The sequence below is a fragment of the Bufo bufo genome, chromosome 1 (assembly GCF_905171765.1).
Source record: "Bufo bufo chromosome 1, aBufBuf1.1, whole genome shotgun sequence".
Lineage (NCBI taxonomy): Eukaryota > Metazoa > Chordata > Amphibia > Anura > Bufonidae > Bufo > Bufo bufo.
The window spans coordinates 239,299,687-239,443,865 of NC_053389.1; the positions used below are offsets into that span (position 1 = coordinate 239,299,687).

Here is a 144,179-nt window from a genome sequence, read left to right on the forward strand (position 1 = left end):
TGATTATCGGGAAAAACTCTTGAGAGCTGGCTGCCCCAAGACTCTGCACATCACTTGACCCTTGGGTAATGTATATTTTTGTTTTATGTAGTATTGATCTAAATTAATTGGCTTGATACTTAGTCAGATACTGTCACAGCCAGACAGCTGAGAAGCGCTCACAGGAGCTTCTCAGATCCTCCTCCTTGAATTTATTTGTTTTGGTTTAGTTTCTCATCTCGTTAGTCTATCTCAGCTGTCATGCAGTTGGACTGATTGCTACCCTTTAAGTTCCTCCCCATAATGCAGTAGTGTGCGGCTGATACAACTTCCTGGAGTGTGTGTGCATGCAGTTCCCAGTTCCCAGTTCCCAGTTCCCAGTCCTCAGTCGTCTGCAAGATAAGTGCTGTTTATGTATTTATGATTTTGTCTTTTCTGGATCCAGGTGACCCTGACTCCCTCCTTGTCAGTGTAGGGAGCCGGTGGTCGTGTCCCTTCACTATTGTAGGGTCTTCAGGTAATAGAGAGCCAAGGAACGTGGATATGCGGCCATCCACCTTTGGGGTGTTCGCATAGGCTGAGCAGTGAGGGAGAGCGGCAGGTCTATTGCAGGGGTCTCCCTTTGTTCCTTAGTTGTGGATCCAGAGAGACATTGTTTATATGGTATTGTCTTGTTTCCTGTACACCATCCGTGACATTATCAGCCGCCAAAACCGTCTCAAGCATGGATCCGGTTTCACTTTTGGCTGAACGCTTTCAGGGTCTTTCTTTGGAGGTAGCTGATCTCCGTAAGACTTTTTCTCAGTTTCAAGTGACCGGTTCAGTTTGCGTTCATGGAGTTTGTGCTGAGCCTAAGATCTCGCTCCCGGATACGTTCTCCGGGGGTAGTGAGAATTTTGTGCGTTTTAGAGAGGCTTGCAAACTCCATTTTCGCCTTCTTCCTCATTCCTCTGGTGATGAAGAACGGAGGGTGGGGATCATTATATCGCTGCTCAGGGGTAACGATCAGTCCTGGGCCTTTTCGCTGCCGGAGGGGGCACGGCCCCTTCGTTCAGTGGATGAATTCTTTTTAGCCCTGGGTCAGATATATGATGATCCGGATCGTATTGCTCTGGCTGAGTCTAGACTACGTCTGTTATGCCAGGGTAAACAATCCGCAGAGATATACTGTTCAGAATTTCGGAGATGGGCAGCAGATATGGGTTGGAATGATGCTGCACTCCGAAGTCAATTTTGCTATGGTCTTTCAGAGGGATTGAAAGATGCATTTGCCTTTCATGAAAGACCTATCTCCTTGGATTCTGCTATGTCTCAGGCTGTTCGTATTGACAGGCGTCTTAGAGAGAGAGGAGAGATCTCTCCTTCCTGTCATACTCAGTCCCGGGACAGTGCAGCGGTCTCATTCTGTGCACAGGGGTCTCAGTCGCTGTCAGCCCCTTCTGAGCAGGAGTCCATGCAGCTGAGGTTGATTGCCTCTGACAATAGAAGATTCAGCCCGCAGGGGAGGGTTTGTTTTTGTTGTGGAGGTATAAATCATCTGGCAAATGTTTGTCCCTCTAGGAGATTCAGGCAGTTTTCTGGGAGTAATAAAGAGACAAAAAGGAAAAAATCTTTTAAAAATGTTCCGTCTGTTACTATTGGCAGGGTTGAGGCGGAAATTGAAGGTTTTCCGTTTGCTTGTAGTTCCCGTTTTGTCCTGCCTGCTAGGGTGGCGCTAGAGAGCAAGAGCATTTTTTGTGAGATTTTTGTGGATAGTGGAGCAGCTGTCAACCTCATTGATAATCAATTTGCAATAACTCATGGTTTCCAGGTATGCACTTTGGGAAAGGATATTCCTGTTTTTGCTATTGATTCAGCTCCACTTTCTCAGAAATCATTAAATTGGCAAGCGAGGCAAATAAATGGTTGGAGTAACTTTTGCAGAGAGAATTGCCTCATAACATCTGTTTCTGAGGTTTCTACTAAGACTGTACCACCTTTCCTCTCTGAATTTTTGGATGTCTTCTCTGAGAGTGGAGTTCAGGGTTTACCTCCGCACAGGGAGTATGATTGCCCTATTAATCTCATCCCAGGCGCCAAGCTGCCTAAATCTCGTTTATACAATCTCTCCCAACCTGAGAGGGTCGCTATGCGGGCTTATATCTCTGAGAGTCTGAGAAAAGGACACATACGACCCTCGAAGTCACCTGTTGCCGCTGGTTTTTTCTTTGTTAAGAAAAAAGATGCTTCTTTAAGACCTTGTCTGGATTTCAGGGAGCTGAACAGTATCACTATTCGTGATCCTTATCCGCTTCCTCTGATCCCGGACCTGTTTAACCAGGTTGTTGGGGCTAAAGTATTTTCCAAATTAGACCTAAGAGGGGCATACAACCTGGTTAGGGTCAGAGAAGGAGACGAATGGAAGACAGCTTTCAATACCCCTGAGGGCCATTTTGAGAATTTGGTTATGCCTTTTGGTTTGATGAATGCCCCAGCCGTTTTTCAGCATTTCGTCAACAGCATTTTTTAGCATTTAATGGGAAAATTTGTATTAGTGTATTTGGATGACATTTTGATTTTTTCTCCTGATTTCAAGATTCATAAGGAACACTTACGTCAGGTCTTGCTCATCCTGCGGGAGAATAAATTATACGCGAAACTGGAAAAATGTGTGTTTGCGGTTCCAGAAATCCAATTTCTGGGGTTTCTTGTCTCCGCTTCTGGTTTTCGCATGGACCCCGAGAAGGTCCGCGCTGTGCTTGAGTGGGAGCTTCCTGAGAATCAGAAGGCGCTGATGCGTTTTTTGGGCTTTGCCAATTATTACAGGAAATTTATTTTGAATTATTCCTCTGTTGTTAAACCACTCACTGATATGACCAGAAAGGGGGTAGATTTTTCTTCCTGGTCGATAGAGGCGCGTAAGGCCTTTTCTAATATCAAGGAGAGTTTTGCTTCCGCTCCCATCCTAGTACAACCTGATATTTCGTTACCCTTCATAGTTGAGGTTGATGCTTCTGAGGTAGGGGTGGGTGCGGTCTTGTCTCAGGGTTCCTCTCCTGCCAAATGGCAACTGTGTGCCTTTTTCTCAAAGAAACTCTCCTCCGCAGAGAGAAATTATGATGTGGGAGATAGGGAATTGTTGGCCATCAAGTTGGCTTTTGAGGAATGGCGCCATTGGCTAGAGGGAGCCAGACACCCTATTACCGTGTTTACTGACCATAAAAATCTGGCCTACTTGGAGTCAGCCAAGCGTCTGAACCCGAGACAGGCCAGATGGTCTTTGTTCTTTTCAAGGTTTAATTTTGTTGTTACGTTCCGCCCTGGGGTTAAGAATGTGAAGGCAGATGCCCTGTCACGTTGTTTTCCGGGAGGTGGGAATTTTGAAGACCCGGGTCCCATTTTGGCTGAAGGTGTGGTGGTCTCTGCTCTTTTTCCTGAATTGGAGGCAGAGGTGCAGGCAGCCCAGTCAGAAGCTCCTGATCTTTGTCCTCCTGGGAGGTTGTTTGTGCCTCTCGCTTTGAGACACAAGATTTTTAAAGAACACCACGACACGGTCCTTGCTGGGCACCCGGGGGCAAGAGCCACACTGGATCTCATCGCTCAGAGATTCTGGTGGCCTGCGCTTCGTAAGTCGATTGAGGGTTTTGTGGCAGCTTGCGAGACTTGCGCTCGTGCCAAGGTCCCTCATTCACGGCCATCAGGTCCTCTCCTTCCTTTGCCCATTCCTTCCCGTCCTTGGACACATCTGTCCATGGACTTCATAACGGACTTGCCTCGTTCCTCGGGGAAGTCTGTGATTCTGGTGGTGGTGGACCGTTTTAGCAAAATGGTGCATTTTATCCCTTTTCCTGGTTCGCCCAATGCTAAGACGCTGGCGCAGGCATTTATTGACCACATTGTCAAATTGCATGGGATTCCTTCAGACATAGTCTCTGATAGGGGCACGCAGTTTGTTTCCAGATGCTGGAAGGCTTTCTGTTCTCGCTTGGGGGTTCGGTTGTCATTCTCTTCTGCTTTCCATCCGCAGTCGAATTGCCAGACAGAGCGCGTCAATCAGAATCTGGAGACATATCTGCGCTGTTTTGTGGCGGAGAATCAGGAGGATTGGTGTTCTTTTTTGTCCCTTGCTGAGTTTAATAACCGTCGTCAGGAGTCCTCTGATAAGTCACCATTTTTTGGTGCATATGGGTTCCATCCGCAGTTTGGGACTTTCTCGGGAGAGGGCTCTTCTGGTTTGCCTGATGAGGACAGATTCTCCTCGTCTTTGTCATCTATTTGGCAAAAGATTCAGGATAATCTAAAGAGCATGAGTGAGAGATATAAGCGTGTGGCGGATATGAGACGTGTGCCTGGTCCGGACCTGAATGTTGGTGATCTGGTGTGGTTGTCTACCAAGAATATCAAATTGAAGGTTCCCTCCTGGAAGTTGGGTCCTAGGTTTATTGGGCCTTACAAGATCCTGTCTGTCATCAATCCTGTTGCCTACCGTCTTGATCTTCCTCAGACTTGGAAGATCCATAATGTTTTTCATAAGTCCTTATTGAAACCTTATGTTCAACCTATTGTACCCTCGCCTTTGCCTCCTCCTCAGATTATGGTTGATGGAAATCTTGAATTTCAGGTCTCTAGGATTGTGGATTCTCGTCTTGTCCGCGGTTCCCTCCAGTACCTCGTTCATTGGGAGGGTTATGGTCCTGAGGAGAGGATGTGGGTCCCAGTGACGGACATTAAGGCCTCTCGTCTCATCAGGGCTTTCCATAGGTCCCATCCTGAGAAGGTGGGCTCTGAGTGTCCGGAGTCCACTCCTAGAGGGAGGGGTACTGTCACAGCCAGACAGCTGAGAAGCGCTCACAGGAGCTTCTCAGATCCTCCTCCTTGAATTTCTTTGTTTTGGTTTAGTTTCTCATCTCGTTAGTCTATCTCAGCTGTCATGCAGTTGGACTGATTGCTACCCTTTAAGTTCCTCCCCATAATGCAGTAGTGTGCGGCTGATACAACTTCCTGGAGTGTGTGTGCATGCAGTTCCCAGTCCTCAGTCCTCAGTCGTCTGCAAGATAAGTGCTGTTTATGTATTTATGATTTTGTCTTTTCTGGATCCAGGTGACCCTGACTCCCTCCGTGTCAGTGTAGGGAGCCGGTGGTCGTGTCCCTTCACTATTGTAGGGTCTTCAGGTAATAGATAGCCGAGGAACGTGGATATGCGGCCATCCACCTTTGGGGTGTTCGCATAGGCTGAGCAGTGAGGGAGAGCGGCAGGTCTATTGCAGGGGTCTCCCTTTGTTCCTTAGTTGTGGATCCAGAGAGACATTGTTTATATGGTATTGTCTTGTTTCCTGTACACCATCCGTGACAGATACCCGCTCATTTGCAGACGTGTAACGTTAGTTGCTACATCAGTATTCTCTCTTATTTCAGTTACGATGCATATAACTGAATAAAGGGGATAATATTGGAGAAACTCTCTGTTGGGAATCTTTATATTCCCTAGTTTGAGATCAAGCCAATAAATTATAAGTTTTGTTGCAATACTACCATTATCTGAGTTTGGTCATCATTTTTTTGGGCGGAGCAACGGCTCCTATCTGTCATCTTCTTGATTGAGTTTTCTGCATAATCCACTGATTGTATATCTCTCACAAATTTAAAGCTGTATTGCATAATATTCTTGTGTTGGTTGAGTATTGTTTTGTTGGCATCATATAGTGGCGAATTCTGGGTACTGCATATCATTGTATATTATTGAAATTTATGTTGATTCCTTTTTGATTGTATTGTAAACTATTGTATAATAAACCATTTATATTTTTGCATAGACGCTTGTACCCTGTTTTACTGATTGCACAAAATAATCAGGTTCTTGATCGAACTCGTTTTGAGATGATTATGTCAATCTCCCGGATCAATATCGTTTGCATAATTTTTCTTTTGATCCGTTAGTTTTTTTTTATCTTTATATAAAGCATTTGCTTTATATACCCGACAATAGCCAACACTAAACTTTTTTAACAGACGCCTTCAAAGTGGCTGGACCTGCGGTGGGGTTCATACTTACCTGGTCCTGCTCCTGGATTCCAGCTGCATCGCTCCATGGAGGCCTTGGCAGGTTCCGGGTTTCTGGTAATCAACATCCTGTTAATGGGAGTCACCACGGCAGTGACTGTCTGCAGTGATGACCGGTCCCAAAGACGTGGGTGCAGCGGTGGCAGCTGTGGAGCAATGCAGCCAGAATCCAGAGGCAGGGACTAGGTAAGTATGAACCCCACTGCAGGTAAAGCCAGAAATGTGGTTGTTTGGCCTTGGAGGAAGCAGCTTGGTACGGTGACCACTGCAGCCAATCATATACCTCAGCGGTCACAGTGGCTTCCCTGGTTTATCACTGCTTTGATGTAGCGTTCAAGCTGCAGGACCAAGCATTTTTCTGGTCATGAGATGACCAGAAGTGGACGGTTGCAGCACAAGGACAGGACATTGGCCGAGTGTGTGGGTTTTTTTATGTTCAGGGGGACAGGGGAGGACCCTTTTATAATACTACTAATAATAATGGATAGCAGGTTTCCCAAGGACCTCAGATATAGAATGGATTTTAGATAGATTTATTAACCTTGTTAATACCATATAACTCCTGCATTTAGTGAATTCCAGTTTTCTTGACTCCGCCTATAGGTGATGAACCTTGAGGGCATTCAGTTGTTTTCTTCCTTTAAATAACTATTTCATGTCAGATTGCACCAGAACTATAAATCAGGTGTCTCTTGTAACATATGACTAAACAACAAACTAAGGCCGCTTTCACACGGGCGAGTTTTCCGCACGGGTGCAATGCGTGAGGTGAACGCATTGCACCCGCACTGAATCCGGACCCATTCATTTCTATGGGGCTGTGCACATGAGCGGTGATTTTCACGCATCACTTGTGCGTTGCGTGAAAATCGCAGCATGCTCTATTTTGTGCGTTTTTCACGCAACGCAGGCCCCATAGAAGTGAATGGGGGTGCGTGAAAATCACAAGCATCCGCAAGCAAGTGCGGATGTGGTGCGATTTTCACGCACGGTTGCTAGGTGACGATCGGGATGGAGACCCGATCATTATTATTTTCCCTTATAACATGGTTATAAGGGAAAATAATAGCATTCTGAATACAGAATGCATAGTACAATAGGGCTAGAGGGGTTAAAAAAAAAAAATGTATTAAACTCACCTCATCCACTTGTTCGCGCAGCCCGGCTTGTCTTCTTTGATGACCTGGGAGGAAAAGGACCTTTGATGACGTCACTGCGCTAATCACATGATCCATCACCATGGTGATGGATCATGTGATGAGCGCAGTGACATCATCAAAGGTCCTTTAGCCAGGTCCTGAAGAAAGAAGAGGAGATCCGCTATGCGACCAAGTGGATGGGGTGAGTTACATTTGTTTATTATTTTTAACCCCTCCATCACTATTGTACTTTGCATTCTGTATTAAGAATGCTATTATTTTCCCTTATAACCATGTTATAAGGGAAAATAATAAAATCTGCACAACACCTAACCCAAACCCGAACTTTTGTGAAGAAGTCCGGGTTCGGGTCTGGGTACCAAACATGCCGATTTTTCTCACGCGTGTGCAAAACGCATTGAAAACGCATCTTTTCCCGCACATCACCCGCAACACCCGTGTGAAAGAGGCCTAATAGTCTGAAACTCGTAGGAATCTTTTCCCAGGGACTGTGCACTTTTTAGATTAACAACACCAAATTCAAGGGAATCTGTCACCCACGACCTTCCTATCAGACTGTTTCAATAGACACATAGCGTTGGTTCACCTGATTAAAACGCTGTTTTTATTGTGTTGATCAGAGTCTCCGTTCCAGAGTTATGATACTTTTCTTAATATGCAAACTAGGCCTTTGGTGCAATGAGGGCGTCACCATTGCTCTTGTTGCACGTAAGCTCTGCTCTTTTCTGTGGCCTGCACCTCTCTAGCTGCTTTGATTGACAGGGTCAGACAGTGGCAAAGGAGCCCGAGAGGGGCGGGCCACAGAATGGAGTGGCACTTTGGGTGCAAATTGAGCAATCATAAAACCTTCATGGCACCAAAGGCCTAGTTTGCAAATTGAGAAAAAGTATCAACTCGGGAACGGAGCTTCGCATCAACAAAAGAAAATCAGGGTTTTACTCACGTGAACCACAGCTATGTGTCTATGCAAACAGTCTGACAGGGAGGTCGCTGGTGTCAGACTTAGGCCGGGTTCACATCACGTTTTTCCCATCCGTTTAACGTATCCAAAAAACATATACGTTAAACGGATGCCTCAGACTGATGCCATACAGTGGCATCTGTTCACCATAGAGTTCCATTGTAAAAAAAAAGTATACTTTTTTTACAGGATTGTGCAGGATACAAGAACGTGGTGTGTTGCGTATTTGTATCCTTTTTTTGTAACGTATACGTCAAACGGAGGCATAAAACGTGACGTGAACCCACTCTTAGAGCTTATGCACACAAACATGCAGTGTTTTGCGGTCCACAAAACATGGATGCCGCCAGTGTGCGGAACAGGCGGCCCATTATAGAAATACCTATTCTTCTCCGCAAAACAGACAAGAATGGGACATGATCAACCATTTTTGCGGGGCCATGGAACAGAGCAACAGATGCGGACAGCACACGGTGTGCTGTCCGCATCTTTTGCGGCCCCGTTGAAGTGAATGGGTCCACATCCGAGCCGCATTTCATATGTGTCGGATTTTACCCTAATTTAAAGAGGGTCCAAATGAGAGAAGAGGCAGAAATATTTCCATTATACTTTTTCTCTGTAGGTTCCAAATACTGACCGTGTGAAAATAGCCAAACAGTGGAATCCTTAGTGAAAATCCATGGCTAATCTGCCTTTAAGTGCTAGGCATCTAGTAGATTAAGGCATGTCCATGGATATGAACTATGGTTCTGTACAATGACTGATTACGTAAATGGGCCTTTATCCTTAAGGCTCCTTTAGACTGTTCGATGTTCTGGCAGATTATCGCTAACGAGCGCTCGTACGGATACCTGTTAGCGATAATCTGTCTGTGTAAAGGTGCCGCCGATTACCTGATGAACGAGTCAAGTGCTTGTTCATCGGGTAAAATGATCACTGGTGCGATCCCCTAGACCAGTGGTGGCGAATCTATGGCACAGGTGCCAGAGGCAGCACTCTGAGCCCTCTCTGCGGGCACCCGCACACTGTAAAAAGTCTATGGTGTACCAATAAGCCTTAGACTTCTCCTGCCATTCATCAGCGCAGGGCGCGCTATGAACAGCACAGGCAGCGCAGTGATTGTAGATAGGCTATTATAGCTAAATGATAGAGTACATGGAAGATATACCATATTGGTATTCAGGATAAATTGCTATGTTGGCACCTTGCGATAAATTAGTGGGTTTTGGGTTGCAGTTTGGGCACCTCTAAAAGGTTCGCCATCACTGCCCTAAATCATCGTTTGCTGTATAAACATGCTCTGCCGCTGGGGCAAACAGGGATTCTGTATGCTTACTTACTAACATTTCAGTTTGTAAAATCGGGGCCCATAAGCAACACCCCCAGGAACCCCTCAACCAGGAATACCCACTTATGGAGGGGGTTTATGCTATCCTCGCCCATTTTCAGACCGGGACAGCGCAAATTTGCCAGGACTGTCTCTGAAAATCAGTGACAGTACTGCCAAATTCAGGACAGTTGGCAACTCTATGTATGGGGACGAGTGATGGCATTAGCGATCACTCCTCCTCATACTGTAGAGGAGATTGGTGCTCCTTCACTGAGAAGCAGATACTTCCTTCCCGACAATAGTCTACTGAGTCTATCAGTGTAAAGGAGCTTTACTGTGCAGAGTTTACAAACCTGCAGAATCTCCAGCCTGAAATGGCTGATAACAGGGAGCAATACCCTGTATTCACCTGTCCTACAGTCAGCCTCTCATTGGCATGCTGATAAAAGCTATTGATTGTATTTATCAAGACTGTAGGTTTTGTGTGCTTTTAGTTTGCCCTGCGTCTGTCCACCCCCCAGAGCTGCTTTACTTACAGCAAGACCTCATTTTCCTATGAAAAGTCAACACCCTGGTCACGCAGTACAACTAATGCCTCATGCACACGACCGTTGCGTTTTGCGGTCCGCAAATTGCAGATCCGAAAACACGGATGGCGCAATTTGCGGAATGGCAGCCATTGATATAACTGCCTATTCTTGTCCGCAAAACGGACAAGAATAGGACAGGTTATATATTTTCTTCGGACCACGGAACGGAGCAACGGATGTGGACAGCACATGGAGTGCTGTCCGCATCTTTTGCGGCCTCATTGAATACAGGATGTAACTTAGGATCAGTACAGGATAAGTAATGTATGTACATAGTTACTCCACCAGCAGAATAGTGAGTGCAGCTCTGGAGTATAATACAGGATGTAACTCAAGATCAGTACAGGATAAGTAATGTATGTACACAGTGACTCCACCAGAATAGTGAGTACAGCTCTGGAGTATAATACAGCATGTAACTCAGGATCAGTACAGGATAATTACTGTAATGTATGTACATAGTTACTCCACCAGCAGAATAGTGAGTGCACCTCTGGAGTATAATACAGAATATAACTCAGGATCAGTAATGTATGTGCACAATGTCTCCACCAGCAGAATAGTGAGTGCAGCTCTGGAGTATAATACAGGATGTAACTCAGGATCAGTACAGGATAAGTAATGTATGTACATAGTTACTCCACCAGCAGAATAGTGAATGCAGCTCTGGAGTATAATACAGGATGTAACTCAGGACCGGTACAGGATAAGTAATGTATGTACATAGTTACTCCACCAGCAGAATAGTGAGTGCAGCTCTGGAGTATAATACAGGATGTAACTCAGGACCGGTACAGGATAAGTAATGTAATGTATGTACACAGTGACTCCTCCATCGACACCAAAAAAGGAGAGAAAGGCAAAGCACGACTAACAATGTATATAAACTTTATTATGGTTCCCAAAAGGAGGGGGGAAAATCCAATAAAATACAATGACGGACAGTACAATACAATGGTGGATGAAAAGACACACAGGGTGGGAAAGGATCACAGAATGGACAACATGAAAAAACACAATGGACAAGGCCAAAGAGATACTAGATAGTTAATAAATACCCAAGTAGGGAACATATATAAATGACCTCACCAACCATGAACAAGATATTGGAGCCAGATACAGTACATAAATTTAAAGTGCAAAGTGCATGAAATACAATGTACATGGACAATAAAATGAACAATATGGTAAATAGAAAATTACATGAATAAATACCAAAGTAGTGATCAAAAAAGCCCCAACGCGCGTTTCGCGTATGCTTCCTCAGAGTTTTTTAAGGGAAAGAAGTGGAATGTTCTGCAATGGCCAAGTCAATCACCTGAATCCGATTGAGCATGCATTTCACTTGCTGAAGACAAAACTGAAGGGAAAATGCCCCAAGAACAAGCAGGAACTGAAGACAGTTGCAGTAGAGGCCTGGCAGAGATATCACCAGGGATGAAACCCAGCGTCTGGTGATGTCTATGCGTTCCAGACTTCAGGCTGTAATTGACAGCAAAGGATTTGCAACCAAGTATTGAAAAGTGAAAGTTTGATCTATGATTATTATTATGTCCCAATACTTTTGGTCCCTTAACAAGTGGGGGGCACAAATGCAAACTGTTGTAATTCCTACACCGTTCACCTGATTTGGATGTAAATAACCTCAAATTAAAGCTGGCCGTCTGCAGTTAAAGCACATCTTGTTTGTTTCATTTCAAATCCATTGTGGTGGTGTATAGAGCCAAAAATGTTAGAATTGTGTCCATGTCCCAATATTTATGGACCTGGCTGTATGTACACAATGACTCCACCAGCAGAATAGTGAGTGCAGCTCTGGAGTATAATACAGAATATAACTAGGTGATTTTCCTAGTCTTTGACGGAAAGTCATGGTTTTATTAAAGACACGGAGGCGAGTATTGCTATCTCCTTCTTTACTGTCACCACACAGCAGCAAAGAAAAAACTTTACATAACATGACGTAACCATAGTAACATCTCCCTCCCCTCATAGTCCATATAATAGACGGCTCCTCCTATAGATCCTCCTCTTTCTTTACGAGCCTGACACCATGACCGGAACCACCGAACACGAAACCGGAACCTTGAATCGGGAAAACGACCAGCACGGAACCACCGGAACCTCCGAACGAACACCATCAGCTGAGATCACTGGAACCCTTCTTCCTTGAAAGCCAACATGGCTATAACTGGAGCAGAGCAATTGAAGCCCGTAGCGAATCAACTTCCTCCTGAAAGTGATAAACAAATTAAGCAATGGGCAGAAGAATACATCGCTAGTCATACGCGATCCTGCCATAATAAATATCTTAAACCGACTATGCAGACAAAGCATGCAAATCAGAGTAAAAACCACAGTAAATACATTGTAAGGGAGGGAATCCCCGGGTGGGCAATACTCGCCTCCGTGTCTTTAATAAAACCATGACTTTCCGTCAAAGACTAGGAAAATCACCTAGTTTTACAGCAAGACACGGAGGCTCCTATTGCTAAGTTTAAAGTTGAGCAATCACAGCAGAAAACAAATGTGGAGGCGGTCTAAAATAATACTCCCTGAATGTCGATGCCGAAGACCAGTCCGCAAGACGTAGAATATCCTCCAATCGTGCCCCCGAAACAGCCAAGGCGGTAGCTGATGCGCCTCTAGCGGAATGAGCTGTAAATATGGAAGTATCAATTCCTGCTAACGACATAATCCACTTCATCCAACGCGCCAAAGTAGGGCTGGAGACAGGACCAAATGGATGCCGAATGGACAAGAAAAGCTGAGGAACCGAAGACAACCGGTAAGCACGCGTCCGAGATTCATACTCCTTCAAACAAGCCACCGGACAAAGAACCGGTGAGGCTGGAAACGATGGGTAAGAGACCGACCTAATGTTGGTCTTAGTACGTCTGGATATATTGAAGGTGACCCCTTCCGGAGTAAATGATCTGGCGTCATGATCAAGCGCCCGAACATCAGAGACCCGCTTACAGGATATCAGGCAAAAAAGAACCACTAACTTAGCCGACAACTGCCGTAAGGTGAGATCCGGGTTACCTGGCCAGTTGGATAAAAAGGACAAAACCAAAGAAACGTCCCAAGTCGTGGTAAAGCGAGGACGGGGAGGACGAGACATGCGGGAACCGCGAAGCAAACGCGATACGGAAGGGTGCTGTCCCGCAGGGACACCATCAAAACCCTGATGCGTAGACGAAATAGCGGATCTGAACAAATTAATTGTGCGATAAGCTTTACCCGCTTCGAAAAGAGAGGTAAGAAAATCTAAAAGATGGGTCACAGGGGCCGAAACGGGATCCAAGTCCCGTTCCACGCACCAACTAGACCAAGATCGCCAGGCTGCCCGATAAGATTTTCTGGTGCCGGGAGCCCATGCGTTGTCCAAAAGGCGTCTAGTTGCCTCTGAAATATTACCGATTTCTCCAGGCGTCCTGAGATCCGGCAGGCTATCAGACGTAGGGATCCGTCCAACAGGAGCGGGTGGTGTAAACCTCGAGGGTCCTGGAGGAGATCCATCCGATTCGGGAGAAGAAACGGCACATCTATCAGGAGACCCAGTAGTGACGGAAACCAAGCCTGAGTCCCCCAGAAGGGAACCACCACTACCAATTCGGCCAGATGACGACGAACATGTAACATCATCCTCGGGATCATAGCAAATGGCGGGAATGCATACATCAGCGGACCGGACCAGGGTTGCAGGAACGCGTCCACTGCCTCTGCCGCCGGATCCGGGCGCCAGCTGAAAAACCGTGGAAGCTGGGTGTTCAGACGTGAGGCAAATAGGTCTATCGCAAAAGGACCCCAATTCCTGGATAACTCTGAAAATGTTTCTGGCGCTAGCATCCAATCGCTGCTGTCCGTAAGGTATCGAGAGCCCCAATCCGCCCGACTGTTGTGGAGTCCCGGGAGGAATTCCGCTTGAACCATGACATCCCTGGAGAGACAAAAGGCCCAGAAATCTTTCGCTAACCGAGCCAAGGTAGCCGAGCGCGTACCTCCCAACCGGTTGATGTATCGCACTGCAGACACATTGTCCATCCTCAAACGAATGCACGCCCGAGCCATCCCGTTGGTGAAACTCCGAATGGCAAAGGAACCGGCAAGAAGTTCCAACGCGTTGATATGAAGTCGCGCCTCTTCTGTGGACCACCGGCCACCCGTGGAGATCCCGTTGCAGTGGGCACCCCAACCGTGAAGGCTGGCGTCCGACTCGACAGTGAAATCGGGATGTAAACCGAATATCGCTTTGCCGTTCCAAGCTTCCAGGTTGTCGATCCACCAAGCGATCTCTTCCCGAGATTCCGGGTCCAGGATCAGAGTGTCTGCGAACGCAGCGCCAGAGCGGAGATGCGCTATCTTCAAGCGCTGCAGGGCCCTGTAGTGCAATGGGGCCGGAAACACTGCTTGGATCGAAGAGGCAAGAAGACCTATGATCCTGGCCAAATGGCGTAGGGACAGCCGAGGAATAGACAGGGCATGTCTGAGTTCCTTGCGTATGGAACGCAGCTTCGTTGCGGGAAGCGAGAGGGATTCGGAAACCGAATCCACGGTAAACCCCAAAAACTCCATCCTCTGCGATGGTTCTAAGCATGACTTCTCGTGGTTGACTAGAAAACCTAGACGGGATAGAAGGTCCGTCGTCCAGCTGAGATGTATCAACAGAGTCGAGGCTGACTGGTGCATGACAAGAATGTCGTCCAGGTATATTATGAGGCGTACCCCACGACTGCGGAGCCAGGCCACCACTGGTCGCATAAGTTTTGTGAAGCACCATGGCGCTGAGGAAAGGCCGAAAGGGAGGCAAGAGAACCTCCAGATTTCTCCCCTCCACAGGAAACGCAGTAAGTCCCTGGATGGGGCGGACACAGGTACTGTTAAGTAAGCGTCCTTGAGGTCTAGTTTTACAAACCAATCGCCCGTCATGAGGAGATCTCGGAGTAGATGGATGCCCTCCATCTTGAAGTGGCGATAGCGGACGATCGCATTCAGAGCCCGTAAATTGATAACAGGGCGCATCTGACCCCCTTTCTTCTGGACCAGAAAGATAGAGCTGATGACACCTGACATGCCTGGTGGTGCCCTCTCGATCGCCCGCTTGTGGTAGAGGGAAGAGAGTTCTAGGTCTACCAGCGCGGCGTCGGGGCGAGACAGCAGGGAGGTGGGAGGGGTTGGAATCTGGTCTGGCGAAGCCACGAGCTCCACGTGGAAGCCTTCTACAGTGGATAAAATCCAAGGGTCGGATGTTATTGCCGCCCAAGCAGGGGAAAAATGCAGGAGTCTGCCCCCTATGCAATGCTCCAAAGAAGCCCCCATCGGGGGAGGACTTACCGAAATGTCGTCTTGAGGACTGATTTCCTCTGTAGGGTCTGCCACGCCATTGTCCACCTCTGGCCGGGAAGAACGGGGATGGAAACCTCTGTTCCTGGAAGGCGGGGCGTTGATGAAAGGAGCCTCTGCCCGCGTTGCGGGTTTGAAAATTGGAACGGCCGGACAGACGGCCCCTAATACTGCCGGCCCTGGTGGAGACCCGTCCCTGGAATACTCTCCTAATTGAAGATTGGGCCTTATCTAGGGCAGTGAAAGCTCCCACGAACCGGCTTAAATCCTTTATAAAGGAGTCTCCAAAGAGATGACCCTGAGCATCTGCGCCTGATTCGGTAAGGGCCAGGTTGGCCAGTTTCGGGTCAATTTTAAATAAAATTGCCTTCCTTCTCTCTATTGCTAGAGAGGAATTGGCGTTGCCAGCAATGCAGATTGCCCGCTGGATCCAGCCTCTCATTTCCTCAGGGTCAATAGGGGACCCATCTGATCTGGCATTCTCAGCCATCTCAAACAGTTTGGTTAGAGGACCAAACACATCTAGGAGCTTGTCCTGACAGCTGCGCAGAGCTGAGTCTAACCCCTTACGGGGATTCCAGCCGGACTTGGCAAGGAATTGTGTGACCTTGGGATCTACCACAGGGGTGTCACAAACCTTATTAGGCACAATGGGCCTAGGGCATTCAGCCTTCATCTTATTTCTCGCCTCCTTGCTAAGGGGGCGGCGGACCCAATGTTCCAGGTATTTACCAACATGGTCCGTCGGCAGCCACTCCGCCGATCTGGGATGGTGGAGGGCGTTAGGGTCAAACATGGGCTCTCCCAAATGGTCAACAAGGGAGGAAGCCGGAGTGGCCCTCGCAGAGGAATCCTTCACTTGAGAAGTGGAAGGAGTGGGGCAGAGGGGGGAACTGGGCCCCGCATGCGTTTCATCCTCAGACTCAGCATTTGTATCAGCAAAGGCCTCCTCATCTGACCCAATATCGGCGTCAGAATCACTCAATTGTTGCGCTCTAGCGCATTTCCAAGGCCGCGCCCGTTCTGCCTGGCGCGGAAAGGCTCTCTTACGCGATCTATGCGCGTGTTCAAGGGTGGCCGGAGGCGCACCAGTCAATTGTACCTGTGACACAGGACTATTCATAGGAGGTTGCTGAGCTGTGGGGACCGCAGGCTGCACAGACCCTGAAACAGGGTGACCAGACAGAGCCTGTGCTATCGTCTGAGACAGCACAGAGGACATGGAGTCCATTGCAGCAGTAATTGCGGCCGTGACAGAGCGCTGCAGCGCTACTGCCTGAGTGTCAACTCCAATATGGGCATCCCTATCAGGGGAGGAGGGTGTAGAGGCCTCATGGGTAGGCTCGGATCGAGGCATGATAGGAACCAGGACGGTCTCCCTGTATAACTGACTGATGGTGGCACTAGGTTACACTGCTCTAATGGTGGGGCTAAATGAGGGCTTAATAGGCCGGATATATTTGTTATATTGCAGGGCAAGCAGAATAGGTACTGAAACAGGGTTAGTCACCCGATGTGCAGGAGCGCCGGAGCCGGCGACTGGATCCTAGGACGGAAGCGGAGAACCAGGAAGTGCCGCCGAGATCCCTCGAGAATCGGCGGGAAGAAACAGAGAAAACTAAAATGGCCGCCGAAATCCCGCGAGAACAGCGGGAGACGGCCCAAGGAGTACCAATATGGCCGCCGAGATCTCGCGAGATCACGCGGCCATAGGAAAAGACTGAGGTGAGCGCGGGAACGCAGCGCCGATGGGGTAGGAACGGAACCTGCAAAGGAATAATATAATGGGGTACAATGATAAACCGCAATAATCGGCACCTATAGGGCCAGAGGGGGAGGACTAGGTAAAACAGGCCTAATAACCTTAATAAAATGAAAATGATATGAGCACAGGGAGCAAAGTCCCAGGCAATGAACAGCAAGAAACACGCTAGCAGAAGCGTGAAATAACAGCAAGTGACAATACACAGTAATATAATCACATATATAAGCTATATATAAGATATAAAATCTAAACACAGGAGCTGCCAAAATGAGTACTTATCTTGGTGGCAGCAGCAAAGAAAGAGGAGGATCTATAGGAGGAGCCGTCTATTATATGGACTATGAGGGGAGGGAGATGTTACTATGGTTACGTCATGTTATGTAAAGTTTTTTCTTTGCTGCTGTGTGGTGACAGTAAAGAAGGAGATAGCAATAGGAGCCTCCGTGTCTTGCTGTAAAACTCAGGATCAGTACAGGATAAGTAATGTATGTGTTATTCACCGTATGGAGGTGTTATCCATTGTATAGGGGTATTATTCACTGTATAGAAGTATTATTGAGTGCATAGGGTATAATTTTATGTATTGAGGTATTATCCCTTGTATAGGGGTATTATTCAATGTATAAGGGTATTATTTAGTGTATAGGGGTATTATTCATTGTATGCAGGAGTTATCCATTGTATAGGGGTGTTGTTCACTGTAGGTATTATTCCATGTACAGGAGTATTATTTAGTGTATGAGGGTATTCACTGTATGCAGGTGTTATCCATTATATAGAGGTGTTATTCACTGTATGCAGGTGTTATCCATTATATAGAGGTATTATTCACTGTATGGAGATGTTATCCATTACATAGAGGTATTATTCACTGTATGGAGATGTTATCCATTATATAGAGGTATTATTCACTGTATGGAGATGTTATCCATTATATAGAGGTATTATTCACTGTATGGAGATGTTATCCATTATATAGAGGTATTATTCACTGTATGCAGGTGTTATACATTGTACAGGGGTGTTATTCACTGTCGGGAAGTATTATGCAGTATTTGGCCGGAGAATGGAGTACGTCCTCGGTGCTCTCGTCGTCTTCATCATTCCAATATTATCACTCTCTCATAGACGGAGAATCCCTGCAGCTCCGCGCTCTCTGATTCTTGGTCCTCCCCGCTCTCCGTCCACAGCATCACGTGACAGGTCGGAAGCGGAAGTAGTGGCAAGACCGCAGACCTTGGGGATCCTGGAGTCCGGTTCTTCTGAACGTGAGTCATGTGACCTCGGAGCGGAGGCTGCCCATGGCTGATATGTACGGGTGGAGGATGCGCAGACGTGTCTGACACCCTCAGGGAGATGGTAGATATGACTGATGTAAACAAGGGGGCGTGGTCTAAGTCATTCAGGGAGGTGAATGGGTGCTGACTGCTGGAGGGTGACCTGTATACTGAGGTGGCGGTTGCATATGGACCCTGGTGTCTGTGGGGCCCCAATTTGTGTTGGGGTGCTTTAAATTGAGCCTCTGGTGACGTATACAGGGAGGGGTATGTGACATATCTACAGGGGGTGACAGATACATACGTCTGATGTATACATTGGAGGGCAGGGGTGACTATTGTGACCTCAGTGTATGCGCTATTCATTATATATTGCTTCCCTCCCCCCCTGCAGGTGACTGTGCCACCATAAACCATGCCAGGAAAGCTTAAGGTCAAGATAGTGGCTGGACGCCACTTACCGGTGATGGACCGCGCCAGTGACCTGACCGATGCCTTTGTTGAGGTCAGTCAGAGTAGATTGGAAGCTCTTCTGCCACAGCCTTCCCTGGTTTTTAGATGTTGTTTTGCCGGTTATCAGTTACCCTGTAATGCCCTGAGGTAGTGATAGGGCCCAAAGATGACCCCTTCCTTAAGCAGAAGGAACAGGGGTCTTGACTCAGACCAGATGGCAGGAGAAACAAAACAAATACAAAGGAATGAGACACTTAACTCCTGATGTAGAAGAAAAAGGAGACGACACTCACCAGCTCTTCCACTTGCAAATGAAGCTATACACCACAAGGAGTAGGCAGACTTAAATAGCAATGACCACTGTGACTAGAGGTGTGGTCATTACCATCAACTACAAAGTGAAATTAAAAGAGGCTGTCAGATGACATCACGTGCAGACAGCCTCTCCGACCTTCTAACACCTGGCAGTGACCGTGACACCCATAACAGGATAACACATCAGACCATTACATGAGACTAGGGCTGCAGTAAACAAATATTTTAGTAATCGAGTATTCTATTGATTATTTTTTACGATTAATCGAGTAATCTGATAAAAAAACATCCTAAAATAACGCATTCCTTTATAAAAACAATATTTTTATTTATTACAGTGGTATAATTGCACACACATAAGGCTTCTTTCACAGCTGCAATATACATTCTGTCAGAAGAACAGCCAGAATGTACCATATCGGGTATATCTGGATACTGCCGGCTGCTGCAGCGATTGACTAATGGGGTCCGGCCTTGTTACAGCATTCAATCTGGGTTTTGTAAGGACAAAAAAAAAGCAAAAAGAAAAGCTTTGGACGATACCCAGCATGTATGCTGAAACATGGCCGGATGGCCTTGGACCACATTATAGTCAATGAGGGCATATAGCTGGTTGTATCCGGCTATACCCAATACGGTGTACTCCAGCAGGCTGTTCTACTGCCAGAATGTGTATCTAAGCTTGTGTTGGGAACTCCGTCAGTCTGTTCCGGTGGAGGAACAGACTGACGGAGTTCACTGGCTGCCATGATGTCCCCCTTTCCCAGTGCCTCCATGCCATCCACCATGTCCCCCACTCCCCCAGATCAGCCCCTCCATGCCAAATCATAGGTGCCCCCATTAACCCCCCCGCACCAATAACTTTATACATACTAAATCACAGGTACCCCGATTAACCCCTCTCCCCCCCACGCCAATAACTTTATACATGCAATTGCCAAATCACAGGTTCCCCCATTATCCCCCCCCCCCCAATAACTTTATACATGCCATTGCCAAATGACAGGTGCCCACATTAACCCCTCCCCGCCAATAACTTTATACATGCCATTGCCAAATCTCAGGTACCCCCGCCGCTGCTAACTTTATACTTACCTTTCTTGGCAGTGCGGAGTGCACTGACACATGGAGTCCACAGGAGATGCGTCTTCATCCCAGCATGCACTGGGACCTAACGTCACACACAGCGTCAGCCAGCGCGCTGACGATGTGTGAACGCAAGGCCACGGAGCGGTGCGTGAGAAGCTTCACTTTACTCACGCTCCGTGGTCATGTGATTTAAACGAATCCTCGATGCAGGGAAACTGAGTCATTTCAGCCCTACATGAGACCCCCACATCAGGACATTACATGAGACCCCCATATCAGGGCATTACATAAGACCTTCATATCAGACCCTCATTAGAACCCCATCAGACCTCATATCAGCCCTCCATTTCAGACCCCCATCAAACCTTAAAGGGTTTCTATCACTTCGTTTCACCTATTTAGCTTTCAGACACTAGCGATCCGCTAGTGTCTGCTTTATCTAACCATCCTAATATAAGAGCTTATTGTCCTGCCGTTTAGCTAAAAAAATAACTTATATAGATATGCAAATGAGCCTCTAGGTGCTATGGGGGCGTGATTAGCACCTAGAGGCTCCGTCTACCTTAACAAACTGCCGCCGCCCAGCGCGTCCCTCCAGCCCGCCCATCTCCTCCGGAATGCGATGCTCCTCGTATTCGGCGCATGCGCAGTGAATGTCTGATCGCTTCCCTGCTCAGACATCTCCACTGCGCCTGCGCCGATGACGTCATAGTGCTCCGAGGAACAGGCGCAGTGGAGATGTCTGAGCAGGGAAGCGATCAGACATTCACTGCGCATGCGCCGAATACGAAGAGCATCGCATTCCGGAGGAGATGGGCGGGCTGGAGGGACGCGCTGGGCGGCGGCAGTTTGTTAAGGTAGACGGAGCCTCTAGGTGCTAATCACGCCCCCATAGCACCTAGAGGCTCATTTGCATATCTATATAAGTTATTTTTTTTAGCTAAACGGCAGGACAATAAGCTCTTATATTAGGATGGTTAGATAAGGCAGACACTAGCGGATCGCTAGTGTCTGAAAGCTAAATAGGTGAAACGAAGTGATAGAAACCCTTTAAAATAAAAAACTTCTCTTACTTCTCCAGTGCCGCAGCTCCACTTCGGGTCCGGCGGTCTCTTTAAAAGTCACGCTTCCCTGTCTTCACTGGCCGGTGCTGGACTTCATGCAGCGTCGGGTCATAGTGTGCGCACTACGTCCTGACGCTGTATGGGCGCCTGCGGCCCCAGGAAGGGATACCAGGGAGGGTGAGTACAGGAAGCACTTGCAGCGCTTCACTCCCCTCTCCCGGCACCTAATGTATACTAGTGAGCACTTAATTGAAGCACTCACTAGTATTCACTTTATAAGACGCACAACCATTTCCCCCCCACTTTTGGGGGGGGGGGGGAAAGTGCATCTTATAAAGTGAAAAATACGGTATGTGGAAAGGAAGCCTTAACCTTTTTCTCTTTTCTGTTTAACCTTCAGGTGAAGTTTGCAAACACCACTTTTAAGACGGATGTGTACCCCAAGTCCCTCAATCCACAGTGGAACTCTGAATGGTTCAAGTTTGAGGTGACCATTTACTTCCCCACCCCAATCACAACTGGCGATGGAAATTCAGATACCTTTGCCGGACATTGTGACAAGTTATCCCCTATCCTGTGGATATGGAATAATTGTTAAAGGTGTTGTCCGGGTTCAGAGCTGAACCCGGACATACCCAGAATTTCACCCAGGCAGCCCCCTGTTATGAGCATCAGAGCATTTCATGCTCCAGTGCTCTCCCTTACCCTGCGCTTTTTTTGTTTATAATAACATACTGCTGGGTGGAGGCTGCCTGGGTGAAAATGTGGGTATCTCCAGGTACAGCTCTTAACCCGGACAACCCCTTTAAATCAGTGAGGGTCCTACCAGTCAGAAGAACAAGGAACCTGTACCCCTCAGGGCCCTCTGAAATGAATGGAGTGACAGGTTGGGCAAGTGCGCTGCTCTCTATGGGACTTCTGGAAATAGTTGAATGCTGTAATCTAGGGTTGTCTCGGCTATTGAATTATCGATACCCAATCAATACTTTTGTCCCGGTATCGGTTCGATACCGGGATTTGCCATTTACCGACACTAGGCTGCGCTACCGCGCAGCCTAGTATCAGAGAACATGGAGCGCGCCATGTTCCCTCAGCAGCACAAGGGAGGAGGAAGCAGTCGCTCCCCCCTGTGCCGCTGCTGCCACCAATGAGAGGGGAAAGGCTGGGCCACTGCGCCACCAATGACGTTAACTCACTCCTTAATTCAAATAGAGGAGGCGGGTACTGGCTGCAGAATTATATAGCCGGCACCCAACCTCTATGAGGGGTAGCTGGGATCCGCAGCAGTTAACCCCTCAGGTGCGGCACCTGAGGGGTTAACTGCCGAGAATCGCAGCTACCTCTCATAGAGGTCGGGTGCCGGCTATATAATTCTGCAGCCAGTACCCGCCTCCTCTATTTGAATTAAGGAGTGAGTTAACTTCATTGGTGGCGCAGTGCACCCCCCCCAACCCCAGTATTAAAACATTGGTGGCGAAGTGCGCCCTCCCCCCAACCCTAGTATTAAAAAGATTGGTGGTGCAGTGCACGCAGCTTTTTTGGTGTTTTTTTTTGCGTGGTATCGAGTATCACAATACTTTTTTATGGTATCGAAACTGAATAAAAATTTTGGTATCGAGAGAACCCTACTGTAATCTCCGGAACTCCTTAGAGATGAATGGATCTGCCACTCTGTTCATTTTGGGGGTCTTAGAATAGTACGTGGTTCCCATTTTTGTGATTGGTAGGACCGCCACTGATCTACCTATCCTGTGGTTGGGGATAACATATCACCACCGGAATACCCCTTTAACTTCTCACGCCCTGTCTCTCTCTGCTGCAGGTTGATGATGAGGATTTGCAGGATGAGCCTTTACAGATCACGGTACTGGATCACGACACGTACAGTGCCAATGACGCCATTGGGAAGGTGTACATAGACATAGACCCTTTACTGTACACCGAGGCTGCTACTGTCATCTCCGGATGGTTTCCAATCTATGACACCATACATGGTGAGAACCAGTCTGATGTGGATGTCACCTGCTCCTCCATACTGGAGTCGTCCTCTTCTGTCAGGTTGTGTAATGCTGCTTCAGCTGGGTGTATCTGTTTCCTGGGAAAACTAGGTGGCAACCAATATGGCTGCTATTGCAGCCTTTCCAAAGTTTTCCACCTAGCTTTCTCAGATTCCTGAACAGCATCTACCATAACCTCCTACCCCCTTTACATTGGTATATAACTAGTGGGAAACAAACCCTGGCAGAGTTGTATTGGGGGTGTAGCAGTTCTCACCCATCTTTCCTAAAAAGAGATATAAGAAAATGCTGAAAAGAAGTTTTAGAAACTTGACAGAAGATCACAATTTAAGGTCTGCTTAGGGCTCTTTCACACTTGCGTTGTTCTGTTCTGACATAGAGTTCCGTCGTCGGGGCTCTATGCCGGAAGAATCCTGATCAGTTTTATCCTAATGCATTCTGAATGGAGAGAAATCCGTTCAGGATGCATCAGGATGTCTTCAGTTCCGGACCGGAACGTTTTTTGGCCGGAGAAAATACCGCAGCATGCTGCGCTTTTTGCTCCAGCCAAAAATCCTGAACACTTGCCGCAAGGCCGGATCCGGAATTAATGCCATCCGACGTTTAGCTTTTTCTGAATGGTTACCATGGCTGCCAAGACGCTAATGTCCTGGCTGCCATGGTAAAGTGTAGTGGGGAGCGGGGGAGCAGTATACTTACCGTCCGTGCGGCTCCCCGGGCGCTCCAGAGTGACGTCAGGGCGCCCCACTCGCATGGATGACGTGATCGCAAGGATCATGTGATCCATGCGCATGGGGCGCTCTGACGTCATTCTGGAGCGCCCCGGGAGCCGCACGGACTGTAAGTATACTGCTCCCCCGCTCCCCACTACTACTATGGCAGCCAGGACTTTAATAGCGTCCTGGCTGCCATAGTAACACTGAACGCATTTTGAAGACGGATCCGTCTTCAAATGCTTTCAGTTCACTTGCGTTTTTCCGGATCCGGCGTGTAATTCCGGCAAATGGAGTACACGCCGGATCCGGACAACGCAAGTGTGAAAGAGCCCTTAGAAGTCCACCCTAGGTGGTAGCGGCGTGAATGGAACCCCTGCTGTAAAGCACCGTCATTCAGAATTTTTATTGAGCCCATCTATTTGACCACTTATCTCTGCTCATTCTAGCGATCAGTGGGCAGCACTCAGACCTCACCAATCAGAACCTTTAATATGTCCCTATGACATCAAACGTTTTTTTACAGTATAAGGACACATTAAAGATGTGGATTTAGCCTCGTATGATGATGTGCTGGATGGAAATGCGCTATAATCCTTCTTGCTTCTCTTGAAAATAAATCGCCCATGCTGAGCCTTCCTCACCGTCAGCAGCTATGGCGCTACTGTCCCCATGGCTTCTTGGACGTGGACAGTCATCCTTTCTTCTGTAAACCCTCCAGTCATCTATGTGGCTTCTCACTGGCCCCTTCCTTTTTCTCTATTCCCTCTCTTCTGTCACTATGGCTCCTTTCCTTATCTTACTGTGTCTCCTCCCATTGTGGTCCTCTTTGTGTGGCTTCTCCCATCTTTTCTTATGGCTCTTCACCTTTTACGGGATCTATTCTCTCTATGCTTCTTCCTAACTTTGTGTGTTTCTTCCTCTTACCATGTTCTCTTCTTTGTGTGGCCCTCCTGTCTTAGGGTCCATTCACACGTCCGTTTTGGTGTTCCGCATCCGTTCCGATTAAAAACGGAACGTTATGCGGATCCATTCATTTTCAATGGAATCCGTAAATAATCGGAGAGCACTCATGGTGCTCTCCGATTCCGTTCCGTTCCGTGGGTTCCGTTATTCGGATCCTGGAAAAAAAATATACCCTGTCCTACTATTTGTCCAATTTTGCGTTCCGTCATCCTATTCTAGTCAATGAATCCATCAAAAAATCGGATGACATGCTAAAAGCATCCTCATGTCATCCAGATTTTCGGATCCGCAAAAAACAGGAACGTTTATCTGGAAAGGTAAAAATACTGACGTGTGAATGCACCCTTAGTCCTCATTGTGCGGCTTTTTCCATCTTAGTTTTATTTGTGACTCCTCCCATCTTGCGCTTCTTTGTGTAGCTCCCCCCATTCTAGTCCCTTTTTAGGCTCTTCCCTATTGCTCTTTGCATGGCTGCTCCCATCCTAGTCGTTGTGTGGCTCCTCCCTGTCGTTGTGTGCCTTCTCCCATGTTATGCCTCTGTGTGGCTCCTCCCATTCTAGCTCTCTCATCCTTGTCCTTACCGTATGGCTCCTCCCACTTCCACTGAATTCCATGCAATGCCAGATCTAATGCACTCTGGCTCTGGATACATCAGGTAAATGACGATTTTCTGATAAGACCTCAGGGCTGTGTCCACAGTAGGACTTGACATGTAACTATGTAGTGCTGCAGCGCTCATGTGTGTATCTGTGTTGGCTTAAAAGCTTTGACTTTTTGCACTGTTGTCTCTCTCTTCTTACAGGGATTCGTGGTGAGATCAGCGTGGTGGTGAAAGTCGATCTGTTCAACGACCTAAATCGCTTTCGACAGTCTTCGTGTGGAGTCAAGTTCTTCTGCAGTGAGTGATGTGAAGAGATTTACAATGTCCCACAGTCTGCTGCTAGGGTCGTGTGATGAGAATAGTAGTCCTTAAAGAGTTGTCCTGGTTCAGAGCTGATCCCGGACTTATCCAGAATTTCACCCAGGCAGCCCTTTCCTGACTTGAGCATCGGAGCAGTTCATGCTTCAATGCTCTCCCTTGCCCTGCGCAGGATCTTTCAGGTTAGGAGCCAATGGCTCCTTGATATTTTTTTTAGTCTGGAGCACTGGATCTACGACTGCGCGGGCAAGGGCTCTTTTATTTACTATAACGCCCAGCAGTGTGTTCGGTGACGTCACCGGCTCTGATGGGTGGGCTTTAGCGCTGCCCTAGCCATTTAGCAGGCTAGGGCAGCGCTAAAGCCCGCCCATCAGTCCTGGTGACGTCACCGGGCTCACTGCTGGGCGGAAGCCTCCGCCTGGCAGCTCGAAGGAGAGCCCGGTATGTCACCTGAACTCCACAAAATGCCTGCCTGGGTGAAATTCTGGGTATGTCCAGGTTCAGCTGTGAAGTTGTGTCCAAATGGGGGGGGGGTTGTTATTAATGAACTTAATAGTACTATACTATAGCCATAGTATTTTCCATAGTACGTTATAGAGGAAGAACACCTACCAGACACCTCTGCACCACGAAGTACGCAATGGAGGAATTCATATCTCATACCCTGCTGCCCCATCCCAAGGAATGGACACTGTGTCCCATAGACATTACTGCTGTTACCTCTAAGAAACCAACAGATTTTCTCTGAGAACATAAGCTGTAAATACAGGCCATGATTACAGCTGCCCAGCTATCCAGACTTCTACTGGCAGATCTGCCACTTTACAATGCATTCGGAAAGTCTTCAGACCCTTTTTTCATATTTTTGTTATGTTGTGGCCTTGTGATAAAATTAAAAGAAAATTCTAGTTTTCCTCAAGCAATCTGCACTCAATACCCCATAATTAGAAAGTAAAAACAGAATTTCAGACATGTTTTACTAATTTATAAAAAAAAAAAAATTTGGGCATGAACATAAGTAATTGGACCCTTTGCCCTGACACTTCACATTTAGCTCTGGAGGCCTCCCATTTCTGTTGGTCTTTGATTGGAGTCCACCTCTGGTAAATTCAGTTGATTGGACATGATTTGGAAAGACATACCTCTGTGTATAAAAGGTATCACAGCTGACAATGCATATCAGAACAAAAAACAAGCTTGAGGGGGACAGAACTGACTGTAGAGCTCAGAGACAAGATTGTGTGGAGTCGTAGATCCAGTGCTCCAGACAAAAAAAAAATATCAAGGAGCCATTGGCTCCTAACCTGAAAAATTTAGGAACCAAATGACATTTTTAGTCGCCAAATTTAAAATACATATAATATAACTGGGATGCTTAGGAGCATGGGGTTTTCTAAGCTACAGCCCACGCAGTTTCCCACCTATCTCTCTAGAACAGGGCCCCCAAAATTAAGAAGAGAGCACCACGCATGTGCGGCGGGCGCTCTCGGCTATTTCCAGAACTCCCATAGAAGTAAATGGACAGTGAACTACGCAAGCATGATGACCTCTCCATTCACCTCTAAGTTCCAGGAAGTTTTGGTAAAAGTCAGTAGACCATTTTGGTCGCCATCTGGAGCACTGAGATCTGGAGAAGAGTACAAAAAAATTAGTGCTTCACTGAAATTTCCCAGGATCACTGTGGCCTCCATAAATCTTAAATAGAAGATTGAGAACAACCAGGACTTCCTATAGCTGGCCGCTTCGCCAAATTAAGTAATCCGGGAGAAGGGCCTTGGTAAGAGGGGTGGCCAAGAACCCAATGGGCATTCTGGCTGAGCTCCAAAAATCCTGTGTGCAGATGGGAGAATCACTGCGGTTTTCCACCAATCTGGGGTTTATGGCAGAGTGGCCAGAAAGAAACCTGTTCTCAATAAGAGACGCATGAAACTTTGCAAAAAAAAAAAAAGCACCTAAAGGACTCTCAGACTGTAAAGCCAGATTCTCTGGTCTGATGAAGCCATGATTGAACTTTTTAGCCTTAATTCTAAGCATCGTGTCTGGAGGAAACCAGGCACTGCTCATCACCTGCCCAGTACCATCCCTGCAGTGAAGCATGGTGGTGGCAGCACTATGCTGTGTGGGTGTTTTTCAGTGGCTGGAACAGGGATACTGGTCAGTGTTGAGGGAAAGCTGAATGAGCAAAGAGATATTCTTAATGAAAACCTGATCCAGTGTCCTCTGGACCTCAGACTGAACAAAATGTTCCCCTTCCAACAAGATAATGACCCTAAGCACACAGCCAATACAGCACAGGAGTGGCTTAGGGACAACTTTGTGAATGTCCCTGAGTGGCCCAGCCAGAGTCCTGACTTGAACCCAATTGAACTTCTTTGGAAAGACCTGAAAATCCACTGACGGTCTCCATCCAATCTGACAGAGCTTGAGAGGATCTGTAGAGACGAATGGCAGAAAATCCCCAAATCCAGGTGTGGAAACCTTGTGGCATCCATACCCAAGAAGACTGGAGGCTGTAATCACTGCCAAAGGTTCTTCAACTAAGTCCTGAGTAAAGGGTCTGAATACTCGTGTCAGTGCAAGAGTTTAGTTTTTTCTTTTCAATAAATTAGCAAAGATTTCTAACATTCTGTTATCACTTTCTCATTTTTAAATCACGAGGCTGTAACATAAAATGTGAGGATCTGAAGACTTTCCTAATGCGTTGTATGCATCTCCCTTTCGTGTATTGCTGTATAACTAGATTTATATTTGCGGTTATGGACTCCATTACTTTGTGTGTTATTTATATAGCTGCAGGAAGATGTTACACCTGAGTGACCAGGCTGGTGTGGTATGCATGCAGCGCCCTCTAGCAGCCAGGATGTATTACAGTTGCTCATCTGGAGTGTATATTTTGAGCCTGTAGAACAGATTCAAATGATTACCGTATATTTTAGCACTTTCCCTATAACCTAATCCTATGCATCTACATTCCAGCCACGTCCATTCCTAAGTCATACCGTGCAGTCGTAATCCATGGCTTCGTAGAAGAACTGGTGGTGAATGAGGATCCAGAATATCAGTGGATTGATCGAATCCGGACCCCAAGAGCTTCCAATGAGGCTCGACAGCGGTTGATTTCCCTGATGTCTGGTAAGTGGGTACAGACAATGTGTATTTCCTCCTGCTAAATAGCTGCATTCAGATATAAAGAATACAGCCTCCATGCAGTGTCATGTGAAGATGTGACATAATCTGTGTACAATACTGTCTACAGTACCTGAGCTGGTGGGTGTCATGCGTTCACGTCATGTGGCCATGTTTGTCCTCACACATCAGGATGGCACAGTGAGCGGATCTCCATGTATCTCTTTTTGTCTGCTCTTTTCTCCTTATATAATGAACTGGCAGGAGATGAGCACTTGTCATCAGTTGTGGCTGCAATTCCAAAGGTCTCCTGTTATATCACCATGTGTGGATTCCAATTGTTTAACCCTTAATTCATGAGACTCCTTCTAAGGCCTCATGCACACGGCCGTTGTTTGGGTCCGCATCCGAGCTGCCGTTTTGGCGGGTCGGATGCGGACCCATTCACTTCAATAGGGCCGCAAAAGCTGCGGACAGCACTCCGTGTGCCTTCCGCATCCGTGGCTCCGTTCCGCGGCCCCGTTAAAAAAATATAACATGTCCTATTCTTGTCCACGCTTTGCGGACAAGAATAGGCATTTACATTGCCGGCGCCCGTTCCGTTCCGCAAATTGCGGAAAGCAACATGGACGGCTTCTGTTTTTTGCGGATCCGCGGTTTGCAGACCGCAAAAAACATCACGGCCCTGTGCATGAGGCCTAAAGTTGCAGCTTTTTTGGCAGCGCCTCAGAAGAAGATTGCAGCACTGTCCAGTCCCAATGCCCGGACGGCTAACGCTGTTAACCTTTTAGATTCTACTGCATTGTTGACAGAGGGAAGAAGCTCTCTCTGTGAACCCATTGGTGGCCCAAGATATGATTGTGGGGTGCCAGTAGATTATCATGGCAGCTGAGGATGTAACAAAGGCCCCTAGTTCTGCCGTGAGGTCAGGATGTAACGCTGACTGGAAATAATACTAAGTATTCCAAAGCATTATGTAAGTAATCAAACAATTGCTGCTACAAGTCCCCTAGGGGGGCAAAAATGTTTTTTATAAAATGATCAGGTGGTAAAAAAAATGTAAAAAAATTATTGGTACTTAATGGGGTATTCCCATCACAGACAATGGGGACATATCGCTAGGCTATGCCCCCATTGTCTGATAGGTGCGGGTCACACCTCTGGGACCCGCACCTACACAGGGGCCACTGAAAATAGCCAAGCGCTGGCTCGACTATTTACATCTGCCCATAGAAATGAATGGGAGCGGTGACCGCACAAGCGCAGTGTGCTTCCAATCACTTGTATGGGGAGAGTGCTTGGCGGTGGCCAGACTCCGGGAAACCTGGGGTCCTCCAGCCACCGTTCTTCCTGCTCCCTGTCCCGGTGTAGGTGCGGGTCCCAGATGTGGGACCTGCACCTATCAAACAATGGGGACATATGCCCCCATTGTCTGTGACAGGAATACCCATTTATGGCCCAAAACACATGCGTTAAGGCTACTTTCACACTTGCGTTCAGAGCGGGTCCGTCTGGTATCTGCACAGACGGATCCGCTCCTATAATGCAAACGCTTAGATCCGTTCAGAACGGATCCGTTTGCATTACCATGAAAAAAAAAATATATATATATATATGTATTTTTTTTTTGTTCATGATAATGCAAACGGATCCGTTTTGACTTTACATTAAAAGTCAATGGGGGACGGATCCGTTTGAAAATTGAGCCATACTGTGTCAACTTCAAACGGATCCGTCCCCATTGACTTACATTGTAAGTCTGGACGGATCCGTTTGCCTCCGCACGGCCAGGCGGACACCCGAACGCTGCCAGACTGATGCATTCTGAGCGGATCCGCCTCCACTCAGAATGCATTAGGACTGGACGGATCCGTTCGGGGCCGCTTGTGAGAGCCTTCAAACGGAGCTCACAAGCGGAGCCCCGAACGCTAGTGTGAAAGTAGCCTAAGAGTTTTGACGCTCATTGGCACTGGTTTGTGTTGATCTGCATTTTGATCTGCATTGGTAACAGTGTGTGTATGTTAGTTCCTATGTGCCCAGTGTGAATTACCTATGCTGGGATCTTTGTTTTTTGAGCTCTTTGTCAGCTAATATTGTTCCCGGATCCTGGTCTGTTTTTGAAAGCCTCAATAGCAGCGCAGAAGATGGAGCCTTTGCATGCTTGGAGCCATATGTCAGCATTGTAGCGATAGGTCAGCTGGTACATTGCATGCGGTACTCGGTGCAGAGCTTTCTGTACATTCAGTGGTCACACGATTGCGCTGTATTATGTGTGTGCTGATCTGTAGATGCACTTCAAAGTTGGAGGTTACGAGTCGAGGCTGTATCCGTGCTTACATTTGATATTGCTGTGATGTTCTGGGTTGTAAAGAATTCATAGTTTTACAACTACTTACAATGATCAATATACACCTCACCTTGTCTTAAAGAGGTATTCCCATCTAAACGTTGGGGCATATCACTAGGATGTGCCACAAATGGCAGATAGATGTGGGTCCTATCTCAAGCTTGGGGGGCCTCCAAAGTGAAGGGAGAGCAGCCGCGCGTGTGTGCCCACTCTCCATTCAAGCTCGCCCACATGCCATTTTCCGAAGTCTCATAGCAGTGAATGGAGAGCACACTGCACATGTGTGGTGTGCTCTCCTTCACTTCAGGGACCCTGTTCTCAAGATAGATGCAGGTCCCACTTTTGGGACCTGCTCCTATCTGATATTCTAAAGACTTACATGGGCCAGTGACCGGGGAAGTTATTGGGAAGGCACGTTCCTTCCTGATAGTTGTCAAGGTGCTGCCGATCGCTGTCATCACCTAAATCACAGTTTCTGAGTAGCTGATCGTGTTGTCTGAACTGCAATCTGCTGCCCAGAAGTGATGATTCTCCATGGAGATCAGCAATTGCTAGTCCCCATACTGAGGGGAGGATTGCTGCATATAAATGCAGCTTTCACCTCCTGTGGCAAGCGGGCAGTTATTGGGAACGAAGAGTTCATTCCTGATAATTGCCTGCTGTGTAAGCTTGTGTAAAGGGGCCCATTACTGTCCAGACCTGTGACCTCCTTCATTTTTTATGTACACTAGACTACTAAGGGGCAGCAGTCCAGCTTAGAAAATGTCAGTTTTGCCATTGCTGAGACACCAGGTGCCAGTGTAATCAAGTTCCCATGTACTGTCATTGTAACCAGGTGAGCTACAGAGGAAGATTGGCCTAAAGGTACTGGAGATGCGAGGCAATGCCGTGGTTGGCTATCTACAGTGCTTTGATCTGGAGGGAGAGTCTGGTCTAGTGGTTCGGGCCATTGGAACCGCGTGTACTCTGGATAAATTAACCAACTTGACTCCGTTCCCTCCTGCCTGCCACTCCCCATGTAAAGATCTGAAGGAGTAAGTATGGATCCATAGAGATATGTGTCCTACTGTGCTCAGGCCTGTATGGTCAGTAATAATGTGATTCCTGAATTTTTATTTTTTTTGCTGATAACATGAACCTTGTTGATTTTATATTAGAACACCAAAACAGAACAAATGCTTCACATAGTTGACATGAGTCTAAAGCTGGATTTACACGGGCAGGCTGAGCAGCCAATTGTCGGGTAGGAACGCTGCCCGTTCAGTGAAGGAGACCTCTGAATTTACATGCAGTGATCTCCTTCACTGTATGAGGATGAGGGATCACTATTCCTCATACAGATTCATGGTTTCTGAGCACAAGATCGCTGTTTAAACCACACAGTCTGCCGTCCAGAAACTATGACCCGTGGTGCCTGCATAAACGACAGAATCACCCGATGAACAAGCGTTTCGCATGTTCATCGGGTAATCAACAGCACATTTACGTGGCCAGATTCTCGGGAGCGGTCGTTGCCAATAATCTACCTAATTCTCAGGGCGTGTAAATGCACCATAAGTGAGTCCATAAGTGTATTTAGGAACCTAATATATACGGTACATAAATATGAGATAGATCTAGATAGATACCGACATAGTGAGTGCTGCTCTGGAGTATAATACAGGATGTAACTCAGGATCAGTACAGGATAAGTAATGTAATGTGTGTACACAGTGACTCCTCCAGCAGAATAGTGAGTGCAGCTCTGGAGTATAACACAGGCTGTAACTCAGGACCAGTACAGGATAAGTAATGTAATGTATGTACACAGTGACTCCACCAGCAGAATAGTGAGTACAGCTCTGGAGTATAATACAGGCTGTAACTCAGGATCAGTACAGGATAAATAATGTAAGTACACTGACTCCACCAGCAGAATAGTGAGTGCAGCTCTGGAGTATAACACAGGCTGTAACTCAGGACCAGTACAGGATAAGTAATGTAATGTGTGTACACAGTGACTCCTCCAGCAGAATAGTGAGTGCAGCTCTGGAGTATAACACAGGCTGTAACTCAGGACCAGTACAGGATAAGTAATGTAATGTATGTACACAGTGACTCCACCAGCAGAATAGTGAGTACAGCTCTGGAGTATAATACAGGCTGTAACTCAGGATCAGTACAGGATAAATAATGTAAGTACACTGACTCCACCAGCAGAATAGTGAGTGCAGCTCTGGAGTATAACACAGGCTGTAACTCAGGACCAGTACAGGATAAGTAATGTAATGTATGTACACAGTGACTCCACCAGCAGAATAGTGAGTACAGCTCTGGAGTATAATACAGGCTGTAACTCAGGATCAGTACAGGATAAATAATGTAAGTACACTGACTCCACCAGCAGAATAGCGAGTGCAGCTCTGGAGTATAACACAGGCTGTAACTCAGGACCAGTACAGGATAAGTAATGTAATGTATGTACACAGTGACTCCACCAGCAGAATAGTGAGTACAGCTCTGGAGTATAATACAGGCTGTAACTCAGGATCAGTACAGGATAAATAATGTAAGTACACTGACTCCACCAGCAGAATAGTGAGTGCAGCTCTGAAGTATAATACAGAATGTAACTCAGAAACAGTACAGGGTAAGTAATGTATGTACACAGTGACTCCACCAGCAGAATAGTGAGTGCAGCTCTGGAATATAATACAGGATGTAACTCAGTACAGGATAAATATCGATATAAATCTTAGACGTGTAAGGCTACTTTCACATTAGCGTTTTCCGCTATTGAGATCTGTCATAGGATCTCAATAGCAGAAGGAAACTTCAGTTTTGTCCCCATTCATTGTCAATGGGGACAGAACTGAACGAATGCATTCCGTTCGGCTGCGTCCCCTTCGCAGACAGAATAACGCTGCAAGCAATATAAGTCAATAGGGACGAATCCGTGTTCTCTGACACAATAGAAAACGGATCCGTCCCCCATTGACTTTCAATGGTGTTCATGACGGATCCATCTTGGCTATAGAAGACATAATACAACTGGATCCGTTCATGACGGTTGCATGCGGTTGTATTATTGTAACGGAAACGTTTTTGCAGATCCATGACGGATCTGCATAAAACGCTAGTGTGAAAGTAGCCTAAGGCCTTTTTTTTTGCGTTTCCGTATATGGAACCATTCATTTCAATGGTTCCGAAAAAAAAACGGAATGTACTTCGTATGCATTCAGTTTACGTATTTCCGTTCCGTTGAAGGATAGAACATGTCCTATTATAGCCCGCAAATCACGTTCCGTGGTTCCATTCAAGTCAATGGGTCCGCAAAATAAAACGGAACACATACGGAAATGCATCCGTATGTGTTCCGTTTTTGCGGAACCATCTATTTTATGCCCAGCCCAATTTTTTCTAAGTAATTACTGTATACTGTATATGCAATATGGAAAAACGGAACAGAAAACGGAAACACAACGGAAACAAAAAAAAAAACAGAACAATGGATCGGTGAAAAACGGACTGCAAAACACTGAAAAAGCCGTACGGTCGTGTGAAAGAGGCCTAAGGCTGCATAAGTGTACCCTTTGTGTGCAGAAAGTCTGCATGAAAACCGCACCAAAAAACTTAAATAAATCCGCACTATTTATTGCGGATTTGGTGCAGATTTTATTGTGGATTTTTTTGTTTATGTTAACAACCGGACTATGGGTCTATGGGGAAAACCACTCTACAGCAGGTGCAGAATCGCACAACCAATAGACATGCTGCGGATTTTAAAGAGGACCTTTCACTACAATAAAAAATCTAAACTAAGCATACAGACATGGAGAGCGCGCCCAGGGATCTCCCTGCACTTACTATTATCCCTGGGCGCCGCTCCGTTCTCCCGGTATAGGCTCCGGTATCTTCATATGTTCGGCTCAACTGGGTGGAGCCTGCCGGCATCTCCTTCTCCCAGGCTGTAGCGCTGGCCAATCGCAGTGCTCAGCTAATAGCCTGAGAGTTTTTTTTTCTCTCAGGCTATGATCTGAGCGCTGCGATTGGCCAGCGCTACAGCCTGGGAGAAGGAGACACCGGCAGGCTCCACCCAGTTGAGCCGAAAATATGAAGATACCGGGAGAACGGAGCGGCGCCCAGGGATAATAGTAAGTGCAGGGAGATCCCTGGGTGCCGCTCTCCATGTCTGTATGCTTAGTTTAGATTTTTTATTGTAGTGAAAGGTCCTCTTTAAATCCACATGGCAGGTTAATTTCCACACATACAAAAATATGCAAAGTGTACGTGATATTTTACAAATCTCATTCACTTTGCTGTTACTCATATTATGTGATGATTTTTCCGCAAAAATCTGTTCTGAAAAAACGCTCGTAATCCACAATGTGTGCAGTTACCCTAAAGGTGGATCTGCAGTGGATGATGTATAGGGGAATTCTTCTGTTTCCTGGTCTCCACGTAAATCTCTTCTGCGGTGTAAATACATGCTATGAGCTGTGTTGCAGCGAAAGTGCTTCTGGAGTTGTGTCAGCATCTGGTGTACCCCAGTCTCTGCAGGGTGTGTCACTCTCTTCTTTTTCTTGCATGCCTCTAAAGATGGGGGTCTTCCACTAACCAGTTCTCAGCCAAATTTTTCTTAACCTGTAGAACTTGTGTCCTGTTCTCTTTTCTTGCACGCGTTGCTGCTGCCTCTCCCAGGTCTCTGCTGGTCCAGCCACCAAGCCACGGATATCGCTCGACTCACAACAGCCCTATTCACACTGCTTCCGGCTCACGACTTACTCAGAACTTCTCTGTGTCTGTCCCCACTCTCATCTACACTGGTACGAGACTGCTCACCCACAGGAGTTGGGCGAGGCAGGCAGGGTAGGATTGTACTGCCACAAACTACCCATGGATAAGCGTGTACAGAATCCCCTCCACTGACCTACAGCTCGGCCGCATTCACTAGGAGACACATTTATTTCGTCTATTCTGTCTCCCAATCAGTGACTCTTGTACTGATCCTGAGTTACAATGATGTCTCCTACTCCAGTTTCATCCAGAGCTGCAGTCACAGTTCTGCTATTACATAATGTATTCTACTACAGACAGATCCAGAGCTGCAGTCACTATTCACCATCACACCTGCTGGCACACAGATCATTAAAAAGACACTTAAAATGTCATAGTATAGCCTAGTACAGCAGAACGTTGTCCCATAGTCTACATCAGAATGCAGTATAGCACCTGTAGCTAATATGAATACTACAAGTCCCCTAGTGCAACACAGTAAAAACCTCTTTCTACATCCGGGCGATGGAACTAACCGCAAACTAGCAGAAACGCCGAAAATGCTGCTTTGGATGTGACTGGAGTATCAGACATGTAACTGCAGAATTGGATGCAACTGGAGTGTAATTCATAATTATCAGCAAATTAATTTACAATCTAAGGAGAAGATCAGGAGTTTTGCACTCTGCTCCCTAACCTCCATCAATCTTCTGACTTAGTGGATATCCCCTTTGACCTGTATATAATGTATAGAAATGATGGGATCCTGGAGGATAGTGGTCAGTGGAGGGGGCAGCAGGTAAGTGACCACAGCTGCCGGACGGCGTAGTGTTAGATCTTACTCCATGTAGCTGATGCATGATAGTGAAGCTGGTGGATAAGGAAACATCTGTATGACCCGGGCAGCAAGGAGGACGCCTCCTCCTTCTTTGTGTTACTGCAGCTTCTTCACAATCCTGGAGATTTTCTGCTTCTTTTGTCTTTTTTTTGTGTGTGCTGATTTTGGTGTCGTTGGTGGCAGACGCTTGCCTGAGGAGGAGGTGCAGCATTGACAATTGGAGGCGCTGGGAGAGTTGTACCCCCAATCATTCCTTCCAACCCCAGTAGGGGAGGTCCCCCACCCAAATGATTAATTCCAGGGGTTACTTAATATATCTCCACCTTCTTCTAACAGGACCCCCTTCAATGAAGAGCTTATCCCCAATATTCACTCATCCGGACCCTCCACCCCTCTGAAAAACCAAACTTATTCCTTTTCACCTTCCAAGTCCTACAGCCGACAGTCCTCTTCTTCAGACACAGATTTGAGTTTGACACCTAAAACTGGTAAGACACGTCCATCCACCTTTATTTTCAGTTATTCTTTGTTTCATTTGTCCTTTTTTTTTTTTCGGTTTACTCTTTTTTTAATTTAATTTTTTTAAACGATTTCCTCTCATCATTGCTGTGAGTTATCAAAATGATGTCTGAAGATTTATTAGAATTCACACAGAAAGGTCTCTCCGCTGGGTACAATACTGTGTCCTACAGTACAGTTCTGCGCTCTCCCCTGTTGGGTACTATAGCTCTTTACACCCATTACTCCTCCCCATCCCATTGGAAGCAGTAATATTTGGTATCATCCCATTCTAGTTCTGTCTGCTCCCCCATAACAAGTGCTTTCCCCCTGGCTTCACCTGCTGGTACGTGATACACAGTGCTAGACCGAGCCTCAACCCTGACACCTTAGCTGAGATCCCATAATGCATTACATGGGGGGCCTGCATCTCCCCCCATTCATAACGGCACATCACCCACTGCCTACCAATTAAACCTTCTGGATGTGACTGGTGTATATATCAGACAGTCACTTACAGTAGAGTCAGTGGTGCAGCTGCAGGTTTGGTGTTCCTTGTCTGTGTGATCTGAGAATAAGGTCATCCTGAGCTCCAGAACTGTACTCCAGGCCAGCGGGGGTCTCTTTTCTGATCGGAAGCTGCCGTCGTCAGTCTCGCTCCATAAAGCAGCCTAGTCGGGAGATGAATGTAATGAAATGACTTGCACCGCAGTCACATGGTGTGGATGTGATGGCGCTATTCCATGACTGTAGTTCTATTATAATAGACCCGGAAGGGGCTATGACAGTGAGGTCCTTATAAATGTATTCTTAGTAGAATATAATCTGTTACTGATATATTTCTCCTATCAGACCCTGTATAATCCCCTTCATAATCCAGGACTCGCAACAGCGGGCCAGGAGGTGCTGCCTCCCTCCTCGTGGTCGAGACATTTCTGAATGTATATATTAATATTATATACACTATCCCTAGGAGTTGGGTCCATAGAATAAATTAAAGGAAAACTCTAATGGGGTTATACTGGCCGACAGATGAGGAACATGAAAGCCGCGGAACAATTTGCTCATCTCAGTCATGGTTTTGATAACTCGCCTTATTGCGGATGGTTGTACCCCCCATTGTGGCATCACATAGGCCCGCAGTATACATCTGTTATCCTGGGCATTGCTTTTTTTCCTTTCTATTATTTTGTATCAGTTTTGTTATTTTCTTCCTTCTCGTTCTGTTCTCTCTCGATCACCCGACACTCCATCCTCATTCTCTCCTTCTACAGCTCTAATTCCAAAGGGTCCTCGATTTTTCATCTCCCCCAGCTCCCCCTCTCTTACTTTTGAGTCCCCGAGCCTCAGACAGCCCAATAGTCTTCTCCTGGCCTATAGCGTCTCCCTACCACACACTAGTCATGGCAGCCCACGCCTGAGGAAATCTGTATCGTTCAGCGATGAGCTGCTTCTGACAGCTGGTAGGATTGCTCGATGCAAGTCTTGGTTTTCTGAGTTCTTACAAGCACGGCATTTTATTTTTGGAGGAATGTTTGACACTAACGTTATAAATGTGCACAATAATCCAAAGTGACACTAACATCAGCACATTTTAAGACAGTGGTACCATGAATGCACTCTCATAGGCTGCATTCTTAGTGACATCACTGCTATCTAGTGAACGGGTAGGTTGCATTCTCAGTGATGTCACTGCTGCTCTCTAGTGAATGGATAGGCTGCATTCTTAGTGACATTAGTGCCCTCTAGTGAATGGATAGGCTGCATTCTCAGTGATGTCATCGCTGATCTCTAGTGAATGAATAGAAAAGGAATGGATAGTCTGCTTGTCAGTGCTCATTCCTACTCTCTAGGTAACGGATAGGCTGTATTCTCAGTGATGTCACTGCTATTCTCTAGTGAATGGATAGGCTGTATTCTCAGTGATGTCACTGCTACTCTTTAGGGAATGGATAGGCTGCATTCTCAGTGATGTTCGCTGCTACTCTCTAGGGAATAGATAAGCTGCATTCTCAGTGATGTGACCCCTGCTGTCTAATGAATGGATAGGCTGCTTCTCAGTGATGTCACCACTGATCTCTAATGAATGGATAGGCTGCTTCTCAGTGATGTCACCACTGATCTCTAATAAATGGATAGGCTGCTTCTCAGTGATGTCACCACTGATCTCTAATGAATGGATAGGCTGCTTCTCAGTGATGTGACCCCTGCTGTCTAGTGAATGGATAGGCTGCTTCTCAGTGCTCATCCCTACTCTCTTGTGAATGGATAGGCTGCATTCTCAGTGATGTCACCAGCGCTCTCTAGTAAATGAATAGGCGGAATTCTCGGTGATGTCACCACTGCTTTCTAGTGCAAGGGTTGTTGCATTCATGATATCTCTCCCTTAAAATTATCTTGGGATGTTTTGTGCTTGCAGCAGGGGCCATGCATGCCTGTGGCCTCTTACCATCTTTTTTTTTTTTGTTTTTTTTGTTTGTGAAGCACATTATGCACGACAGACCTCAAGAAATAAGGTTTGAAAAATTCACAGTTTTCCTAAATTATAAAAATTGTCAGCAAATTGCCCCATTCACCATACAGCGGTAGTAAAGATGTAGCTGTGCTCTGGTGGATTGCATTGTGGGGAGTTTTCATGTACATTGCTGAACTGACAATTCTTACTTCTGATGGACAGGAACCATTATCTCTCCTGGCCTCTTAGCAGAGTGCAGCCACTTTAGAGTCTGTTCTCAGAGCCTGGAGGTCGCTCACATTTCGGAGAGGTAGTAGAGAAGCAGCCAGGAACATCACGGTTACCCTGCAGCCTGGTGCTAGTTTCAAGGTCTCCTCCTAAGACCACAATTCCTACTATAACACATTGAAGGAATTGTCTGTTAAGCAATGTTCTGATATATTCTGCAGAGAATCATGTATATAGCGGTGATGATGTTGCCCTGTAATGTCCGTCCTACTGCTTACAATACACGGTATATGTCTGCAGGGACTTGGGCCTGGGTGTTTTTTTTCCTTTTGTGCGGCCCGTAAAAATTGGTCACACTCCTATTCTGATGCCCTCCCTTTTCCCACCGCTGTCCTATCATCTCCATCACTGTATACATCTGTCTCTATCTGGTGTGACCTCTCCTATCTTTATATATATATATATATTTGCACATGTTGTCCATAGGACTATGCTGACGCTGGGGACATGTTTCCTTATCTGATCACAGCTACTGATGGATTTAGTGCTTGGGGTTTCCTGTTGGGCTTGAAAATCTCTCGCTTATGCTTTTTATTTAAAGGGCCACTGTCCAGTCCTTTGTGCATACAGCTCCATCATTGTTCCATGGAAAGCTCTGCCTCTGTAGTGGACTGTGTGTTTCAGTTCCTCACCATTTTTAAGATCTCTGCTTGCTGTTAGTAATTGGTAACATTCACTGTTACATCCTGGATCTGAAAGTCATCCTACTCCTGGATTCTTCATCAGCAGGTAAGCGCCCTCAACCTGGAGTCCAGGACAGCAGAGAGATTTGTGATGTGCTCCTGCTGGGTTCACGCTGGACTGCCTACACTGATACATTGTAACAAACCACCTGAGGTGTGCACAGGACTAGCCTCCCCATCTAAACCTTGTTTCCGTTTACTGACAGCTGGTTAAGATCTTTGAGAATGGAGGAATTTAAACACAAAGGGGGAGATTTATCAAAAATGATGTCAAGGAAAACTGGCTCATAGCAACCAATCGGATTACATCTTTCATGTTCAAAATAGCTCCCAAAAATGGAAGGTGGCATCTGATTGGTTGCTATGGGCAACTAAGCCTGTTTTTCCTTTACACCAGTTTTGATAAATCTCCCCCATCGTCTATTAGAAACTTTTATACAGGACTGGAGGCGGCCTTGCCCCCTCTCGCCAGAGCAACAATCATAAAATTGGTTAGAACTCCACATCTTGGAGGAAAGACGGCGTCCACTGTGTTACCTTGTCTTGTTGCATTACTCCTTTGCGTTGTTGGAGACGTGGTGTTTTCTGCAATAGATTGCTAGTAAGATTTTTATAGAAGGCAATCGTGCTGCCCGAGGGTTTATAGTAAGCCAGCAGAATTAGAAGTATTTAAAAAAATGTGTACGCCCTCATGTTTTATGCCCATCATTAACCTAATAATCCATTAACCTCAGAGGTGGCTATATCCTCACAGCGGGTCATGTATTTGTGGAGAATTGCCTCCACTGCTCCTCTAGTCCCTTGTTAATTTGTGGTTTAACCCTGTGGGTCTCACCCTGGTCTCCAGCCTTTCCTCCAAAGTGTGGATGCAGCCCGGCTATAAAGCAGCAATGACCTGCTCATCGTGTCCATACAGCATTGGTCAAGATTCGGCAAGCACCCAGGAACATCTCATTGGATGTGGTGCTTGTGATTCTGAGTTTTATCTTTTTGGTGGCGGCCTCTAGGTATGGGGAGTGGAAGTGCAGGAAGAGAAGGTGGTACCTTTAAAACGCTACTGAGGCAGCAGACACAGGTGGCACTGGAGCAGCGGGTAAGTAACATGTGTGGTCTGGGTTAGATCTTGTGACATTTAACAGTGTCCAGTTCATGTGGAGTTTTCCATCAAAATTGTATTGGGGGACTACTGCCCTTTCATGAGCCCCACTTGCCTTCACATCCAGTCGCAAGCACCCTGTTGTTCTCTGTATGGACAGTGTTGCAGCAGCACCCCGAGATCATGCAGTACATTTTTAGTGTATCCATCCAAACCCCTTTAATGAGCAGCATCATTGATGAAGATGTATATCCTTTAAGGCCACTTTCAGACGAGCGAGTGTCACGCTCCGGACTCGCAGCACATCACCCATCCTGAACTTCCATCACTGACGGGGTCGCATTGCATTATATTGATTTAAGATGCTATGTAACCCATACCGTGCTGGAATGTATTGGATAACACTGACAGCATTATGTCCTTGTTATCCAATACATTCCAGACCACTAAGGGTTATATATCAGCATAAATCAATATCATGTTTTGCGTCCCCGGCAGTGCTGGAAGTTCAGGATGGGTGCTGCGCTTAGAGTCCGGAGCGTGACACTCGCTTGTCTGAAAGCGGCCTATTGCGGTATCCCCATAGTCCAGCAGTTCTGGCAATCCAACATACAACTAGAAAATATACTACATATATGAAAGACCCAGAGTAGCAGATGTTATGTTTAGTATATTGTGCTATTTTCTCAGCCCTCCAGCTCTTAACCATTTATGTCAGAGCAGAAATCCAGTGATTAAAGGTTTACAACACCAGAAAGCCATTAAAACTCCTGTAAGGTTTGACTTGTGGTGAATTGCAGGTCCTTAATAATAGTGATCTTCGTATTGTCACTAGTCTTGAAATGCGTCAGGCAATACGGCAGTTTTAATGACCGTAAGTAGATGGGTTTATTTCTAGTGCCGTAGTCATCAGCTTGTTCCCATGTTACAGAGCCTCCAACACAGAGGTCAACACAACCTAAACTCTTCTCCGAGCATCCAATAATCCAGCATCTTTAAAGTCTCGGTCAACTTTAGCAACATATTAAAGGTTTTGATTTGTGGGGGTCTGAGTGCTGAGACCCCCACAGAACACTAGACCGAGGGGAGACGAGCGCTCACATAGTGTGCTTTCTTTCCTTGCTGCAGTCTGTAGGTCTGTTTCAATTCTGTCTCCTGCAACGAAGGAGAGAGAGGGTGCTATGTGAGCCCTTCTCTATCCTTGTTCTAGCAATCAGTGGGGGTCTCGGCACTCAGACCCCCACTGATTAATACCTTTAATATGTCACTATGACATATTAAAAGTTTTTTGAATGTTCAGTGACCCCTTAATAATAGGACAGTTTTCAGGCTCATGTGTCGTTACTTTCTGATGGCTGGGGTCATATTTATAAGACCTCCACAATCCTGAGAACGAAGGAGCCCCAGCGTTGATGCCCCTGCAGCGCAGCTCATCACCCACTCTGCAGACCATCCTCCCAGGGGCTGCCTGAGAACGAAGGAGCCCCAGTGTTGCTGCCCCAGCAGCGCAGCTCATCACCCACTCTGCAGACCATCCTCCCAGGGGCTGCCTGAGAACGAAGGAGCCCCAGCGTTGATGCCCCTGCAGCGCAGCTCATCACCCACTCTGCAGACCAGCGTTGCTGCCCCTGCAGCGCAGCTTATCACCCACTCTGCAGACCGTCCTCCCAGGGGCTGCCTGAGAACGAAGGAGCCCCAGCATTGATGCCCCTGCAGCGCAGCTCATCACCCACTCTGCAGACCGTCCTCCCAGGGGCTGCCTGAGAACGAAGGAGCCCCAGCATTGATGCCCCTGTAGCGCAGCTCATCACCCACTCTGCAGACCGTCCTCCCAGGGGCTGCATGTTCTTGTGTCCTACAGACTGTATTTTGCCAGTGTAATGATTGTTCCGCTCCCTGACAGTCTTTCTTCCCTGCAGGAATTCCCTTTTTTCACTCTGACTGTATTTCCTGTGGGCTTCCTCGTCCATGTCGCTGGTGTGGTCAGCGCCCGATCTGTGAAACTTCTGGATCGGATTCACAATCCGGGTACGTTCTTTGGCTCTCTACTCATTTAGCCACGATTTCCATATATTCAGCTGTGACACACTGTTTGGGCCAGCAAGAGGTTCAGTGTCTGTGAATGGGACTGGAGATTATGGGGGTTTTTGAGATAGGGGCCCACCATGCTTCACATACATTGGTCAGCAGCGATCCCTATCTTCCCTCCTTGATACTGATACATTTTGGAGTCCCATCACTGAGCTTTTTGGCAATTTAACACTTGACTTGTCTTCCCGTGTGATCAAAGGGCCTATGCATTTGTAAATTGTTTTTTTTTTATAGTAAAACGCCTGCAACTTTCTACTAGTCTTTGTTTCAAGTCCTCCCCATTTTTCTTCCTGTCTGTAAATAGAGACATTCTTGTTTGTACCCAATGGAGTAACCTGCCCCAATCTAGCAGCGCTTAAACAGCTTAAGGTTTGTTAAAATGTGCAGACGGTCCTCTGTAAACTAATGGGGTCATTTATCAAACCGGTGTAAAGTAGAACTGGCTTAGTTGCCCATAGCAACCAATCAGATTCCACCTTTAATTTTCCCAAAAGGCAGTCAAAAATGAAAGGTGGAATCTGATTGGTTGCTATGGGCAACTAAGCCAGTTCTACTTTACACCAGTTTAATAAATGACCCCATAAGTCTGTCTGGTGTCCAAGACTCCAGACTGATAGCTGTTACCTGCACTGATACCTTTTCACAAACCCTCAGCTGTGTGAGATGATAAGGACCCATGTGAACAAGTAGAGATCTTACTAACTTCACATTATACAGTTTATGTCTCCGTAAAGAAGTGCCCCTTTTAGGATAATGAAATGATGAAAGGCCTTGAGTGTAGTCATCCTCCTATTTCCTAAGGACTAATACTAGGGATGAGCGAACTTGTGTTTTAGGTTCGGCGTACAAGGTTCGGGTTATCTAAGAATTCCAATATGGATTCTACTACCACGGACCATAACTTATTGTCCGTGGTAGCAGAATCCATAACGGAATGGAATACCAGAACCTTGTACGCCAATGTATTAGTTCGCTCAACACTAACTAATACATTGCTACTCTGAGACTTCCATCATGTTGTCATCAATCGAGTTATAGCTCTTGGCTTGTGACTTCATTTGGACCGTTTTTTCATCCTGAGATATTAGATGAAATGTCTCAGTCCTGTAGTCATTATGGAGATACAGTGCTGATATATGAAAACCCAATCCCTTACATGATCATAATTGTACAGATTTGATTTATATTTTATAACCGTGCATCATCTTATACTCCAGTCACATCCAGAGCTGCATTTACAGTTTTGCTGCTGCATTGCCTTCTACTCCATTCAGACAGACACCCTCCTTCCTTCTCTGTAGCCTCTGTAGACATCTCATTGTGAACTTTTGCTCCGTTTCAATGCATTGTGTGAGATGTAGTGTTTTCTACATCAGACTGGTCATACCGTTCCTGGTGTAACCAGACCATGCTGTGTACAGACACTGAACCAGCAGGGAAAGCAGTGAGATGGAAGATTGATTGAGACTTGATTGTTGACTTTGGTTGTGATTGGACTATGAGACATGATATCTGTCCAGATCAGTAAAGTGAAATGTATTTTCACAGTTACCATCCTAATTTAGAGATGGGTACTGTAAATTGATAATTTGAGTGTTGTGGTATCCAGTGATGTGTTATGAATGCATGATCAGCGCTGAGTGACATAGTCCTGTTGTCCCCATCATTAGAACATCGGTCCATTACCGCCAGATGCCTGAGTTATCAGAGAATTTATAATGTGCCACATAAGATCCTTTCCGCTCATTATTATGTCATCTGTGACCCTAGTTTTTATGTATAAATCAGTCGCCCCGCTCACCTTTTGACGCACCTAACTAAGCATGAAAGCTCCACGTGTCTGTCATGAAATGTTTTTTCTTCTAGAGCAGGAAGATGGTCTTTAAGGGTAGTTCCTCATAAGTTATGCTGCAAAATAAATCTTGTAAATCCTACTCCAGTCAAACCCAGAGCTGTGTCAATGCTTCATGCTGCTGTTTTTAGTCCTGTGTCACCCTAATGGCTTAGATGAGTTCCCATAATGCACTTAATTCTGCTGTCTTTTGTGATGGGAGACATAATCCATACTCGAGTAGCAGGGTGTGTTAAAATATGGCCACTCGGCATACTCTGTACAGAACCCAGCAGGTGCAGCAAAAAAATCTTTCCTGACAGATAACTGGAAACCAGCAAGGAGCATCAGAGCGATAGAAGACCCTGCTGCCTCAGAGCTAGCTGGAAAAAGCAGGGGACAGCAGAGAGATATGAGAGCTAGCTGGAAAAAGCAGGGGACAGCAGAGAGATATGAGAGCTAGCTGGAAAAAAGCAGGGGACAGCAGAGAGATATGAGAGCTAACTGGAAAAAGCAGGAGGCAGCAGAGAGATATGAGAGCTAACTGGAAAAAGCAGGAGGCAGCAGAGAGATATGAGAGCTAACTGGAAAAAAAGCAGGAGGCAGCAGAGAGATATGAGAGCTAACTGGAAAAAAGCAGAAGGCAGCAGAGAGATATGAGAGCTAACTGGAAAAAGCAGGGGACACCAGAGAGATATGAGAGCTAGCTGGAAAAAGCAGGGGACAGCAGAGAGATATGAGAGCTAGCTGGAAAAAAGCAGGGGACAGCAGAGAGATATGAGAGCTAACTGGAAAAAGCAGGAGGCAGCAGAGAGATATGAGAGCTAACTGGAAAAAAGCAGGAGGCAGCAGAGAGATATGAGAGCTAACTGGAAAAAAGCAGGAGGCAGCAGAGAGATATGAGAGCTAACTGGGGAAAAAGCAGGAGGCAGCAGAGAGATATGAGAGCTAACTGGAAAAAATCAGGAGGCAGCAGAGAGATATGAGAGCTAACTGGGAAAAAAGCAGGAGGCAGCAGAGAGATAGGACTCTGCTGGATTCCAGCTAAGCTCTCAGGCAGTAAAGTATAGCAGAAATGTGTAATATCTAACTGCATGAGAGCTAGCTGGAAAAAATCAGGGGCAGCAGAGAGTTAGAAGACCTTACTGCCTGAGAGCCAGCTAGAATCCAGGAAAGGATAACAGAAATATGTAATATACTCTTGCATGAAATTTAGCTGGCAAAGAGCAATGGATAGTAGAAATATGTACCGTAATATCCTACTGCCTAAGAGCTAGCTGCAAAAAAATCACGGGGCAGCGGAGAGATTTGAGAGCTAACTGGAAAAAAGCAGGAGGCAGAAGAGAGATACCGGTATGAGAACTAACTGGAAAAAAGCAGGAGGCAGCAGAGAGATATGAGAGCTAACTGGAAAAAAGCAGGAGGCAGCAGAGAGATATGAGAGCTAACTGGAAAAAAGCAGGAGGCAGCAGAGAGATATGATAGCTAACTGGAAAAAAAGCAGGAGGCAGCAGAGAGATAAGACACTACTGCCTGAGAGCCAGCTGAGAAGTTTAGCAGACATATGTAATATCCTATTGCCTGAGAGCCAGCTGGAAAAAAGCAGGGGGCAGCACAGAGGTATAAGGTCCTACTGTCTGAGAGCTAACTCAAAAAAGCAGGGGTCATCAGAGAGATATAAGACCCTGCTGCCAGAGAGCTAGCTGGAAACCAACAAGGGGAGCAGAAAGAAAATCCTGCTGCCTGAGAGCAAACCTGTAACCAGCAGCATTTTAATGCATCCCTAGATGTGACTGAAGTAGAAGAAATGATGTAATCGAAGGTGCTGTATAGTGATGATGGTGGAAAGCGGAGCTGCTCTTTTAATTATTTCATCAGATTCTAAATTACTGTGTTGCAAAATAATACGTTTCGCCAAGTCCTCCCCTCCCCCTATTCCAGACTTTATTAACTGTGCTGTGTCTTTTCAGTCTGTGTAGTGACTTCTGTGCTGATGCTTCTCTAACTCGCCTGATTTGCTGTTTTAAACTCAGCCTTTGTCGGGATAATGGGTAACACCAGATCTTACAAACTGCTAGACTGGAGTAGTTGCAATGCAGGTATATCCCCTCCATCGGTCCTTCCATGAAACCTGAACACGGCAACAAAAATTATGGCTGCTCAGTGAAACTCTAGCTCATCTGATGTGGGGCACTGCCTGGGGAAGGGCTGTCCGCGTCCAATCAACAAATCTGCAAGATTAGCTCTGTGCAACCAGTCAGTCTGATCTATGGGGGCCCCCATCTGCACCACCTCCAGTGAGCTGGCTTATGGGAATCGCACAAAATACCCACACAACTCGCTAACAAGCGTTCCAACAAAGGCGACCCTCAACCAATGCAATGCAGGCCTTAATGTCTGGGGATCAAAGCGGTGTTCTTGCTGCCTCCTAATGGAGTGCGACTAGAGGAGGAGAAAGCTGCTGTACTCAAGCCCCATTTATTGAATAGACCCGGTCTCAGTGTTTGGTGTTTTCTTTCATCTCATCCCATTAGTTGTGTTGTTCACCGTCATCTATGTTGTGTTGGTTCTTATAGTGGCAGCACACAGCCTGGCATAGCAGTTATGCCTGGGCTCCAGGGGATGCAGTGTATCTCAGGGCCACCATCTTGAGTTATTGGCCTGTCCTGGTGTGGAAAATTACAGCCCCCAGGTTATTATATGAATACCCTATTACTGGAAATTTCCACGTTTTGTGAAATTGGCTCTGATGCTGTGTTTATGCTGTGTCCTTCATGGGTGACAAGAGCGATAAATGGGGGAAGCTCCATAAACACTTTGCCATTGTCGATAATCCCACCAGGACAATGAAGTGAGCCTGGTTATATCAGCACCACGGCCCCTCGGGCAACATTTTCCATGTCCGGCCGGATAGAGGCTGAGTGGGCGGACGATATCCGGGATTAGTGGTGTTATTCTGCCTGCAGCTGCCACTAAGATCTTAATTCCTCCTATTCTGTGACATCTGCGCCGTGGTCACATGACCCCCTGTCTTGCAGCGTCCGGCTCCCAGGGGCAGTTTTTCCCTTTAGAATCATTGGTGAGAAAGGGGCTCAGAATCTGTGGCAGATTGTAGTCAACAAGCTTCTCCCGCAGGCTGCACAGATCTCATTGAGCAGCCGACATGCGTGGAAAATTCAGAAAACCGCACATGACCTAAAACTCACGTGTTATATAAGAGGTTTCCAACATTTTATCAGGGGCCACTTGCAAATACACTGTCTGTACAATTATTAGGCAAGTTGTATTTTTGAGGATTAATTTTATTATTGAACAATTACATCTAAAATGTTTATAAACCTCCAACCTGAATATTTAAAGGGGTTTTCCGGGATTTTAATATTAGTGACCTATCCTCAGGATAGGTCATCAGTATCCGATCGACTGGGGTCTAACACCCGGCACCCCTGCCGATCAGCTATTTGAAGAGAAGGCTGCACTCAATGCGAACGTAGCTTTCCCTTCATTATTTACATGCTTGCCATCGACATCGTAGCGATGAGCAGGTGTAACTACAAGCCATCCCATTCACTTCAATGTGACGGCTCGTTCCTATTCAAGTGTATAGGAACAGCGAGCAGGTAAACAATGAAGGGAAGGCTGCGCTCGCCCGGAGTGCGGCCTTCGCTTCAAACAGCTGATTGGCAGGGTTTCCAAGTGTCGGACCCCTGCCAATCTGATATTGATGACCTATCCTGAGTATAGGTCATCAATATTAAAATCCCGTAAAATCCCTTTAAGAAAGTAAAAGTGGGGTTTTGGCTTTCTTAGAATATCTATGTGTGCAGAATTTTTGGACAGCTATTAGTGTGTAGAATTATTATGTAACTAATTGAAATGTTACTTGTTTATTATCATCTGTTAACCCCTTAGTGACCACCAATACGCCTTTTTACAGTGGTCACTAGCGGGGGCCCGGCTCTGACATGAGAGCTCCACTCCTGCTCTAACAGCCCGGACCGGCAAGAGTGCCAATCCGGGCTGTTTAACGCTTTATATGCCACGGACAATGGGGCCAGCCACATGTAAAGTAGTGACAGAGGGAGCGGACTCCCTCTGTCTCCCATCGGAACCCTGCAAATGCAATCGCTGGGTACCGATGTGTGTAAAGGCTGGCTGGGGTCTGATAAGGACCCAAGCCAGCCTTGAGTATTTTCCATCAGACTGTGCCTCTCTGGCGCAGCCTTATGGTCAGTGCCAGGAAAGCACTGATATTAAAATGCAATGCACTATAGGGATAGTGCATTGTATTTTAAAAGCAATAAAAATGTTGTCTGTTTATTAAAAAGGACCTGTCACCACTCCTGACATGCCTGTTTTAAAAGCGTCATGCATTCCCCATGTTATAACAATTCCGGAGCATCTATTCTTATGTCAGTATGTTGTGCCATTCCTTTTTTATTCCTGCTAGAAGTTATGAATGAATTGCTAGCAGTCTTCAGTAAGGATACAGAGGGGTGGTAACCAGTTGGGGGTTGTCCCTCTGTACCCTTACTGCAGACTGCTAGCAATTCATTCATAACTTCTAGTAGAAATAATAAAGGAATGGCACAACATAGAGCCATAAGAATAGATGTTCCAGAATAATTAAATGGGAAATGCATGTAGCTATTAAAACATGCATGTCAGGGGTGGTGACAGGTCCTCTTTAAATAAAATAAATTCCAGTAAAAAAAATAAAAATGCTTTTTTTCCATTGAAAATGCTTTTCAATAAAAACAAATGGCAAAAAATAATCAACCTCATATGTTTGGTATCGCCGTGTCCATAACGACCCGCACTACATAAATATCATGTAACTTATCCCCAACGGTGAATGCCTTAAAAATAAGACAGAATTGCCATTTTATTCTTAGTTGCCACCGAAGAAACTTAATAACAAGCGATTTTTACTCCAAAATGATTCCAATGAAAACTACGAGTCGTCCTGCAAAAATCAAGCCCTCACACAACTGTAAGGAAAATAAAAAAAAGTTAGGGGTCATGGGAAGCGACAATGCAAAAAGATTTCCTTCCTTTTGTGCAATAAAACTTTTTTTTAAGTGGTAAAACCTAAAAAAAAAATATGTATTTGGTATCGCTGTAATCGTACTGCCCCAGAGAATAAAGGTATTATGTTATTTATACCGAAAAATTAACGTTGTAAAATTTATAATGTAAAAGCACAGTAGCAGTACTGCTGTTTTTTCCCCATCTCTCTCCCAGAAAGAGTTAATAAAAGTTAATCAGAAAGCTATGTGTACCCCAAAATGGTGCCATTAAAAGTACAACTTGTCCCGCAAAAAACAAGCCCTCATACAGCTTCAGAAAAAGAAAAAATAAGTTATAACTCTTGGAAGGCAGCAATGAAAAAAGGAAGAAAAACGCTTGGTCACTAAGGCCCAAAACAGGCTGGTCACTAAGGGGTTAAAGTGAGAATAATAAGCAAACAATTCAAAATTTACAAATAAATATTTCTGACATTTCCAAAAAAAAACATCCGGGACCAATATAGCCCCCCTTCTTTTCTATTATATTATAGTCATAAGCATTTCATCCATGGAATCTGTCACTTTCTTAATCTGTTGATGATCAACTTTTTGTGCAGCAACAACCACAGCCGCCCAGACACTGTTTAGAGAGTTGGACTGTTTTTCTTCACCGTAAATCCCCCGTTTCAGAAGGGCCCACAAGTTCTTAATAGGGTTTAGGTCAGGTGAGGAAGGGGGCCAGGTCAGTATTCTTTCATGCAGTGGAGTACGTCGATGCATGTGATGAAGCATTGTCCTGCATAAAAATCATGGTTTTCTTGAAAAATGCTGACTTTCTCCTGCACCATTGCTTGAAGAAAGCATCTTCTAAAAACATTTATTTTTTTTTTTTTAACTCGTTTTATTGAACTAATGCAATAAACAGGTCAATACCAATAAAGGTTGGGCATAAAACCTACATACGGTAGACCAGCATACACTTGTATGTACTTGGTCATACATACAGTCAGGTCCATAAATATTGGGACATCGACACAATTCTAACATTTTTGGCTCTATACATTACCACAATGGATTTGAAATGAAACAAACAAGATGTGCTTTAACTGCAGACTGTCAGCTTTAATTGTAGGGTATTTACATCCAGATCAGGTGAACAGTGTAGAAATTACAACAGTTTGCATATGTGCCTCCCACTTGTTAAGGTCCCAAAAGTACTGGGACAATTGGCTGCTCAGCTGTTCCATGGCCAGGTGTGTGTTATTCCCTCATTATCCCAATTACAATGAGCAAATAAAAGGTCCAGAGTTCATTTCAAGCGTGCTATTTGCATTTGGAATCTGTTGCTGTCAACTCTCAAGATGAGATCCAAAGAGCTGTCACTATCAGTGAAGCAAGCCATCATTAGGCTGAAAAAAACAAAACAAACCCATCAGAGAGATAGCACGGAAGCCGGAAGACCACGGAAAACAACTGTGGTGGATGACCGAAGAATTCTTTCCCTGGTGAAGAAAACTCCCTTCACAACAGTTGGCCAGATCAAGAACACTCTCCAGGAGGTAGGTGTATGTGTGTCAAAGTCAACAATCAAGAGAAGACTTCACCACAGTGAATACAGAGGGCTCACCAGAAGATGTAAACCATTGGTGAGCCTCAAAAACAGGAAGGCCAGATTAGAGTTTGCCAAACGACATTTAAAAAAAGCCTTCAAGTTCTGAAACAACATCCTATGGACAGATAAGACCAAGATCAACTTGTACCAGAGTGATGGGAAGAGAAGAGTATGGAGAAGGAAAGGAACTGCTCATGATCCTAAGCATACCACCTCATCAGTGAAGCATGGTGGTGGTAGTGTCATGGCGTGGGCATGTATGGCTGCCAATGGAACTGATTCTCTTGTATTTATTGATGATGTGACTGCTGACAAAAGCAGCAGGATGAATTCTGAAGTGTTTCGGGCAATATTATCTGCTCATATTCAGCCAAATGCTTCAGAACTGATTGGACGGCGCTTCACAGTGCAGATGGACAATCACCCAAAGCATACTGCAAAAGCAACCAAAGATTTTTTTAAGGGAAAGAAGTGGAATGTTATGCAATGACCAAGTCCATAACCTGACCTGAATCCGATTGAGCATGCATTACACTTGCTGAAGACCAAACTGAAGGGAAAATGCCCCAAGAACAAGCAGGAACTGAAGACAGTTGCAGTAGAGGCCTGGCAGAGCATCACCAGGGATGAAACCCAGCATCTGGTGATGTCTATGAGTTTTAGACTTCAGGCTGTAATTGACTGCAAAGGATTTGCAACCAAGTATTAAAAAGTGAAAGTTTGATTTATGATTATTATTCTGTCCCATTACTTTTGGTTCCTTAACAAGTGGGAGGCACATATGCAAACTTGTAATTCCTACACTGTTCACCTGATTTGGATGTAAATACCCTCAAATTAAAGCGGACAGTCTGTAGTTAACGCACATCTTGTTAGTTTCATTTCAAATCCATTGTGGTGGTGTATAGAGCCAAAAATGTTAGAATTGTGTCGTTGTCCCAATATTTATGGACCTGACTGTATACAATGTTGTTCCTGAGATATGAGTACAAAAAGTCCTGTATTGCACACGTACCAGGGAATAAAGCATACATTTAGGTGATAGAGGCTAAAGCAATAGTCTCTGATGGAACAGATTACACAGTCTGCGGAGAAGAGCACTATGATCCCCAGATCTTAAAAAAATTTCAGTAGCTATGGGAGATGATTTTGAGACCATCTTTAACATGAAAAGGCTCAACTAGCTCATCTTTAATAATACCAGCCCATAGCAGTACCCCACCTCCACCTTGCTGGATTTGAAGTGGAGCTGTGTGCCTATTACTGATCTAGCCACGGGCTGATCCATCTGGTTCATCAAGATTCACTCTCATCAGTCATAAAACCTTTGAAGAATCTGTCTTCAGACATTTCTTGGCCCGGTGTCTTGTTCAGTGGTGGTCAGGTTTCCGGCTTCCTTACCTTGTCCATGTCTCTGGGGCACTGAACACCTTGTTCTTCTGGGCACTCCAGGGAGGTTGCAGTTCTGGAATATGACAGCACTGGAGGATAATCAGTTCCTGGCCTCTTCACGTTTGATTCTTCTCAAATCTTTGGCAGTTAATTTGCATCTTTTTACCCTCAACATGTTTCTTGTGACCCTGTTGACTATTTACAACAAACCATTTGATGGTTCTTGATCACGCCACAATATCTCTAGCAGTTTCAAGAGTGCTGCATCCCTCTGAAAGACATCCCTCTTTTTTGGCCCATTTTGCCAGAGGAAAAACAAGCTGCCTAATAATTATGCAGACCTGGATATAGGGTCTTGATCTCCTTGGGCCACACTCTCCCTCATTACACATTACATCATATACATGATGTAGTCAAAATACTCGCTTACCTAATAACAGTCCACACAGTGTATGAGGAGTCGTACTGAGCCACACAAAATAGTAAAAAAAAGTCCAGATGCTAAACCTTGTCTGAAGGGCCACCATACACATTAGACTATTGTTGGCCGAACCAGCAATTTACAGCCGGATCAGCTAATAATCGTTTCTCCTCACCCCCCCATTAAAAACACATATATGCTCAGTCATAAAGCTACCCTCCACCACACCTATATTACGTTGTAGGGTCACTAGATCTCCCATCTGACACCACAGCAGAGCATGCTCAGTACAGACACTGATCCAGCAGGGGGCGAAGTGTTGCTGCTAACAGGAAACCAACAGCTGTGGATGTGAGTAAAGTATAAGGTATGGAAATGTGCTCTCCTCCAGATTGAAGAAACCTCTCTTTAGTACCACCTGCACAGACGGCTCTCTTCCTTCTGGAGGACAACTAAGTTGCATACAGTCATGTGTGCTGAGGACGATTGCTTCCACCATTTATAGGTGATATTAATGGGTTTTTGTGACTTCCATTGCTGAAGGAGTTATCATGGTAGCTGTACTCCCTTCGGTTAACCCTTTGGGTACATCTTGTCGAATTGCCTGGTTGCAAAATAATTAGGCACATGTATTGTAATAACTCAATTTCACCCCCAAATTAAACAGAAAAACGGGAAACAGTAAGCAATGAGGAGGTGTAGAAACACAGCCCATGTGAAAGTTCTTCTACACTCTATACAGAGGAGGATTTCGGGGCTCTGATGATAAGGGGGGAAGGCAGGGCTGTTTGTTCGTGTTGACATTTCACTGAGCTGCCATAGTTTCTGTCTGTGATGTCACCAGCTCCGAGCATGCTCCAATCCCCCATCTTTGGCTACTGTCTGCTGGTTCTGCCTTGCCAAACCCAAGCTCACTAAAGCTTCTGCTGCTGCCCCAGAGGAGAGGGACCCCCATGTAGTTTGCTGAACACCCCCTCTCCTGCTTCCACCCTCCCTCGGCCCTCAGTTTCTAGTGTTTCTGTATATCCTTAGTGGTAAATGCTACAATGGTGCCTCCTTGTGGATTGTGTGGCTGGTGTCACGTTGTTTACATCTAGCTGCTTGTGCCCATATGATACACATAACCAGTCCTGCATTTGTTGGTATGAGACCACTCTAATTATGTGCCAGGTAAGTAAATGAACCCTCTCGCCTGCAATATTGTTACAGCTTGTTCGTAGTGACCCGCTCCCCCTCCGAAGCTGCTGATCCGTTCAGGGCTGAGATAGAAAACAATTGCATTGTTTCCTTGTTAATAAATACAAAGGAGTTACCTATAGCAGTTTTTTGTTTTTTATGCAAACTGAAGGACACCACAACAGACTCTGATAGTCAGTGGGATTCATCAGGTTCTGTTGGTGCCTGCCGTGTTAGAACAATGTAAATAACTGAAGCCAACGTGAACAGAACCTTAGCTAAACTAAGATGGCGGCAATTTCTACCCCTATCTGCTGTGCATGCTGTGTGGCAAACAGTATTATTTTGTAATATTTAGCGACTTCGGGAATGTGGTTCTGCAGGGCTGCAAACAGTACCATCTGGTGGAAGAATACAGCTCTGCAGGGCTGGAAACTGCCATCTGGTGGAAGAATACAGCTCTGCTGGGCTGGAAACAGTGGCATCTGGTGGAAGAATACAGCTCTGCAGGGCTGGAAACAGTTGCATCTGGTGGAAGAATACAGCTCTGCAAGGCAAGATACTGATCTAGAAAATTACAGCACTGCAGAGCAGGAAACGCTGACATCTAGTGTACAAATACAGTGTCGCAATGCATGAAACTGACATCTAGTCATGTTAATCAACTTGTCCTGAGGGCCCACCTACCGATCATGATTTGAGAATATCCCACAGGTTGAATACATGTAGTAACTTCTAATGTATTGGCAATAACATGATTACCTGCACAATACTAAGAATATCCTGAAAACCTGACCTGCTGGGGGTCGTGAGGACTGGAATAGTGACCTCTAGTGGAGAAATACAGCTCTGAAGGGAGGAATTACTGACATCTATGGAAGATCATGGCTCTGCAGGGCATGAAAGACATCTAGAGAACACAATGACTGTGCAGGACAAGAAACACTGACATCTAGTCGAGGAATACAGCTTTGCAGGGCAGATAACACTCATCTAGTGGAGGAATATAGCTTTGCAGGGCAGAAAACACTGTCATCTAGTGGAGGAATGCAGCTTTGCAGGGCAGATAACACTGTCATCTAGTGGAGGAATATAGCTTTGCATGGCAGAAAACACTGACATCTAGTGGAGGAATACAGCTTTGCAGGGCAGATAACTCATCTAGTGGAGGAATATAGCTTTGCATGGCAGAAAACACTGACATCTAGTGGAGGAATACAGCTTTGCAGGGCAGATAACACTGTCATCTAGTGGCAGACAATGGTTTTGCAAAGTAGCAGACGCATATCTTGTAGAAGAATACAGCTCTGCAGAAAAGTGATCGCTCTCCTCAGCTGTCTCACACTGGTTACTAAAATATCAGCATGTATTCCTGTATCAGCAATGTATTCTGCAGCGCAGTACAGAGAATGCGTTCACTCTCCCCCTTGTGAATGTGAATCTCTGATCAGAGGAATGTGCCCATGGTTGCATGGCTGAGACACATTGTGATGGCTGTATTCTTGCGGGGTTTCTTGTAGATGCTTACACAGTAGAAGGGGAAGTCCTGATGAAGGCCATACTGATGATTTACAGTGCGGCATTTCTGCACCCTTGTGGGGGAATCTTAGCGCAGATCTGACTTCTTCAGTAATCTCTGCTCTCACATCCTCTTTATAGTTTTCTGTTTGATTTAATGATGCAAAGGATATATAGTGGATGTTGGGTCATGTAATTAGCTCTGGCTTATTGTAAGTTGAGCATTCTCTTTTGTGACCACCAAGGGGTGCTGCAGCTTTTTTATTTTTATTTTATTTTTTATTATTATTATTATTATTATTATTACTTTTATTATCATCCTGGTAATCGGGTATTTCCACTTCTGCATTCCTCCAGACCCTCGTCAGCTGACATCAGTTCTGCCATCTGTGCAGAAATTAACAAGGCGTCCATGTATTGCATATGAACCGGCCTTGGTAGCACACATCGCCATGCTGTGGGTAACGATGACACCTTAGATCCAATTCAGCTTTTCTTTTCTGTTCCTCCAGATGACCCAGAAACGAGAGATGCCTGGTGGGCCGAGATCCGGCAGGAGATAAAATCTCACGCCAAAGCGCTGGGCTGCCATGCTGTTGTAGGCTACAGTGAGTCCACTAGCATTTGGTGAGTGATGCAGGTACATGGGCTTGGTCAAGAGAGGGCTAATGACTGCCCTACGGGTGGGGCTGTGTCTACCACTGGTTGGGAGATGGGAGCGGTTCCAGGTCATTTACCAGCTGTGTCTTCTCCCTGCAGTGAAGAAGTCTGCATCCTATCCGCCTCGGGCACAGCCGCTGTACTCAACCCCCGATTCTTGCAGGAAGCTGCCAGCGAATGCTGTTTGGAACAAAGGTTGTCGTCGCAGCCCGGCTTCTTTGTAGGGTCAGACAAGGGAGAGTTTGATTTTATCCTTCAGAGCAAGGATAGTGGCGCTCGTCTAGGGTAGGTCATGTCATTATAGGGGCAAGTGCAGGATGAACACCCCAATAACTAACATCACCAGAGGTAATGCCTCTTTACAGCTAGATCATAGGGTACTTTTAAAGGGGCAGCTTCCCAGCCAGAGCCAAACACATCACTTCACCCACCCCTTGGCCCCATGTGGAGCCTAGGCCACTACTGTTGAGTGGAGGGAGGGATTTGTAGTAAAGGCGGCCATGTTTGATTTTCACCCCCAATCCTGTCCATCAAAAAGCCAACTCGAGTCCTTTATAAGAGTCCTCAGGCTGTTGAGGGGGCCTGACCACTCTACCTCTGGGCACCTTACATGGGAACTGATGTGCCATTTTTTTTGTAGTTGGTTCCTGTTATTATGGCAGGACTGCCCCTTCAAATACCTCAGCCAAACCAAATAGCACAAAAAGAACTAACCCACAGGATGTGTGCTAAGATTCCACTGATGAAACGGGTCGTTCAGCGCCATTTGTTTCATGCTTTGCTTTTTGTGTCCGTGTGGCCGCCTATTGGGGGAGTAATGGGGTCTCATTCCCGGGAGTCTGTTATCTAATGGCTCCCTGCTCGGGGGCACAGGACCTTGCAGCTTCATGGACTATATGTGAAGCTCTGCCCACTACATACTGTAATCCTAACACTAGTCCAGCTCCTGCTGTAACTTTCTAGCCCCAGTCATATCCAGAGCTGCAGTTACAATTCCGCTGCCTTACATGGAAGACATCGAGAATGCTGCTCTGTATGTGGTGTAACAGAGATTTCAGAATGCAGCTCAGTATGTGACTAAAGTATAAGATATGGTTTTACTGCAGATTGATGGCTGCAGCTCTGCATTGTTTGAAACGTAATACATGAAGTAACAGCAGAATTATGAGCACAGCTCTGGATGTGACTGAAGTATGACATGATGTAACAGCAGAACATTTAATGCAGCTCAGTATGTGACTGGAGTATACTCATCATGTAACTAGGCGTAACAGCAGAACTGTGACTGCAGCTCTGGATGTGACTGTACTGTATGACATGATGTAACGGCAGAATGATGACTGCAGCTCTGGCTGTGACTGGACTGTATGACATGATGTAACTGCAGAATGGTGACTGCAGCTCTGGATGTGACTGGACTGTATGACATGATGTAACTGCACAATGGTGACTGCAGCTCTGGATGTGACTGGACTGTATGACATGATGTAACTGCACAATGGTGACTGCAGCTCTGGATGTAACTGGACTGTATGACATGATGTAACTGCAGAATGGTGACTGCAGCTCTGGATGTGACTGGACTGTATGACATGATGTAACTGCACAATGGTGACTGCAGCTCTGGATGTGACTGTACTGTATGACATGATGTAACGGCAGAATGATGACTACAGCTCTGGCTGTGACTGGACTGTATGACATGATGTAACTGCACAATGGTGACTGCAGCTCTGGATGTGACTGGACTGTATGACATGATGTAACTGCACAATGGTGACTGCAGCTCTGGATGTGACTGGACTGTATGACATGATGTAACTGCAGAATGGTGACTGCAGCTCTGGATGTAACTGGACTGTATGACATGATGTAACTGCAGAATGGTGACTGCAGCTCTGGATGTAACTGGACTGTATGACATGATGTAACTGCAGAATGGTGACTGCAGCTCTGGATGTAACTGGACTGTATGACATGATGTAACTGCAGAATGGTGACTGCAGCTCTGGATGTAACTGGACTGTATGACATGATGTAACTGCAGAATGGTGACTGCAGCTCTGGATGTAACTGGACTGTATGACATGATGTAACTGCAGAATGGTGACTGCAGCCCTGGATGTGACTGGACTGTATGACATGATGTGACTGCAGCTCTGGATGTAACTGGACTGTATGACATGATGTAACTGCAGAATGGTGACTGCAGCCCTGGATGTGACTGGACTGTATGACATGATGTGACTGCAGCTCTGGATGTGACTGGACTGTATGACATGATGTAACTGCAGAATGGTGACTGCAGCTCTGGATGTGACTGGACTGTATGACATGATGTAACGGCAAAATGGTGACTGCAGCTCTGGATGTGACTGGACTGTATGACGAGTATAATTCATGATGCAGGGACCATTTTTGTAAGAAAAAAACTCTTCTTTTGTCCACAGGACAGAAGAGTCGCCGCTGCCACCATGCAGTTTCTGTCACATCCCCTATGACGAGCTGAACATGCCATTTCCTGCTCACCTCACCTTCTGTTACAGCTGCCGCAAGCAGAAGGTTCCCGATGTCCTGTTCACTACCATAGATTTGCCGGCTGATACTCCAGTAGTGGGAAAAGGCTGTCTAATTCAGGCGAGGTACTGATGTCTGCATGTCCTGGGTCATGTCTCCTTGTCTTCCACATTAACCAGTCTCAACTCCTCCTCTACATGTGAGGAAGCTCATCTTATTCTTTGCCGCATCAGGTTGTGTCGTCTAAAGAAGAAGGCGCAGGCAGAGGCAAACGCCACTACCATCAGTAACCTGCTGCCCTTCATGGAGTACGAGCTGCACACCCAGCTGATGAACAAGCTGAAGCTGAAGGGGATGAACGCCCTGTTCGGCCTGAGGATTCAGATCACAGTCGGGGAGAACATGCTGCTGGGACTGGCGGTAAGTGTCACCACCAGCAGAAGATGCCACTGAACTCTCTGCTGCCCTAACCGGATGTGGGGAGAGAGTGAGGCCCCCACTATCCCTAGGGTACCGCTGTGTTCACTCCCACTTCATCTGTAATTGAGGTCTTTCTTAGTCTGCCACAGGGGTGTATCTGGCCTCATTACCAACCCCTGGGGGGATCCAGATTTCCGGTAAGACTCCCAACGAAGGACCATATGAGCAACATCTTTCCCACATGCAGAAGAAGATCAATGAAACCATTGCCAAAAACAAGGAACTTTATGAAGTCAACCCCCCGGTGAGTGGCTAGTGATGTCGATTTAAAGGGGTTGTCTCATCATGGACAATGGGGGCATATCGCTGGGAAGACCCAGTGTCTAATGAGACCACACCTGTATCATTTACATAACTGCATGCAGAGCTTTCAGCAATCTGACATTTCTATCTGAGTGCGTTAGTTCTTTTGAAAACCGGGGACCAACTCCATATTAATAGTCACTGATTTGGAGCGGTTTCTTTTACAAGCTCCTGTAGTTGAAATGTGTAGATGTCCCAAGACTTTTCTTAGTTATTATGTATTAGTGACCAGGTTATTATCATTAAAGGGGTTTTTCCCCGGCGCCTCCACAACGGCACTCCAGGAGGATGTCCCCGCCTCCCCAGGACAGGAAACGAGAAAAAGAATTTAATACCGGTCTCCTTTAAGAGAAAATACCCATTCCTGGAAGAGGATTCAGTTTTATGGGATAAAACACCTAGAATTGATGCGCCGGTCGCCAGAATATCCAAGAAAACGTGTCTCCCCTTTGAGGACATGGGCCTGCTTAAAGACCCCATGGATAAAAAGTGTGAGGGGCTATTAAAACGAACCTGGGAGACAAACACAGCCATGCTCAGGCCCAGTATAGCAGCCACCTGCACATCAAGATCCCTGTCAATATGGCTAGACCAATTGGAAGAACACCTGGCTGTGGGGACTTCTAGGGAAGAAATCCTAGCCTCAATACCTACCCTTAAGCAGGCATGTAATTTTTTGTCAGACGCGTCAGCTGATCTGGTGAAACTATCAGCTAGATCCGCGGCCCTCTAATTCCACAAGAAGAGCTGTGTGGCTTAGATCTTGGACGGGAGACGCTGGCTCAAAAAGTAGGCTATGCGCCATTCCGTGTGAAGGGGATAAGCTTTTTGGTTCGGTTCTTGAGGACATTTTAGAAAAAGCGTCTGACAAAAAGAAAGGGTTTCCATCAGAAACAAAATTCTACCAACAACGTCGGTCCTTTCGTAGCCAAAGGAGGAATAAAACAGACCAAAAGAGGAGAGAAAACACTAATAGATGGCAATCCTCCAGAGGGAGAGGGCGGGGGTTTCTCTTTAACCCTGAGTCCACCTCTAAGCCCAGTCAATGATTCCAGGCATCAAGTAGGGGGCAGGTTAAGAAAGTTTACCACAGCTTGGGGGAAGATCTCGTCCGCCCCTTGGATTATAAGCACCATATCCATAGGGTACAAGCTAGAATTCAATACCCCCTTCCCAGAGCATTTCTTTATCAACAAGCCAGTAAAAAAAACAGAAAGCTAACAAGCCTTAGAGTCGGAGATATCATCTCTCTTAGAAAAAGAAGTCATTGTACCAGTCCCAGAAGGTCAGGAGAGGCAGGGGTTCTATTCCCCCATATTCCTTATTCAAAAACCCAACAAATCCTTCAGGTTAATAATCAATTTAAAAAAACTGAACAAATATATGACCTACAAAAAATTCAGAAAGGAGTCGATCAGATCTACAGTAAATCTCCTACCCAAAAATTGTTACATGGTAACTATAGACCTTGCGGACGCATACTACCATGTTCCCATACACAGAGCCTACCAAAAATATCTCAGGATAGCCCTCCTTCTAGGGGGTCGGGAGTTTCACTTTCAGTTTCAGGCCCTGCCCTTTGGGATATCATCCGCCCCAAGAATTTTCTCAAAAATCATGGCCGAAGTGACAGGGTTCCTACACCTTCAGGGTATCCTAGTAGTCCCATACCTAGACGACCTCCTAGTAGCGGGCTCATCTCTTCAGGTTCTCCAGGATCATTTACAACTGGTGCAGGAGAAACTGACCGAGCTAGACTGGCTAATAAATTTTCAAAAATCCGACTTAGTTCCCAGTCAACTGAAAAAATTTCTAGGGATACTGTTAGATTCCCACAATCTCATGTCCTTCCTACCTACAGAAAAACAGATAAACATAGGTCAAAAAGTCTCCAATATTTGCGAAGCAAAGAAAGTAACCATAAGAGACATCATGAGTCTGTTAGGTCATCTAACATCCACTATTCCCGTAGTGCGATGGGCGCAACATCACACGAGAATCTTGCAAAAGTTCCTCCTAGAATCCTGGGACGGAGAACAAAGCTCTCTAAACAGGAGGGTAGAAATTCCACTAAAGGTGAAAATATCTCTCCTATGGTGGAAAATAAAAAGGAACCTCCAAAAAGGAGTCTTTTGGAGACCATTAAACCAGATCATTATAACTACCGACGACAGCAGCCGGGGCTGGGGTGCCTATACAGGGAGTCATCTAATCCAGGGCTCCTGGAGTCCAGAGATGTAAGCAGCCTCTTCAAACGTAAGAGAGCTGCCGGCAGTATGGGAGGCGCTAACACATCTTCATGTAAAAATACTGTCCGACAATGCTACTACCGTAGCCTACCTGAACCGACAAGGGGGTACCAGAAGCAAGAAGCTACAAAAATTGACAGGAGAAATTTTCAACTGGGCAGAGAAGAATATAAAATCCCTGATAGCAGTCCATCTGAAAGGAGAGGAAAACGAAATAGCAGACTATCTCAGCAGAGAAGTTCTAAAAGGGGGAGAGTGGTCTCTAGATCCCAACATGTTCAAGCAAATAACACTCAAATGGGGGCTACCAAAAGTAGATCTCTTCGCAAACCAGAGAAACAGACAACTCGAGTTATTCGGTTCCCTCTCCAACAAAGATCACCCACTGATGGTGGACGCCCTGTCTTGCCCATGGCCAAAAGATCTCCTGTACGCATTTCCCCCGTACAACATAATTTCAAGAGTACTAATGAAAATAATAGAAGAGGAAGCACAACTAATATTAATCGCTCCCTTTTGGCCCAAAAGGTCCTGGTTTCCCCTCCTCCACAATCTGTCGGCAGGTCAATACTGGTCTCTCCCATCATATCCGGGGCTACTACGGCAAGGGCCGGTACTTCATCCAGAGGTAGCAAACCTTCACTTAACGGCATGGAGAGTGAACGGGTCCACTTACAGCAAAGAGGTCTATCAGATTCCGTAATATCTACCTTACTATGCAGTAAAAAGGCCTCTACCTCCCGGATCTATAAAAGAACTTGGGAAGCCTTCCTAAGGTTTGCGGGAGACAGAATATACTACAGTCAGGAGACTAATATCCCACTCATACTGGACTTTTTACAAGCAGGCCTGGATAAGGGCCTCAGACCCAACACCATAAAAGTACAAGTTTCAGCATTAAGTAGCTTCCTTGATGTAAGATTGGCAGACCTTCCACTAATAAAGAGGTTCATAAAAGGAGCATTCAGGAAATGCCCATTCATTCATTTAACCATTCCCCCATGGGATTTGAACCTGGTGCTAGAAGTCCTAATGGGGGCACCCTTTGAGCCTTTGGAAGAGATCTCACTTAAACTTCTGTCCTTAAAGACTGCCTTTCTGCTGGCTATAACATCAGCCAAGAGAGTAGGTGAGATCCAGGCATTCTCCTGTAAAGCACCTTATCTTACAATTTTAGATGACCGGATTATTCTTAGACACACCCCAATGTTTCTACCTAAAGTGGCCTCAAGGTTCCACCGCCAACAGGAGGTGTCACTTCCATCCTTTTGTGAGAATCCAACTTCGGACCTGGAGAAGAAATTCCATAACCTGGATGTCAGGAGATGTCTACTAACATACCTGGAAATCTCTGCGACATTCAGAAAATCGGACCACCTCCTCCTTCAATATCAAGGGCAGTGCAAAGGTTCAGCGGCAAGTAAAAGCACTATATCCAGATGGATCCGGAACACCATCGAATTTGGCTATCTACAGAAGAACTTGACCCCTCCTGAGGGGATAAGAGCACACTCTACCAGAGCTGTGTCGGCCTCATGGGCGGAAAACGCCTCGGCCTCAATAGACCAAATATGTACAGCAGCTACATGGAAAAATCCAAATACTTTCTTTAAACATTATAAGTTAGATATACTCAGAGGTCATGAGTTATCATATGGCAGAAAAGTTTTATCTGCAGTAGTCCCACCCTAGAGTTCATTTCTCTATTAATCCTCCTGGAGTGCCGTTGTGGAGGCGCCGGGGAAAAGAGACGATTACTCTTACCGGTAATTGGATTTTCCAATAGCCTCCACAACGGCACTGGATTCCCTACCCAAGTGGTATTTATGTGGAATATTATGTTACTCATGTTATGTTGTCATTATGTCAATACAGTTTTTTTGAACCAACTAACTAACCGAGTCCTATCTCATTAACTGAAGCAGGTAAGGGGAGGGGGCCTTTTAAACTTAAGCTTCTACTTACCTGGTTCCCTGCGCCGCTTCCGGCCCCCGCACCTCCGCTGCTGCTTCTCCCCGTGCGTGGATGAAAACATCCGCCTGCCATTGGCTGACCCCCCTCTCCCCCGACACTGGATGTTTTTAGTGGCGCAGGGAGCCAGGTAAGTAGAATCAGTGTGAGGGGCCACGCATATGGGGGAGCATTTGTTAGTGTCGGATAAACCCTTTAATTACTGATTAGTATACACGGCTGTTATTATTAATGTAGGAATTACTGGAAGAGATTATTGGGTCTCCTATCCCGGAGCCACGGCAGAGAACAAGGCTGCTCCGCTCTCATTCTGAAAGCTCTGATGAGGTTCTGGAACTTGATCTCTCTCATGGTAAAAAGGATGCCTTTGTCCTGGAGGTAAGAAACCAAATGACCGCAGTTCGGACTGACATACACTTACGCCTGTCTTGATCTCGTTGCACTAACATAAGATGCGCTAAGGCAAATTCCTCTTAATAAATTAGGCGCATTTCTGCCCTGCTGTGTGACAGATACTGAAGTCTATGCCGGCTACAGGCTGGCGAAGACTTCAGCTATAACTTATGAGTCTTTCTGGCGAAAGTTATAGTAAATCCGGTGGGCGGCACTAAGCCCCCTACCCAGAAGCCTCGCTTCTTTGCTCGGCGCTTCGGAAACGTGCTGAGAAGCTTAAAAAAATGCACATATCATATTGTGCCATAATTTGTGACTTATTTACGCCACAATAGTGACGTAAAAGCCTTAATAAATGCCCCTCCATGTTTCTTTCCGTCTGTGGCTCGTAGGTGGCGCTGGGTATATTCTAAGGTCTATGACCACTGACCCAAGTTATAAAAGGCTATATGTTGAGGAAGACTCCTTCAAAGGGGTCTTCCGCAATATTTTTATTGATCTATCCTCAGGATTGGTCATCAATATCAGATCGACGAGGGTCCAACACCCCCGCCAATCAACTGCTTGATCGCAGCGGTGAGCAGGTGTAATTAGAAGTTGTCCCATTCACTTCCTATAGGAACGAGCTGTTCCATTCACTTCCTATAGGAACGAACTGTTCTATTTAAGTGAATGGGACGGCTTCTTGTATTTGCACCTGCTCACCACTGTGCTATTGGTGGCTTGCAGGCAAATGAGTTGATCGTTGGGGGTGCCGGGTATGAGAATAGGTCGTCGATAAAAATATCTTGCAAAACCCCTTTTAATCCCATGTCAGTAGGACCAGCAGGTAGTTTTTCCAGACAGTTTCATAGGTACAAATCTGCTGACAGATGTCCTTTAACCCTTTCCCGACCTCCGTCATAATAGTACGGTGGAAGTTGGGTCTTTAAAGATAGAGCGCACTTGCGAGAGCAGCGTAGCCTCCGGGTTTCTGCTGTTTCATACAACAGACACCCAGGGCTAATGTCTGCAGTCAGCGGTAATACAGATCACAGGCTTTTAATCCCTCAGATGCCATGGTCAAATGGGCATCCGAGAACTCAAAACTCAGAAGCATTGAGCTTCCCCATGCAGCAGTCAGGGAAGCCGTTCATTGCCTGTTAAAGGGCCTGCTGAGGTTCCGATGTTTTTCACAGGGATATTCCATTGAAGACCTGCATGTGGCAGCACTACATTGCAATATATGGAATTTGTCAACAGATTTATTTCTATCTATATATAGAAGTGGCAATCTAATTATTGAATGATGTTAGGCCCTTGGGATCCTAAAAGAAAGTAGAAAAAAAAAACAATTTTTTAAAGAAATATATAAAAATTTAAATCTCGTCCATTTCCCTAAAATAGAAGTAAAGGGGATGGGGGGGGGGGGTGAACATCAAAATGGCTGATTTGCTATTTTTTTGTCACTTCACCAAAAAATAGAATAAAAAGTGACCAAAAAGTCACACACAACCCAAAATTGTATAAATAAAAATTACAGATCGTCCTGCAAAAAATGAATTATGAATTAAAGAAATTATGGCTCTGGGAAGAAAAGGGAGTGAAAAACAAAAAAACTAAAATGACCAGGGGTAAAAGAAGTTAAATGAATGTTTCTGTTCTGTTGCTGCCACCCTCTTCCCCCTTTCCCAGTGTAAAATTCAACATTTTGTTTAGAGCGGTCGTTATTGCAGGTCCTACTCCATGGGTTGTGGGGGTAGCTGGATTGGAACCTGTATGTTTGTTTTCTTTCAGATTGATGACACTGATGCTGTGGAAGATGTCCACTCACTCCTGACAGATGTCCCACCCCCTCCAGGTGACCATTCCTGCTGGTTTCAAATGCTGCTCAATGAAGAACACTTTTCAATGTTAAAGGGGTTGTCCGAGCTAAACCCGGACATATCCCCATCTTCACCCCTCCGGCCCCCCTGATATGAGCATCGGAGCTTAATTGCGCAGTGCAAAGGCATTTTTAGGAGATCCTCTTTTAGACTGAACACGCCCATCTTCCTGGGACTTCTGAGCAGAGTACGTTTGTAGTTGGTCTCTACACTGCCCAGAATATTGTAGGCTTAAGTAAGTCCAAAGTGAGGCAGTATATTTAGTGATAGGGACCCATCTGCGGAAGCCACCTTGACGCCTGGTAGATGGGCCCGACACGTATGTGCGCTAAGAGCTTCCACTACTCATTTATAGTCGGTATTGTACCACTTTTATCTAGAATGACCCCCATTTCTTAGCTCTATTGTTTGTATATATAACGGTGTGCAGCCATTTAGTTTTTTTTTTTCATAGGAGATGCTAGGCGGTGGCAAATGCTCTGATGCGCATGTCAGGGGGTCCAGAGGGCTGAAAATAGGGATATGTCTGGGTTCAGCTCTGAACCCGGACAACCCCTTTAAATAAAGTAATGTGTGGAAGTAATCTCCATGAACAGTAGTATCCCACTCTAAATACATTACTTATATTGTACTAGTCCTGAGATGCTGTACTATACTCCATGTATAGTTTTTTTCCGGCCGCCTCTCTGCATGTTTGCCGTGCTGCGGTCGACCTCGGCCCGCCCCCATTATAGTGAATGGGGCCGGAGTGGACTTCCAAGGGCACGCGTGCTCTAGTGGCAGCACAGATCTGGCAGGCCTTTCACCAGCCAGAACAGCCTGCTGGAGAAGGCTGCCGCTAATGTGAAAGTAGCCTAAGTCAATGGGCGCCTGATCCGTTTTTTTGATTACAGAAAAAACCCGGATCAGGCACTATTGACTTGGGCTACTTTTACACTAGTATTAAAGTTTTCCGGTATTGAGTTCCGTCATAGGGGCTCGAAACTGGAAAAAACGCATCAGTTTTATCCTAATGCATTCTGAATGGAATGCATTTCGTTCAGTATGCATCAGGATGCATTAGTTCCGTCCCCTTTACGGTATTTGGCCGGAGAAAATCCTGCAGCATGCTGCGGTATTAATGCCGGATCCGGTACCAAGAGTTTATGAAATTGCCGCATTGACGGATCCGGTTTTCTGGTCTCCACATGCGCAGACCTTAAAAAATTTAAAAAAAAAATAAAAATAAATACCGGATCGGTTTTTCCGGATGACACCGGAGAGACGGATACGGTATTTCAATGCGCTTGTCAGTCAGATCTGGAAACAAATGATATCCGTTTGCATATTGATTTCCGGATCCGGCAGGCAGTTCTGGCAACGGAAATGCCTGCCAGATTCTTCTAACACTAGTGTGAATGTACCCTTAGATTGATTTTCATGCCTGATCAGGTTTGTTCCGTTTTGCAAACCGGACACAAAAACAATGCTTGCAGCGGTTTTGTGTCCGACCCCAAAACGCAACGCAACTGAACTGATGCATACTGACCAGTTTTGTCCCCATTGACAATGAATGGGGACAAAACTGATTAGTTTAAGGCTACTTTCACACTAGCGTGTCTATTTTCCGGTATTGAGATCCGTCATAAGGTCTCAATACTGGAAAAAAAAAAAACGCTTCCGTTTTGTCCCCATTCATTGTTAATGGGGACAAAACGTAACTTAACAGAACGGAATGCTCCAAAATGCATTCTGTTCCGTTTGGTTGCGTTTCCATACCAGAGATCAAATCGCATGCGGTTTCCTTTCCGTCATGGAATGTGGAGCAAGATGGATCCGTCATGACCCACAATGCAAGTCAATGGGAACGGATCCCTTTTCTCTGACACAATAGAAAACGGCAAATTTGGCAAAAGAAGCTTGAAACAAGGCCCTCATAGGGTAGTAAGTTTTGGGTACCAAATCTAGATAGTATGCTGTGTCAATTGTTTTTCTCACCTTCTGGTGTTGTGCATGCGTCAGTACAACACTCGCGAAAGAAGGGGGGGGGGGGGGGGGTTTGATGCTGCCGATATCTTCTCAGTCCTTGGAGTTGCCAGTTCTCCAAAGGAGTGAAATGGAATGCTGTAAGAAGCTGTGTACCGGTGTCGGTCGTACACAATGTGATACCTCTTGGCGGAAAACCACAACCGCGAATGACGTCTTATAAAAAAGGTTTTATTTTTGATCAGGTGACAACTCGTTTCGGAGTAAAAGTACTCCTTTTTCAAGTCTTTGGCGCGCCACACACAGCAGCCCGAACCAAAGCGTCTTGATTGGTCGCGCTTACTGCATGTTTCCGGTTCCAAAGACTTAAAAAAGGAGTACTCTTACTCCAAAACGCGTTGTCACCTGATCAAAAATAAAAATCTTTTTATAAGAAGTCATTTGCAGTTATGGTTTTGTGCCAAGAGGTATCACATTGTGTACAACCCCAGTACACAGCTTCTTACAACAATAGAAAACGGATCCATCCCCATTGACTTTCTATGGAGTTCATGATGGATCCGTCTTGGCTATGTTTTTTTTATTTTTTTTTATTAATTATCTTTATTAATATATCAAAACAGATTACACAAAAAAAGTGATTTGAGTAGACACTCAGCATAGTTAATAACTTTTTTTTTTTTCCCTTATCCCTATTCCCCCCAACCCTGTGATGCGTCCTCCCTCCCCGACCCCCCCTCGAAAGAAAGAGGGCAAGAGACAGGGGGAGAGGAAAATAAATAAATAAAATGTAAATATTACAATCAATCAGATCTTCCAGCCGCCCCATATCGTAATCCACTTCTCATCCACATCTCTCTGCCTATACAAAATCTGTTCATAGTTTTTTACCTTATTAACTAAGTTTACCCTGGTGTTTAATTCTAGGGTATGCCGAGCAAACCAGGTCCGGCTAACCAAAATTCTAGCTAACAGCAATATCCTACCTAGAAGAATCTTTTTATATTTATGACTACTTATTATAGAGAACTCATTAAGCAAGAACACTTGTGGCTCAAAGGGGATTCGTATTTTAAGTTTGTAAATAAGAAAGTTATTGATGCTATTCCAGTATTTTCTAAGTTCTGAACAGGTCCAGATCATATGGAGGTAGTCCGCACCTAAGGTATCACATCTAGGGCACTTGGATGTATCTCTTAGCCCACATTTATTTAACCATATAGGGGTAACATATAATCTATGACAAATATTAAATTGTACTAGAACATGGTTGAAGTTGTGGGATAGTGAGCCTAGATTAGCAAAGATATTCCCCCACCCTCCTAATTGTATATTTGGACAATCCAACTCCCAGGCTCTTTGTCCTGGTGACTGTGTATCACAAAACCGTGCCTTTAGTAATAGTTTATATATATTTGAAATCTTCATTCTTAGAAGTGTCCTCCCTATCCAATCATTTAAAAAACATAAACTATCTATATCCAGCATTGATTTATCATCCAAACTAAATAGTGCTGAACGCAACTGAAAATACCTAAACCATGAGAGGTTTTCTACATTATGTGATAACTCCGTGAACGACTTAATCTCTCTATCCTTGACTACTTGTGAAATGTAAAAAATCCTATTCTTTTGCAAAAATTTTCCGCTGCTATACCATCTAACATTTGTAGATGAACATTGTGCCAAAGAGGCGTGAATGTAAGTGAACCCTTTACCCTCAACCATGTTCTAGTAGTAGCCCACACTTTAGAAAGTAATTTTATAATCTCTTTATAACCCCGCTCCTGGCTACTTAATAGCCCGGATTCCAAAAGAGTAAATATGTTATTATATGAGTAACTCCCTACTAAGCTCCTTAGAAGTGGGCTATTTTTCCATTCATAACACATCAATAACTGGGCAGCAATAAAATACCCTTTGAAATAGGGGAGGTTTAAACCCCCATATTCCAGTGGTTTATATAGATGTTCCAATTTTAACCTGACTCGTTTTCTTCCCCACACTAAATCATTAATTATTCTTCCCATAAGTTTAAAGTATTTCTCTTCTATCCAGGTAGGTGTGTTCCTGAGCACATACAGAAATTGTGGTAGTATCACCATTTTAACCAGTGAAACTCGATCAGCTCTAGATAAAAGGAGTTTCAACCAGATCCCTATTTTCGCTCTGGTTTTCGTTATTAATGGGATCAGATTAAGTTGGACAAAGTTTTCAACCCTGGGCGATATCATCAAGCCCAAGTATTGAAAGGTGTCAACAATGTCCAACTGAGTTACAAGAACCTCCTTCTGGGATAACGGATCTATTGGCATCAAACTGGTCTTGGACCAATTTATATGAAAACCAGATACCTTACCAAATAATTTAACCATTTGAATGATTCTTGAGAGTGTTGTTTACGTGTGGGCCATGAAAAAGAGAACATGATCCGCATATAAGGAGATACGGTCCTGCACTCCTAATGTTCCAAATCCTTTGACTTGATCATCCTGCCTAATGGCCAGAGCTAGGGGCTCGATGCAGATATCAAATAAGAGTGGGGATAGTGGGCAACCCTGGCGAGTACCTCTATTTAGATCTAAACTAGTGGTCAAGATCCCATTAAGACTCAATTTTGCCGTATGGGATCTATACAATAATTTGAGGATATTTATAAATCTTTCCCCAAAGCCCATCCTTGTCAGCACCCTCCAGAGGAAGCGCCACGCCACCCTGTCAAAGGCCTTAGAGGCATCCAATGACAGGATGGAGCGGGCAGTCCCCCCAGGGGCCTGTATGTTGGCAAAGAGCTGGTGCAGATTATGATGCGTACCCTTGTTTTGAATGAAGCCATTCTGATCCGGATGGACAATGGAAGAAATAACCCTGGAAAGCCTTGTGGCCAGAATCCTTGCAAGGAGCTTTACATCTGCATTAAGCAGTGAGATCGGTCTATACGATCCCAGATCTAAGGGGTCCTTACCTTTTTTTGGAATTAATGTTATTACGGCTTCCATCATTGAGTCTGGCAGTTTCCCATCCTCCACCGATTCAGCAAAGACCCCCAACAATCTAGGGAGAATAAACTCCTTGTATTTGCTATAAAATTCATATGGGAGTCCATCTGAACCGGGGGTAGAATTAGCCAAACATAATTTGATTGCCCCCTCAAGTTCCTGAATCGAAAACTCTACCTCAAGTGCTTTCTTTTGAGCCACAGTAATAGTTGGAAAAACAATGCCATCAAGATAAGAATCCATCATCTCATCTGTAATCTTAGATTCCGCTTTATAAAGATCTGAAAAATAGTCCAAAAAAGCTTTCTCTACAGGACCTTGTCCACTAACCGTCCTACTGTTGGCCAATCAAACATTATCTATATATTTTTTGGATTCTTGACTTGAGATCACTCTAGATAGAAGTTTTCCAGGTTGCCCTGACTCTGTGAAATATTTTTGCCCCTTAAAAAATAAGCTTGGCTATGTTAAAGATAATATAACCAGTTGGTTGTATTATCAGTAAAGGAAGCATTTTTGCTGAACCCTGCCGGATCCAGCAAAAACGCTATTGTGAAAGTAGCCTAAGTATTGTATGTGCACAGTGACTCCACCAGCTAAATAGTGAGTGCAGCTCCGGAGTATAATACAGCATGTAACTCAGATAGGATAAGTAATGTATTGTATGCACACAGTGACATCACCAGCAGAATATTAAAGGGGTTGTCTCATCATGGACAGTGGGGGGCATATCGCTAGGATATGCCCCCATTGTCTTATAGGTGCGGGTCCCACCTCTGGGACCCGCACCTATGTCGAGAACAGAGCCCCGCAAGTGAAGAAGGGCTCACTGCGCATGCGCAGCCGCCCTCCATTAATTTCCTATGGGGCCGGTGAAAATAGCTGAGCGTTGGCTCGGCCATTTCCGTCAGCCCCATAGAAATGAATGGGAGCAGGGGCCGCGCGTGTGCGATATGCTACCATTCACTTCTATGTGGAGCCGGCTCGGTGGCAACCAGACCGGAGTCCTCCAGCCACCACATTGCGGGGCTCCATTCTTGATATACCCCCCATTGTCCATGATGAGACAACCCCTTTAAGTGTAGCTGTGGAGTGTAATACAGGCTGTTAATTGTATAAGTCATTTGACTGTAGTGCTGCTGTTCTTATCGTTATGTAGGATTCTACAGCTGCAACACAGAAATCATGCCTGGGATCAACAACTGGACCTCAGATATACAGGTCAGGGCTGTTCTCTACACTGTCTTCTTCATGTATCTCCAGGCACTCTTCTTATGATGTCCTGACTCTCTGATTCCTTCATTTAAGATGTTCACATCTGTCCGCGTCATAAGACTTCCCAGCGTAAACCTGACCAACCAGACCTTGAACAAAAACTTCAACGACATGTGTGAGAACCACCTGAAGGTACAGGGTCCTTCTCCTTGGTGGCGACATTAGAGCTATTATATGGGTTTCTGTTATAGAGAAAAGCCTGTTAATGAGTTTAGGGCGCATGCTGATCCAGGCTAGGTTAGAGGCTAGGGCCCACTACATTCTGGGAGGAGGGGTTTGGCATGGCCAACCTAGACGTACTACTGCGTACCACCATTTAGGGGTCTGGAGACCTTCAGTCCCTTGAAGGTAACCTGTCATCACGATAACAGCTCCCTATCTGCAAAGAGTACCATGCAGCTTTGTTCATCAAGCCCCCATGGATGTTTTTGGTTACTTTGTCCAGTGGCTAAATATGCAGAAAGCTTGTTTCTCATCCGTATCATTGGGGGACACAGTCTTGACCATGGGTATAGCTATTGCCACTAGGAGGCGACACTAAGCAAAAAAAAAAAGTGTTAGCTCCTCCTCTCAGCTATATCCCTCCTGCAGACACGGAGCTAGTTTTTAGCTGTGTCCGTAGGAGGCAGACCTCCATGCTTTGCAGGTCTGCAGAATTTTTTCTTTTCATATTCAGTTTGCATATGTGTATTGTTTGCATGGCTCCCCTCCCTGGGTAGAGCGGTCGTACTGTCCTTGTTGTTGTCCTTGCTGGTTCCCTACTGAGCCGCATCAGCCTTTTCTACTTCTCCCCTTTTGCAGGACGAGTAGTTGCACTTTCTCCACATACTGTTACTGCCTGCTCGGCTAGTGTTCATAGCCATTGGGGGCTTGTATGCCCCCTTTCTGCTGTGGGGTGCCTGCGCAGGTGGAGTTGGTCCAGGTTCTCTAGCCTTGACTTGTTCGTCATGGTCCCGCTGGAGTGTTCTTCTCTTCTGGCAGTCCGGTATGGTGTGTGGGGCCTCTGCCTTCAGGCATCCCTACTTCCTCCCCCATGGGGGGCAAGTTTTGTCACATCTGCAGTTCTTTGGCCTTGATATCCAGACACCATTCTTTTTCAGCGGAATTTGGCTTCTCTTTCTGCAGTTCGGACCTTTCTGCAGGGGGTGGCGCATGCTGCGCCCCCTTACCGCCTTACCGGCTTCCGTGGAATCCTTGGGGGATTCGCATCTATCCGTTTCAGATGTCCTCATTCTGACGAACGGAAAGTTGGGAGTGAATTGCAGAGACTCTGCGCTTTCACAGTGAGCCTTTAAGGCTACATTCACATAAATGTATTTGGTTTCTGTGTTTGGTAAATTTTTTATTTTTTTTTGCGTATTGGATGAGGACTCATTCATTTTTAATGTGTCTGCAAAAAATGCGGACAGCACACCATGTGCTATCTATGTTTTGCAGACAAGGATAGGCATTGTTATGATGGATCCACAAAAAAACAGATGCCATCCGTTTTTTTTTGTTTTTTTTGCGGATGTGCAATTTGCCGACCGCAACACACATACGGTCCTGTGAATCTAGCCTAAAGCAAAGAACACAGCAGTTGGGCTTTCTGCACAAGCCTTGAGAACAGATACCACATATGTGTATCTCTGGCACTTAATATCTGACTTAGGCCTCATGCACATGAATGTATTTTCTTTCTGTGTCCGTTCTGTTCTTTCTGCGGACCGTATGCGGAACCATTCATTTCAATGGATCTGCAAAAAAAATTGAAGTTACTCCGTGTGCATTTACGTTTCCGTATGTCCGTATTTCCGTTCTGCAAAAAAAATAGAACATGTCCTATTATTGACCACATTACGGACAAGGATTGTACTGTTCTATGAAGGGCCAGCTGTTCCGTTCCGCAAAATACGGAATGCACACGGACGTCATCCGTATTTTATGCAGATCTTTTTTTCTGCGGACCGCAATATACATACGGTCGTGTGCATGAGCCTCAGGCCTCTTGCACACAATCGTATGTATTTTGCGGTCTGCGGTCTTCTATGGGAGAGGTGGGGATTAGCGCTTGGTGGTGGACGGACCCCGGGAAATCTGGGGTCCTCCAGCCACAGCTCTCCCCGCTTCGTTCTCGATATAGGTGCGGGTCCCAACGGTGGGACCCGCACCTATCCGAAAATGGGGGCATATCCTAGCGATATGCCTCCATCGTCTAATATGGGAATACTCCTTTAAGCTGAGAGATGTCCATCAAGACTGAAGAGGTGAGAAGTGAGATGGGGTCGCTGGAGGCTTGACCCAGAGTGTGAGATCCGGTGTCCTATTGACCACTGAGGCATGATGAACAGCGTTTTAAGGTACACTGGGTGGTTGGTGGGGCGTTATGGTGGTGACAGGTTCCCTAATGAGAAGATATTGCTTCATAATAGTGGGGTCATGAGTTGGGACAAAGCTTTTGGGTTCATCTGGAATTGAAGCGGAATCTTTGTGTAATCAAAAAATGGTGCGGACCCATTTATTTTCTATGGGGATGGAAAGGATGCGGACAGCACACAGTGTGCTGTCCGCATCCACATTTGCGGAGTGCGGCCCCGATCTTCGGGTCCGCAGCTCTGCAAAAGATAGAACCTGTCCTATTCTTGTCCGCAGCTTGCGGACAAGAATAGGCATTTCTATAGGGGTGCCGGGCGGGTGTGTTGCGGATCCGCAACACACCACGGACGTGTGAATGGAGCCTTAGTGTACAGACAATCCAAGGCACCTTGGTATTCCCATGGCAAATACTTTCATTTAAACCCTCATTAAAAACTGGCACAGCAGCGACATTTCAGCCACATATGGCCGTTTTTAAGCCAAGACCGAAAACCTAATGTACATTCAGCCTTTTGAGCCTCTTTATTTCCTCCTTCTGTGTAGTAAACGTGTGGAGTAATCCGAGTTCTCCCTTTTTTCCTCCTTAGAGTCTGTACTTTAAGCTGCGTTCCATGATCCCATGCTGCCTCTGTCACGTCAATTTCACGGTCGCTGTGCCGGAGGACGAGTCCATACAGGTGACTCAAATCTGTTCTTGTGGTAACAGTCTGCCTCAGTGGTGGCGCTAACTTTAGCATTTCTTTGCAGGTCGCGGTCACCGCAGTGGCAATTACCTTTGACAAGCAAGACGCTTTACAGACCAGTAAAAACAAGGCAGAACTTCCGCTACCGCGAGGTGAGGAGCTGTATGAACAGATAGTAGTGTTGTCACTGCATGAGACATGGATTTGTCTAGTGGCGGTAAAACCACCTGGCACAACATGCTTTGAGCATGTCCCCTGAAATGTGACTGCAGCCTGGAGGTTACATCGTGATGTGTAGTGCCCACTTTAAACTTTGCACATCTTGATTTAACTGTACTTTTGAGGAGCAAGCTCATGAGTTGTAGTATAGCTGACACCCAGCCCAATAACCAGCTCGCAGATCATTCTGTTTCTAGTCATTTAATCCCTCAGATAATGTGGTATGTAATGACTGTGGCATATGAGAGGTTAGTCAATGGGATCGGCACCCCCAAAAATGAAATCGTGGGGTGCTGATCAGTTGGTATGGCAGCCTGGCTGCCTTGTGAAGGCTTTCAGACCTGCCATAGTAAACTGCCTGCTAAGCCCTGCCTGCAGCAGAACTCTGTAGGAAGTATGGAGCATCACCATAGACTGCAATAGTCTACAGTCGCATGTTTAATTCCCCTGAGAGGGATGTAAAAAATTAAAATCACCCTCTTCCAAATTTTAAATCTAAAAATAAACAATAAAAAATGGGCATAATTAGCATTGCTGCTCCAAAAATATCCGAACTATTAACTCTTATACGCACCACAAAATAACTGTACATCATTGGTGCAGTCTAGGCACGCTCACATGCTGAACCTGCTCCATACGCAGCGGGTATCATCTGTATAATACAGCAGACCTCCAGCCGCAATGACTGTGATTGGAGATAACTTTGATCCCAGTCATTTAACTCTGAGTCCCAGATGCCACATTCAATAGCGAACGCAGCATCTGAGCAGTTAGATGGAGGGGGATACTTCTGCACTCTGATTGAAGCCCCAGCAGCGAAATTGCAGGTCTACAATCAGTTGTTATGGCAACCTGGCTCCCAGGCCCGTCATTGGAAACTGCCTGTTAAGGTGTGCCTGGGGCATAACTTAATAGGCAAACTGTCAGAATCCCACAGACTTCAGTAGTATTCTATTGCAGTCTATGGTACAGGTGATGAGAAGGGGACTAAAAATTACAGTGAAAAAAAAAAACATGTTTAAAAATGCAAAAAAAAAAAATAATTACAATTTTTTTTATTTTTTTTCCAAAGGTATTTTATTAGGAATGAGCGAATCAACTTCGGATGTTCCGCCCGAAGTCGATTCGCATAAAACTTCATTCTAATACTGTATTGAAACAAAGTTTAGAGGAAAGAGTAAAATAAAAATTGGCCTGGTCCGGTTAACTCTTTAATAATGTTTTAGGACTAGTAAACTATGACAGTTTCCTGACTGTTTTTATATCTCTACTTTGTTGTTCACATTTAAAGTCTGAAAAGCTGCCCTTTCTTTAGGCCTCTTTCAGACGGGCGTTGCGGGAAAATGTGTGGGTGCGTTGCGGGAACACGCACGATTTTTCCGCGCGAGTGCAAAACATTGTAATGCGTTTTGCACTCATGTGAGAAAAATCGCGCATGTTTGGTACCCAAACCCGAACTTCTTCACAGAAGTTCGGGCTTGGGATCGGGGTTGTGCAGATTGTATTATTTTCCCTAGGGATGTCCCGATACCATCTTTTTAAGACTGACTACGAGTACCGATACTTTTATTTAAATACTCACCGATACCAATTACCGATACCAATTTTAACAATAAAATACACACACATGTATTTTGTGACCACTGACCAACCAAAAGGCCCAAAAACAGAACTATAACATTGTTTAAGAATAAGAGGCAGTGTATCAGATGTGGGGGCAGCCACAAGGAGACGTTATACTGTATGGGGGCAGCCACAAGGAGACGTTATACTGTATGGGGGCAGCCACAAGGAGACGTTACACTGTATGGGGGCAGCTACAAGGAGACGTTATACTGTATGGGGGCAGCCACAAGGAGATGTTATACTGTATGGGGGCAGCCACAAGGAGACGTTACACTGTATGGGGGCAGCCACAAGGAGACGTTACACTGTATGGGGGCAGCCACAAGGAGACGTTATACTGTATGGGGCAGCCACAAGGAGACGTTATACTGTATGGGGGGCAGCCACAAGGAGACGTTACACTGTATGGGGGCAGCTACAAGGAGACGTTATACTGTATGGGGGCAGCCACAAGGAGACGTTATACTGTATGGGGCAGCCACAAGGAGACGTTACACTGTATGGGGGCCACAAGGAGACATACTGTAAGGAGTCAGGACAACAATTTTTGAAGCCCCCCTCCTCAGTATAATAGTCTTGTGGCCATCATACAGTAATGTATATTTCTTCTTGCCCTAATGCCTGCTTTTAGAGATCAATGTGCAGCTTGCAGGCAGGAAGGGAAGGACCAGGGCCATAGAAGACACAACACCTTTCTTTCTTTCTTTCTGTCTGTGACCACTTGGGCTGGTTATAATCTTCTAACTAAGCTTTATACACTTACTAGGGTCGGTTCCTATAACTTTTAAAACTACTGGCAGGTCGAACTCTGTTTGAGGAGGCCGGAGGTCAGATGTCTGTGGGTGGAGTCATCGGGAACATGGGGGGAGATGCCGGGGACGGTGGCGGCCGCTGCGGAAAGTGTGAATCAGAGCAGCCGCGGGAAAAGTCTCTTTCCAGACACCACATGCAGAACTGGTCACGTCGGGTGGCTGTGGGCGGAGTCTTAAACATGCGAGGAGCCGGGGATAGCGGAGGCCGCTGGTAATCAGGGCGAGGGGCGGAGACTGGGAGCAAGAAGAAGCTGTTTTTGCTGTGCAAGATGCAGGGGCAGGCCGCGAACTGACACAGTCTCATTTAGAAGCGGCGCACAGGTATCGGCAGTGGTATCGGGGACATTTGCACGAGTACAAGTACTCGTGCAAATGTCCGGTATCGGTACCGGGACATCCCTAATTTTCCCTTATAACATGGTTATAAGGGAAAATAATAGCATTCTGAATACAGAATGCATAGTAAAATAGCGTTGGAGGGGTTAAAAAAAATAATAATAATTATTTAACTCACCTTAATCCACTTGCTCGCGCTGCTGGCATCTCGTCTGTCTCCTTCTTTGCTGAACAGGACCTGTGGTGAGCATTCATTCCAGGAACAGGACCTGTGGTGACGTCACTTCGGTCATCGCATGATCCATCGCATGATCCATCACATGACCCATCACCATGGTAAAAGATCATGTGATGGATCATGTGATGACCGGAGTGACGTCCTGTTGCTGCAATGAATGCTCACCACAGGTCCTGTTTAGCAAAGAAGGAGACAGACAAGATGCCGGCAGCGCGAGCAAGTGGATTAGGTGAGTTAAATTTTTTTTTTAACCCCTCCAGTGCTATTTTACTATGCATTCTGTATTCAGAATGCTATTATTTTCCCTTATAACCATGTTATAAGGGAAAATAATAATGATCGGGTCTCCATTCCGATCAGCTCCTAGCAACCGTGCGTGAAAATCGCACCGCATCCGCACTTGCTTTTCACGCAACCCCTTTCACTTCTATGGGGCATGCGTTGCGTGAAAAACGCAGAATATAGAGCATGCTGTGATTTTCACGCAACGCACAAGTGATGCGTGAAAATCAACGCTCAAGTGAACAGCCCCATAGAAATGAATGGGTCGGTATTCAGTGCAGGTGCAATGCGTTCAACTCACGCATCGCATCCGCGCGGAATACTCGCCCGTGTGAAAGGGCCCTTATACTTCTTACTGCTGAGGGTGTTACAATGTGTCAGTTTAGACAGTGCTCTTTGAGCTAAACATAGCATACGGCATACATATTAGAAGGGGGCGGCACAAACAGTGGCGTACATACAGGGGTCGCAGTTGCGACCAGGCCCGGCTGCCTGTGGACCCCCCTGGCCCCTGCAGTCAGAATTCCCTCTAAGCTGCGCGGGTGGGCGGCCACGCAGCAATTATTGTGGCCCAGCTTACAACTTTATAATCCCCGCTCAGCCACATTGCGCCGCTCAAGCTGCTGGCAAAATGCCAGCAGTCAATGCAGTGATAGTGTCAGAAACGAGGCATGCAGACTCGTCGCTGCTCCGGCAGCTTGAGCTTAACATCTCTCCCTCTGTCATGCGCCTCCTGCCCCGCCTGCCTGCTTCATTCATAAAGTGGGAGGAGCCGGCAGACGGGGCAGGAGGCGCATGACAGAGGGAGAGATGTTAAGCTCAAGCTGCCGGGGCAGCGACGAGTCTGCATGCCACATTTCTGTTACTGCACTGACTGCTGGCATTTTGCCAGCAGCTTGAGTGGCGCAATGTGGCTGAGTGGGGATTATAAAGTTGTGAGCGGGGCCACAATAATTGCTGCGCGGCCGCCCACCTGTGCAGCTTAGAGGGAACACTGACTGCTAGGGCCAGGGGGGTCCACAGGCGGCCGGGCCCCCTGGTGCGCCGGGCCCGGTCGCAACTACGACCCCTGTATGTACGCCACGTCTGACACCCGATGTCTAACACCTGACCCCTGACGGCTGATGGCATTTAGGCTAAGGGCTGATGCCTGACCCCTGACGGCTGATAGAGTTTAGGCTGAGGGCCGACACCTGATGTCTGACGGCTGAGAGCTGACACCTGACAGCTGATGGAGTTTGGGCTGAGGGCTGAAGCAGGAGGTATTTTTTTTACTGACGTCTGAGGGACGAGGGACTTTTGAGTTAGTGGGAGGGAGTTTTGGCTGACGTCTGAGGGAGGAGGACTGATGGAGTTTTGCCTGACGGAGGAGGGAGTTGTGGATGATATCTGAGGATGTCCTAATATTCTGCAATATACGCGCATCGGCCACCTGCTTACCGTATGACGGATTCACTTGAATGGGTCCGCAATCCCGATGATACGGTGTGCTTCGGCACCCCAAAAAAGAAGTACATGCACTATTTTTTTCAGTACGGATTGCGGAACCCATTTAAGTGAATGGGTCCGCAGACAGTGGGGCACACAATCTGTGCCTGTGCATTGCAGGCTGCAGGTTGAGGTACGCAGCATGGGCCTGACTGGCACACGTTCATGTGCATGAGCACGAACACAAACCTCTCTCCTGTCCTGGACAACAAACTGATCTGGAGCAATTCTAATCCGCCTGCAGCAAAAACTTGTTATAATAGATGCTGTCACATAATATGGTGTGTCGTTTTCACCCTCCGACCCTCAAGAGTCCCCTGACACTGACCTTTTTCATCTTGTACAAGTTTCTGCAGACACAGAGGAGCTGCTCCAGTTCTCTTTAGAATTATCATCAGAGTCTCCCGGAATGCAACCCTTCTCTCCAGCTAAAGGTGAGTCCCCGGGGGAATTTGGGAAAACCCTTTACTGTACTGTGTACACAAAAACATATACTTCCAGATATATATCTGACAGTTTAATGTTATTACAGTTATATTCAGTGATGTCAGTAACGGGAGGAGGGTGACAACCTCTCAGACATGGTATAGAAGCTGGTTGTCAGCAGTAATAGATGGAATAGATATTACTGTAGTATAAGGTGTGTGGATCTCATGTCTGATCACAGTGTAATTATTTTACTATTATATTTAGTGATGTCAGTAACAGGGGGCGGGGCTGTGACAACCTCTCAGACATGATATAGAGGCTGGTTGTCAGCAGTAATAGATGGAATAGATATTACTGTAGTATAAGGTGTGTGGATCTCATGTCTGATCACAGTGTAATTATATTACTATTATATTCAGTGATGTCAGTAACAGGGGGCGGGGCTGTGACAACCTCTCAGACATGATATAGAGGCTGGTTGTCAGCAGTAATAGATGGAATAGCTGTTACTGTAGTATAAGGTGTGTGGATCTCATGTCTGATCACAGTGTAATTATATTACTATTATATTTAGTTATGTCAGTAACAGGGGGCGGGGCTGTGACAACCTCTCAGACATGATATAGAGGCTGGTTGTCAGCAGTAATAGATGGAATAGATATTACTGTAGTATAAGGTGTGTGATCTCATGTCTGATCACAGTGTAATTATATTACTATTATATTCAGTGATGTCAGTAACAGGGGGCGGGGCTGTGACAACCTCTCAGACATGATATAGAGGCTGGTTGTCAGCAGTAATAGATGGAATAGATGTTACTGTAGTATAAGGTGTGTGGATCTCATGTCTGATCACAGTGTAATTATATTACTATTATACTCAGTGATGTCAGTAACAGGGGGCGGGGCTGTGACAACCTCTCAGACATACAGTAGATAGAGGCTGGTTGTCAGCAGTAATAGATGGAATAGCTGTTACTGTAGTATAAGGTGTGGATCTCATGTCTGATCACAATGTAATTAATTATATTACTATTATACTCAGTGATGTCAGTAACAGGGGGCGGGGCTGTGACAACCTCTCAGACATGATATAGAGGCTGGTTGTCAGCAGTAATAGATGGAATAGCTGTTACTGTAGTATAAGGTGTGTGGATCTCATGTCTGATCACAATGTAATTAATTATATTACTATTATACTCAGTGATGTCAGTAACAGGGGGCGGGGCTGTGACAACCTCTCAGACATGATATAGAGGCTGGTTGTCAGCAGTAATAGATGGAATAGCTGTTACTGTAGTATAAGGTGTGTGGATCTCATGTCTGAAAACAATGTAATTATATTACTATTATATTCAGTGATGTCAGTAACAGGGGGCGGGGCTGTGACAACCTCTCAGACATGATATAGAGGCTGGTTGTCAGCAGTAATAGATGGAATAGCTGTTACTGTAGTATAAGGTGTGTGGATCTCATGTCTGATCACAATGTAATTATATTACTATTATACTCAGTGATGTCAGTAACAGGGGGCGGGGCTGTGACAACCTCTCAGACATGATATAGAGGCTGGTTGTCAGCAGTAATAGATGGAATAGATGTTACTGTAGTATAAGGTGTGTGGATCTCATGTCTGATCACAATGTAATTATATTACTATTATATTCAGTGATGTCAGTAACAGGGGGCGGGGCTGTGACAACCTCTCAGACATGATATAGAGGCTGGTTGTCAGCAGTAATAGATGGAATAGCTGTTACTGTAGTATAAGGTGTGTGGATCTCATGTCTGATCACAATGTAATTATATTACTATTATACTCAGTGATGTCAGTAACAGGGGGCGGGGCTGTGACAACCTCTCAGACATGATATAGAGGCTGGTTGTCAGCAGTAATAGATGGAATAGATGTTACTGTAGTATAAGGTGTGTGGATCTCATGTCTGATCACAATGTAATTATATTACTATTATATTCAGTGATGTCAGTAACAGGGGGCGGGGCTGTGACAACCTCTCAGACATGATATAGAGGCTGGTTGTCAGCAGTAATAGATGGAATAGATGTTACTCTAGTATAAGGTGTGTGGATCTCATGTCTGATCACAATGTAATTATATTACTATTATATTCAGTGATGTCAGTAACAGGGGGCGGGGCTGTGACAACCTCTCAGACATGATATAGAGGCTGGTTGTCAGCAGTAATAGATGGAATAGATGTTACTGTAGTATAAGGTGTGTGATCTCATGTCTGATCACAATGTAATTATATTACTATTATATTCAGTGATGTCAGTAACAGGGGGCGGGGCTGTGACAACCTCTCAGACATGATATAGAGGCTGGTTATAAGCAGTAATAGATGGAATAGATGTTACTGTAGTATAAGGTGTGTGATCTCATGTCTGATCACAATGTAATTATATTACTATTATATTCAGTGATGTCAGTAACAGGGGGCGGGGCTGTGACAACCTCTCAGACATGATATAGAGGCTGGTTGTCAGCAGTAATAGATGGAATAGCTGTTATTGTAGTATAAGGTGTGTGGGTCTCATGTCTGATCACAATGTAATTATATTACTATTATATTCAGTGATGTCAGTAACAGGGGGCGGGGCTGTGACAACCTCTCAGACATGATATAGAGGCTGGTTGTCAGCAGTAATAGATGGAATAGCTGTTACTGTAGTATAAGGTGTGTGGATCTCATGTCTGATCACAGTGTAATTATATTACTATTATATTCAGTGATGTCAGTAACAGGGGGCAGGGCTGTGACAACCTCTCAGACATGATATAGAGGCTGGTTGTCAGCAGTAATAGATGGAATAGCTGTTACTGTAGTATAAGGTGTGTGGATCTCATGTCTGATCACAGTGTAATTATATTACTATTATATTCAGTGATGTCAGTAACAGGGGGCGGGGCTGTGACAACCTCTCAGACATGATATAGAGGCTGGTTATAAGCAGTAATAGATGGAATAGATGTTACTGTAGTATAAGGTGTGTGGATCTCATGTCTGATCACAGTGTAATTATATTACTATTATATTCAGTGATGTCAGTAACAGGGGGCGGGGCTGTGACAACCTCTCAGACATGATATAGAGGCTGGTTGTCAGCAGTAATAGATGGAATAGATGTTACTGTAGTATAAGGTGTGTGGATCTCATGTCTGATCACAGTGTAATTATATTACTATTATACTCAGTGATGTCAGTAACAGGGGGCGGGGCTGTGACAACCTCTCAGACATACAGTAGATAGAGGCTGGTTGTCAGCAGTAATAGATGGAATAGCTGTTACTGTAGTATAAGGTGTGTGGATCTCATGTCTGATCACAGTGTAATTATATTACTATTATATTCAGTGATGTCAGTAACAGGGGGCGGGGCTGTGACAACCTCTCAGACATGATATAGAGGCTGGTTGTCAGCAGTAATAGATGGAATAGATGTTACTGTAGTATAAGGTGTGTGGATCTCATGTCTGATCACAGTGTAATTATATTACTATTATACTCAGTGATGTCAGTAACAGGGGGCGGGGCTGTGACAACCTCTCAGACATACAGTAGATAGAGGCTGGTTGTCAGCAGTAATAGATGGAATAGCTGTTACTGTAGTATAAGGTGTGTGGATCTCATGTCTGATCACAGTGTAATTATATTACTATTATACTCAGTGATGTCAGTAACAGGGGGCAGGGCTGTGACAACCTCTCAGACATGATATAGAGGCTGGTTGTCAGCAGTAATAGATGGAATAGCTGTTACTGTAGTATAAGGTGTGTGGATCTCATGTCTGATCACAATGTAATTAATTATATTACTATTATACTCAGTGATGTCAGTAACAGGGGGCGGGGCTGTGACAACCTCTCAGACATGATATAGAGGCTGGTTGTCAGCAGTGATAGATGGAATAGCTGTTACTGTAGTATAAGGTGTGTGGATCTCATGTCTGATCACAGTGTAATTATATTACTATTATATTCAGTGATGTCAGTAACAGGGGGCAGGGCTGTGACAACCTCTCAGACATGATATAGAAGCTGGTTGTCAGCAGTAATAGATGGAATAGCTGTTACTGTAGTATAAGGTGTGTGGATCTCATGTCTGATCACAATGTAATTATATTACTATTATATTCAGTGATGTCAGTAACAGGGGGCGGGGCTGTGACAACCTCTCAGACATGATATAGAGGCTGGTTGTCAGCAGTAATAGATGGAATAGCTGTTACTGTAGTATAAGGTGTGTGATCTCATGTGTGATCACAATGTAATTATAATACTATTATATTCAGTGATGTCAGTAACAGGGGGCGGGGCTGTGACAACCTCTCAGACATGATATAGAGGCTGGTTGTCAGCAGTAATAGATGGAATAGCTGTTACTGTAGTATAAGGTGTGTGGATCTCATGTCTGATCACAGTGTAATTATATTACTATTATATTCAGTGATGTCAGTAACAGGGGGCGGGGCTGTGACAACCTCTCAGACATGGTATAGAGGCTGGTTGTCAGCAGTAATAGATGGAATAGCTGTTACTGTAGTATAAGGTGTGTGGATCTCATGTCTGATCACAGTGTAATTATATTACTATTATATTCAGTGATGTCAGTAACAGGGGGCGGGGCTGTGACAACCTCTCAGACATGATATAGAGGCTGGTTGTCAGCAGTAATAGATGGAATAGCTGTTACTGTAGTATAAGGTGTGTGGATCTCATATCTGATCACAGTGTAATTATATTACTATTATATTCAGTGATGTCAGTAACAGGGGGCGGGGCTGTGACAACCTCTCAGACATGATATAGAGGCTGGTTATAAGCAGTAATAGATGGAATAGATGTTACTGTAGTATAAGGTGTGTGGATCTCATGTCTGATCACAGTGTAATTATATTACTATTATATTCAGTGATGTCAGTAACAGGGGGCGGGGCTGTGACAACCTCTCAGACATGATATAGAGGCTGGTTGTCAGCAGTAATAGATGGAATAGATGTTACTGTAGTATAAGGTGTGTGGATCTCATGTCTGATCACAGTGTAATTATATTACTATTATACTCAGTGATGTCAGTAACAGGGGGCGGGGCTGTGACAACCTCTCAGACATACAGTAGATAGAGGCTGGTTGTCAGCAGTAATAGATGGAATAGCTGTTACTGTAGTATAAGGTGTGTGGATCTCATGTCTGATCACAGTGTAATTATATTACTATTATATTCAGTGATGTCAGTAACAGGGGGCGGGGCTGTGACAACCTCTCAGACATGATATAGAGGCTGGTTGTCAGCAGTAATAGATGGAATAGATGTTACTGTAGTATAAGGTGTGTGGATCTCATGTCTGATCACAGTGTAATTATATTACTATTATACTCAGTGATGTCAGTAACAGGGGGCGGGGCTGTGACAACCTCTCAGACATACAGTAGATAGAGGCTGGTTGTCAGCAGTAATAGATGGAATAGCTGTTACTGTAGTATAAGGTGTGTGGATCTCATGTCTGATCACAGTGTAATTATATTACTATTATACTCAGTGATGTCAGTAACAGGGGGCAGGGCTGTGACAACCTCTCAGACATGATATAGAGGCTGGTTGTCAGCAGTAATAGATGGAATAGCTGTTACTGTAGTATAAGGTGTGTGGATCTCATGTCTGATCACAATGTAATTAATTATATTACTATTATACTCAGTGATGTCAGTAACAGGGGGCGGGGCTGTGACAACCTCTCAGACATGATATAGAGGCTGGTTGTCAGCAGTGATAGATGGAATAGCTGTTACTGTAGTATAAGGTGTGTGGATCTCATGTCTGATCACAGTGTAATTATATTACTATTATATTCAGTGATGTCAGTAACAGGGGGCAGGGCTGTGACAACCTCTCAGACATGATATAGAAGCTGGTTGTCAGCAGTAATAGATGGAATAGCTGTTACTGTAGTATAAGGTGTGTGGATCTCATGTCTGATCACAATGTAATTATATTACTATTATATTCAGTGATGTCAGTAACAGGGGGCGGGGCTGTGACAACCTCTCAGACATGATATAGAGGCTGGTTGTCAGCAGTAATAGATGGAATAGCTGTTACTGTAGTATAAGGTGTGTGATCTCATGTGTGATCACAATGTAATTATAATACTATTATATTCAGTGATGTCAGTAACAGGGGGCGGGGCTGTGACAACCTCTCAGACATGATATAGAGGCTGGTTGTCAGCAGTAATAGATGGAATAGCTGTTACTGTAGTATAAGGTGTGTGGATCTCATGTCTGATCACAGTGTAATTATATTACTATTATATTCAGTGATGTCAGTAACAGGGGGCGGGGCTGTGACAACCTCTCAGACATGGTATAGAGGCTGGTTGTCAGCAGTAATAGATGGAATAGCTGTTACTGTAGTATAAGGTGTGTGGATCTCATGTCTGATCACAGTGTAATTATATTACTATTATATTCAGTGATGTCAGTAACAGGGGGCAGGGCTGTGACAACCTCTCAGACATGATATAGAAGCTGGTTGTCAGCAGTAATAGATGGAATAGCTGTTACTGTAGTATAAGGTGTGTGGATCTCATGTCTGATCACAATGTAATTATATTACTATTATATTCAGTGATGTCAGTAACAGGGGGCGGGGCTGTGACAACCTCTCAGACATGATATAGAGGCTGGTTGTCAGCAGTAATAGATGGAATAGCTGTTACTGTAGTATAAGGTGTGTGATCTCATGTGTGATCACAATGTAATTATAATACTATTATATTCAGTGATGTCAGTAACAGGGGGCGGGGCTGTGACAACCTCTCAGACATGATATAGAGGCTGGTTGTCAGCAGTAATAGATGGAATAGCTGTTACTGTAGTATAAGGTGTGTGGATCTCATGTCTGATCACAGTGTAATTATATTACTATTATATTCAGTGATGTCAGTAACAGGGGGCGGGGCTGTGACAACCTCTCAGACATGGTATAGAGGCTGGTTGTCAGCAGTAATAGATGGAATAGCTGTTACTGTAGTATAAGGTGTGTGGATCTCATGTCTGATCACAGTGTAATTATATTACTATTATATTCAGTGATGTCAGTAACAGGGGGCGGGGCTGTGACAACCTCTCAGACATGATATAGAGGCTGGTTGTCAGCAGTAATAGATGGAATAGCTGTTACTGTAGTATAAGGTGTGTGGATCTCATATCTGATCACAGTGTAATTATATTACTATTATATTCAGTGATGTCAGTAACAGGGGGCGGGGCTGTGACAACCTCTCAGACATGATATAGAGGCTGGTTATAAGCAGTAATAGATGGAATAGATGTTACTGTAGTATAAGGTGTGTGGATCTCATGTCTGATCACAGTGTAATTATATTACTATTATATTCAGTGATGTCAGTAACAGGGGGCGGGGCTGTGACAACCTCTCAGACATGATATAGAGGCTGGTTGTCAGCAGTAATAGATGGAATAGATGTTACTGTAGTATAAGGTGTGTGGATCTCATGTCTGATCACAGTGTAATTATATTACTATTATACTCAGTGATGTCAGTAACAGGGGGCGGGGCTGTGACAACCTCTCAGACATACAGTAGATAGAGGCTGGTTGTCAGCAGTAATAGATGGAATAGCTGTTACTGTAGTATAAGGTGTGTGGATCTCATGTCTGATCACAGTGTAATTATATTACTATTATATTCAGTGATGTCAGTAACAGGGGGCGGGGCTGTGACAACCTCTCAGACATGATATAGAGGCTGGTTGTCAGCAGTAATAGATGGAATAGATGTTACTGTAGTATAAGGTGTGTGGATCTCATGTCTGATCACAGTGTAATTATATTACTATTATACTCAGTGATGTCAGTAACAGGGGGCGGGGCTGTGACAACCTCTCAGACATACAGTAGATAGAGGCTGGTTGTCAGCAGTAATAGATGGAATAGCTGTTACTGTAGTATAAGGTGTGTGGATCTCATGTCTGATCACAGTGTAATTATATTACTATTATACTCAGTGATGTCAGTAACAGGGGGCAGGGCTGTGACAACCTCTCAGACATGATATAGAGGCTGGTTGTCAGCAGTAATAGATGGAATAGCTGTTACTGTAGTATAAGGTGTGTGGATCTCATGTCTGATCACAATGTAATTAATTATATTACTATTATACTCAGTGATGTCAGTAACAGGGGGCGGGGCTGTGACAACCTCTCAGACATGATATAGAGGCTGGTTGTCAGCAGTGATAGATGGAATAGCTGTTACTGTAGTATAAGGTGTGTGGATCTCATGTCTGATCACAGTGTAATTATATTACTATTATATTCAGTGATGTCAGTAACAGGGGGCAGGGCTGTGACAACCTCTCAGACATGATATAGAAGCTGGTTGTCAGCAGTAATAGATGGAATAGCTGTTACTGTAGTATAAGGTGTGTGGATCTCATGTCTGATCACAATGTAATTATATTACTATTATATTCAGTGATGTCAGTAACAGGGGGCGGGGCTGTGACAACCTCTCAGACATGATATAGAGGCTGGTTGTCAGCAGTAATAGATGGAATAGCTGTTACTGTAGTATAAGGTGTGTGATCTCATGTGTGATCACAATGTAATTATAATACTATTATATTCAGTGATGTCAGTAACAGGGGGCGGGGCTGTGACAACCTCTCAGACATGATATAGAGGCTGGTTGTCAGCAGTAATAGATGGAATAGCTGTTACTGTAGTATAAGGTGTGTGGATCTCATGTCTGATCACAGTGTAATTATATTACTATTATATTCAGTGATGTCAGTAACAGGGGGCGGGGCTGTGACAACCTCTCAGACATGGTATAGAGGCTGGTTGTCAGCAGTAATAGATGGAATAGCTGTTACTGTAGTATAAGGTGTGTGGATCTCATGTCTGATCACAGTGTAATTATATTACTATTATATTCAGTGATGTCAGTAACAGGGGGCGGGGCTGTGACAACCTCTCAGACATGATATAGAGGCTGGTTGTCAGCAGTAATAGATGGAATAGCTGTTACTGTAGTATAAGGTGTGTGGATCTCATATCTGATCACAGTGTAATTATATTACTATTATATTCAGTGATGTCAGTAACAGGGGGCGGGGCTGTGACAACCTCTCAGACATGATATAGAGGCTGGTTGTCAGCAGTAATAGATGGAATAGCTGTTACTGTAGTATAAGGTGTGTGATCTCATGTCTGATCACAGTGTAATTATATTACTATTATACTCAGTGATGTCAGTAACAAGGGGCGGGGCTGTGACAACCTCTCAGACATGATATAGAGGCTGGTTGTCAGCAGTAATAGATGGAATAGATGTTACTGTAGTATAAGGTGTGTGATCTCATGTCTGATCACAATGTAATTATATTACTATTATACTCAGTGATGTCAGTAACAGGGGGCGGGGCTGTGACAACCTCTCAGACATGATATAGAGGCTGGTTGTCAGCAGTAATAGATGGAATAGCTGTTACTGTAGTATAAGGTGTGTGGATCTCATGTCTGATCACAATGTAATTATATTACTATTATACTCAGTGATGTCAGTAACAGGGGGCGGGGCTGTGACAACCTCTCAGACATGATATAGAGGCTGGTTGTCAGCAGTAATAGATGGAATAGATGTTACTGTAGTATAAGGTGTGTGATCTCATGTCTGATCACAATGTAATTATATTACTATTATATTCAGTGATGTCAGTAACAGGAGGCGGGGCTGTGACAACCTCTCAGACATGGTATAGAGGCTGGTTGTCAGCAGTAACAGAGGGAGTAGCTCTGACTGAAGGATATAAACACATGTCTATGTCTTGTCTTCCTGCAGATCTCCAGGAGAAGACAGGATCTCCAGCCAGTGCACCGCAGAGAGGTAGGTTTGCTGCTACCGGCTGCTCCTTGGTAACTGTCTGATTCTTTTTTTGTTTCTTGGAGATGCAGATAATTTTGTTTCATCAGGAGGCACTGTGATGAGCAGAAGACATCATCCATCTTTTTCTTTGTCTTTTTGTTCTGTCTCTGTCCGTACGTCTCCAGCCTCTGCCGTTGATTACGGTTCCTTTGCAGACAGATGCAGCAGCTGGATAGAGCACATTAAAATGAGGGCTCAGACCATAAGACGCGGATCAGTAAAAACAAGTAGGACGCTCTGTGTTTCTTCATTGTGCTGATTCTTCCAGGCAGACATGTGATCCACGGTGGGGGCAGGGCTACAGAGATCTAACTCGCCAGAGCAGAGTGTGAAACCGATTGTATGTAGATAGCAGCAGACACTGGGTGTGCAGTTCATTCTTAATACTGGATCTTAGGAGAGCAGTGGCCACAGTCACCCAGATCCATAAAATCATTGAATCATCACAATTTATAGCAATAGGAGCCACGGTTATCATCATCTGACAGGTGAAATCTAGTCTGTAGCTTTACTTATTCTCCGATCAAATCCTATTTTGCCTTCAGGACTCCATAGCTCAGTAGTGCCCCCTGCTGGTTCGGTGTCAGTACAAAGCATAGTCTGTGAATGAGCCAGTTCTATGGAGCCTCATTTAAAGTGTATGTCCACATCGGATCATCATTATACTTATCTTGTACGTCTTTCGTTACTCTACAGCTGCTTTCAGAATTCTGCAGTTTAAGAGCTGAAATCTCCCAGTATTTATTGCCTATTCGGTGATTGCACAGGACTGTAAGAGCTCATCTTAGGGCTCTTTCACACTTGCGTTCTTGTCTTCCGGCATAGAGTTCCGTCGTCGGGGCTCTATGCCGGAAGAATCCTGATCAGGATTATCCCCATGCATTCTGAATGGAGGGAAATCCGTTCAGGATGCATCAGGATGTCTTCAGTTCCGGAACGGAACGTTTTTTGGCCGGAGAAAATACCGCAGCATGCTGCGCTTTTTGCTCCGGCCAAAAATCCGGAACACTTGCCGCAAGGCCGGATCCGGAATTAATGCCCATTGAAAGGCATTGATCCGGATCCGGCCTTAAGCTAAACGTCGTTTCGGCGCATTGCCGGAGCCGACATTTAGCTTTTTCTGAATGGTTACCATGGCTGCCGGGACGCTAAAGTCCTGGCAGCCATGGTAAAGTGTAGCGGGGAGCGGGGGAGCAGTATACTTACAGTCCGTGGGGCTCCCCGGGCGCTCCAGAGTGACGTCAGGGCGCCCCAAGCGCATGGATCATGTGATCGCATGGATCACGTCATCCATGCGCATGGGGCGCTCTGACGTCATTCTGGAGCGCCCCGGGAGCCGCACGGACTGTAAGTATACCGCTCCCCCGATCCCCGCTCCTACTATGGCAACCAGGACTTTAATAGCGTCCTGGGTGCCATAGTAACACTGAAAGCATTTGGAAGACGGTTCCGTCTTCAAATGCTTTCAGTACACTTGCGTTTTTCCGGATCCGGCGTGTAATTCCGGCAAGTGGAGTACACGCCGGATCCAGACAACGCAAGTGTGAAAGAGGCCTTAGGTGTAGGGATGTATCTGTTTCCAGTAAAAGCCAGCAGAATAGTGAGTGCAGCTCTGGAGTATAACACAGGCTGTAACTCAGGATCAGTACAGGATAAGTAATGTATGTACACAGTGACTCCACCAGCAGAATAGTGAGTGCAGCCCTGGAGTATAATACAGGATGTAACTCAGGATCAGTACAGGATAAGTAATGTAATGTATGTACACAGTGACTACACCAGCAGAATAGTGAGTGCACCTCTGGAGTATAATACAGAATATAACTCCGGATCAGTACAGGATAAGTAATGTATGTGCACAGTGACTCCACCAGCAGAATAGTGAGTGCAGCTCTGCAGTATAATACAGGATGTAACTAGAGATCAGTACAGGATAAGTAATGTATGTACACAGTGACTCCACCAGCAGAATAGTGAGTGCAGCTCTGGAGTATAATACAGGATGTAGTTCAGGATCAGTACAAGATAAGTAATGTATGTATACAGTGACTCCACCAGCAGAATAGTGAGTGCAGCTCTGTAGTATAATACAGGCTGTAACTCAGGATCAGGACAGGATCAGCAATTTATGTACAGAGTGACTCCACCAGCAGAATAGTGAGTGCCGCTCTGGAGTATAACAAAGGATGTAATTCAGGATCAGTACAGGATAAGTAATGTATGTACACAGTGACTCCACCAGCAGAATAGTGAGTGTAGCTCTGGAGTATAATAAAGGATGTAGTTCAGGATCAGTACAAGATAAGTAATGTATGTATACAGTGACTCCACCAGCAGAATAGCGAGTGCAGCTCTGGAGTATAATACAGGATGTAACTCAGGATCAGTACAGGATAAGTAATGTATCCACACAGTGACTCCACCAGCAGAATAGTGAGTGCAGCTCTGGACTGTAATACAGGCTTTAACGAAGGATCAGCATAGGGTGACGGACCCTTAAACGTTAATTAGCAGGATAAGTTGCCACTTATGCTGGCAGACCCTGATGTAACGCACAGGTCCAGCTCCAGGGTCATTAGCTGGTTAATCCCCCACGTTGGAGAATATGAACAGCACAATCTACGTTACAACTTTCACACTCTCCCGTGTCCAGTGATTTCCTCTTTTTCCAACTCACAATGAATATTTGTGAAATTTGCGCTTCTTGCTTCCTCCATTTTTTTTCTTTCTTTTTTCAGCTTTAATTTTCTTTCATCCATGATTCTTTTGCAGGAATGTCCTTCTGTTCAAGCCACCATTATTATTCCTTCACTGGCATGATCTGCATGACTATACTCCATAGATATCCCTTCCTGTCACCTCTGCCTTACGCCACAAGGCTGAGCTTCTCCAATACGGTGTCTGTCTGCCGTCACCTAGTTGACAATAAGACCCTTACTGTCGTCCGTATGTTCATTTGTCCGTCTCTTCACCGCTGCTCTTACCACAGTTTTTCATCTCTTATAGTTACCTCTCTGGATAAGGCAAGTCCATTGGGTGAGGGTCACTTGAAAAACCGCTTCGGTGCTGCTCTTGGTAGTCCAACCGTTACCGTAGTCAAGATGACTCCTCTCTCCTTTATACCAAGGGCCAAAATAACCAAATATCTCGGTATTATCAACATGTTTTTCATACGAGAAACAACGTCCTTGCGTGAGGTAAGTCGCCAAGAACTTTTACGTTTACTGCCAGTAAGCAAAGGCCTTGGAACTTGTGAGGAGTTGAAATGGAAACTTTATAGACATTCAGAGTCTGAAATTCCAGCCTCACGTAGTCCTGCTCAGACACCTAAGGGTTTGTGACAGTGTATTAGTGACGATCCTCAGTGAGCTAAGCACAGCAGCAGCACAAATCTCTCCCTTGTCCTGAACATGGCTGATTGCGCTGATGTGCACTAATACATAGTGACGAGACCTCAGCTGTGTGATCAAGCCTAGGTCAGAATAGGTTTTCAGCCTCAGGATCTTATTAATATGCGCTAACAATCTGTTTCACATGCAGAACATAACAGAAATGACTCTTTAAATGACGTTGCCCTTTGTTGTTTGATCCTCGATAACCTTTCACTCTCATGTTTTATCTCAGGAAGGAGGAGTGAGCGGATTCCTCCATGCCTTTATATGTGAAGTATTCGCTATGGTCCGTGCCCATGTTGCTGCTTTAGGGGGAAACGCTGTGGTGTCATACATTATGAAGCAATGCGTCTTCATGGAAAACACAAATAAAAACCAGGTTAGTGGAAGCAGATCTTCCTCATGCTCTGTACTACAAATTTATCACCTTTGAACAACATATTACATATAGGTGACGGAACTCTATGCCGGAAAAGAAACACTAGTGTGAAAGAGCCCTAACCCCCTTTTTCTTTGTATTCTGCTGGTGGAGTCACTGTGCACATACATTACATTACATATCAAGTACTGACCCTAAATTACATCCTGTATTATACTCCAGAGCTGCACTCATTATTCTGCTGGTGGACTTACTGTGTAGATAAATCACATTACTTATCCTGTTCTAAACCTGAGTTACATCTGCTGGTGGAGTCAGTGTGTGCATACATTAAAAGAAGAATTCCTGCGCTTACTCTGTAACTGCACCTAAGTACCAGTGACTAGAAGTGGGGTTCTACCACGTCTGCTGTCCTCTAAGTTGTAATAAGTATCTATATGTGACACTGTCACGCCTACCTGAACGTGTAGAGGAGAGTCTGTGATGTTGATGTGTAGTGGTGAATACTTGATAGTTGTCCCGATCCTCCAGTCCAGTAGAAGCAGTCAGGCTGTGTAGTTGGAAAACGTGCCCCGGGCGGCAACATGTTTCCTATCTTAAAAAAAAGCTTGCGCACCTAATCAGAGCGCGGGTGACGTCACGCTAGCTTACGGCTACAGAAGCTGTTGTGGACGCGTTTCGAAAGGATCACCTTTCTTCTTCAGGGATGGTGTCCTCTTGCCTGTGCTTCTCCTTATGAATCATTTTGGGGCGGGGTTATTCAGATCAGGTTATTGAAATGCAGTCTTTAAGTTAGGGAGACAGAGCACAATTTCAGTTGTCGAATGCGAATAGCTCCATAGTGATATATAGAATAATCTGCCCATGTGAAAAAAAATATATAGGCAGAACAAAAAGATCACTGCAGGAATGTATAAGGGAACACATATACAGTATTGAGAGAAAATATGAGGGTCATCCCCTATGCAGACATTACCTGGAGGTACACAACAAGTGGAATAGACCCACCCCAAAAGGATTAATAAGAAGCACAGGCAAGAGGAGTCTATCCCTGAGGAAGAAAGGTGATCCTTTCGAAACACGTCAGATTTTTGGTCCACAACAGCTCCTGTAGCTGTAAACTAGCATGACGTCACCGACTCTCTGATTGGGAGCGCAAGTTTTTTTGAATCGGAAACATGCTGCCGGCCAGGCCACATTTTCCAACTACACAGCCTGACTTCTTCTACCGGACTGGAGGATCGGGACAACTATCAAGTATTCACCACTACACATCAACCATCACGGACTCTCCTCTACAAGTCCTCTATGTGACAGTGTCGCATATAGATACTTACGCAAAATACAAATGCAATGGCACTCTGCAACCAGCATTCTGCCCTGCCTCTATGCTGGATGAGGCATTAGTGTACATTTTGGCCAAAGCGTAATAAGCCACTCACCACGTCAAGGTCGCCTCTATGGAGTGGTCCCTAACACTAGTTCCTACCTGTTTATGGGCCATGACAGCCACACAAAGTCCAGGGAATGCAGGTGCAGCATGCACGCCAAGCATACTCTGATTTTAACCCCGTCCGGTGCCATTAGAGCTTTCATCGGATCCAGGGATGCAAGTACCAACATGCATGCTGAGCCCACTATATACTTCTCCTGGAGCCAAATGGCTACTGGTAGGTGCTATATAAGCAGACTCAGTTTTATACTGACTTTAAAACCAGCCTCCAGGACAGATTGACTGGTCAGTTGTGCATGACTGCATGGAGATCGCCACGCCTCTGTTTGTATATGTATTTCGCCATAGCGATGTGCACCTGCATACAGGGTTGTGCTGACTGAATCACCCACATTTTTTCTTTGTAGTATATATTGGAGGCGTGGCGATCTCCATGCAGTCATGCCCACCTGACCAGTCAATCTGTCCTGGAGGCTGGTTTTAAAGTCAGTATAAAACTGAGTCTGCTTATATAGCACCTACCAGTAGCCATTTGGCTCCAGGAGAAGTATATAGTGGGCTCAGCATGCATGTTGGTACTTGCATCCCTGGATCCGATGAAAGCGGTAATGGCACCGGACGGGGTTAAAAGCAGAGTGTGCTTGGCGTGCATGCTGCACCTGCATTCCCTGGACTTTGTGTGGCTGTCATGGCCCATAAACAGGTAGGAACTAGTGTTAGGGACCACTCCATAGAGGCGACCTTGACATGGTGAGTGGCTTATTACGCTTTGGCCAAAATGTACACCAATGCCTCATCCAGCATAGAGGCAGGGCAGAATGCTGGTGGCAGAGTGCTATTGCATTTGTATTTTGCGATTGTATATGTTTTTCGCCATAGCGATGTGCACCTGCATACAGGGTTGTGCTGACTGAATCACCCACATTTTTTATTTGTAGCATATAGATACTTATTACAAGTTAGAGGACAGCAGACGTGGTAGAACCTAGGGGTGGGCGATATAGGCGATATGCGATATAAATTTGTGCCACGATATGGATTTTGTGCATATCGCCTATATCGCCGGACTGCAATATGACCACGGAGCGGTAGTGAATGATCGCGCTCTCAGCGCGCACCATGTTTTCCTGAGCCGGCACAGTGGAGGAGGAGGGGAGGGACTGTGGCCACTGCACCACCAATGAATGCCTGAATGCCAACGTAGCGTTCATGTGCCGGCCATATCCCGGCCCCTATGACTGCACGCTGCGATTCGCCGCAATTAACCTTTCAGTTGAGGGGTTAAATCGCGTGGATCACAGCGTCCTGTAAGAGGTCGGGTGCCGGGAATGTTCTTCAGTCTCTGCATTGGTGGCAGTGGGCAGTTCCGATCGGAGTCCCAGCAGTGTAATGCTGGGGCTCAGATCGGTTACCATGGGAGCCAGGAGTCATGCTACTGAAGTCCTGGCTGCCATGGTATGTTAGTGAGCAGCATTATACTCACGTGCATTGCTAATGCTTATAGCATTAGCAATGCGCCGCACACAGACCTATGAGATAAAGGAGCGCCCGGCGGCCACGGCGCACGTGAGTATAATGCTGCTCACTAACATACCATGGCAGCCAGGACTTCAGTAGCGTCCTGGCTGCCATGGTAACCGATCGGAGCCCCAGCATTACACTGCTGGGACTCTGATCGGAACTGCCCACTGCCACCAATGATGGGGGGGGGGGGGGAGGGGGACCCTGTGGCCACTGCGACCAATGATTAATACTGGGGAGGGAGGGAGGGAGGGTGGGTGGGTGGGTTGGTTTGAGTTACCAGAGGGGGCTGATAAGAGGGAGAGGCTGGGGGGCACATGAGAGGCTGGCTGCCATGGTCAGCTCCCTGCTGTTGTGTGCACAAAGCACAGGGCAGCAGGGAGAGTGTAAAGTCCTATTCACCCTAATAGAGCTCTATTAGGGTGAATATGACAAGGGTTATAGCCCTTAAGGAGGCTAATAGTTATTAAATAAAAAGTTAAAAAAAAGTTTAAACACCCCCCCCCCCCCAATATAGAAAACATTATATTGCGATATATATCGCATATCGCACATGCTTAAAATTATATCGCAATATAGATTTTAGGCCATATCGCCCACCCCTAGTAGAACCCCACTTCTAGTCACTGGTACTTAGGTGCAGTCAGAGAGTAAGTGCAGGAATTCTTCTTTTACTTCTAATTGTTATTGCGGCACTGACCTTCCTTGCAGCATACTCACGTAAGAGCGCCAGTAAACTTGTTTTATTTCTGTGCATACATTACATTTACATTACATTACTTATCCTGTACTGATCCTGAAATACATACTGTATTATACTCCAGAGCTGCACTCACTATTCTACTGGTGGAGTCACTGTGTACATACATTACTTATCCTGTACTGAGCCGGAGTTACATCCTGTATTATACTCCAGAGCTGCACTCACTATTCTACTGGTGGAGTCACTGTGTACATACATTACTTATCCTGTACTGAGCCGGAGTTACATCCTGTATTATACTCCAGAGGTGCACTCACTATTCTACTGGTAGAGTCACTGTGTACATACATTACTTATCCTGTACTGATCCTGAGTTACATCCTGTATTACACTACAGAGCTGCACTCACTATTCTGCTGGTGGAGTCACTGTGTACACACATTACTTATCCTGTACTGATCCTGAGTTACATCCTGTATTACACTACAGAGCTGCACTCACTATTCTGCTGGTGGAGTCACTGTGTACATACATTACTTATCCTGTACTGGTCCTAAGTTACATCCTGCATTGAACTTCTGAACAGTTAGCAAACTTGAGGACAGATATGTAACCACTTATCTAAGCTCCATAATGCATACACGGCACTTCTACATCAGATGACCATGCAGCACCTGGTGTAAAGACTTCACTTCCCAGAATGCAAATCACCAGAGCAAGGTCTGTGCACACACTGAACAAGCAGGACTTCTTGAGATTTCAGCTCTGAAAACTGAAGAATAGTGACCTGTTAATTGTACATGTTACTTGTAATTTGGGGTTCAGCGGTGACATTGGATTTTTACCCCTCTATCTTTGTTCTTGTAATCTCCCTTAGGCACAATGCCTCATTAATATCAGTGGAGACGCAGTTATCTTCACACGGGATTTAGACATGGACATGACCAACTCTGCAACACACCAGCACTCCAGTCAGACGTCTGCAGGAGAAGGAACGTGAGGGTGGAGTGGGTGATTCTGATCTGCAGGAAGCCGTGCCATTTATTGTGTTTATTCTGCATCATTTCTGTTACTTTTTGATATCCAGATAATTGGTGTAGAACATGCGCTAATTCCACCATCCACTGAGCTCCGCCATCAGCCCATGAAATCCATCAGCCATTTTCCCACCTCAGGCTAGGTAGCAAGCCTTTATTGGTCTTGTCTGCTTGGAGGAGCCCTCAAGATCTGCATATTTCCATGTGGAAGGAGATGACAAATCAGTTTTCCAGTGGGACTAGCATTCCAATTCCAAGCATGCCTCTGGATGGTATGGCTTTGTAGTCTCTCAGTCTGTCATTTCCTGCACGAGTTTATAAAAAGATTAACCACAAAAACAAAAGACTGACTACTCGTATAAAAGCAAACATCTGCCTGGCCGCAATTTCACCTGATTTTCTGACTCCTCTTCTAATTGCATCTGAAGGGCTCATTCACTGACATGAAACAGTGGCCTGGTTACAGACAGTTCTGAATCCGTAAAGCTTCTCCCCATAGCCCTGCTACAGCCTTCGTATTATAAATGCTAATGGCAGCTTCTCTTATGTACTGACTGAACAGTTGGGGGTTATGGAGACCCCAGGACAACTGCGAAGAAGGAGGGTGACAGAAACGGGTCATCGGTATATTTTCCACCATGCTGCATGAGGATATAAATTTACAGTGGACCGCAGGGGGCACGACCCGAGCAGTAATCTACATCCCTGCAGTCTCTAAGGCTCTGGACCCTCACTAGGAATCATCAGCTTTATGTACAATCTTCTCTTTAAATTATATCTATATTTTTGATACTTTTATTGAAATAGTTTTATGTTGCAACGACTGGCGCATCGGGAGGGGTCGACCGCTGCATGGGATGCAAATCTCACAATGGAAAGACTTGAATGTAAATATGAAATAAATCATGATAAATAAACTTCTTCACTCAAAATTTGTAGAGCCTTCTTTCCAACAAATACATAGTAACTGGTCAGGAAGCAATGTAAAGGTGATAAGCTTGGTACAGTGTATTAGTCTACGCCAGTGATGGCCAACCGTTTACAGACCAAGTGCCCAAACTGCAACCCAAAACCTACTTATTTATCGCAAAGTGCCAAAAGACAATTTAACCTGAATACCAATACAGTATATCTTCCACATACTTTATCATTTAGCTATAATAGCCTACCTACATTCAATGCGCTGCCTGTGCTGGTGAATGGCAGGAAAAGTCTAAGGCATATTGGTACACCATAGACTTTTTCCAGGTTGCGGGTGCCCACAGAGAGGGTTTTGAGTGTCGCCTCTGGCACCCGTGCCATAGGTTCGCCACCACTGGTCTAGGCAGTACGTTTTACCTGCACTGATACACTGTAACAAAGCCTCAGGAGAGGAGAGAGATGTGTACAGTTATACTGTAAATAAGAATATCCTTGTTCACTGCCAGCAAGGGATTGAAATATACAGTCTGTTAGAAAGTTGGAAAACGACACTACCCGAAAATGAAAGAACACCTGGAAAAATGTATGCAATTGAGATGAGGCTGACAAAGTATAAACTGCTAGTGGTTAATGGATACCCTGAAGAGCATGTATTGTAGTGTGGGCGGGAGTCATCTTGTTGGAGCACCATATCTCCTAAATGAGTCAAAAAGGCAGAAGGACTGGTTCCAAGATATCCTGGACATAACCAAGGCTGGTCAATGTCAAATATCACACGGGAACAGGCATGGTAGCTAATGCTGCCCCACACCATGGCACCTTTTTGTTGGTCCTACCTGTCTCCACAGAATGCATGGTGGCAGTAGGATGTCTCCAGGCCTCCTGTGAACTCTACTGCCATTGTGTGTACCAAGGCAAAACTTGCTTTCATCACTGAACACTTGTTTGCCATTGATGGCTGCTTCAGAGTTAGCAAGGGGGACGGAGAGCACCTACTGACATCATGCATAGTGTGGAGACACACAGGACCAAGAAGCAAGTGTCATGTTGGGGGGGCACCATACCATGGCTGTTCCCGTCTTGTATTCGTGAAGAAAACATTGCCCAGCCTTTGGTATGTCCAGGAAATTGAAGAAATTGGTCTTGCTGCCTATTTTGACTCATTTGGAAGATGTGGTATTCCAACAAGATAACGCCACACACTGCCCGCATTACATAAAGTGCTCTTCAAGGTATCCAGTAGCTTCCCTGGCCAGTGCTTTGGTGCAGGTTGCAGGCCATATAATCTATGGAAATTATGCATCGCTCACATTAGACACAAGTACAGCTCAGGATGGCCGCATGAATAACCCGTATGCTTTGTGGCAAGTGTCCTTTACATTAGTTGCCCTCTCTTACAGTGCATTTATTAAGCATCATGGTTTTCCTTGTCCAGAGATCATTTTAATGCAATTAGTCCTGTTTCAGTCACCATAGTGAACTCTTATAAATTGTTATAAATCACTATTTATATCCATGCCCTTTGTGTCGTCCTCAGGATAGGTCATCAATATCAGATCAATGGGGTGTGCTGTCTCCCTTCTCTCTTCCTGCTGCTGCTGTTATGTCTATGGCAAAGCAGCAGCAGAACAGGAAGAGAGAAGGGAGACCGCATGTGCACACTGAGCGCGCTATCTCCTTATACATCTGATCGGCTGGGGTGCCGGGTGTCAGACCCCTGTCGATCTGATATTGATGAACTATCCTGAGGATAGGTCATCAATATAGGAGAGCCCGCAGAACCCCTTGTAATAGAAATATTTGTAGTAGAAATTCGCTTGCATCAGACTTTGTGTAAGGAAAGGTAAATCTCTTCATGACTCAGACAAAAGTGTTTTCATGTTCAGTTCTGCTGAACACTCCCCCCTTCCTGCCCAGTCTGTTCACTTTTATTTAGGGCTCTTTCACACCTGCGTTATTGTCTTCCGGCATAGAGTTCCGTCGTCGGGGCTCTATGCCGGAAGAATCCTGATCAGGATTATCCTAATGCATTCTGAATGGAGAGTAATCCGTTCAGGATGCATCAGGATGTCTTCAGTTCCGGTACGGAACGTTTGTTGGCCGGAGAAAATACCGCAGCATGCTGCGCTTTTTGCTCCGGCCAAAAATCCGGAACACTTGCCGCAAGGCCGGATCCGGAATTAATGCCCATTGGAAGGCATTGATCCGGATCCGGCCTTAAGCTAAACGTCGTTTCGGCGCATTGCCGGAGCCGACATTTAGCTTTTTCAGAGTGGTTACCATGGCTGCCGGGACGCTAAAGTCCTGACAGCCATGGTAAGTGTAGCGGGGAGCGGGGGAGCAGTGTACTTACCGTCCGTGCGGCTCCCCGGGCGCTCCAGAGTGACGTCAGAGCGCCCTAAGCGCATGGATCACGTGATCGCATGGATCACGTCATCCATGCGCATGGGGCGCTCTGACGTCATTCTGGAGCGCCCCGGGAGCCGCACGGACTGTAAGTATACCGCTCCCCCGCTCCCCGCTCCTACTATGGCAACCAGGACTTTAATAGCGTCCTGGGTGCCATAGTAACACTGAAAGCATTTGGAAGACGGTTCCGTCTTCAAATGCTTTCAGTACACTTGCGTTTTTCCGGATCCGGAGTGTAATTCCGGCAAGTGGAGTACACGCCGGATCCGGACAACGCAAGTGTGAAAGAGGCCTTAGTCACAAAAGAGTGTAACAAATAGAAAAGGGGCTGGCCCATCACCTGACCACTTACTTCATGTAACAAGGATACAGGAAGTGATGACACAGGAAGATGAGAAACCACCATCATTTAGAATAACCTAGCCAGCTAACAAACACATGTATACAATAATCTCCCATTACCACTGGAGCAAACTTTATCCAGCCTTGCTCAGTGATCAAGGCAGATAAAGTTACTATGATCCTCATGCATGTTTATTTACAGGACAACGCCATTATCTCCAGCGCTGATCAGGCGCACTAGAGACAACAAACGCACGTTCCTTTCATATATTGTTCTCTTACCAAATGCATCCACGCAAAGCCAATAAATCCGCGTCTTGCGCGGGGGCCCTAGCCTGCGTCCATACATCAGCCAAGAAAACACTGCTCTGCTGAACACATCAGTCTCCCCCGGCCCACAGCCCAGCGCATAGCACATGGACCATTCGCCGACGGAGACATCTGCACCCGGCAGCTGTGTCTCCACAAACACAGGAAGATATCCTACTCCAATGGTTTACCCTGACACTGAGAGACATGGTGACAATACACAATATATTAAATACACATCCTAATAAAATTTACACAACAGTCCCTCCTGTTTGTCATGCTCCCCAGTGTCCCTCGATGAATCTTGATCTTATTCTTTGAAAAAAAACTGTCTTGTCTACGAAAAGTCCTGAATCCATAAAACAGATGATGGAAAACAGAAAGTCAATCTTGACACGTAGCTTAAAAACAAATCTTGACTCTGAGATTCTTTTCTTTGGGAGGTGACTCAGGAGGTGGCGTTTCGCACTGGTCGCCGGCTGGTTTGGAATCCTCTGCATCTGGTCTGTTCGGGCTTTGGTAACTCGGTCAATTAGATCAGGAACATCTCACTCCGGCATATAGAAGTAATGGAAACAAAAAAACATAAGTACATGTCCTATTTCCTTTAGCCCGGATACACTTGAAAACCAGTGAGCCCCAAGACCTCCCAAAGCTTTAAAAAGTATTTCCAACCCTCACTAGTCATAGTTTCGCCTCTGCCCTGCTCCTGTCAGTATGGGCCTGACCCTTGTCAATGGTGTCTGCTAGACAGGCATAACCGTCATCTAATACACATAAACCCTGCTTTGGACGTTCCACTGTCGTTGTTTCTCGGTGATCTCTCCCACTTCCTCAATGGTTTCTTTGAACATCTCATCCACTATGGATGAGAAATTGTTCAATCGCTTCATAAGTACAACTCCCTTCCAGCTCTCCCTGCCCTTCTTACCTCCTTCCACACCATCAGTTCCTCCCAATCGGCTGCAACGTAAGATGCAGGGACAAGCTTCACCAGGACACATGAACCTCTGGCATTAGGGGGAATTACCTTATAAGCTGCTAACCCGCATAGGAAATAGTACAGACCCGTCAACTACACACAAGAACTTCTGACAGTCACGGGCTTCCAGTAATAACTGAATAGACTGAGGGATCGCTCCCTGAGTCTGAACATCACACCCTTCTTTCCAGCAGATATAATCTGGTCTATGGGTGTTATTAAAGAGATCGGGGGTTTCATTAGTAAGGTTGACCTTTATACCTTCCTCACAACTGGAGGATCCCACAAACTTATGCCTTTTACCACATCTACGGGCTGCCTAGCTGCCCGGACCTATACAGGATTAACAAGCAGGAGCCAGAGCTAATATTAAACCTATAGCTGATATTACCCTCTAGGAATGTATCGTTATGTGCTATCAACAAATGTCTCCTTGTGGCCCTTGCTAGTTTGAGGTGCGTTTCCCTCCCTAAAAATTAAACTAAACAAAAGTGATACTCTTCATTCTTTGATGTAGTTGAGCAGCTTCTTGCAGTGACTGGTGTGGATCCAGTTGTCTCGTCCCTCGAACTTCAGAGAGGTTGGCATCATCAGCAGCACCTGGAATGGTCCAAGATATCTCGGCCCTAGTCCCATCCTCGGATGTTTCTTTAGCACGACCCAATCACCTGGTTGACTAGAATGAACACTGGTTATTGAGTCTGGGTCCAGGAGAGACTCCCGAACCCGGTGGTGGACATCGGGTGATAACCCGTGGGGCTGCCTGGGGGCATCCCTAATAGAATAAATGGTTACAGGGGAACATTCAGGCCATGGATCGGCCGTGATTTTTACCCTCTTTGCAAAAATCTGACCCAAGTATCGTCAAAGAAAAGGCAGTTGTCAAAAATTGATTGACAGTTGAGAGGTTAGAATGGTTAGTAAAACCAGGACGAAGAGAAGCTGGATTCAACATAGTGCATCGTCTCAAGGTTAGATAGAGAGATGAGGGAGGGATGAGAGAGAGAGAGAAGTGACCCTGTCAGTAGTGGAGGTGGAAATGACAGTTGGGGACTCGCTTACCTCGGGAACTGGTTGTGTTTCAGTAGGCCCGGGTTTAGTGGATCCGGTCTGTTTCAACAAAGTCAGCCCAGATAGAGCTTCCTGTATCGAATCCCTAACCTCAGTTTACCCCTCAGGCCAGGTGTACATCACTCGGTTCTTCCGGATTGAAACTGGGTTCTGTAAGCCCTGCTTAATTACCATGATTGACTTTTGCAGCCACCATTGCGCTACCTACCTTCCAGAGGGATACTCCAATTAGTTCCCTTGAGCCACCTACTCTATTCTTTAAATGGGCTTCATGGCCTTCGCCCCAAAACTAGATTTCATGTACTGTGCAGCCGTCTGACTGTGGGAAGCCTCGCTTTCCTTCCCTTGCATGGACGGCCCATTGCCCATGGCGATTAATCGACTCTAGTCTTACCACTGCGTCCAGGGAAACCTCTGCACCAATTTAGGAGAGCACCGCCCGGTGCCTTCTTCTGCGGTGGATTGACGGACTACAACCACTATAGTCCCCCCAACTAGAAACCCTAACCGAGGTGATGTGTAACTCTATGGCTTGTTGTTCCAACACTTTTGGCACAGAACTATGCCAAACGATTAGTCAACAACCACAGATCACACCCCCGCATTATGTATCTACCCCTCACAGTGTAATTAAAATCGGTTAGTAAAAGAAAACCTGTAAAAAGGAGAGAAAAAAACAACGTAGAAAACTTCAGTTACAAGAAGTCTTGCTATATACATTGAGATTCAGTAAAAAGTAAATGTTAACTTAAAACCAAAACTCAAATACCAAAAACCTTAGGAACACATACAATTGTATAGGACTGAATTAACACATCAATGTCTTGGAGGGTTCACCTGAAACCGTAAAAACTGGCAGGAGAATTTCTACCCATCCAGTCATTGAAATGCTAATTTGCCCAGCCCCAAACCAACTTCAGATTCATTTTACCAAAGAAGCAGGATTTAACATTACAAGGTCCCAAAACTGGTTTCCAGGGGAAGGGAAAAGTCAATTTAAATGAGGTCTTAGAGTTCCTCCATTTTCTTTAAATACAAACAGTAAAAGGGTTTACAAAGACCTTAATTTACCCTTCTCTAGCACACAAAATTAGAAACTCTGCTGAAGTCCAGGAACCGATCTCTTTCCTCTCTGAGCTTCACATTTTCACTTCACATTCACTGTTCATATTGGGATTTAAAATCTGCTTCCTTGATTAATGACTTTGGCTGTCCCTGGCCGCTATGCCTTTGCAAAGAAACATGTCTGGGACCATTACCCCACCTTGCTGAATAAACCACTTTACTTCGAGGTGTGGTTCTGGGGTACTTAACATACCTGTGTCTGTTGCCATTAGCAACATCACAATATCGTGCAATGTGCCCGAATTCCCTGCATGCAAAACAACGAATAGCTTGTCTCCCTGCACAATACCTTCTCTGGGCACATGGTGATCTGACTTGCTGCATAACATTAACCATCCTAGCATGACTAGATCGCACACTACCATCTATATTGAGTCCTCTTACCACAGACTCATTTGAGGAATCTTCTGGCATTGTGTTAACACTTCCAACTCCAGGGTCAGACAAATTTACCATCTCCATCCCTGAGTCGGTTCCACTATCTGAACCACAGTCCTCAGACTTCTCCATACTTACAGCCCATACATTGCCTCTAACCCCAGACACATTACTCTATAACAGTTGTTTCAATGACTCTGGCTGCACTAAGCACTGAGAATGTTCAACTTCTGTCCTCCTGCAGAGAGCAGACAATTCCCTTACAGCACCCTGTGCATGCATCAGGCTTTCAGATAACCATTCATTCTCCTTGCGCAGCTCAGTATTAGACCTCACAGTACATACATAATTAGCGCTAGCTTCAGCTGCCTGCTGGGCAAGAGTTCTCAATTTAACAATTTCCACTTTTAAATCTTCAACTTCTCCTTCCAAACTCAGCTTCAGCCTACAAGACTCCTGATATTTATCCGCTATCCACACAGCTATCCACCCAGCAAAAATCAGAGCATACTTGCCTTTCCTTTTGCGCCATTTTGTGGTACCGATCAGGTTTGCTACACAATTCTGAGCCTGCAGCCATGGATCAGTAGATCCCTGCATAGCTTGAAGAATGGCCGCCGTGTCCTTCAACTTTGCAACTTCTTTAACCACTTCCCATCTGAGCCATTTGCCCCCTTCCTGACCAGGCCTAATTTTGCAAATCTGACATATCTCACTTTATGTGGTAATAACTTTGGAACGCCTTTACTTATCCAAGTCATTCTGAGATTGTTTTCTCGTGACACATTGTACTTCATGATAGTCATAAATTTGAGTCAATATATTTCACCTTTATTTCTGAAAAAATCCCAAATTCACCAAAAATTTAGAAAAATTAGCAATTTTCTAAATTTCAATTTCTCTGCTTTTAAAACAGAAAGTGATACCTCATAAAATATTTATTACTTAACATTCCCCATATGTCTACTTTATGTTGGCATCATTTTGGAAATGTCATTTTATTTTTTTAGGACGTTAGAAGGCTTAGAAGTTTAGAAGCAATTCTTCACATTTTTAAGAAAATTTGCAAAACCCACTTTTTAAGGACCAGTTCAGGTCTGAAGTCACTTTGTGGGGCCTACATAGTGGATACCCACATAAATGACCCCATTGTAGAGACTACACCCCTCAAGTTAAGTTAAATTTAAGTCAATATGTTTTACCTTTATATATAAAAAAATAAATATCCAAAAGTTACCTTGAAAATTTGGAACAATTCACTATTTTTCTAACTTTGAATCTCTCTGCTTTTAAGACAGATAGTGATGCCTAATAAAATACTTATTAACATTCACCATATGTCTACTTTATGTTGGCATCATTTTGGTAATGTTTACAATTTTAGAAGCAATTTTTGAAATTTTCAAGAAAATTTTCAAAATTAATTTTAAGGACCAGTTCAGTTCTGAAGTCACTTTGAGGAGCTGACATAATAGAAACCACCCATAAATTACCCCATTTTAGAAGCTACAACCCACAAACTATTTAAAAATGTTTTTTAGAAATGTTGTTAACCCTTTAACTATTCAACAGGAATTAAAGCAAAAGGAGGTGAAATTTCAAAATTTCACTTTTTTTCAGATTTTCCTTTTTCATCTATTTTTCCTGTAACACATTAAGGTTTACCAACAAAACAAACCTCAATATTTATTACACTGATTCTGCAGTTTGCAGAAATACCCCATATGTGGTTGTAAACCACTGTGTGGGTACACGGCAGCGCTCAGAAGGCAAGGAGCGCCATATGGTTTTTGGAGGGCAGATTTTGCTGGATGGTCTTTAGGCGCTATGTTGCATTTGAAGAGACCCAGAGGTACTATTACAGTCAAAACCCCCAACCACATTTTGGAAACTACACCACACAAGGTGTTTCATAGAATTTATAACATTGTTTATAACACAAGAAAATGGTACTTTAAGCCCAAACTTTCTTTTTCACAAAGGATAGCAGGAGAGTCTCACCCCACAATTTGCTACCCATTTTCTCCCGAATACAGTAACACCCCAATTGTGGTCGTAAACTTCTGTATGGGGATACACCAGAGCTCAGAAGGGAAGGAGTGGCTGGATTTTCTAACATGGAATTTGCTGAAATGGTTCTTAAGAGTCCATTCACACATCCGCAATTTCGTTCCACATTTTGCGGAACGGAATTGCGGACCCATTCTCATTTCTATGGGGCAGCACGATGTGCTGCCCGGACACGGAATTGCGGACGTGCACTTCCGGGTCCGCAATTCCGTTCCCGAAAAAAATAGAACATGTCCTATTCTTGTCCGCAATTGCGGACAAGAACAGGCATATTCTATTAGTGCCGGCAATGTTCGGTCCGCAAAATGCGGAGCGCACATTGCCGCTGTCCGTGTTTTGCGGATCATCAGCAGGTTGCAACAGAGAGACTGGTGACTTCATTTAACAAGTAACCTGACCCAAGAGAGAGTCAAAAGAACCACCCTATAAATGCACATCCGACAATAGATCAATATTAAAAATGTATATAAAGTTTATTAGACACACCAACAAACACGCATTAAAAAATTGTATACAATTTAGAACAAAGTGCAGTATGCAATAAGATATACAGGGAGTGCAGAATTATTAGGCAAGTTGTATTTTTGAGGATTAATTTTATTATTGAACAACAACAATGTTCTCAATGAACCCAAAAAACTCATTAATATCAAAGCTGAATATTTTTGGAAGTAGTTTTTAGTTTGTTTTTAGTTTTAGCTATTTTAGGGGGATATCTGTGTGTGCAGGTGACTATTACTGTGCATAATTATTAGGCAACTTAACAAAAAACAAATATATACCCATTTCAATTATTTATTTTTACCAGTGAAACCAATATAACATCTCAACATTCCCAAATATACATTTCTGACATTCAAAAACAAAACAAAAACAAATCAGTGACCAATATAGCCACCTTTCTTTGCAAGGACACTCAAAAGCCTGCCATCCATGGATTCTGTCAGTGTTTTGATCTGTTCACCATCAACATTGCGTGCAGCAGCAACCACAGCCTCCCAGACACTGTTCAGAGAGGTGTACTGTTTTCCCTCCTTGTAAATCTCACATTTGATGATGGACCACAGGTTCTCAATGGGGTTCAGATCAGGTGAACAAGGAGGCCATGTCATTAGATTTTCTTCTTTTATACCCTTTCTTGCCAGCCACGCTGTGGAGTACTTGGACGCGTGTGATGGAGCATTGTCCTGCATGAAAATCATGTTTTTCTTGAAGGATGCAGACTTCTTCCTGTACCACTGCTTGAAGAAGGTGTCTTCCAGAAACTGGCAGTAGGACTGGGAGTTGAGCTTGACTCCATCCTCAACCCGAAAAGGCCCCACAAGCTCATCTTTGATGATACCAGCCCAAACCAGTACTCCACCTCCACCTTGCTGGCGTCTGAGTCGGACTGGAGCTCTCTGCCCTTTACCAATCCAGCCACGGGCCCATCCATCTGGCCCATCAAGACTCACTCTCATTTCATCAGTCCATAAAACCTTAGAAAAATCAGTCTTGAGATATTTCTTGGCCCAGTCTTGACGTTTCAGCTTGTGTGTCTTGTTCAGTGGTGGTCGTCTTTCAGCCTTTCTTACCTTGGCCATGTCTCTGAGTATTGCACACCTTGTGCTTTTGGGCACTCCAGTGATGTTGCAGCTCTGAAATATGGCCAAACTGGTGGCAAGTGGCATCTTGGCAGCTGCACGCTTGACTTTTCTCAGTTCATGGGCAGTTATTTTGCGCCTTGGTTTTTCCACACGCTTCTTGCGACCCTGTTGACTATTTTGAATGAAACGCTTGATTGTTCGATGATCACGCTTCAGAAGCTTTGCAATTTTAAGAGTGCTGCATCCCTCTGCAAGATATCTCACTTTTTTTTACTTTTCTGAGCCTGTCAAGTCCTTCTTTTGACCCATTTTGCCAAAGGAAAGGAAGTTGCCTAATAATTATGCACACCTAATATAGGGTGTTGATGTCATTAGACCACACCCCTTCTCATTACAGAGATGCACATCACCTAATATGCTTAATTGGTAGTAGGCTTTCGAGCCTATACAGCTTGGAGTAAGACAACATGCATAAAGAGGATGATGTGGTCAAAATACTCATTTGCCTAATAATTCTGCACGCAGTGTATGTAACCGACACACAGGTCCACTGGGTTGCCACAAATGGGTATATGCGTAATCAACCAGCATATGAAGAAATCCAGTAAATCACATAAAGCAAATGTAAGGTAAGGTAAGACCACTAGGAATAAAGACAGACCATGATGAGGTCAAATATCAAGAGCCAAACCTACATAACCAGCTGGTGCAGTGGACCTGGAAACATGAGAAGCGCCCAACGCGTATCGCCGGTGCAATCCGACTTCCTCAGGGGTCTGGTGACTTCATTGTTTACAATTCCCTGCGATGAATGCCACACAACTCCAGGCACATTTAAGGGAGGTGAGAAGCACCCAAGTGTCACTCCAGACCATTTGAAACTGTTTACATCAGCGTGGTCTGCGTGCTAGACGACCTGTAAGGGTACCTGACCACAGGCATCATGGTCATGCATAGGCAGAATTGATGGCCGCCAACGATATTGGAGACATCAAGGAGAGTGCTATCTTTGCCTTTGGTGGTGGTGTTACAGTATGGGCAGGTGTGTCTAGTCAAAACAGAACTGCCCTACACTTTGTGAATGGTACAGTGACAACACCATATTGCTTGAATAGCATCATTAATCCAGTCACTGTGCCTCTGCATGAACAACACAGGCTTAATTTCATCTTTATGGATGCCAATCTGCCAGCTCATTGATGTCCCATCATTAGGGAATGGCTGGAGACTGGGGTACCTTAAATGGAGTGGCCTGCACTTTCTCCAGACCTGAATCCCATTGAAAAACTATGGGATCAGCTAAGCCGCCGTGCAGAGGCTCGTAACTCTATACCCCAGAACTAGAGATGAGCGAACTTCTGTTTTCAAGTTTGGTGTACAAGGTTCAGGTTATCTAAGAATTCCGTTATGGATTCAGCTACCACGGACCATAAGTTATGGTCTGTGGTAGCGGAACCCATAACTGAATTCTTAGATAACCTGAACCCGAACCTTGTACGCCGAACTTGAAAACAGAAGTTCGCTCAACACTAACCAGAACCTCAATGACCTGAGGGCCGCCCTTCAAAAAGAGTGGGATGCCATGCCTTAGAAGACAATAAGTCGACTTGTGAACAGCATGAGACGTCGTTGTCAAGCTTTTGAGACATTGTCATTTTTTGTGGGGGTAAACACATCACTGTTGTTGGCTTTTGTTTCAATAAATTGTTTGAGATTAGGAAATCACCATTGCTGCTTCTACTTAAATGCCTTACTTTAATTATATAATATGACTGTAGAGTGAATTTTTTACGCTTTCCATCAATTTCACCCCAAACCCAAATATGCCTAACTTTGTGTGAGTAGTGTAGGAACATGGGACTAATGTCTTTAGCTGCTAAGCTCACATGCAACAGGTCAGACAGTTTTATAGGTACAAATCTAGGTACAAATTGTATTATCAGGTGACCTGTGTAATGTTGAGGGGGGAGATAAGGAAATAGGAACATGATAACCAGCTACATGATGTGGATGATCCAGGTGTGGAACTACACTGAACAAAAATATAAACGCAACACTTTCGGTTTTGTTCCCATTTTGCATGAGCCGAACTCAAAGATCTGAAACATTTTCTGCATACACAAAAGACCCATTACTCTCAAATATTGTTCACAAATCTGTGTTACTGAGCACTTATTCTTTGCCGAGATAATCCATCCCACCTCACAGGTGTGGCATATCAAAGTGCTGATTAGACAGCATGAATATTGCACAGGTGTGCCTTAGACTTTCCACAATAAAAGGCCACTCTGAAATGTGCACAGTTTTGCCTTACTGGGGGGGGGGGGGAGGTCAGAAAACCCTCACGCAGTGCAACACATCTCCGTCACATAGAGTTGATCAGGTTGTTGATTGTGGCCTGTGGAATGTTGGTCCACTCCTCTTCAATAGCTGTGCAAAGTTGCAGAATATCGTATACGCCGATTCATAGCATCCCAAACATGCTCAATGGGTGACATGTGCAGTGTGTATGCTGGCCATGCAAGAACTGGGATGTTTTCAGCTTCCAGGAATTGTGTACAGATCCTTGCAATATGGGGCCGTGCATTATCATGCTGCAACATGAGGTGATGGTCGTGGATGAATGGCACAACAATGGGCCTCAGGATCTTGTCACGGTATCTATATGCATTCAAAATGCCATCAATAAAATGCACCTGTGTTCATTGTTCATAACATACGCCTGCCCATACCATAACCCCACCGCCACCATGGGCTACTGGATCCACAACTTTGACGTCAGCAAACCGCTCACCAACACGACGCCACACATGCTGTCTGCCATCTGCCCTGAACAGTGAAAACCGGGACTCATCCGTGAACAGAACGCCTCTGCAATGTGCCAGACGCCATCGAATGTGAGCATTTGCCCACTCAAGTCGGTTACGATGACGAATTGCAGTCAGGTCCAAACCCCGATGAGGACGACGAGCATGCAGATGAGCTTCCCTGAGACGGTTTCTGACAGTTTGTGCAGAAATTCTTTGGTCATGCAAACCGATTGTTGCTGCAGCTGTCCGGGTGGCTGGTCTCAGACGATCATAGAGGTAAACATGCTGGATGTGGAGGTCCTGGGCTGGTGTGGTTACATGTGGTCTGCGGTTGTGAGGCCGGTTGGATGTACTGCCAAATTCTCTGAAACGCCTTTAGAGACGGCTTATGGTAGAAAAATGAACATTTATTGCACAGGCAACAAATCTGGTAGACATTCCTGCAGTCAGCATGCCAATTGCACACTCCCTCAAACGTTTTGACATCTGTGGGATTGTGCTGTGCGATCAAACTGCACATTTCAGAGTCGAATTTTATTGTGGGCAGTCTAAGGCACACCTGTGCAATATTCATGCTGTCTAATCATTACCTTGATATGCCACACCTGTGAGGTGGGATAAATTATCTCGGCAAATGAGAAGTTCTCACTAACACAGATTTAGACAGATTTGTGAACAATGTTTGAGAGTAATGGGTCTTTTGTGTATGTAGAAAATGTTTCAGATCTTTGAGTTCAGCTCATGCAAAATGGGAGCAAAACCGAAAGTGTTGCTTTTATATTTTTGTTCAGTTTAATATCACAGATTGAATTTACACCTCTGATTATATTAATCAGAATGGCCCCAGTCAGTGTTATCAGGTTAAAGTCTGGTAGTCATATACGGGGAATAATAAGAAATATTCTGTTTTCACTGATGTCATGTTTAAGTTACATGACATTATTTCCAGTAATAGATTCAGGAAACCATTATTTTGGAGGAGAGAGGCTGTGAGATCATGTGTCATAATCTGATGAAGCATGTAGGGCAACATACTCATGTTTTATTCAAGTAAAAGATTTGTCTCCACAATTAGTTATACAGCTTAAAAGTTGTTACCGCCATATCAACATCCTCATTCCAACAGGCTTGTATAGTAACAGTTATTATATGAACCAGGGGCGTAACGATCGCGGTCGCAGGGAGTGCGACTGCGACCGGGCCCGGCGGGGGGAGGGGGCCCGCTGTACTAACATGTAATGAAGCGCTGTGAAGGGGCCCGGCATGAAGTACAGTGACAATGCCGGGCCCCGTCAGGGCGCTCCATTACATGTTTAATATGAGGCAAGGTGGGGGAGGTTTGCGCAGAGGGGGTGGGAGGAAGAGGGGGGACGCGCGCACTCACTCACATACACTCGGCCCGGCAGTTCTTGTCACTGCCGGGCTGTCTCCAGATCATCAGTGAAGCAGGAGCTCTAGCACTCCCTCTGCTGGCCGCACATCGGGCTGCTGGCTGTGGGAGGAGCTCTGAAGGCCCGGGAAACTGCCTTTAGTACAGCCAGCAGTGCGATGTCAGTGTGGCAGCGCAACATCAGGGAAGAGGGTAAGTATGTGTTTTTTTTTTATTTTCCTAACACTGCAGACTGGGGGCAAAGGGGAAGGGGGGGGGGGGTTGATGGGCACAACTAGAGTGAGGGGGCACAAAAGTGGGCATCTCTACTGAGGGGGCACCTAATCTGCCATAACTACTGTGAGGGGGGCACATAATCTGGCATAACCACTGTGAGGGGCACATATGTGGGCATATCTAATGTGAGGGGCACATAATCTGGCATAACCACTGTAGGGGGGCACATATCTGGCATAACTACTGTGAGGGGGGCACATATAAAGGCATAACTATGAGATGGCACATATAAAGGCATAACTACTGTGAGGGGGGCACATAATCTGGCATAACCACTGTGAGGGGCACATATGTGGGCATATTTAATGTGAGGGGCACATAATATGGCATAACCACTGTAGGGGGCACATATCTGGTCATAACTACTGTGAGGGGCACATAGTCTGGCATAACTACTGTGAGGGGGAACATATCTGGCCATATCCACTGTGAGGGGCACATATCTGGGCATAACTACTGTGAGTGGGCACATATCTGGGCATAACCACTGTGAGCGGGCACATATCTGGGCATATCCACTGTGAGGGGCACATATCTGGGCATATCCACTGTGAGGGGCACATATCTGGCATAAATACCGTGAGGGGGCATATATTTGGCATAACTACTGTTAGGGGGCACATATTTGGCATAACTACTGTGAGGGGCACATATCTGGGCATAACTACTGTGACAGGAACAAAGGTGGGCATAACTGCTGTGAGGGGCCACAAGAAGGACATAACTTTTGTGAAGGGACCACAAGGTGGGCTTAATTACTGTGAAAGGCCACAAGATGGGCATTACTACTGTGAGGGGCCACAATGTGGACATTAGTACTGTGTGGTAGCACTTAGGGGAAATGTCCTAAATTACCCTGCTATACATTGGCATAGCTCAGTCTACCAGGCCAGCAGAGCGCCCCCAGCTGGTAGTTTCACAGGGGTAGTCACCATCCCTTCCTTATGTGATTATTCTTTTTTTTTCTATCACCACAGGGACCTTGTTCTGGATCCAGCGGACATCACACCGACGCCAGCGACACCCTGGATGAGGTAGGACCAGATTTTATTAGGATTGGGTGAGTGTAGCCATGCATTGGGCTCTTTCACACGAGCGGATCCCGTGTGGCTAATCTGCTGTGTGAAAGAGAGCCAAGCCCCGCTCCGGACAGCAGAGACACCGAGCAGTAACATGATTGATAATGCTCCATGCCTCTCTATGATCGTTTTGCTACAAAATCACGGTGACCACTTTATCTCCCTGTGATTTTTTAGTAAAAAGGTCACAGAGAGGCACGGAGCATTATCAATCGTGTTACTGCTCCGTGTCTCTGCTGTCCGGAATAGGGCTTGGCCCTCATTCACGCAGCGGACTAGCCACACGGGAAAGCCATTAGTAAGAAAATCTGCCGCTTCTTTATAAAAATCGGGGGGTAGGGGGGCCCCGATACAAAGTTTGCACTGGGGCCCATAACACTCTAGTTACGCCACTGATATGAACATTGGTTTGGATAGTGAGTGGGATCGACACAATGACCCAGATTTACTAATCCTATAGATGGGGTAAACCAGGCATGCTCAACCTGCGGCTCTCCTGCTGTTGCAAAACTACAACTCCCATCATTCCCGGACAGCCTACAGCTTTCAACCAACAGAAGGGCATGGTGGGAGTTGTAGTTTTACAACAGCTGGAGGGCCGCAGGTTGAGCATCCCTGGTGTAAACTAAAGATCCTTTTACAAGGACCAATTATCAGGCAACATATCGAGGTGAGCGTTTGTTCCCGATAATCTGCCGATTTGAAAGATGACGGCAATGGCCAGGTTCGGCTGACAATACACTATTGTGAGTGGGGACGTTGACTATACATCTATTGGTTGGCTTACTTTGAGACAAAATTTTACTTTCCTTCCCGCTAAGATTTGCCCCCTTTCTAGAAAGTTATAAAAACTTGTAGAAACTCCAGTTGCACAAAATTGTGGCACATTTTAGACAGATTCTAGGTGCAGACACACTAGTAAATCTGGGCCAGTGTCCTGATGTTAACAGTCCATCACCAAAGAGCAGAAGAAATGTCATGGGGTGAAAGCAGTTTTTTTTATGTATAATAAATACGTTTTTTACAACACTTAAATATGACATGCCACCTCTCCTGAGATGTCTGTTTTACTAAATAATTTTATTCCCTGGGCAAAAAGTATTCTAGAGCAGTGTTCCTTAAGGCCTCATGCACACGACCGTTGTGTGCACCCGTGGCCGTTGTGCCGTTTTCCGTTTTTTTTCGCGGACCCATTGACTTTCAATAGGTCCGTGGAAAAATCGGAAAATGCACCGTTTTGCAGCCGCATCCGTGATCCGTGTTTCCTGGACGTGAAAAAAATATGACCTGTCCTATTTTTTTCACGGCCAACGGTTCACGGACCCATTCAAGTTAATGGGTCTGTGAAAGAACACGGATGCACACAAGATTGGCATCCGTGTCCGTGATCCGTTACTTTCATACAGACGGATCCGTCTGCATAAAAGCATTTTCAGAGCTGAGTTTTCACTTCGTGAAAACTCAAATCCGACAGTATATTCTAACACAGAGGCGTTCCCATGGTGATGGGGACGCTTCAGGTTAGAATATACTAAAAGAACTGTGTACATGACTGCCCCCTGCTGCCTGGCAGGTGCTGCCAGGCAGCAGGGGGCAGCCCCCCCCCCCCTGTAGTTAACACATTGGTGGCCAGTGGGCCCCCCTCCCTCCCCTGTAGTTAACTCTTTGTTGTCCAGTGCGGCCGGCCCCCCTCCCTCCCCTGTAGTTAACTCTTTGTTGTCCAGTGCGGCCGGTCCCCCCCTCCCTCCCCTGTAGTTAACTCTTTGTTGTCCAGTGCGGCCGGCCCCCCCTCCCCTGTAGTTAACTCGTTGGTGGCCAGTGGGCCCCCCCTCCCTCCCCTGTTGTTAACTCGTTGGTGGCCAGTGGGCCCCCCCTCCCTCCCCTGTAGTTAACTCTTTGTTGTCCAGTGCGGCCGGCCCCCGCTCCCTCCCCTGTAGTTAACTCATTGGTGGCCAGTGCGCCCCCCCTCCCTCCTCTGTAGTTAGCTCTTTGTTGTCCAGTGCGGCCGGCCCCCCTCCCTCCCCTGTAGTTAACTCGTTGGTGGCCAGTGGGCCCTCCCCCCTCCCTCCCCCTCCTAATTAAAATCCCCCCCCCCCTATCATTGGTGGCAGCGGAGAGTACCGATCGGAGTCCCAGTTTAATCGCTGGGGCTCCGATCGGTAACCATGGCAACCAGGACGCTACTGCAGTCCCGGTTGCCATGGTTACTTAGCAATTTGTAGAAGCATTATACTTACCTGAAGAGCTGCGATGTCTGTGTCCTGCCGGGAGCTCCTCCTACTGGTAAGTGACAGATCATTAAGCAATGCGCCGCACAGACCTGTCACTTACCAGTAGGAGGAGCTCCCGGCCGGACACGGAGACATCGCAGCTCGCAGGTAAGTATAATGCTTCTACAAATTGCTAAGTAACCATGGCAACCGGGACTGCAGTAGCGTCCTAGTTGCCATGGTTACCGATCGGAGCCCCAGCGATTAAACTGGGACTCCGATCGGTACTTTCCGCTGCCACCAATGATAGGGGGGGAGATTTTAATTAGGAGGGGGAGGGAGGGGGGAGGGCCCACTGGCCACCAACGAGTTAACTACAGGGGAGGGAAGGGGGCCCACTGACCACCAACGAGTTAACTACAGGGGAGGGAGGGGGGGCCGGCCGCACTGGACAACAAAGAGTTAACTACAGGGGAGGGAGGGGGGCCGGCCGCACTGGACAACAAAGAGTTAACCACAGGGGAGGGAGGGGGGGCCCACTGGCCACCAACAAGTTAACTACAGGGGAGGGAGGGGGGGCCCACTGGCCACCAATGAGTTAACTATAGGGGAGGGAGGGGGCCGGCCGCACTGGACAACAAAGAGTTAACTACAGGGGGGAGGGGTGGGGCCGGCTGCACTGGCCACCAATGAGTTAAAAACAGGGGGGGGTGGTCTGCCCCCTGCTGCCTGGCAGCCCCTGCCAGGCAGCAGGGGGCAGTCATGTACACAGTTCCTTTAGTATATTCTAACCTGAAGCGTCCCCATCACCATGGGAACGCCTCTGTGTTAGAATATACTGTCGGATTTGAGTTTCACGATCTAACTCATATCCGACAGTATATTCTATAAAATATACCATCGGATTGGAGAAAACTCCGATCCTATGGTATATTAACTCCTGACTTTACATTGAAAGTCAATGGGGGACGGATCCGTTTGAAATTGCACCATATTGTGTCAACGTCAAACGGATCCGTCCCCATTGACTTGCATTGTAATTCAGGATCCGTTTGGCTCCGCACGGCCAGGCGGACACCAAAACGACTTTTTTTTCATGTCCGTGGATCCTCCAAAAATCAAGGAAGACCCACGGACGAAAAAACTGTCACAGATCACGGACCTACGGATCCCGTTTTTGCGGACCGTAAAAAAAACGGTTGTGTGCATGAGGCCTAACTCCATTCCTCAGGGCCCACCTGCCGGTCATGTTTTCAGGATTTCCTTAGTATTGACCAGATATAATTAGTGTCCATGTATCAGGATTTACCACAGGTATTCATTCTGTGGGATATTCTCAAATCATGACCGACAGGTAGGCCCTGAGGACTGGAGTTGAGGAACTATGTTCTAATCTAGAGAATATCTTCACTGTTCCATTCCTCAGTTATTGCGGCTAGAAGTTTATTAATGTATTTACAACCAGGGGTGTGTCCCTGCACAGTCTCGTACCGGTAACCTGTTCAGGGGCAGTCCACCTCCATATGGTAACACCCAGTTTCAGCTTCATTAATAAACTACTAGTAGCAATAAATATGGAATGGAACAATGAAAACGTGCCCCAGAATTATTATTGCTTGCAATAAGAGTACATAGTAAAACAGATATGTTAATAGTGGTGTTTTTCAAGTTCGGGTATTAGTACATTTCCGTATATGGATTCCGTTACCATGGAATATAACTATGATGTAATGCACCACGGGAGCCTTTAAGAGGCATTCCGTCATAATAGAAGTCAATGGTCAGCATAATGGATCCGTCTGGTTTCCGTTAAGCAGGACTTCTGACTTGCATAACAGAATCCAGAGTTCAGTTTTATGCTGTCACGTTGCAATCGCAGTATGTTGTGTGTTGCACCGCAAAACCATTATATGAAATGTCGCACGACTTTCTTGTTGCGCGACACATGTCGCAGTGTAGGCATACTCTAATGAGAAGGAAGACACCGTATAAGATTCAGTGATGAGATCTTCAATCTGTGAGTTTGTTTTTTATTTTTAAACAGATGTATACGGCTGGCTCCAGAATATTAACCTCTTCAGGACCCTGCCATTTTTCACCTTAAGGACCAGGCCATTTTTTGCAAATCTGACGTGTCACTTTATGTGGTGATAACTTTAAAACGCTTTTACTTATCCAAGCTATTCTGAAATTGTTTTCTCGTCACATATTGTACTTCATGACAGTGGCAAATTTGAGTCAAAATATTTCATTTTTATTTATAAAAAAAAAAAAATTTACCAAAAATTTGGAAAAATTAGCAATTTTCTAAATTTCAGTTTCTCTGCTTTTAAAACATATAGTGATATCTCCTAAAATAGTTATTACTTTACAATTCCCATATGTCTACTTCATGTTTGGATCATTTTGTAAATTACATTTTCTTTTTTTGGGACGTTAGAAGGCTTAGAAGTTTAGAAGCAAATCTTAAAATTTTTACGAAAATTTCCAAAACCCAATTTTTAAGGACCAGTTCAGGTCTGAAGTCATTTTGTGGGGCTTGCATAATATAAACCATTTTAGAAACTACACCCTCAAGGTATTCAAAACTGATTTTATAAATCATTTAGGTGTTCTGTTCCACAAGAATTAAAGGAAAATGGAGATGAAATTTCAGAATTTCACTTTTTTGGCAGATTTTCCATTTTAATCAATTTTTTCTGCTAACAAAGCAAGGGTTAACAGCAAAACAAAACTCAATATTTATTACCCTGATTATGTAGTTTACAGAAACACCCCATTTGTGATCATAAACTGCTGTACGGGCACACGGCAGGGCGCAGAAGGAAAGGAGCACCATGTGGTTTTTGGAGGGCAGATTTCACTGGGATAATTTTAAGTTGCCGTGTCACATTTCAAGACCCCCTGATGCACCCCTAGAGTAGAAACTTAAAAAAGTGACTCCATTTTGGAAACTACGGAATAAGGTGGCAGTTTCGTTGGTACTATTTTAGGGTACATATGATTTTTGGTTGCTCTATATTACACTTTTTGTCAGGTAAGGTAACAAAAAATAGATGTTTTGGTACCGTTTAAATTTTTTGTTTTTTACAATTTTCATCTGACAGGTTAGATCATGTGCTATTTTTATAGAGCAGGTTGTTACGGACGCGGAAATACCAAATATGACTACTATTTTTGGTTGTTTGCTGCAGTTTTACATAAAGCATGTTTGAAAAAAAATATTTTTTTAATGTGTCCATATTTTGAAAGCCATATATTTTTTTTCTTTTTTTGGGTGACTGTCTTATGTAGGATCTCATTTTTTTTGTGGGATGAGATGACTGTTTGATTGGTACTATTTTAGGGTGCATATGATTTTTTGATCGCTTGGTATTACACTTTTTGTAATGTAAGGTGACAAAAAAATAGCTTTTTTGACAGTTTTTATAAAAAAAAATTTACAGTGTTCACCGGAGGGGTTAGGTCATGTGATATTTTTATACAGCAGGTTGTTATGGACGCGGCAATAACTAATATGTATACTTTTTTATTTATTTAAGTTTTACACAATAAGTGCATTTTTGAAACAAAAAAAAAATCATGTTTTAGTGTCTCCATATTCCGAGAGCCATTGTTTTTTTGTTTTTTGGGTGATTGTCTTAGGTAGGGTCTCATTTTTTGCGGGATAAGATGGCGGTTTGATTGGTACTGTTTTGAGGTGCATATGACTTTTTGATCGCTTGGTATTACACTTTTCTTACGGACCATATCAATAAGAGAATGTAGTATAGCAGGCAAGCATGTGAAAAAGAGCAGTCTCTTTACCGTGTCTTCACCACCTCCTGGTGGCTATTCGGTTGAACAGACCGCACGCAGAGTCAGCGTGGATTTCCTTTGCCGTGCAGGCACCGATGGTCCGGTGTAGGTTCACGTTCGGTTTGCGTATTGCACTCGATCGGAACTTTCGAGTGTAAGTCACGCGTTCGATGGCGTCTCACGTGGCGTCCCACCTCTTCTTTAATGGCTATTAATAAAAAGAGACTGCTCTTTTTCACATGCTTGCCTACTATAGTACATTCTCTTATTGATATGGTAATCACATCAAAGCAATAAGTGGTTATACACTTCACCAATGAGAACATATGTGGCTATATACGTCACTACCGAGAACAATATCTGGAGGATTTTTATACTTTTACTTTTTTATGTGGGTTCGTTCTTCAACTATTCAATGTTTTCCATCAATCGATTATTTGATTAACTACTCGATTTATTGTTCGATTGTTCTTTGATCATTTTTACCAATCGATTATTTGGTTCATTATTCGATTTATTGTTCGACCATCTTAACAATATGAAATTATATGTTCTTAATGATATTTGTTTTTATAGTTTTATGTTTAATAAATTTACATTTTAATGCAGCCCCCTATGGTCTGAGTGCCCGTTTTACCTATATACAATCATTGCACCTGTTTATTGGGGTAAACTTATACGTGAGCACCTGATTCCATTTTGATTTGGAGGTGAGCCGTCTGTTCACCTTTTACAAATAAAAAAATACAATCAAAGCTTAATGAATGTAAAAGTCAATAATATGCAATAACACATAGTGATATGCAGTACCAAAAATTTGCCACTAGATGGCACTAACACCAAGACCAACGTATACACAATACCTCTCAAACATAAAATGTAATATGATCCATCTCGACCACAATTATCAGATATAAAACTCAATAATGTTAATGATAGATACGAACCCTTGCTCTGCACAAACTATGACAAATCTCGGATAATCGGGTAGTATTGCCACACTACTTGTAAATTATCAAGCCTGGTATTGACTATGGAATGAAATTATTCCAATAAGAGAGTTTCCTCTGAAATCAATATTAGATCTTTTATTCAGTAATATGCATCTTTACTGAATGGTGAATATTGATGTAGCACTTTTAACACTATACATCCGCCATACAACTGACAATTTTCTAAATATCAGGCTAATTAATTTATATAATTAGTATCAACACTACACGGAATAAAGTTATACATTACCCAAGAATGCAGATGATGTGCAGAGACTAAGGGAAGTCAGCTCCAAAGTTAGGGTATTTTGATATAAATGTTATATACCTATAAAAAAAGGCACAACAATGCGCTGTGCAATCTTACCCATGCCAGAGTTTAAGGCCCCTTTCACACGGGCGTTGTGGGAAAAGGTGCGGGTGCGTTGCGGAAACATGCGCGATTTTTCTGCTCGAGTGCAAAACATTGTAATGCGTTTTGCACTCGCGTGAGAAAAATCGGCATGTTTGGTATCCAAACCCGAACTTCTTCACAGAAGTTTGGGTTTGGGTTAGGTGCTGGGTAGATTGTATTATTTTCCCTTATAACATGGTTATAAGCGGCAGGCTCCGTAAAGGGGGGCTCGTTCAGGGCCGGCCTTTGGGGTGTGCGGGCTGTGCGGCCGCACAGGGCGCCATAGCAACAGGGGCGCCGGGCGGCCGACAGCTCGCAGTGTAATATGCGGCAGGGAGATGAGCGCTTCCATTGTGGAAGCGCTCATCTACCGTCTGATCAGAGGCTGGCGCAGGCGCTGGACGCGATGTACGGAGCGGGGGCCGGGGGAGGGACTGGGAGGAGGAGCTGGGGGCCGGCAATAGCGGTGGGGCGGTGCGATCACTGTACTATAGCCCCGCCCCACCGCTCCCTCCGGTATACTAATATAAAATGTATTATTGAATTAAAAGTTATTAAACATGCCCCCCTCACTCCTAATAGTACCGTATATCCGAATTTCTTCTGTATAATGCCGGCAGGCAGGCCGGGCGGCCGGCGCGTCCCTCAGTTATGTCACGTGCCTGCGCCGCCTGCTTTATGAATGAAGCAGGCGGCGCAGACAAGTGACATTACTGAGGGACGCGCCTGCCGGCATTATACAGAAGAAATTCGTATATACGGTACTATTAGGAGAGAGGGGGGCATGTTTAATAACTTTAAACGGCGGCGGGCACACGGAATCTGTGTATGGCACAGTTAAGGGGTGGGGGTCTGTGGATGGCACTGTTATGGGCTGGGGGGGGCACTGTGGGAGGCACTGTTATGGGGTGGGGGGTCTGTGGATGGCACATATATAACAGTGCCAGCCACAGATCCCCCTGTAACAGTGCCAGCCACAGATCCCCCTATAAGTGTCCGTCATCCACAGATCCCACCATAAGTGTCCATCATCCACAGATCCCCCCCTAAGTGTCCGTCATCCACAGATCCCCCCATAAGTGTCCGTCATCCACAGATCCCCCCATAAGTGTGTGTCCGATCCACATTTCTTTCTTTTTTTATTCTCTTATACGTTAATAAGGATACAGTGTTATGCAGAGGTGTAATTATAACAATTTTATAGACAAATGATACTATTTACAGTCACGCGGGGGGCGCAAAATGTTTTCTTCTTCCTAGGGGGGGTATGACAGAAAATAATTGAGAAGCACTGCTCTATATGAATCCGAAGACTTCCAGTTCAGAATTGAGGCCAAAAGGCATCAGGGATCCAAATAAAAAAATCTTCCTAGATTCACATCTTGACATTTTAGGGCTCTTTCACACTTACGTTGTCCGGATCCGGCGTGCACTCCATTTGCCGGAGGTGCCCGCCGGATCCGGAAAAACGCAAGTGAACTGAAAGCATTTGAAGACGGATCCGTCTTCAAAATGCGTTCAGTGTTACTATGGCACCCAGGACGCTATTAAAGTCCTGGTTGCCATAGTAGGAGCGGGGAGCAGGGGAGCAGTATACTTACAGTCCGTGCGGCTCCCGGGGCGCTCCAGAGTGACGTCAGAGCGCCCCATGCGCATGGATGACGTGTCCATGTGATCACGTCATCCATGAGCGTGGGGCGCCCTGACGTCACTCTGGAGCGCCCGGGGAGCCGCACGGACGGTAAGTATACTGCTCCCCCGCTCCCCACTACACTTTACCATGGCTGCCAGGACTTTAGCGTCCCGGCAGCCATGGTAACCACTCTGAAAAAGCTAAACGTCGGATCCGGCAATGCGCCGAAACGACGTTTAGCTTAAGGCCGGATCCGGATTAATGCCTTTCAATGGGCATTAATTCCGGATCCGGCCTTGCGGCAAGTGTTCAGGATTTTTGGCCGGAGCAAAAAGCGCAGCATGCTGCGGTATTTTCTCCGGCCAAAAAACGTTCCGTTCCGGAACTGAAGACATCCTGATGCATCCTGAACGGATTTCTCTCCATTCAGAATGCATTAGGATAAAACTGATCAGGATTCTTCCGGCATAGAGCCCCGACGACGGAACTCTATGCCGGAAGAAAAGAACGCAAGTGTGAAAGGGCCCTTAGACACAAAATCACCTCCTCTCTGCTGTAGGGTCATACATTTTATCCCCACTGGATTACTGGCATGATGTGTTTTAAAGTGAAAAGATAAAGAATGTTTTTCATATTCTTTTTTTATACTGTTTATATGCTCAGCAATTCAGGTTTTTAGAGCTACAATGGATGCCAAATGTGCATAAATGAGCATAACAGATGTTTAAGGCTACTTTCACACTTGCGGCAGAGTGATCCGGCAAGCAGTTCCGTCGCCGGAACTGCCTGCCGGATCCGGCAAAACGTATGCCAACTGATGGTATTTGTAAGACTGATCAGGATCCTGATCAGTCTTAAAATTGCCTGATAAGTCAGAAAAATGAATTGAAATGCCGAATCCGTCTTTCTGGTGTCATCCGGCAAAACGGGTCCGGCATTTTTTTTCCACCTTTTTTCGGTCTGCATATGCGCAGATCGGAAGGACCGATCTGGCATTCCAGCACTAATTCACATTCAGGCAAGCCTTCAGTTTTTTGGGCCGGAGATAAAACTGTAGCATGCTGTAATTTTCTCTTTTGCCTGATCAGTCAAAAGGACTGAACGGAAGACATCCTGATGCATCCTGAATGGATTGCTCTCCATTCAGAATGCATGGGGATATGCCTGATCAGTTATTTTCCGGCATTGAGCCCTTTTGACGGAACTCAGTGCCGGAAAAGAAAAACGCTAGTGTGAAAGTACCCTAAGGGCTCTTTCACACTTGCGTTCTTTTCTTCCGGCATAGAGTTCCGTCATCGGGGCTCTATGCCGGAAGAATCCTGATCAGGATTATCCTAATGCATTCTGAATGGAGAGAAATCCGTTCAGGATGCATCAGGATGTCTTCAGTTCCGGAACGGAACGTTTTTTGGCCGGAGAAAATACCGCAGCATGCTGCGCTTTTTGCTCCGGCCAAAAATCCGGAACACTTGCCGCAAGGCCGGATCCGGAATGAATGCCCATTGAAAGGCATTGATCCGGATCCGGCCTTAAGCTAAACGTTGTTTTGGCGCATTGCCGGATCCGACGTTTAGCTTTTTCTGAATGGTTACCATGGCTGCCGGGACGCTAAAGTCCTGGCAGCCATGGTAAAGTGTAGTGGGGAGCGGGGGAGCAGTATACTTTTTTTTTTTATTTTTTTATCTTAAATCAAGATATTAGTACACAAATCAGTATTAAACACAATAGCATAAAATAGTGTATCAATTACAAAACATCATTATGAACGAATTATGTACGTCAACTTAAGTTCGCATCTAAGATAATAGAAAATCACAATATATATCCCACCCCACCCTCCCCATTGGCTGTCGACCATGCCGTATTAAAATTTGAATGTCATACATATCGCTACGTAGTTATGCGTGTACCTCTCCGCTTTCTTTCAATATCCTCAAAAATTCTAATTTGTTGAAGGGATGAAACCCATTCCCTAATCGAGGGCGGGGAGACAGAACCCCAATACTTAACCAATATAGCCCTAGCCACCATCAATCCCCTCATCCAGAGCTGTCTAACCTGGCGTGAGACTTCAATTTCAGGTGAGTCATATCCCAAAATCACTGTCATAATCCCCGGATTATGGTTCGTTAAAGACTCCTTTTGTAAGGTACAGAAAACCTCATCCCAATATTTTTTTATTTTGCTGCAGCTCCAAATCAGATGGACATAGTCCGCATTAACATAACCACATTTAGGGCAGCAACACTCCCGGCCCCTATTTTGGGGAAATTTTCCTTGAATTTTAGGGGTATAGTACAGTCGATGAAGGATCTTGAATTGGATTAATCTATGAGCACTAGAAACGGTCGCCTTTCTCACATTCCTATAAATAGTGGACCATTGCAGTGGAGAACAATTCAGCTCTTGCTCCCACTTACTTGGGCTTTTAAAAGGTGTTACAGTTGCCAATGCTGTTCGGAGTTTAGCATATAATCTAGATAGCTTCACTTTCTCGTACTTCTGGGCGTCACAGTAGTCAAAAAATATATTCTCTCGTGGATGAATACGGCCCCTATTCCTAGCGGCTTCAAATATGTGTTTTAATCGTGTATACATAAATAAGTCTAGTGGTGAACTATCTATAGAACCAAATTCTGAAAATGACTTAAAATGGCCCAAATAAAAAAGGTGAGAGACCCTATTAATACCCTTACGTGCCCAGTAACCAAAGTCAGTAATTTTAAAGAATTCCTCTAGGCCCCTATTCTCCCACAGGGGGGTGAAGACAAACGGATCCGAGACTTTGAGAATCTCCTTCAGCTTGTTCCACACCCTCTGTAGTGAGTAAGGGATCAGTAAGGACTTCCTTGTTGCCATGTATCCCGTCTCCAAACATGAAAAGATATTCTCTATTGGTTTATCTATTACTTTAATCAAATAGGGTGACAGTAAATTCCCTTTCCAATAACAACAACGCTGAATCTGTGAACATAAAAAATAACCTTGAAAAAAAGGAAGTGACAGCCCACCATCTGCCTCTGACAACCATAAGTATCTCTGCTTTATCCGCACCCTCTTCCTTCCCCAAATTAAATCGTTAATCAGGGACTCCAGTCTATGAAAGAAAATGTCATCGATCCAAATGTGGGAAGCACACATCGGGAATAAAACTATAGGTAATATAATCATTTTAATCAATGCTATTCGATCTGTCTGTGCCAGTATCAATTTCCGCCAGGCGCTTATTTTAGCCTTAACTTTATTCAGAACCGGGGCCAAATTAAGCTCGTAAAATCTATTTATAGGGAGCCCTATTTTAACCCCCAAATAATCCAAGGTGTCATTGGGGGTCAATACCCGTACTCGCTTCCCCTCATCTACAGCTTTCCGGTTCAGTGGGAGAAGCGATGACTTTGACCAGTTGATCATATAGCCTGATAATTTACCATAGTGCTCTATTACCTCCATCACATATGGGAGAATTTTCCAACCCTGGTCCAAGAACAGAATCACATCATCAGCATATAGGCTTATTTTGTCATTCACTCCCTCCACCCCAAAGCCTTCTATACAATTATCTGATCGAATCCGACAAGCCAATGGTTCAATAAAAAGGGCGAAGAGGAGCGGAGACAGGGGGCAACCCTGCCTCATCCCCCTCCGCATCATAACTGGTGGAGAACTCACACCATTGATATTGATGCGTGCGACCGGCTGTTCGTATAGCATTTGGGTCATTTCCAAAAATATATTCCCGAGGCCAAAGTGGGACATCGTGGCCCACAAAAAGGGCCACTCCATCCTGTCAAATGCTTTTGCGGCGTCCAGAGACAGGATGGAGTGGTCTATATTACCCCCAAGAGAAAAATTCAGGTAGACCCTATAAAGACTCATCTGGAGTTGGCGGCCCGGGATAAACCCCGTCTGATTGGAATGTACCAGAGAGGCTATAACCCTCTTCAGGCGATTAGCCAAAATTTTTGCAAAGATCTTATAGTCTGTATTTAAGATCGATATAGGTCTATATGACCCCATATCACATGGATCCTTCTCCTTTTTTAAAACCAGGGTAATAACTGCCTCTCTAAATGATGGAGGTAGAGAGCCACATGCACAGGATTCATTCAAAACTAGAAGTAGGATCGGCAGAAGTGATTTGGCATGGTACCTATACAATTCAAACGGCAATCCATCTGGGCCTGGAGATGAATTATATTTTAAGGATGGAAGAGTCGCTTGAAGTTCCTCCAGAGAAATGGGGGAATCCAACTTCTCTCTATCTTGTAAAGATAGCTTGGGGAGCTCCAATTGTTGAAGATATTGGTCCATGTCAATACGGCTAAACATAGACTCAGATTTATAGAGGGTGGAATAATATTTAACAAATTCTTCCCTAATCTCCTCTGCGGATCTTAACCCAACCCCCTGAGAATTCCTAATTTCTATTATACTAGTAACCTCTCTCTGGTTGGCCACCAAGCGAGCCAAAAACCTGCCCGTTTTACCGGATTCACAAAAGCGATTCTGGCCTTGAAATAGGAGCTTATGTTGGGCTTTATTATACAAAAGTGTCTTAAGCTGTGAATTAGCCTCCTTTAACTGACTAATGTATTGCTCCTTATGGGATTCAATTAATGCAGCGCGTAGTCTCCTTATTAAGTCTGTCAGATCTTCTTCCCTGCGACGCGATTCTTTTCTAAACCTATTAATTTTATTAAAATATAAGCCTCTTCTATGGGCCTTCAGAGCGTCCCACACAAAATGAATATGAGTTGAGCCTACATTAATGTCCCAAAATTCCTGTATATCCTGGTCTAAGCAGGATTGCTCCCCTATCACCTCAAACCAGTGAGAATTCAGTTTGAAGATCCTTCCTACAGTTGGAGCCTCAACAAACGCGATCAGTACTGGGGAATGATCTGAAATTCCATGGGGTTCATATTTCATTCTCAGGACGCGGCTGCACAAATCCCGGCTTGCAAAAGCCAGATCAATACGGGACATTGACCCGTGTGCCTGACTAAAACATGAAAAGTTTTTTTTGTTGCCATAGAGGTGGCGCCAGATATCAACCAGCGCCAGCTCCTGGCACACAGCAGTTAGAGGGGACCCAGTACGCCCGCGTCCAGAAAGCGAAGAGAACCGATCTAGCTCCGGGTCAGGGACTGCATTGAAGTCACCTGCCAATAATAACGCAAATTGATTTTTTGTGGATATATATTTAGCTAACTGTGAAAGGACCATTGATTTAAATGGTGGGGGGATATAAATAAAGGCCAATATCACCTCCTGCCCTTTCCAATACCCGTAAAGGAATACATATCTCCCTTCTTTATCGATCAAACTATCTAATGGTTGAAACTGCATCCCCCGATGGATATATACACTGACGCCTCTTGCATAAGAGGAGTAGCAAGCGTGGTACTCAAAAGAAGCCCATTTCCTTTTCAGTGTATAGATCCTATCTAAAGTTGCGTGGGTCTCCAATAATACCACAATCGCAGGAAGATGACGGACCACAAGATCAAACACAACCGTCCTCTTCACTCTGTCTCCCAAGCCCCTCACATTCCAGAACAAAATATTACACGGCATATCCTATGAATAGAGGTAATTCCGACTCCCCCATCTTTAACAGAGAGGCACGCACAACTACGAAGCAAACGACGGCAGCCAATCCCTCCCTTACTCCCACCCCAAAAAAGCCCTCCTACTTGGTTGATAGTGCATTCCGCAATCCCCATCAACCTCTTTCCTTCCTCCAAACCTCCCCCCCACCCTCCCCCCTCATCAATCCCATCCTCGACGCCTTTCCATCTTATTTCATAAACCTATCGAGTCCAGCCATTGCACAGCCTCTGCCTGTGCGGAGAAAAACCTAACGGAGTCCCTATAAACCACCCTTAGCTTGGCCGGGTATAACATAGAATAACTGATCTTGGCTGCAATTAATCTCTTTTTCACATCCACAAAAGATCTCCTTCTGAGTTGGGTCTCTCGTGAGAAGTCCGGGAATATTAATATAGGGTTACCGTCAAAGTAGATATCTGCCACTTCTCTTTTACGTCTGAGAACCCAATCCCGATCCTTTGAACAGAGGAACTTTGCCAAAATAGCCCTAGGTGGGGCCCCCGGAGGGGGTTTTTTGAATGGTATTCTGTGGGCCCTTTCCACACAGAGGGTAGATGATTCATAGCCTGGCCCAAAATTTTCAAGGAACCATTTTTGAATGAAATTTACAGGGTTATCCTGTTCTACCCCCTCCGGGAACCCCACCAGGCGCAGATTATATCTACGGGACCGATCCTCCATCTCTACCACTTTCTTTTTTAACCAAACATGATTTTCATCTACTTCTTCTAGTCTCTTTTTTAATGCCGCATTCTCTAGAGTGACAGAGTTGACTACTGTCTCCAGTTCCTTCACTTTTGATCTCAGCTTTGTCATTTCGTCTCATATTATCGTTACATCTCCCTGTACTACTGCCATGGAGGAAGTCAACTCTGCCACTGAGTTGCTGGTTAGATTTACTACTCCCAATATATCTTCGAGCTTTTTGGTTATAGTCTCAAGACCCTCACTCTGGGGCAGACTTATCTTTAATGAACTATGTTCTAAACGGTCCGTATTATCTGAAGCTGACTCGACCTGTGTGGCAACTCTCTGTACCCCTCCTCTAGTTTTTGGAGGTGGAGACTTCAAAAATTTCTCTAATCTGGTCTGTGGGCTCCCCCCCGAACCACTTTTTGGCGAGGCGACACCACCCGACTTGCGATACTTTGGTGGCATTTTTATAGAAATTTGTCTACACTGCTAGTATTAGACGCTAGTAGACCATTGTCCAATAGCAATTTCCCTGCTAGTCTATATGCGCCAATGACCCCCTAAAGTATAAGGCCCTTATTGTCACTCTTTCCTTCCCCTTTCTCTTTCCTCCCCTAGTCCCTGCTTTTAAACATAGAGAACCCAACAATCAGGAGAATACATATGAGATAAAAAAAACAAAAACAAAAAAAAGTACAAAAGGGAGGGTGCATAAATAATGGGTGCCACCCGAGTATCAACTAGTCAACTTCATACATATACATATGTTCCCCCCTCCATTACAATAAATAGCTTATTGAGACAGGAGTTTGTTCAGAAAGAAAACATGTATCAAACGTCTCCGTCCTGAGAAATCCAGACGCTTTGATAGAGACACCGTCCTGCAAATCAAGAATTCATCAATACAAATATCAGGGCTCCCACTAGCTTATCAGGGCTCCAGACAGGCGACCCCCCCTAGGACCTGATAGTTCTCCAGCTGGAGGCCGCAACCCGCTACATACATATACCCCCCTCCAATATAAGGAGGATCCAGCTTGTCAATGATTATATCGCAGAGGCGAAGCCGGGCACGGCCGCAGTCATATGCAGGGAACTTATTGGCAAAGAAGGGCCAAGAGGACACATCCATAGGGGGCACCCCCCAAATAATAGTTTTTTCACACAGCAATACAGTGTCCGCAGTCCTAAATAGCAGCCCCCCTAGCACCGAGTGCTTTGCAGGGGGTAAGTCCGGGGAAAGCTTTATTTCAGGGCATCTAGCAGACGCAGAGTTTGGGGGTCCACAGAGAACGGAACAGTGCCTCAGGGCTCATTATCATCAGCCACCAACCTCCACATATTAATTTTCTGCTGGTGGAGCCAGAATCCGGAGTTCTGGACTAACTACAGCCCCCAACCTCCACAGCAGGCTCCACAGCTTCGGCACAAATTCATCCAGAATACAGGCACCACAGCAGGTCATCAAGGTATCACGTCATCATACATCATACCGTATCCATGCGCCCTCTACCGATGCCTCCGGAGAATGAAGAGAGGAAGAGCCCTGGATCTGCCGGTATCAAACGGAGGGATCCACTTCTCCTATCGCGGACTAGAGGTGAGTGTCCATGTCGTTTCTGGCCCAGCAGAAAAAGCAGCAAAAGCAGCAGAAACCCCGCTCCGATGTCTCAGCAGGGGTGCCTGCACCACAGGCCAGATCTGCGCCGGTCACAGAGAGAAAACCCGCACCGAGACAGACACTCCTCCAGAGCAACTGGTGGCTAGGCTCAGCTCCACATGGCAGGGCTAAACTCGGCGTTCTCCAGAGCGCACATCGCGGCTCGAGGCAGGAGAGAGAGAGAGAGAGGGCGGCAGGAGGAGGAGCGCGGCACGCACCTACGTCATGCCGCTACCATGTCCGTCTTCAAAATGCGTTCAGTGTTACTATGGCACCCAGGACGCTATTAAAGTCCTGGCTGCCATAGTAGTAGTGGGGAGCAGGGGAGCAGTATACTTACCGTCCGTGCGGCTCCCCGGGCGCTCCAGAGTGACGTCAGGGCGCCCCAGGCGCATGGATGACGTGATCACATGGCACGTCATCCATGCGCATGGGGCGCTCTGACGTCATTCTGGAGCGCCCCAGGAGCCGCACGGACTGTAAGTATACCGCTCCCCTGCTCCCCACTACTACTATGGCAGCCAGGACTTTAATAGCGTCCTGGGTGCCATAGTAACACTGAACGCATTTTGAAGACGGATGCGTCTTCAAATGCTTTCAGTTCACTTGCGTTTTTCCGGATCCGGCGTGTAATTCCAGCAAGTGGAGTGCACGCCGGATCCGGCCAACGCAAGTGTGAAAGAGGCCTTAAACACAGGATCTGTTTAATTCTTTATTTTTCTGGATTAGAAGAATGGAAAAATAAACAGTGATGTGATCCCGGCCTAATCATTTCTTAGAAACACCTGGAACATAATACAGAATTTCAGAGATGAAGTCCTGGGTCAGTCACCAGCAGCAGTATAGAGTGGCCATGATGAAGGGAAGGGGGGGGGGGGGGTAGCATCGCCATGGTCTCCAAAGCCTTTTGGCTAAATATCTGCTCTGATCAGTGATAGAAGGCCATGGTGCAGAATGGGTTCATACATGGCGGTATCTTGTGCTTGGTGTGTGCTGTGGCTTGAAGGTGCCAACCATGGGTCCTCAGAAGCCACAGGATGGAGAGGAGACTATGGGCTATGTAGACTGTAAGAGGTGGTGACCTTGGGGTTCTAAGAAATAACTGGGGTGGTGTCCCACTGATGGATGAAACATTCTCACACACCTCAGTTTTTCCAGGGTTTTGACTGAGAGTGGCCATTTGGCACAATAATTGCTTGTTTGTGTGTGTTACTGTGTGTTAATTGTAAGTAGCTTGCAAGGTGCAATATCCTTGTGGGTGGTCTACGGAGGCCTGAAGACCTATTTTGGGGGCAGCCTAGGAGGACACCAGGTTAGAGACTGATCACCATAAGGTTCAGTAAGGGGAGTTCACTTGTCCATAACCCTTGACGGGTCTTCTGACTTGAACAGTTGTTATTCCTTTGCTATGTATCATGGAAATGTGATAGCACTCTACATCCAGCTTTCTGCCCTGCCTCCATGCTGGATGAGGCATTGGTGTACATTTTGGCCAAAGCGTACTAAGCCACTCACCACGTCAAGGTCGCCTCTATTTGAGTAGTCCCTAACACTAGTTCCTACCTGTTTATGGGCCATGACAGCCAAAATGTACACCAATGCCTCATCCAGCATGGAGGCAGGGAAGAAAGCTGGATGTAGAGTGCTATCACATTTGTATTTTCCGTTTGTATGTGTATTTCGCCATAGTGATGTGCACCTACATACAGGTTGTGCTGACCCAATCCCCCACATTTTTTCGTTGTAGTATATATTGGAGGCGTGGCGATCTCCTTTGAGTCATGCACACCTGACCAGTCAATCTGTCCTGGAGGCTGGTTTTAAAGTCAGTAGAAAACTGAGTCTGCTTATATAGAACCTACCAGTAGCCATTTGGCTCCAGGAGAAATATATGGTGGGCTCAGCGTGCATGTTGGTACTTGCATCCCTGGATCCGATGAAAGCTGTAATGGCACCGGACGGGGTTAAAAGCAGAGTGTGCTTGGCGTGCATGCTGTACCTGCATTCCCTGGACTTTGTGTGGCTGTCATGGCCCATAAACAGGTAGGAACTAGTGTTAGGGACCACTCAAATAGAAGCGACCTTGACGTGGTGAGTGGCTTATTACGCTTTGGCCAAAATGAACACCAATGCCTCATCCAGCATGGAGGCAGGGCAGAAAGCTGGATGTAGAGTGCGATCACATTTGTATTTTCCGTTTGTATATGATTAGACACATGCTATTATTATTATTATTATTATGGGAGAAATTGACATAACAGAATCATGATTTGGTTATGAGCCACAGTAACCGGATTAGAGAAACCGTCACAGAGCAAATCAAATTCCCCAAGCCACAGACAGACTGTCCGCATCTTAGCATACTCTAAATGTTATATACCTATAAAAAAAGGCACAACAATGCGCTGTGCAATCTTACCCATGCCAGAGTTTAAGGCCCCTTTCACACGGGCGTTGCGGGAAAAGGTGCAGGTGCGTTGCGGGAACATGCACGATTTTTCTGCTCGAGTGCAAAACATTGTAATACGTTTTGCACTTGCGTGAGAAAAATCTGCATGTTTGGTACCCAAACCCGAACTTCTTCACAGAAGTTTGGGTTTGGGTTTGGGTTAGGTGCTGGGTAGATTGTATTATTTTCCCTTATAACATGGTTATAAGGGAAAATAATAGCATTCTGAATACAGAATGCATAGTACAATAGGGCTGGAGAGGTTAAAAAATATAACAAATAATTAAACTCACCTTAATCCACTTGCTCGCGCAGCCTGGCTTCTCTTCTGTCTTATTTTTTGCTGTGTGCAGGAAAAGGACCTTTGGTGACGTCACTCCGGTCATCACATGATCCATCACCATGGTAAAAGTTCATGCTGCGATTTTCACGCAACGCAACAGTGATGCGTGAAAATCACCGCTCATGTGAACAGCCCCATAGAAATGAATGGGTCAGGATTCAGTGCGGGTGCAATGCGTTCAACTCACGCATCGCATCTGCGTGGAATACTCGCCCCTGTGAAAGGGGCCTAAAAGTTGTTCATAGATCTGGTATTGTCCTTGGAGTATCCCAGAGAGATTATGTCAGATATAGTCAGTCACTATCGCCGTCTCATCAGACGCATTTCGGAAACTTCTGTTTCTTCCTCAGTGGCATAAAAAGTAGTGATTTTAGATGGGGACCTTCCATTATTTATAGCTGCATTTGGTTATTACAAAAACCTGGCCTGGACCATGAAACTGTTCTGGTTGTATGAAACAACTTGCGATTTTTCTATTCACTTTTCGTTATATCATGACATTACTATCGCTTTACTAGTTTTATTGTAAGATGTCCTATATTCTAACACTAAGAATCACATTTAACATAAATAAGAATATGCAAATAATAATTATGTATAAATGTAGATATACCTTGTACATATTAGGCCTATGGTTATGTAGACTTCTTATATACAATACAATATACAAAATAATAATATAAATATCAAAAATATAGTGATAAAAATAAAAGATGATAAAAATAATGATAATCAAATGGACACTTTATAACTCTTTACCGATTACTTCTTATTAAATGTTTTTAGGATGGAGGGGAGGAGGCAGAACACGTCAATGCGCTGGTATACAGGCTGGCATCAACATGTTGTGCACACCCCACACCATTCCTCTATATGAATCCGAAGACTTCCAGTTCAGAATTGAGGCCAAAAGGCATCAGGGATCCAAATTAAAAAATCTTCCTAGATTCACATCTTGACATTTTAGACAAAAAATCACCTCCTCTCTGCTGTAGGGCCATACATTTTATCCCCACTGGATTACTGGCATGATGTGTTTTAAAGTGAAAAGATAAAGAATGTTTTTCATATTCTTTTTTTATACTGTTTATATGCTCAGCAATTCAGGTTTTTAGAGCTACAATGGATGCCAAATGCGCATAAATGAGCATAACAGATGTTTAAGGCTACTTTCACACTTGCGGCAGAGTGATCCGGCAAGCAGTTCCGTCGCCGGAACTGCCTGCCGGATCCGGCAAAACGTATGCCAACTGATGGCATTTGTAAGACTGATCAGGATCCTGATCAGTCTTAAAATTGCCTGAACAGTCAGAAAAATGAATTGAAACGCCGAATCCGTCTTTCTGGTGTCATCCGGCAAAACTGGTCCGGCATTTTTTCCCCACCTTTTTTCGGTCTGCACATGCGCAGATCGGAAGGACCGATCTGGCATTCCGGCACTAATACATTCCTATGGAAAAAAAAGCCGGATCCGGCATTCAGGCAAGCCTTCAGTTTTTTTGGCCGGAGATAAAACCGTAGCATGCTGTCATTTTCTCTTTTGCCTGATCAGTCAAAAGGACTGAACTGAACACATCCTGATGCATCCTGAATGGATTGCTCTCCATTCAGAATGCATGGGGATATGCCTGATCAGTTCTTTTCCGGCATTGAGCCCTTTTGACGGAACTCAGTGCCGGAAAAGAAAAACGCTAGCGTGAAAGTACCCTAAAACACAGGATCTGTTTAATTCTTTATTTTTCTGGATTAGAAGAATGGAAAAATAAACAGTGATGTGATCCCGGCCTAACACTCGTTGCATTTCAGGATGCATGGCACCATTGTGCAAAAGTGGGAATCTTTCTGTAATCATTTCTTAGAAACACCTGGAACATAATACAGAGATTCAGAGATGAAGTCCTGGGTCAGTCACCAGCAGCAGTATAGAGTGGCCATGATGAAGGGAAGGGGGGGTAGCATCGCCATGGTCTCCAATGCCTTTTGGCTAAATATCTGCTCTGATCAGTGATAGAAGGCCATGGTACAGAATGGGTTTATACATGGCGGTATCTTGTGCTTGGTGTGTGCTGTGGCTTGAAGGTGCCAACCATGGTCCTCAGAAGCCACAGGATGGAGAGGAGACTATGGGCTATGTAGACTGTAAGAGGTGGTGACCTTGGGGTTCTAAGAAATAACTGGGGAGGTGTCCCACTGATGGATGAAACATTCTCACACACCTCAGTTTTCCAGGGTTTTGACTGAGAGTGGCCATTTGGCACAATAATTGCTTGTTTGTGTGTGTTACTGTGTGTTAATTGTAAGTAGCTTGCAAGGTGCAATATCCTTGTGGGTGGTCTACGGAGGCCTGAAGACCTATTTTGGGGGCAGCCTAGGAGGACACCAGGTTAGAGACTGATCACTATAAGGTTCAGTAAGGGGAGTTCACTTGTCCATAACCCTTGACGGGTCTTCTGACTTGAACAGTTGTTATTCCTTTGTTATGTATCATGGAAATGTATGAATAAATTGACAACTTCGTAGTAGCATATCCCTTTGTGAATGGGATGTGTACCATTGTCATTGTCACAACCTAATTACAAGGAGAATGGTAATGCACAGTTGCCAATTTATTCAGAAATCACCAGGAGGAATAACAGAGGAACGTGCACCATACAGAGATCAAAGATAAGACGTTCCAGAATAGTTGTTTAATAACCCATTTAATATGCGCTTTGACTTTTGACTTACATGATTAGACACATGCTATTATTATTATTATGGAAGAAATTGACATAACAGAATCATGATTTGGTTATGAGCCACAGTAACCGGATTAGAGAAATCGTCACAGAGCAAATCAAATTCCCCAAGCCACAGACAGACTGTCCGCATCTGAGCATACTCTGTAAATGTCGTCTAAGTTTTACCCTGATCACCCTGGAAAAATACCTAACCACATGTTGTAGGCGGGTCCAAGCTGAAGAAGCAAGGAAAACAGAAGTAGGCAGGACAACAGAAGTAGGTTGGGCCTTAAATACCGTAGTGCAGCACAAAATACCACCCCAGCAGAACCAAATATCACAGTGCAGCAAAAAATACAGTATAATACTGCAGCGTGGATTGCAGTATCATGGTCCTAAAGATGGCAATACAGTTGAATTCAGGAGGGGAACCTGCGGCCACTGGTCTAGAAACATAAGTACCTGATGCTCCTTGCATTAACACTGAGAACATCCGATTGACTTTAAATCCAGCGGCTGTGTGGAGGGCTCAAAGTGGCCCACTGAGCATCAACCCACTGGGAAATTTGTATGGTCAACAGTCAGTCCACCCCGACTATTGGTTTCACTCCTGGTGTTAGGAAATTCTCCCGTAAAATTAATAAAGTGACTACCAGTAGCAGGAGTTGTAATACTGAGGTTTAACCAGCAGAGGGCAGGAGATTGTAGTGTATAGGTAGACAGAAGTTCAGCTCCTGGGATTGTCTTCTCTGGTATCCGATCCCACAACAAAATCTGCGTTCCTTCCATGAAATTTTAGTTTAATTCACCCCTCATTTACCTGTCAACACCCCCTCCACATAATCACGACTTCTGACCTGGAGATTATGAAGTGTAATGAAATTGGTAACATTGTTGCACATACTTGGTAACAAGAGGGTTCATTTGTTACGTAGGAGACTAAACCAGGGTGATAAGAACTGGTTTATATTGTGGGGTCAGATCCAGATCTGAGGTGTGTGCCCTTTTTCTTCTTACCATCAAGAATGTGGATAAGACTCCAGAAACTTGTAGATATTTGGGTATGTGTACACCCAGCATAAAAATGAGTGTAATCTGGGGTGAAAGCAGGTACCACTTCCACAACAAATTATTTTAAAATCTGCAGCATGCCTGCAGTCCATGGCAATTTTTCATAAAACGCCATTAACTAACATTGTACTGTATGTATTGTGTGAATCCATACTTAAAGGCTATGTTTGCCTTTAGGGGCAATTGTTTATGATTGCATTTTACTAATTTGGGGCTAAAAATCATTTTTTTCAGTTGGTCTTTATTTAAAATATTGAGTCGTTCTGTTACAAAGGGTGAACAGTTTGTTTAGGCTGCTTTCACACTGGCGTTTTGGCTTTCCGTTTGTGAGATCCGTTCAGGGCTCTGACAAGCGGTCCAAAACGGATCAGTTTTGCCCTAATGCATTCTGAATGGAAAAGGATCCGCTCAGTTTACCTCAGTTTGCCTTCATTCCGTCTCCATTCCGCTTTGGAGGCGGACACCAAAACGCTGCTTGGTGTTCGTCTTACGAAACTGAGCCAAACGGATCCGTTCTGACACACAATGTACGTCAATGAGGACGGATCCGTTTTCAATTACACAATCTGGCACAATAGAAAACAGATCTGTCCTCCATTGACTTTGGCTATGTTAAAGATAATACAAACGGATCCATTCTGAACGGATGCAGATGGTTTTATTATCTGAACGGATCCGTCTGTGCAGATCCATGACGGATCCGCACCAAACGTGAGTGTGAAAGTAGCCTTTTAGCTGTGTGAATGGTACTTTCTCTTCCACTTTGTGCCAGTCACTTAATAACCCTTATTTGTAAATTACTAAAAGACCATTAACAAGTCACAATCCTTTTAGTAAGATAAGCATGGAGCTGTAATGAGTGTTTAGGAGGTCAGAGATAAGGAGCCATTGGCTGAGCTACCTGAAGGAGCAGAGCGAAAATTGAGAGCATGGTACTATAGAATCTCAAGGCTGCACAGAGACAGGGGATCAAAGTTAATAAAGACCAACTAAAAAAATATTTTTAGCTCAAAATTAGTACAATGCAATAATTTTAAAAAATTGCCCCCGAAGGTGTACATAGCCTTTATGTAAGTTTCACATGGTCAGTATTTGTAAGCTAAAACTAGTGGTTCCAGAACACAGAAGAGGCAATAATATTTCCATTATATTTTTTCTCTGTAGGTTTTCCCCTTGGTTTTGGCTTAGGTTAAAGAGGACCTTTCACCTGGAAAAACATTGTGAACGAAGTATGCTGACATGGAGAGCGGCGCCCAGGGATCTCACTGCACTTACTATTATCCCCGGGCGCCGCTCCGTTCTCCTGTTATCCCCTCCGGTATCTTCTCTCACTAAGTTATAGTAGGCAGAGTCTGCCCTTGTTCTGCTGGGTGTCTCCTTCTCCTAGGCTGCAGCGCTGGCCAATCGCAGCGCACAGCTCACAGCCTGAGAGGTTTTTTTCTCCCAGGCTGTGAGCTGTGCGCTGCGATTGGCCAGCGCTGCAGCCTAGGAGAGGGAGACGCCCACAGGACAAGGGCAGACTCTGCCTACTATAACTTAGTGAGAGAAGATACCGGAGGGGATAACAGGAGAATGGAGCGGCGCCCAGGGATAATAGTAAGTGCAGTGAGATCCCCGGGGCGCCGCTCTCCATGTCAGCATACTTCGTTCACAATGTTTTTCCAGGTGAAAGGTCCTCTTTAAGTACATATCTGCAGTAAAAGTAGTGCAGTAGTCTGTTCTGGCAGTGGAACAGACTACTGGATACCTCTACACACCACCAGATGCGGAGGCTTTCCGGTATACATATCGGACGGACATACAGTGGGATGCGAAAGTTTGGGCAACCTTGTTAATCGTCATGATTTTCCTGTATAAATCGTTGGTTGTTACGATAAAAAATGTCAGTTAAATATATTATATAGGAGACACACACAGTGATATTTGAGAAGTGAAATGAAGTTTATTGGATTTACAGAAAGTGTGCTATAATTGTTTAAACAAAATTAGGCAGGTGCATAAATTTGGGCACCACAAAAAAGAAATGAAATCAATATTTAGTAGATCCTCCTTTTGCAGAAATTACAGCCTTTAAACCAGGGGTGCACAACGTTTTCTGGGTGGGGGCCACATTGTCAGACTGAAGGCATAACAAGGGCCGAAAATAAAAGTTAAAGGGGTATTAACAAGTGAAATACTGTATTTATTGCGTATTGTACACACATTATATACCATTAATGTCTAGTTCCAGTTCCAGGACTCCCATCTAATGGGAGAATACATGAAAAATGCATGTGAGCAGCCACAAGACATAGGCATACATGTCTGTTACCAGATGGTTGGGGGCCGCACAGAATGGTATCAAGGGCCGCATGTGGCCCCCGGGCCGCAGGTTGTGCACCCCTGCTCTAAACGCTTCCTGTAGGTTCCAATGAGAGTCTGGATTCTGGTTGAAGGTATTTTGGACCAGTCCTCTTTACAAAACATCTTTAGTTCATTCAGGTTTTATGGCTTCCGAGCAAGGACAGCTCTCTTTAAGTCACACCACAGATTTTCAATTATATTCAGGTCTGGGGACTGAGATGGCCATTCCAGAACGTTGTACTTGTTCCTCTGCATAAATGGCTTAGTGGATTTTGAGCAGTGTTTAGGGTCGTTGTCTTGTTGAAAGATCCAGCCCCGGCGCAGCTTCAGCTTTGTCACTGATTCCTGGACATTGGTCTCCAGAATCTGCTGATACTGAGTGGAATCCATGCGTCCCTCAACTTTGACAAGATTCCCAGTCCCTGCACTGGCCACACGGGCCCCACAGTATAATGGAACCACCACCATATTTTACTGTAGGTAGCAGGTGTTTTTCTTGGAATGCTGTGTTCTTTTTCCTCCATGCATAACGCCCCTTGTTATGGCCAAATAACTCAATTTTAGTTTCATCAGTCCACAGCACCTTATTCCAAAATGAAGCTGGCTTGTCCAAATGTGCTTTAGCCCACCTCAAGCGGCACTTTTTGTGCTGTGGGCGGAGAAAAGGCTTCCTCTGCATCACTCTCGCATACAGCATCTCCTTGTGTAAAGTTCGCCGAATGGTTGAACGATGCACAGTGACTCCATCTGCAGCAAGATGTTGTAGGTCTTTGGTGCTGGTCTGTGGGTTG

General features: G+C 45.2%; 1 protein-coding gene across 8 annotated transcripts; it reads left to right on the forward strand.

Annotated features, from left to right (window-relative positions):
- Positions 1 to 18,368: 18,368 nt before the first annotated feature.
- C2CD5 (C2 calcium dependent domain containing 5) lies at positions 18,369 to 101,758 on the forward strand. 8 transcript variants are annotated; one of them, XM_040437600.1, is made up of 28 exons: positions 18,369 to 18,438; positions 18,842 to 18,952; positions 21,769 to 21,855; positions 23,191 to 23,362; positions 25,868 to 25,963; positions 28,961 to 29,116; positions 32,293 to 32,491; positions 37,387 to 37,538; positions 38,823 to 39,011; positions 41,982 to 42,067; positions 43,990 to 44,098; positions 57,633 to 57,747; positions 57,880 to 58,065; positions 60,231 to 60,422; positions 60,531 to 60,717; positions 60,857 to 61,021; positions 65,538 to 65,678; positions 67,470 to 67,533; positions 73,682 to 73,743; positions 73,831 to 73,929; positions 76,740 to 76,829; positions 76,900 to 76,987; positions 82,184 to 82,270; positions 92,153 to 92,197; positions 92,362 to 92,463; positions 95,243 to 95,433; positions 95,861 to 96,007; positions 100,562 to 101,758. In XM_040437600.1, the coding sequence occupies exons 2-28, from the start codon at positions 18,863 to 18,865 to the stop codon at positions 100,682 to 100,684; spliced, it is 3,420 nt and encodes a 1,139-aa protein (XP_040293534.1). In that variant the 5' UTR covers positions 18,369 to 18,438; positions 18,842 to 18,862; the 3' UTR covers positions 100,685 to 101,758. The 8 variants fall into 8 exon arrangements, with proteins under 8 accessions (XP_040293534.1, XP_040293552.1, XP_040293560.1 ...); XM_040437618.1 differs by having other exon boundaries at positions 57,880 to 57,975; XM_040437610.1 differs by lacking the exon at positions 18,369 to 18,438 and adding an exon at positions 18,453 to 18,529.
- Positions 101,759 to 144,179: the final 42,421 nt, after the last annotated feature.

Bases quoted from the DNA above. Each gene is read 5' to 3' on its own strand.
- C2CD5 (XM_040437600.1), top strand. From the start codon at position 18,863: ATGCCAGGAAAGCTTAAGGTCAAGATAGTGGCTGGACGCCACTTACCG. The intron at 25,964-28,960 runs GTGAGTGATGTG...TCTACATTCCAG, and splicing joins TGGAGTCAAGTTCTTCTGCA to CCACGTCCATTCCTAAGTCA. The intron at 76,988-82,183 runs GTGAGGAGCTGT...ATCTTGTACAAG, and splicing joins AGAACTTCCGCTACCGCGAG to TTTCTGCAGACACAGAGGAG.